Source organism: Budorcas taxicolor, chromosome 15 (assembly GCF_023091745.1).
Source record: "Budorcas taxicolor isolate Tak-1 chromosome 15, Takin1.1, whole genome shotgun sequence".
NCBI classification, from domain to species: domain Eukaryota; kingdom Metazoa; phylum Chordata; class Mammalia; order Artiodactyla; family Bovidae; genus Budorcas; species Budorcas taxicolor.
The window spans coordinates 23,667,603-23,786,768 of NC_068924.1; the positions used below are offsets into that span (position 1 = coordinate 23,667,603).

Sequence of the window (119,166 nt, forward strand, 5' to 3'; positions counted from 1 at the left end):
GCAGACCATTCATACAATAAATATCATGGGTTTTAGAGGCAGGCCACCTGATTGGAGCCCCTATGCTGTCATTACTGGTTATATGACTTTGACTAGTTACTTGAAGTCTCTGGGCCTCAGTTTCCACATCCCTAGAATGGGACTGTTGTAAAGATTACATGGGAAAATAACTACATAGTGCTTAGCATGGCGGCTAGCGAATATTTCTGCATTAACTAAAAAAAAGTTAGTCACTGCTGTTATTACGAGATCAGCATGCTGAGACCTTAAGATGTTCAAAACGTACAATTATTCTCTTAGATAATCAATGAAAAGCATATACTACATGTTCCCCCAAAAGAGACTGTTCTGTCCTTTTCGTTGCCTATAGCATCCATGATTTTGCACATGATAGGAGGTCAGCAGCTTTTTGAAAAATTGAGGTAAGTTCCTTAATGACCAAGGATAAACTATTTCAGCAATAACTGATATTGGAGACTATTACCTTATACTGGGGTTTGGGGCTTGGAGAGGTGACAATTTAAGCTTGGAAGTGACAAAGACACAAATTTAGACTAGTCACAAAATTTACAATCAGTCTCCAGAGCTCACCTCTATGGTGTTCCCTTTTCATTCTCTTTAAGGGAGGACATACCACATTACATGCGGGCTGCTGGGTAGGATATTCATATTGCAACACTCATCCCTGATCTGTGTAATACTGAGTCCCTTCTGGTGGGATGCTGATGTGCACAGAAATACCAGCTTGTGAGGCGGAGAAAGGTACTACGGAGAGGCAGACAGAAGTTATAAAATCAGAGGGCATGAAACAAGCTTGGAGGCTCCTCCTACAATCCCAGACTATGAAAGTTGCAAGGGCCTTTAGGGGTCACCCTCATCCTTCCCACCCAGCCGACAGAAGAGAACTCAGGTACAAGGAGGCTCTGTGACTGGACCAAGGCCACCAGCTAGTTAGTGACAGGGCTGGGACTAAGAGCATTCTCCTGACTCCACTTTAATGATCTTCCCACTACACCTGGCTGTCATCTTCTCTGAACATGAATTCATCAGAGGCAAGCAGATGACTGCCTTCCATCCCAAGCAGGCCAGAGGGGCCCCAAGAGCATCACGCTAGTGAGAGAGGCCCAAACATGGCTCCTTATTAGAAGCCAACCACGGGGGCACGTTTTTTATCCCACACCCACCCCTGCGGTGAGAGTAAGCATGTTTATGTCTGCAATTGAGTCGGTTGTACAGAGGAATCAGTCCTCAAGGCAATTAGAACTGACACCTGCTTTTGATATTGAAAACAATCTGAGAAATAATTACATGAGTAACAGTTCAGCTGTTATAGTTTTTAAAAGGTAGGGGCCTGATGGATAGTCCTGAGGGAGGGATCATGGCCTAGTGGGCAAGGCTCTCCAAAGGGGCCTCTTGCAGATGAAGCCCAGCTCAGAGGAATCCACAGAGACCCACCTCCTCTCTGCTCCTTGGCCCAGCCCACTGGGAAGACACAGGCAGCCACGTCCTATAGCAAAACTGAGGACTGCACTGGGGCATTGGGGGCAGGAAGAAAGGAAGGTGAAGGTCTTAGGGAGCTGCCTGTGAACTGGTACCATTTCAACTGGTCTCTGCCAGCCTGTCAGGGTCCTAGTCCTCCTATTCCTCCCTCCTGCCCGCACACACAGTGTTTGCCCACTTGTTCGAAGTGCTAGCCTGCAATCCCACTCCTGGACGTGTATCAGGAGAAAATGGTAATTCAAAAAGATACATGCACCCCAGTGTTCACCGCAGCACTATTTACAATAGCCAAGACATGGAAGCGGCCTAAGTGTTCACTTCAGATGAGTGGGCAAAGAAGATGCGGTATATACACACAGAGGAGTATTGCTCAGCCGTAAAACAGAATGGAATAATGCCATCTGCAGCAACAGGGATGAACCGAGAGACCACCACGCAAAGTGAAGTAAGGCAGGGGCTTCCCCAGCGGCTCAGCGGTAAAGAATCTGCCTGCAGTACAGCAGAAGCAGGAGACGCAGGTTTGATCCCTGGGTCGGGAGGATCCCCTGGAGGAGGGCATGGCAACCCACTCCAGTATCCTCACCTGGCGAATCCCATGGACACAGGGGCCTGGCGGTCACAGTCCGTAATAGCTGGACTACTGGTTGGGTTGCAGAGTCAAACACGACTGACGTACTTGAGCACACATGCACACGTGCACGAAGTACAGACAGAGAAAGGAAAGTATCATATGCTATCACTTACACGTGGAATTTAAAAAAGAAGATACAAATGAATTTATTTACAAAACAGAAACAGACCTACAGACCTAGAAAACAAACTTCTGGTTACCAAAGGGGAAGAGGGGGCAGACAGGGAAGAATAAATTAGAAGATTGAGATTAACATATACACACTACTATATATAAAATAGATAAACAGCAAGGATCTTCTGTATAGCACAGGGAACTATACTCAATATTTTGTAATAGCTATAAAGGAAAAAACTCAGAAAAATATGTATTTTATATAAATATATGTAGGTATCTGAATCACTGTGCTGTACACCTGAAATAAATACAATATTGTAGGTCAAATGAAAGAGAAAGTCGCTCAGTCATGTCCGACTCTTTGCAACCCCGTGGATTATACAGTCCATGGGATTCTCCAGGCCAGAATGTAGGAGTGGGTAGCCTTTTTCTTCTCCAGGGGATCTTCCCAACCCAGGGATCAAACCCAGGTCTCCTGCATTGCAGGGGTTTCTTTACCAGCTGAGCCACCAGGGAAGGCTATAAGTCAACTATACTTCAGTTTTTAAAATAGCTAAATTCTAATTACACCACAAATAATTAATTTATAAGAGCTATCTAGCTCTGCCTTGTTCTCCCTGATAATTGTTCCAAAGTCTCAAGTGATAATTAAGGGAGATCTTTCACCATGCTACATCCAGGACCTGACACAGGTCCTAACGTGTAGTAAACATTGTATATGTAGGTAATAAACAACTGATAACTCTTTTCAGTATTAACACTCATTTCTTTGGTAGTTTTATAGTTTCATTCTTCTATATCCATTCTTTCCTTAGGTATTTATGAGCCTTTGGATGTGGGTGGCTGTGGGCATCGTGTCAAAGATGAGAAAACTGAAGTCAGAATGAATGAGGAGGGCTTGCCCAGGATTATGCAGCGGAAGAGCCAGGAATCCGCAGGCATTTTGCCCTGGGCTCTTTCAGCCACGGGAGGTGTCTGCCTCGGGATACGAATGCGCCACAGTCACATGAAATGTGAAAGTGAAAGTCGCTCAGTCGTTTCTGACTCTTTGCCACCCCATGGACTATACAATCCATGGAATTCTCCAGGCTACAATACCAGAATAGGTAGCCATTCCCTTCTCCAGGGGATCTTCCCAACCCAGGGATTGAACCCAGGTCTCCCACAATGCAGGCGGATTCTTTACCAGCTGAGCCACCAGGGAAGTTCAAGAAATACTGGAGTGGGTAGCCTATCCTTTCTCCAGTGGGTCTTTGGGACCCAGGAATCAAGCTGGGGTCTCCTGCATTGCAGGCAGATTCTTTACCAGCCTAGCTATGAGGGAACTCTCTCCAATATAGTCCAGGTTCTACCTTGGGGCCTTGCCTGTAGTAGGAGCACATTAACAAAGACAAACCAATCTAGAGGTATTTGACCTTGGAGGCTCTTCTCTCCCAGGGACCCTGGGTGGGAGGGGCAGTGATTTAAGCCTATTGGTGGAGGCAAGGGCTGAGGCCTAGGTGGTGATGATAGGAAACAGCAAGAAAGCAGAACAATAAAGCCATTTCAAACAGTGATCAGGGCTGCAAAGATGGTCACAAATGGAGAATTTGTGAGAAAGAAAAATACTGGACAAAATGCATCAGTGGAATCAAGGTTTAGACTGTATGAGTCAGACTCTAAGTGCTCAGAGATTCAGGGAAGGGAGAAACTAGAGATGTCTGAAATGCTTCGTGAAAATGGAACCCAGCATCAGGCTTTGAAAAAAAAGGTTAGAATTTGATTGGGTGGAAGGCACAGGATACGGATCCTCCAAATGTGTGACAAGTGAAAAGGGTGTACAACAAGAGAGCTGCGAGTAAAGTTTTATTTGGGGCAAAATGAGGACTGCAGCCCAGGAGACAGCACCTAGGATAGCTCTGAGACTGCTCCAAAGAGGCAGTGGGGGCAGGCCAGTACATAAGATTCTGGTGAAGGGGAGTTGAGTGCAATCAAGCACTGGTTTTACAAAAGTCTCGTGCTAATCACAAGGAGGTGACGTCACTATGAAGGAAGTTAGTGCTTTCCTAGAAGGAATTTAGAGCTTTTCTAGATATGAGGAGATGCAAGGATTGGAATCATGAAATCAGTTCCTGAAAATATCTCATTGTCTAAAGACTGGTTCCACCAGTTTCCCTGGAACACAGAGTGCCTCACTCTCCACGCTGAATCCCCCTCAGTGGGTATTGAAGGTCAGGAGCTATAGTAGCACAGGGTTCAGTCTCTAGAGGCAGATGGCAAAAGCCCTTGGCAAGTGCCAGTTTTAGCTGACATGTGAAGTCCAGAACAAAGGAATGGAAGCAAGGTCACATTTATAAAACGACTACTATGTGTCAGACACCATGCCAGAGGCCGTCACACCCATGAGGAAGAGGGACTAAGCACCATGTCGGGGCCCGGGAACAAGAAAGAGGGCCGATGACAGTGAAGAGGAAAAGTTAAAATTTTACATAACCTCCTCCTTCTGCCTCTGTAACTCAGCTAGCCCCTTGCAAAGTCTAGATCACATAGCCACATAGTCTCAGAAAGTGGGGACTTGCAATACTAGGAACTGGAGTTTATCTCACGCGCCCTTGTCCTGCTCTTTGCAGTCACCCAGCCCCTGCAAACCTGCTTAATCATGCCTGTCCAGGCTAGGCATCCCCCTCCCCATCTTGACTGCAGCTCCTGCAAGCATGAAACGCCTTAGTTTAAACCAGCCTATTAACAGCTAGTGTTGCCCACTACAGTCTGTCTATAAAAACTCTGCAATCCCTTTGTTCAGGGCTCAGAGCTTGGAGTGTTAACTCCTCTGAGCCCACCAGTGTAATAAACCTGGTTCTCCAACTCTCTGAGTGTGGTGCTTGATTTCTTGAGTATTGGTTTCTGCAACAACAGCAGAGGGCCCAAGTAGGAAGGAAAAGATAAGGAGCAAGAGGGAGGGTCAGAGGAGCTCAGACCTTAAATGCAGGGCCAGGAAACGTCCCCAGACCTCTCTCTGCGCTTGCTATGGGACTGTTTCATGATTACTTAATAATTTAAGCTGGGCGATGAGCAACTCAAAAACGGAGACTGTTTCATCCACCATCGCAGTGTTTCCTGGATTTTACTGTGCTTTAGAATCATTGGGAGTGCTTATTAAAACACCATTTGAGGACTTCTCTGGTGATCCAGTGGAGAAGGCAATGGCAACCCACTCCAGTGCTCTTGCCTGGAGAATCCCAGGGACAGCGGAGCCTGGTGGGCTGTCGTCTATGGGGTCACACAGAGTTGGACACGACTGAAGCGACTTAGCAGCAGCAGCAGCAGCTGCTGATCCAGTGGCTAAGATTTCACTTTCCAGTGCAGGGGAAGGTTCAGTCTCTAGTCCGGGAGCTAGGATCCCACATGCCTCAGGGCAAAAACTAAACAAAACATAAAAACAGAAGCAATGTTGTAACAAATTCGATAAAGACTTTAAAGAAAATAGTCCTCATCAAAAAAAATCTTAAAAAAAAAAAAACAACCAACAGTTATAGGTCCCTCTTCCAGGAGTGTCTGATTCCATAGGTCTTAGGTTAGGCCTGAGAATTTGCATTCTTTTTTATTTAATATTTATTTCTTATTTATTTGGCTACACTGGGTCTTAGCTGCACCATCCAAACTATTACGGCGTGTGGGATCTAGTTCCCCAATCAAGGATCGAACTCGGGCCCACTGCATTGGGACCTTCAGAGGCTTAGCCACTGGACCACAGGGAAGCCCTGAGAATTTGCACTTCTAACAAGTTTCCAGTCTCACAAATGACCCTTGAGATTCTTGCTTCCTGGGAAACCTGCATAGGGTTTCCTCCCACGTTGAATAGAGCTGACTTGTGTGACGCAAGAGCGTCTTGTGGAAGAAATGGTGTGTGACTTCTAAGATGAGGTTACAATCATCCCACCCTCTCTTCCTGTCTGCGTCTCCTTTGCTGCCCTGCACAAAGGATCACGGGTACTATCTTTCCAGATTCTGTACATATGCATTAATATACAATATTTGCTTTTCTAACTTACTTTACTTTGTATAATACACTCTAGGTTCATCCACCTCATTAGAACTGACTCAAATGTGTTCCTTTTTATAGCTGAGTAGTATTCCATTGTGCATATGTACCACAACTTTCTTAGCCAAAGATATACATTACTATATGTAATATAGATATCCAGTGGGAGTTTGATGTATGATGCAGGGAACCCAAAGCCAGTGCTCTATGATAACCAGGAAGGATGGGGTGGGGAGGGTGGTGGGAGGGGTGTTCAGGAAGGGGGGACACATGTATGCCTATGGCCAATTCATGTTGATGTACGGCAGAGGCCATCACAGGATTGTAAAGTAATTATCCTCCAATTAAAATAAATTCAGTTCAGTTCAGTCTCTCAGTCGTGTCCGACTTTTGTGACCCCATGGACTACAGCATGCCAGGCTTCGCTGTCCATCACCAACTCCCAGAGCTTGCTCAAACTCATGTCCTTTGAGTTGGTGATGCCATCCAACCATCTCATCAAATGAACTAACTTAAAAAATAAAAATAAAAAGATGAGGTTATAGAAAACATTGCAGCTTGCCGCTCACTGTCTTGGATTGCCCAGGGGACGCCAGCCACCATGTTCTGAGGACACTCAGGTAGCCTTGTGGAGAGGATCACAGGGTTTAGAACTGAAGCCTCCAAGGAAAAATCAACACCAACTTACCAGCCATGCGAATGAGTCACTGTGGGAGCTAATCCTCCGGTTCTGGTCAAACCTTCAGATGACTGCAGCCTCAGCCAATATTTTGACTGCTACTTCACAATAAACCCTAAGTCAGAACCTACGGAAGCTATGAGGGACAGCAAATTGCTATTGTTGTTTTAGGCCACGAAGTCTTGAGTGACTTGTTAGGCAGCCACACATAACTAATACACCAGATGATGCTGATGAGGCTGGTCCAAGAACTACACTTCGAGAATGATTGCACTATTTTAACCCTTGTGCCCGGTGTGTACCCGGCATAAAGGAGGCACTCAATAAATATTTTTGAATTAATTAATGAGTAAATGGATAGGAGACGAGGAATAAAGGTGAGACTTAGAGCTGCAAGCACTGGGGAGCCACTGAGTTGATAAATGACATGACAATGATATTTGGGGATATTTTCTGAGAAAGGGCATTAGAACCATGGTTTGCTCAGTGGTCTTGCTGGCAAAGTTGCCCACTTAGCATGCAGTCTCTGCTCCAGTTTCCGAGGCCTCCATCCAAGGACTTGGATGGAGCCTAGGCAAAGGGGCTCCTAGGCCTGGGAACTGCTATGTCTCCTTCCTCTGGCCTGCAGAAGTCCTGCCAGGACCTCCATCTGTCCCTGCATTTTGATCTCCATCAGCTATCTTTCATCTCTTCCTTTGCTCTCCTTTGTCAGCCCTTATCCCTTCATTCTGTCTGTCCTCCTCTCTCCCTTTAATCCCTCTAATAGCCTCACCTTCCACATCAAGCCTCACCTTCCACAATCTCCCTCTGGGGAGATTCTGGCCTCCTCCGCTGCCGGCTCCGCGGAGACTCTTTCTCCTCCCAGGCTGGAGTGTTTCACCGCCTCCACTTTACTCCCATAAAGCAGTTCACAGTATAATGCCTCAAATATTTGCCAAGTACTAGCTGCCTGCATCAGCCAGCATTAGGCTGAGTATATGGAGATAAAGAAGACCCATTTGCACACCAAAGATTTCCATTAAGGACATCTAAGTGCGCATAGACAAGCGTATCTGCTTCAGCTAAGATCCCTCCACTGTTGCCTAGCCACTAACTCGTGACTAATTCTTTGAGACCCCATTGACTGTAGCCCACCAGGCTCCTCTGTCCATGGGAATTTCCAGGCAAGAATACGGGCAGGGATTGCCATTTCCTTTTCCAGGGAATCTTCCCAACCCAGGGATCAAGCCCACATCCCCTGAGTTTCCTGCATTAGCAGGCAGAGTCTTTACCGCTGAGCCGCCTCGGAAGCCACACTCCAAACTCACCCCATCCCCCACTCCACCGCTACATCACCGCCCTCTCTTTGGGGCTGGTTTGGGCTTGGGGGTTTTGACCACTAGCCTAAGCTAGACACCACCTCACCCAGTGTCAGAAACATTGGAAAAGGGTTAAACAAGAGCACATGTATCAGCAGGAACCTCTCATCACAACCCCAGCCCAGGACAAATTCTCTGCTTCTCCAGATACTTGATTACTGCCTTTGGAACAATCCTCGAGTTGCAGAAGAAAACTGGCTTTGCTTTGATGTTTTGCCAGCTCTCTCTCTCCTGCTCTAATGGTCTCAGCTGTTCTGCCAAAGCTTTAGACTTATTTGTGTTTCCTTGCATTTTGGCTCGGGGTGTTTGAGCAGTAATACCCAGGCTTTGGTTGGGATTTCTGAAAAACACTGTATCTGATATGAAAAACAGGAGATTTGGGGGGTGGAGTGGGATCTATCTCACTTCTAAGCAGAGTCTAGGATGCTGAGTCATTTGATTTTAGCATTGTTATGGTTAGATGAAATGGGTCTATCTAAGCTTCCTTCTCCCCTCTGAGTCCTTCCAGGATGCCCAGAACCTCCGAAGGGGTATAGTCAGCCTCGGGGGAAGGAGTTGAGCCCACTCCCTACTGCCAAGCCCTCCACAGCCTTCCCCATAGAATCTCTGGAGTCGCTGGATGATACAAAAAAACTTTTGGAGAAACTCTTAATGCACGCAAGGAAGCAGCCCCATAGTCCCGCAAAGAGTACACACCACTAAGATCTACTCAGGGAGTGCCAACCCCACACCAGAAACATTTCAGCCTTACCTACATGGGCTCCCAGAGTCTGATTTCCAGCTGCTCCACCAAGGCTGTTTCCTATAATGAAAACACCTCACCCCTCGGAAGTCCAAATCAGAATGTGTCAATTTCCCTTCCAATCTCCTCTTCCTGTGGTCTGCCCAACTTAAGAATGATGTTCCCATTCTCCAGTTGCTCAAGTTAGAAACCCAGCATATCTCAGGGTTTGTATACATTGCCACCCATTCTTCTACATCCTTCCCCCTCATCAATTATTTCACCAAGCCTAGAATATTCTATCTTCAAAATATATCTCTCTGAAAAAAAACAAAAACAATTTGAAAAGATTACTTCAAAAATAATTTGAAAAGATACATGCACCCTAATGTTCATAGCATCATTATTATTTACAACTGCCAATACATAGAAGCAATTTAAGTGTCCTTCAACAGATGAACGGATAAAGAAGATGTGGTGTGCATGTCTGTGCTGTCACTTCCGTCGTGTCCAACTCTCTGTAACCCTATGGACTATAGCCTGCCAGCCTCCTCTGTCCATGGGATTGTCCAGGCAAGAACACTGAAGTGTGTTGCCTTATCCTCCTCCCAGGGATCTTCCCTACTCAGGGGTCAAACCTGAGTCTCTTACATCTCCTGCATTGGAAGGTGAGTTCCTTACCTTCAGTGCCACCTGGGAAGGCCAAAGAAGACGTGGTACATATATACAATGGAATACTCTTCAGCCATAAAAAGAATGAAATTTTTCCCATTTGCACCAACCTGGACTTGGAAGGCATCATGCTAGTTGAAGTCAGACAGAGAAAGACAAACACTATACGATATCACTTGTATGTGGAATCTAAAAAATACAACAAACTAGTGTATATAACCAAAAAGCAGCACACACACAGAGAACAAACTAGTAGTTACCAATGGGGAAAGCGAAGTAGGAGGGGCAATATAGGGATAGTGGAGTCAGAGGCACAAACTATAGGTCTAAGGTATAACTCTAAAGTTATAAACTAAGGTGTAATGATAAGATACAACTATAAGCTCCAAGGACATATTGTACGGAATGAGTAATATACTTTACGTGTGCTCAGCTGCTTCAGTCATTTCCAACTGTTTGAGACTACACGGACTGTAGCCTGCCACGTTCCTCTGTTGATGGGACTCTCCAGGCAAGAATATTGCAGTGAGCTGCCATGCTCTTCTCCAGGGGATCTTCCTGCCCAGGGATCAAACCCAAGTCTCCTGCGTCTCCTGCGTCTCCTGCATTGCAGGCAGATTCGTTACTTCTGAGCCACTGCTGCTGCTGCTGCTTCTAAGTTGCTTCAGTCGTGTCCGACTCTGTGCAACCCCATAGACAGCAGCCCACCAGGCTCCCCCATCCCTGGGGTTCTCCAGGCAAGAACACTGGAGTGGGTTTCCATTTCCTTCTCCAATGCGTGAAAGTGAAAAGTGAAAGCGAAGTCGCTCAGTCCTGTCAGACTCTTCGCAACCCCATGGACCACAGCCTACCAGGCTCCTCCATCCATGGGATTCTCCAGGCAATCTGAGCCACTGGGGAAGCCCAATATATTTTATTGAGCTTTCTATTTAACTCTAAATATATTATAGCCTTTTAAAAATGTGAATCACTATATTATGCACCTGTAACTTATATTCTACAGCAACTGTACTTATATATGTGTGTGCGTATATATATATATGCTGCTGCTGCTGCTGCTAAGTCACTTCAGTCGTGTCCGACTCTGTGCAACCCCATAGACAGCAGCCCACCAGGCTCCCCCATCCCTGGGATTCTCCAGGCAAGAACACTGGAGTGGATTGCCATTTCCTTCTCCTATATATATATATATATATCTCATCTATAGTGTCCCAAGTGACCCCCTCCAGAGTCAGCGAGGCCCAGAGGTTAAAACACCAGAAAATGAAAAGGCATGATTAATACAAGTGCCAATGTATTTATCCGCATCCTGGGTGCCTGGCACAGAGCAGTAGTTCAGTGGCTGCTCATAGAAAATAAAGAAGAACAGCACAATAAAAGCCTTTATGTCTCTGAAGGATCAAAACTGGGAGTGGGAGGTGTTGATCAGATTGTGTCTGTTCTGGACAGTCTGCAAAGAATAAGCTGAGGGACAGGTGGCAAGAAAGGAAGTGGTCTGGGAAGGGAGGAAGTCTCTTTAGAGACAGTGTTTTAAGAGAGGGGCAATTTCAGTGGACAATTTCCATTTCAGGTGGTTAAGACTGTGCAGGAGACACGGGAGAAGCAGGTTCAATCCCTGGGTCAGGAAGATCCCCTGGAGAAGGAATGGCAACCCACTCCAGTAAACTTGTCTGGGAAATTCCATGGACACAGGAGCCTGGCAGACAGCAGTCCATGGGGTCACAAAGAGGCAGACACAACAGGGCACACATGCTCACAACTCAGGGACCTTAAGTTCCTCAGGGACCTTAAGTTCCTCAGGGACCTCACCACTAGGAAATAAATGGGACAGCAAGGGACCTGGGAGGGCTCCTTCACAACAACAGGGAGCCAAGCCCGCTGAGCAGAGCCCACAGGGCCTCCCAAGGTCCACATGGACCCTTCATCTCCTCCTGCATTTACCAACACCACCTCCCTCCTCCATCCAATGCCTGAGATTCTGGCTGGAGCTTCTGCAGAGAACTGACCCACGGCCTGCCCTCCTCTTGAGCCAGAGCGCCTTCCATTGTTCCCTGGAGCTTGGCGGGCTGAAGCCCAGGCCTTCAGTCGAAAAATTATTTCTTTTCTTGTGCTGGCACAAAAGTTTTGCCTCTTAGATGGATTTTTCCCCACTCTTTCCCACAACGATCAGAGCAGACTCTGAAAGAAACTGTCAATGACTTTCTCCTTGGTTGAATAGTGAGATCTTCATTGTTCAAGACCAGAATGTCTGTCTACGCATCACCAACATTCTCCCCAAGATCCCCAGGGGTGCAAGTTCCAGAAGAGAGGAGGGACCGCACTGGGCAGTTTAACGCTGATAGAATTGTCATCCTAAAGATCCATGTGCAAACCTGTCCCTGACAGTGACAAAGGGCTTCTGTACATCTGTTCTCATCTTATGCACATGGTCCCACAAGGGAACAGGGAGTGCCATGCGGGAAACTGAGGCCCAGAACAGTCAAAAGACTTGTCCAAGGTCAGAGCAAGGACTGAGAGCATCTGAGTCCTGAGGGGACCATTCTGGCCCAGGCCCTGCTGGGAGGTACCATGCCACCTGCTCCCAGGCTTCAGGAAAGAGGTGAGCTTCTGGCCTTCTGCTCAGGAGGCAGGGGTAATGCAAAGAACACATTGCATTTGGGGGTTTGGGACCCCCCCCACACACACACAAAATGTGTACTTGAACCCTGTCCCTACACCTCACCAGCTGTGTGATCTTGGATGTGTCGCTTGGCCTCTCTGGGCCTATTTCCCCATTTAGACAGAAAAGAACAGACGGTCCCCTGGCAGGGTTTTTGTAAGGATTCAGTGAACCAATGTAGTTAACATGCATGGTTCAAGTGCTTGTTACAAAGGAGGTGTTCCCAAAGCTCTGGTTCCCTCCTTGCTCTTCTGGGCCAAGGGCGATGGTCTGGCCACTGGGAAAGAGGGCCACACATTCAATTCACAGAGCTGTGGTTAGGTTGGAACCAGTTCCTTGCTTGTAGAGAAGCCTGCGCTCAGTGTGACTTAGGGAACCACCCCCTTGAGTTTTCTGGGCTCTGAATCAGGGGTGCTCAACCTCTGCATACAATGCTCAGACTAAGCCCGGGAGTGGGTACCGCACACGGGAAATTGCAGAAGCCCTCAAGGGTCACTGGGCATCGTGACTTGCATCCACTTGGGTGCGCAGGGGCACCAGGGGGCGGAGGGGCTGCTGACCTTCACAGCGACAAACCCAGGAGCTTAGTCAGCTTCCCCGCACCTTCCTGACCCCCCTTAACAGCCCTTTCCCCCTCCACTCCCCAAGAACTCATTAAGCCCTTCCTTGATGCTACTCTCCTCCTCTGGCATGAACACCAGAGATAACAAGCTTCATAAAATTGCTCCCAGCAGGAGATTCCTTTCGTTAACCCTGAAGTAAACTCTTTCCAACTTCAAGGTGTGGTGGCCATTCTGAGACCTTGGCAAACAGGTCAGCTGCCACCTGGACTGTGACCTGATTCCAGAAGGCGCTGGTCCTGCTGATTCGTGCAGCTCTGTGTTTACTTGGTGTCTTCATTTATTCAGTCTGTTCAGCTTATCTTTCATTCTTGAGAAAATCCAGCCTGGCCTTGTGGGATCTTCCCATAATAGACTGAGCTTGCAATGGCTGCCCCCACCCCGCAACACACACACACACATTCTGCCGTTTCCTATCAATTTAGTTGCTTTGTCGATTCGCTTTCATTCCAGGCTCCTCTAGAGCATTTCAACCCCCTATCTTTGGTGGAACCTTAATGGGCTGTTTCTCATTACTTGGAAGGACCAAGACCAGAAGAAAAAAAGAGCAGTGCAGAGGATCCAGGAGCCAGGACCACATTGTACCCACAGCCTCAGGATCCCACCAGTTCTCTGCACCGAGTCTGTCCCATCCTTTTGTATCTTGGATTATGCAATTAAAAGTTAAACGGAGACTTCCTGGCTCACAGACCCACTAGGACAGTTTACTGACTTCATGATCCATAATACTTTCTGATAGCTTCGTGAATCCAGACCAGGGAGGGCTCAAGCCCAGTTCCAAAAAAGCACACTGCGAAAAAGTTCAGGGCTTCCCCGGTGGCTCAGTGATAGAGAAAATGCCTGCCAATGCAGGAGACACAGGTTCGATCCCTGATCTCGGAAGATCCCACATGCTGGGGAGCAACTAAGCCTGTGTGCCACAACTATTGAGCCTGTGCTCTAGAGCCGGGGAACCACAGCTCCTGAGCCTGAGTGCCTACAGCCTGCACTCCACAACAAAAGAAGCCTCTGCAATGAGAAGCCTGCGCCCTGCCACAACTAAAGAAAAGCCTGCACAGCGAGGAAGGCTCAGCACAGCCCCCCAAAAAATCTTATTCCATAATAAAAAATAATATCTATACCTTTAAAAAAAGTTCACATATATGTTGAATCCTCCTCTCCAGTTGTACTACGTGTTGCAAATCATCAGAGGAACACACTTTCTATGACTAACGCTGAGGGTATTAGTAGGGAAAATTAAGAAATGCTATATTGATTCCCAATGATAAGATAGTTGACCTCAGAGGTCTCATGTGAATTCTTATCTTCAAGAGACATCAAGGGGCATGGTGATTCAAATCCCAGCCCCATCACTTACTAGCTGTGTGATTTTGGGCAAGGAGATGCTTAACCTCCTACTGCCTCAATATTCTCATCTATAAAATGGTGATAATAATAGCAGTTGTCTCACAGGGTTGTTGCAAAGATTTAAAATGTCAGTGCATACAAAGTGCATCAACCTGTGCCCAGCACACAGTAGGTACTCAGTAACTGGAGTTGCTGCCAGTCACCTGTTGGTGGGCTTTTTGTAGTCCAAGGAATCTCCAGGAGTGTACACGGGATGGATACAAGGTCTCTCAATAGCCTGACAGTTTGCTGGGCTCTCCCAAAGCCCCAGATCAGAGACCAAAGTTACACAAATGCTACGTGCTGTCCATGGGAAAGAGAGACCCCGTGTAGCTACCCCTGCACACGTGTGCACACACACACACACACACACACACACACACACACACACATACTCCTGCCAGTTTTGAGAGAAGTCTGTCTATGCCCACACTGAAGAACTGGGTGTTAGTGCAACCCTAAGTGTTCAACTTTGGCTACGGTGAGGGTCACTTTGTGTCCCCCAGGGAATGACCAACACACACAAGTCAAGCAACACCCTTCACTCTCAAGGGAGGAATGATCTCATGTCTCTTCAGTTTCCATATGTGACTCAAGATTTCTTAAATAACCAATTTAAATTTCATTTGCATGCATGCCTGCTCAGTCACTTCAGTCATATCTGACTCTTTTCGACCCCATGGACCATAGCCCACCAGGCTCCTCTGTCCATGAGATTCTCCAGGCAAGAATACTGGAGTGGGTTGCCATGCCCTCCTCAAGGAAATGTCCTCAACCAGGGATCAAACCTGCATCTCCTGCACTGCAGGCGGATTCTTTACCCACTGAGCCATCTGGGAAGCCCTAAATTTCATTTAAAATATATTAAAACCATATAAAGCAAAGTGAGAATGTGATATGCCCATCACATTGAGGTACATGGAGAACACCAGCCCATTTACTTAGGATGCCAAAATTTCTCCTTGCTACACAGGGCTTTGAGTTAAGTTTTCCCTTCTTAATTAGAGACTGTCCTGAGACTAAAAGTCAAGCTGTGGAAAACCTATTTCTACTCACAACTACTTAACTGTGAAAATCAAGATTTCTTGGTGCTATAAGACTGTTATGGACTAAATGTTTGTGTTCCCTCAAAACTTACATGTTGAAGGCCTTAATCCCCAATGTGATGTTCTTTGGAAGGTACTTAGGTTTAGACAAGGTGACAAGGATAGGGCCTCTTGATGGAATTGGTGTCCTTGCTGTTAAGTGGCTAAGTCTTATATGACTCTTTGCGACCCCATGGACTGCAGCACACCAGGCTCCTTTGTCCTCCATTGTCTCCTGGAGTTTTTTCAAATTCATGTCCATTGAGTCAGTGATGCTATCTCATCATCTCATCCTCTGGTGCCACCTTCTCCTTTTGCCTTCAGCAAGAGGCATGCAAACTCTTAGTTGCAGCCTATGGGATCTAGTTCCTTGACCAGGGATCAAACCCAGGCCCCCTGCATTGGAATCATGGAGCCTTAGCCTTCTTACTACCAGGGAAGTCCCTTGGTGTCCTCAGAAGAAGAGAAACTAGAGCTTTCTCTCTCTCTCCATCATGTGAGGACACAGTGAGAAGATGGCCATTTGCAAGCCAGGATGAGAGGTCTCACTGGAAACCAAACCCTTTTAGGCCTCAATCTTGGGGCTTTCCATCCAGAAGTGTGAGAAAATTAATTTATGTCATTTAAGCCACCTAGTCTATAGTATTTTGTTATGGTAGCCTAAGTGAAGATATTTTAACTAATTAAATTGTAATTAAAGTATGTTTAATACCATTTTAGGCACATGGAGACCATCAGCCTATTAACTTAGAATACAAAATTAACACATTTTTATGCAAGCCTCTGAGCGAAGTTTTCCCCTTTTAATTAAAGAGTCTACTGAGACTAAAAGTCAAGTTGTGAAAAACCCATTGCTATTATCCACTACTTAAATGTGTAAGTCTGGAGAAGGAAATGGCAAACCACTCCAGTATTCTTGCCTGAAGAATCCCATGGACAGGGGAGCCTGGTGGGCTATAGTCCAAAAGGTTGCAAAGAGTCATACACGACTGAACAGCTAAGCAGGCACCCAAATGTGTAGGTCAGGACTTCCTGGTGTTTTGCAACCGAACCAAACCCTGGGAGCAAAATGAGTCTGGAAACTGATATTACTCTGCACTCTGATGCCATGGTCCCTGACTAAAAATTCCTATGCTCATCAAAATGGTGTTATCAGTCACACTGATTTTATACTAAGTAGGTAACACCGATTTGGGATATAAACGCATACTAACAAAACACTGCTTTTGCCTCATATATTTAAGGGTCCCAAATAAAGATTTTATCTTTAGAAGAAGTTTGGAGTCCAACTCAGTTGGTTACAATGGGGTGCCAGTGCACCCTCAGAGCCCCCTGCATGCCTCTTCCAGAGCAACCTCTCCATTACACATTCACAGGTTCTCACGAGATTTGACTACAAGTCACCCCAGCTTTAACACTTTCAGGCTCCTCCCCATCTCCCACAGAACAAAGTGAGGACTCCTTGGCTCTTCCCCACGTAGTGTTCACTGACATCAGACCTGCTTCCGCTCCACCACCGTAGGACCACTTGCACAGAACCACTTGGCGTTGCCCAGAAATATCAGGTATTTCACGCACTTCCCTTGTCCCAAGATGCCCCCATTCTCTCTTCCCTTCCCAGTCACATCCCCTCAGTCCTGCCCCAGTTCGGCTAACATCTCTTCAGTCCAGGTCCAACTCAAGCGGAATCCCCTACCCAACGCCATGCCCAATCCAGGCTCCTTATTCCTGACCCTGTCCTGAAAGGACTGGTGCACAACTCCAAGTGCCCACATGACCTCAAGCTTCTATTGGAATCAGTTCAGTTCAGTTCAGCCGCTCAGTCGTGTCCGACTCTTTGCGACCCCATGAATCGCAGCACGCCAGGCCTCCCTGTCCATCACCATCTCCCGGAGTTCACTCAGACTCACGTCCATAGAGTCAGTGATGCCATCCAGCCATCTCATCCTCTGTCGTCCCCTTCTCCTCCTGCCCCCAATCCTTCCCAGCATCAGAGTCTTTTCCAATGAGTCAACTCTTCGCATGAGGTGGCCAAAGTACTACAGTTTCAGCTTTAGCATCATTCCTTCCAAAGAAATCCCAGGGTTGATCTCCTTCAGAATGGACTGGTTGGATCTCTTGCAGTCCAAGGGACTCTCAAGAGTCTTCTCCAACACCACAGTTCAAATGCATCAATTCTTCGGTGCCAGCTTTCTGCACAGTCCAACTCTCACATCCATACAAGACCACTGGAAAAACCATAGCCTTGACTAGATGGACCTTTGTTGGCAAAGTAATACCTCTGCTTTTGAATATGCTATCTAGGTTGGTCATAACTTGCCTTCGAAGGAGTAAGCGTCTTTTAATTTCATGGCTGCAATCACCATCTGCAGTGATTCTGGAGCCCAAACAAATAAAGTGTGACACTGTTTCCCCTTCCATTTCCCATATAGTGATGGGACCAGATGCCATGATCTTCGTTTTCTGAATGCTGAGCTTTAAGCCAACTTTTTTACTCTCCTCTTTCACTTTCATCAAGAGGCTTTTTAGTTCCTCTTCACTTTCTGCCATAAGGGTGGTGTCATCTGCATATCTGAGGTTATTGATATTTCTCCCGGCAATCTTGATTCCAGCTTGTGTTTCTTCCAGTCCAGCATTTCTCATGATGTCCTCTGCATAGAAGTTAAATAAGCAGGGTGACACTATACAGCCTTGATGTACTCCTTTTCCTATTTGGAACCAGTCTGTTGTTCCATGTCCAGTCCTAACCGTTGCTTCCTGACCTGCATATAGGTTTCTCAAGAGGCAGGTCAGGTGCTCTGGTATTCCCATTTCTTTCAGAATTTTCCACAGTTTATTGTGATCCACACAGTCAAAGGCTCTATTGGAATAGTGAGATATTTATCTTTATTACATCCAGCACACAACAGGCATTCAATAACAGTGAAGGAAAGGAAGACAGGGAGGGAAGAGGAAAGGGAAGAGGAGAGAAGAGAGAGAGGAAGGCATGGTCAGAAGCCAGCAGGGGAGATGCTGAGACAAGCCAGGCACAGAACTAAAGGCAGGCGTCAAACTGCAGGCAGCCTCCAGAGCCCGGCTGGCCTGGCTCCTACAGGCATGGGAAAGCCCTTCCATGATGAGCTGTGTTCTGGACTGCTACTTGTGTGACTACAATGCTACTCACTCTTTCAAGATAATAATACCTTTGATATCATTTCAGGTATAAGACAATAAATCTTTTAAGGCAGTATTACTCCTATCATACAGACAAGGAAACTGAGACTCAGGGACATAAAGTGATGGGCCAGGGTTAGCATTCAGGATTCCAAGAAGAGCCTGATCTGACCCCCCCCCCCCCCACCCAGACACCCCCCCCCCCCTTTACCCACCATTGTGTTCATGTGTACATTGGGAGCACACACACTACGGCCAGGCACGGGCATTGGGGGTGAGGGGGACAGGGAGAGAGCTCACCTTTTCTATTGAGAATATGACTCAACCAAGGCGAGCTAGCCACACTGTGATTTCTGAGGCAGTATTTCGTCTTGAGCTTTTCATTCTCACAAATACGTTGGCATGGAAACCACACGTCTGTGGTTACAATCAAAACACTATTAGCCTCCACTGGTTTTCTTGAAAGCTTACATGCTAAGATAGTAGGAAAATTTCTACATTTACCATATCATTTCTTTCTTGGCAATAAGCATCTATCTATAAAGGTTGTAAGGTAGTTATAGCAAATTCTTTCCAAATATTCCATATTTGTGTTGTTTAGCAGATCATAATTATGACCTGTTTTTAGTGAGTGTCTCCAACTAGATCACAAACCCCTTGAAGGTAGTGCTTCTTTATTCAGTTCTGGATACTCTAGGCTTAGAGGGGACATAGTACCAAGATGACCTTCAATAAATGGGGTTTGACTGAATGTGACTTCTGGCAGGTTTGTCACTACAGGTTGGGAACGGTAACCTTTCACATTTGCCTAGCTCTTCACAATCTCCAGAGTGTTCTCATTATTTTACTGGTATTTCCATTTGCCCTGTGAGTTTCACAGGACATATATTATTAGTCCCGTTACTTAGAGGAGAAAATAGAAACTCAGCAAGGACCAGTGACAGCTGGGCTTGGTTAACAAGCCACAGATTAGGACCCAGACTTCAGGGCTCCGGGGCCAGCACGCTTCTCCCCTCCCGCCCAGCCTCCTCTAAATGCTTCCCACACACGGTAAGAGGAATGCCAGGGCCACAGGCTGCACGGCAGGCTGGAGCGCCCCGGGCTGCTCTGGTGTTGATTATACTGGTCTGTGAGTGTGTCCCGTGGTGATTTGGTTTTCTACTAGTCTGCCTGTGCTCCTGCTCAGTCATGTCCAACTCTTTGCAACACCATGGACCACAGCCCATCAGGCTCCTCCATCCCCAGGAGTTTCCAGGCAAGAATACTGGAGTGGGTTGCCATCCCCTTCTCCAGGGGATCTTCCTGACCCAGAGATCAAACTCACGTCTCCTGCATTGGCAGACAGATTCTTTACCGCTGAGCCACCCAGGCTCCCCATGAGTCTGCTGGGGTGCCATAACAGAAAACCAAGACTGGGTGGCTCAAAGAACAAATCTATTTCTCACAGTCCTGGAGCCTGGAAGTCCAAGATCAAGATGCCATCATCTGGGTGGGTTTCTGGTGGGAACTCCCCTCCTGGAGGGCGGACGGCCACCTCCTCGCTGCATCCTCACATGGCCTCTTCTCCATGTGGATAAGAAAAGCAGAGAGAGCTCCAGTGTCTCTTTCTCTTCTTCTAAGGACACCAATCCTATGGGATCAGGGCCCCACCCTTCAGTTCAGTTCAGTTCAGTCGCGTCCGACTCTTTGCGACCCCATGAATCGCAGCACGCCAGGCCTCCCTGTCCATCACCAACTCCCGGAGTTCACTCAAACTCACGTCCATCAAGTCAGTGATGCCATCCAGCCATCTCATCCTCTGTCGTCCCCTTCTCCTCCTGCCCCCAATCCCTCCCAGCATCAGAGTCTTTTCCAATGAGTCAACTCCTCACATGAGGTGGCCAAAGTACTGGAGTTTCAGCTTTAGCATCATTCCTTCCAAAGAAATCCCAGGGCTGATCTCCTTGCAGTCCAAGGGACTCTCAAGAGTCTTCTCCAACACCACAGTTCAAAAGCATCAATTCTTCAGCGCTCAGCCTTCATCACAATCCAACTCTCACATCCATACATGACTACTGGAAAAACCATAGCCTTGACTAGATGGACCTTAGTTGGCAAAGTAATCTCTCTGCTTTTGAATATGCTATCTAGGTTGGTCATAACTTCCCCCTAAAGGCCCTTCTCCAAATACAGTCACACAGAGGCTTAGGGCTTCAACACACTGGGAACAGGGAAATGACACAATTCAGTCCAGGGCTGGTTTAATTCAGATCTCTCCAACGCACATGCAGATCCATACCCCCGTTCCTCTCCCACTGCCTTTCCTTGACCCTATACATCTATTTTTCCTAATTAGCTTTGACTCTCCTCAGTTTTTATTGAATTCTGTAAGAGAGTTCTGGAGCAGAAGCTGTTTGTACACTAGTCTTTTTCTCCACATTTATCTCAATTAATTTCTGAGAGACCTCATGAATGGGAATCCTGAAGAATCACCCTGGGTATTTTTCCACCAGGTAGGAGGAGCCCAGGGACCACCGTGGGGGCCGGGCTGATGAAAGTGGGGTTCCCTGAAATGTGGCCGGGGTGCCCTGCTTCAGTACTTCTGAGGAGTGGGGGTGCACAGGGAGGCCATCCCCTTCTGGTATCTTTTTTCTGCCTCGATTAACGGACAGGCATGAATTTCAACTCCCATGGAGACTGGACCAGAGAAGTCCTCTCTGACACTGACCATGGAGGGGGCAATAAAAGAGGTGGGGGCCCTTCATCAGGAAACTGCCCAGAATCAGATCTTCCTCTTCAGGGTTAGGGGGTTTATCCAGCCGAGGCTTCCCCAGGCTCCTCACATTTCTCCCCTTCCCGCTTCTCCTCTCAAGTCCCCCCAGGTTTCCCACAGAACACACATACACATAGAGACACAAATACACAGACACCCAGACAAAAATACACCCAGACACACCCAGATGCACACAGACACATTCATAGATGCACACGTGCACACACTCAGAGAAAGAAACAGAGGCACACAGACCTCCAGACATACCGCCTCCCAGGGGCCACCCCCAGTCACTCAGACTCTCCTCTCTCTGCTCCCTCCCAATGCCAGAGTGGCCCATTAAAAGCGACTTGCTTCAAAAAGTGACCCATCTTTTGATGGCCCCAGGAAAGGACAGTGTCATCAAGACACTCTTGTATAGCCATGGACATGCATGCAAAGGCCTTCCCTGGTGGCTGAGACGGTAAAGAATCCGCTTGCCAGGCAGGAGACCCAGGTTCACTCCCTGGATTGGGAAGATCCCTGGGGAAGGGGATGGCTACCCTCTCCAGTATTCTTGCCCAGAGAATATATATCGCATGGACAGAGGAGCCTGGTGGGCTACAGTCCATGGGGTCACAAAGAGTCAGACACGACTCACACACACACACACACACACACACTCACACACACACACACAGGTGAGAGTGGACCCTGTCCACAGCCACTTTCAGCTGAATGTTCTGGATCCCAGGGCCAGGCCAGGCGAGGCCGTGAGGAAAGTCCATTCCCAGACACAAGGTGTGACAGACGAGCCCAGCCCTCTCTTTCAGGGTCCCCACTTGCAGAGGCCCGTCAGGTCCAGCACATGCACCCGGACTGAGAGACTCAAGGATGCAAGCTGTCTGCCCTGGGTTCCTGCAGGGGGAAGGCTGCAGAGTAGGCGGAGGGGACTCTCTGGCTCCTGCTGGTTGGAGAGTTGGTCCAAGGAGGCCCCTCCCCGCCTCACCTTCATCTTCACCCCAGGGTGCTGGCAGAAAGCCTGACAAGGCTCTGGCTGTCTCTGAGTGCCAGCCTAACCCCCACCCGCTCCCGCCTCGGATCCCCTGTACAAATAGAGGGCTACTGCCAAGCGGTGGGAACAGTAAATCTTCCGCATTCTTTTATTCATGCCCTCACCTCTGCAGACAGCGTGGAGGAAAAACAAACCCCGCCAAATCCCCGCAGGCTCCCGCAGTCTGGCAGTCTCTTCTCTGCTCCTCCCCAGGCCCCTCTGGGAGCCACAGGCCAGGAGCAGAGAGCCACCATCTCGGATGGGGGTGTCAGCCCCCTCTCTTGACAGCCAGCTCCTGTCACAGGCAGAGCTCTGGCCCAAGCTCTGAGGACCAGACATCAGGGAGACCAAGGGAAACCCAGCCATCAGCATCCCTGGCTTCTGGGAGTGGTCCTGCTTCTGCCTCACCTTTCCCTCCACCCCCAGATTGCAGGGCTTCTTGGCCTGGAGGGGCCAGGCTATTTATTCCAAACACTAAGCCGGATGAGGTGTGGCTGCCCTGGGTGCCAGCTGAGAGACCACTGAGAGAAAGGAGGGGCAGTCAATTGAGCTATAGACCCCACAGAAGGAGGGACTCTCTGGCCGATAGCCTCTGGGCCAGCGCAGCATCGGCTGATGTGACCATCTTTGTAAAAGAGTCCAGATCTCAAGAATTCCAAGGAGCCTTCTCCTCCCGGGCTTCTTTTAAGCTCAAACAGACCAAAGAGGGATGGGAGGAGGCTGAAGGCCACTAGATCTTGCCATTTATACAGAGAAGAGGTGATGGACTTGGCGTGACTGTCCTGCTTTGCCCAGAAACTGCAGATTTCTGGAGACACAGAGTGTTACAACTGGGACAGTCCTGGGCAATCTGGGAAGATGGGGTCCCCTAACTGAGGGGCCGTGGAAAAGACTCTGCCCTCGGTGTGCCTGGCACACGGCACTGGAGAGAGGATCGCTCGGACCCAGGCTTCCTGGTCATAGTTCTGCAAGCCGAGAACTTTCTTCACTACTGAGCCACATGGAGGAGGAAAGGCTGGAGAGCAGGTCATCCTGTGGGCAGCTCAGGAGATGCCAAGGAAAAGCAGGCAGAAGGAAAGTGTCCACAGTCTTCAGGGCAGGGAGGAAATTCCCTCACTGTCTCTAGGGAGCTGGCACCATGGAACCCCACCCAGAGCCTGGCGTGTCGGGGAGTAAGCTGGGGAGCCCCTGAGAAAACACGCCCTTGAGCCCTTCACCAGGGCACATGGGACAAGGGGAAAGATGGCTTTAAAATCTTCCGCCTGGGGCCTCAGCCTCCCAGGGACCCAGGGGGCAGTCGGAGCACAGCCCTGGCATGAGCCTAAGAAGCCAGAGCAAGCTTGTTCCTTTAGATCTGTCCCAGGCAGAGGGCCCTTCTCCATGGGGGTCCCAAGTGGACGCTGTGGACAGATAGATGTCTCCAGAGGACGCTGTGGACAGATAGATGTCTCCAGAGGCAACAGAGGTTTGTGTTATAGCCAGCCTGACAAGGCAGATCCCACGGAGACCCCCTTGCCCAGACCCCTTATTTGACAGATGGGAGACCAAACCCTAGGGAGGCTGAGTCATGAGCTCAGGACAGCACATTCTCAAGGGGTTAGAGATGAAGACAGGACTGTCTGCCATCAGATGCCAGAGCTTCCTCAGAAGAGAAGGTGCTCAGAAGATAAGCCTAGTCCTGTGGAAGCCCTGGCCTTCCAAGCACATTAGTGGGAGATGGCCCCTTCTGGAGTCACAACTCCTCTCTCCATTCTGTTCAAGTCCCCAGCGTGGTCCATCCCAGTACCAACCCCAGGAGAAGACCCTCAGCAGATTTCCCTACACTGCTCAGCCCTGGGGCTTCCAGGGCACTGGAAACCTACCATGGTTCCACGTCTCCGTTTCCTGGCCTTGGAAGGTGTAAGAAACGCCAGCCTCACCTCTCAGTAGGAAGCGGCTCCCCACCTACTATAAGGAGCCTTCCTAGGGGTGGAGGTATTTAAGACACAGCTTAAAGGGCCATCAACCACACTGGGCTCCAGTGAGTTTAGCAGGAAGCAGGGCCCTGGGGGGACGCAAACCCAAAGACACATTCTGGTGTGTCTAAGGAGGGAGGTGGAGAGGGATCCAGACCCAGGATGCCGAGGGAGGTGAAAGAGTGGGAGCAGGTGTGGGTGGGTTCTCTTTTGAGCAGCCAGGAGGGGCCTAAGTGTATGGTCAGGAGAAGGCAGAGGAGGGAGACAAGAGGAAACAAGGAAGAGACTCGGGAAAAGCATCTCCTGACAGCCGATACACCAGCTTTTAGCATTTATAACACTTCCAGTTTCCTCCTATTGTGGGTGAACCCAACAAGTCCAACTGTAAAATGCAGGAGACAGCCTGAGAAATGTTCCCAAGGAATGACAGGGCTGCCCCCTTGTTCACGGCAAGTCTTCCTAGGAGAAGCAGGACTCTACAGAAAGTCTAACAAGAAGAGAGCCTGCACCCTGCAGTACCCTCCAGACCCCCAAAGCACAGAGAAGGAGTAGACAAGAGCAGAGCTCTGCCCTGGCAGCTAGGAGCCCCCCTTCCTGGGAAGCCTCAGGAAGCTGCAAGCTCTCCCCAGGCAGTTGGAAAGCTGAATCCCTGGGGAGAGAGACAGGTTTCCTGCACACAGAACTGCCCTGACTTAGTCAACAACAGGCTTTTGGAGCTCCCTTAGCAATTACTGCCACTCAGCTTCATGGCTGGCCACTAATAATTTATTGCAAATGTCTCATTGCTCCAATAAGGCAGCCACTTCTCTACCTCTGAATTCCCTGCAGAGCGTAACACAGCTGGGCACCCCAGCTGGTCCTCATTAAAACCCTTCCAGTCCTGAATCTTCCCACCCTCCCTCACTCCCATCTCCAGCCCTGCTCTCTAGCAGCCGGCCCAGGACATTCACTTCTCATTTTTAAGGGCTGGACTGCCAGGTGCCAGTGCTGGAAGGACAGATGAGAGCCTCTGAGTCCATAGATCTGACTGGTAGCCTGGTGAAATCTGACTGGTAGCCTGGTGAAATCTACCAGGGCCATCTATAGGCAAAGAGGGAATTGCTATTAGCAAATTTTCTAACCAGCATTCTCTTTATTGTCCTCCTGTGGAAGATACTCATTTGTAACATTTTGAATCAGATCATGCAGAACTGACTGTAAGAACATTGCTCAGGAAGGGACTCTAGCAGGAGCCACTCAGCTTCCCTGGTTTTGATTTCCTCGCGTATAAAACGTAGAGATAGCTATGCATTACTATGGACAGGTGACTAAACCAGCCCTCTTTTCTACACTTCTGTGCAATATTGGACCATCTCGTTCATCTGTGTGCAAAACAGTGAAATGGATTTGGCATAAAAGGACTCAAGGTTCCCATCCTGGCTTTGGCCCTTATTAGCTGGTTGGTACTGGGAAGTCACTTAAATCTTTCTGAACTAATATTCTCACCTGTGAAACGGGCAAAATAATATCTTCACCACATAGATGGTATGAGATTTAAATGAGATACCACATGAGCAGGATTGCTAAACTGTAAAGTAGTATTCAAATGTTACTGATTATTAACAGATCATAATGATTATGGTAAATAAAAACCTTCTAAATAAGCAAATATAGGGGACGACAGAAACACAAAAAAGACCGTTGCTGATGGATTTGCTGGTAACTCTTGCCTGCCCAGGGAGATAAGCTGCCCTGGAATTGCCTCTTGAAGTGGCCACTTAGAGCAGAGGAGTAAATGCTGATCTCAGGATGGGGGCTGGAGGTTCGGGCTCTCAGAACACAGGGTGAGGCTACCTTCCACCTGCTGGGGCCCCTCCCACGTTGCTTCTGCAATTTGGCAACAGACTCCCAGCAACCACCTCCCCAGGTGATAATACCACAGTAAATTGTGGCCCTTACTTTCTAAGCACTTCCTGCAAAGGAAGCAGACCCTCCAGAAATGAATCTTCATTTGTACTACCCCTCAAAAAATGCTAACAAACTCATGAAAAAAAGCTGTGTTATTGCTAAATGCTAATTGCATTTCCTTGGGTAAGCGCCATAAAAAATTCATTGCAGTTTTTAGAAACAAGATGCCAACTGCATTTTAATTGCTAGAGGAGAGAGTCAGGCAGAAGCTTAACCAGGAAAATGTTAACTGGGCAGAAACTCAGAAAGACATCCCCCTAAGCCAGAAAACCCAGTCCTGAAACAAGAGCTAAAGAGAGATAGGTCTTGTGGGCCACCAGACCCTCCCTGAGGGAGCCACTGACTCAGTGGCGCTCAGACATGCAGGATCAGAGCACTTGGATATCTGTAACATTGTTTGTTGCCAATCATGACATGTAGATTGAACAAATATAGTCGCTCAGTCATGTCCAACTCTTTGTGACCCCATGGACTGTAGCCCTCCAGGCTCCTCTGTTCATGGAATTTTCCAGGCAAGAATACTGGAGTGGATTGCCATTCTCTTCTCCAGGGGATCTTCCCAACCCAAGGACCGAACCTGGGTCTCCTGCATTGGAGCCAGATTCTTTACCTTCGAAGCTACTAGGGAAGTCCTACCAAATGTAAAGAAGTACATAAATAAGCACTAGAGAGATGAGCTCCAGAGCTTTAAGAAACATGCATGGGAGGAAATTATTCTACTACCACCTTCCCGTGGGCGTGTGAGAGAGAGAAGGGGGAATGGGAGGAGGAGACGGAGACCGTACTTCGCTTTAATACGAAGTATTAAACTGGTCCTGGACCAGTTTACAGAACTGTCATTTTAAAACCTCCCCACTCTTCCAATGCCGAGCGGAGTATTCTGACAGTGGTCTCCTGCTTAGCGCAGCAGAGCCAGCCAGAGCCAAGTGAGAGCAGGAAGCAGGTGAGATCTACAGGGAGTTGGGAGGATCCTGGCTCCGTGGGCTGAACCTGGGCTGACCCAGTCTTGACCCCATTTGCCCAGGAGCTTCCCAGTCTGGGTCTCTGGGGAGGCATTTCCCCAGCCTGAGAGCGTGAAGAAGGCAGGCCCAGGGCAGGCTTGGGCGTCCTCCCAAAGATGCGCACAGGACCGCAGAGGGGATGGTGTAGACGGGCAGGCTCCTCGCTGCCACTGACAGCCTCTTCCTCTCCAGCTGCTCCCCCTGCCCCAGCCCTCTGCTACCCCATCTTCCCAGCCCAGTCCCAGCTTCTCTCCCATCCTTGAGGCGCTCCACTGAGATAGAGAGACTGGAAATCAGGGCCCACGGAGACAGGCACAGTGGCCTGGAGGCTGGCCGGTGGGTGGTGACTGTCTCCTGTGCACAGAAAAGAGATCCATCCATGCCTTCTGCATCTGGGGCTGCTTCTCCTCCATCTAGTGGACCTGCCAGAGAGCCCAGGAAACATGCTGGTGTGTAGTGAGAGGGAAAAAACTAATCAATAGGAGTGGGGAAGGGAGTCCTGGGCTGAAAGAGAAAGGAGCTGATCCACAGCGTGGCTCCTCCCTCCATGAGCCAAGCAACTAGCATTTTAACAGACCACTTATTTTATATATATAGCTGTGTGTATATGTCCAAAAGAATCTTAAAAAGAGTGAATATATATGTCTGTATAACAGATTCACTTTGTTGGACACTGAAAACCAACACACTTCTGTAAATAACTATATTCCAAGAACAATTTTTTTAAACATCACTTAACCACTCAGCCCCTTCATTTCCACTTCTATCAAACAGGACTAGCATATCCATTTCTCTAGGGTTTTTGTAAGGTTTGAATGAGAAGATGGATACATAGGCGTCCTATAAACTCTACAAAGTGTATTATCCACCACCTGCCCTGAGCCCAACTTTGCAGAAAGATGCACGCCCTGCATTTGTAAAGGACTTTATGCAAATCACATGCTCTTGTTCTCTCACTTGCCTCTCCCACTGTAAGGATGAAGTGGAGAGGCTGGCTCAGGACCACACAGAATGAATTAGTTGCTGAAACCAGACTGCTAGATGCTGAGCTCTCTCCCTAGTACAGGGAGGGCAGGCGGGACCAGGGAAGAGTGATGGTCATAAATAAATGCATCGTAACACTTGGGTCACACACTCCAAGCCTGGAGCTGGGCAGGCCTTACTTCATGTAATCTTCACATATCACAGCATATAAGATAGACTGGATGGTTATAACCAGGACACTGAATTTTACCAAGCTTAGGAACCTGGGCTACAAACTCGGGTCGATTCTTCCCGAGTGAATGCTTAAACCGATAGAATGGATTCAGCTGTCATAAGCATCACTTCCTCCTTGCAGTCTGAAACCTTCCCCCGCCCCCAGCAGAGGGTCACGGTTTTGAGGGTTGGGTCTTTCACAAACCAGTCTTCTCCACTTGTCCCCACTCACCTGCGCCGCCGCGTCCTGAATCCAGTCCAGGAACTTGGGAACCTTGGCGTAGACTCCGGGGTGGCTGGGTTCTGCGCAGCCATGTCCCCAGCTGACCACCCCCACCAGGCGCCACATGCCCTCATCCAGGCACACCAGGGGACCCCCACTGTCCCCCTGAGGGATCCAGCCACCAGACACAGAGAAGCGGGCAGTTAAGTCCCTCCTGGTGGAGGGGCACCAGCATGCTCCCCGCCCCCACCCCAGGCTGGGTGCTCACCTTGCACTCCAAGCCATCCTGCTTCCAGGATGAATCCGGTCTCGCCTCACCCCTCCTTGATCCTCACTGCGCTGCCCACTTGCCTGGGCTCCTCCTCTGCTACCAGAGAAGACATCGGCCAGGCACCCAGCCCGAAGCCCCCGCCCCGCACCAGGCCCTCGGCCACACCTAGCAGGCATCCGCCCTCCCATCGAGGTAGCCAGCACACAGCATGCGGGGCGTCAGGGCCCCACTGTACACAAGAGCTGTTGCAGAGCTGGGTGCTGAGAAGAGGGACCAGAGTCCTGGAGCAGATCGGAGCTGCGGGCTGCAGGGAGGGAGATGGGAGATGGGAGGGTCACAGATGGAGGCGGGGGAGGCGGAGGCGCTAGAGGGCGTTAGGGACCCCAGGGACATGGAAGCCCAGGACTCTGGCCAGGAGGGTCCATCAGACTTGGAGGGAGGGGTATGCATCACACATACACCCTGATGCTGAGGCCCTGGAGAAGAAAGGGCCTGGTTTCGGAGGAAATACCAGTTTGTTCTCCCGGAAGGACCCTGGGGCCCCCCGTCTGACCGAGGGTGATGCCAGAGGAGAAGGGGACTCGTGGTGCCCTGTGGCCAGGGAGGAGGAGGCCGCGGTGCCTCACTTCTGGGGACAGATGCCTCGCCTCCCAACCCCCACCCCCCATCCTGTGCACCCAGGGCCCTGGGAGCTGACTCACTGTGGCTGGGGTCAGTGTGGCCCCAGCCAGACACCCAGCACTCCGAGCCCCTCGGAAAATCCCGCTCTTTGGCCGGCAGGCACACGGCGCCCACGGTGTGTGCGGAGAGGCAGTGGTCCTGGGCCCCACTCAGGCTCCGCCCCTCTGCCCCCGAGCCTGGGCGCAAGGACCAAGGCCGGCCAGTCCTCCTCGCCCCTTTCTTCAAACAGTCCTAGTTCCAGCTTCCTGCGTGGCTGTGCGGGCCAGGCTCTGTACTACCTGAGGGTCACCATTCACGCAGAGGACAGTGTGGAAACTGCTGTGTACCTGGCGTCCTAGGCTGGGCGGGGTACACGTGATACCGCCCACCTGGGACCAATGAGAGATGGAAACTCATGCTGGGCTCTTGTACCTAACCTCTCCTAATGAGGACCCTGTTTGGATTTTCCCCAGGGTGTCTAGAGCCTCTTGGGATATGGTTCCAAACCTATGGGACCCGTTCTATGGGTGAGCCCGAACCTGATTTGACAGAGCGTATAGACCTGCCATTAGATAAACACCACTTCACTGGGAGAAAGTATTTCCTCTTCGTTTCTCTTTCAGCCCCTCTGCAATGAGGAGAGAGAGACTGTCTGGGCCGCTCTGTGCCTCTCTGGACTTCCATCCTCCCCTTCTAAGCACAGAGAGAGCAGCCTGAGTCAGTAGTTCTGCAGAGCACAGTGCCAAGCTGGGACTTGAGCACCGTTTTGCTTCCAGTCTATACATTTTTGTGGTTGTTATATTCACTCTAAGTCATAAGGTCTCCAGTCTGGTGGAAACCTCAAATTTCCCTTTAAGTATATTTAAGTCAATTTAGAAGCATTAGCTGTTGAACAACAGTGCAGAGAGCACTCGCGTATGGTAGACTCTAAACAGTATAGAGCAACATGTGTTGCTGGGGATTCCCCAACAGGAACCAATGGAAGGGAGGAGTGCTGAGTGTGTATGAGTGTGTGTGTGTGTGTGTGTGTGTGTGTGTGTGCGTGTGGTGTGAGAGTAAGCATGCACAGGAGTAGGTGTACCTGTGTACCTATGTGAGCCTTGCATGAGTGTGTGAGGGCATGCACAGGTGTGCGTGCGTGCCTGGTGCATGCATGCAGAAGAGAGAGCTGGCCTTCGAGGGCAGACACTGTGGAGGAGGCGCCCTGCCCGGGACCTGTTTGCCTCCTGAACTGGGAGAGAGTCACTTCCCTCATCTGGACACACCTGCCTCAGCTCCCCGTCAGGCTTGTCATGAGGATGGGGAGGTGAAAGGGTTGTTACAAGGATGGGGGGTTGGGAGAAAGGATATTTGGTAAAGTAAGTCTTATTAACCATAACATAGTGCTACTTATTAACTGTTATCCTATTAAAGTGCTGTGTGCTAAGTCGCTTCAGTCGTGTCTGACTCTGCAACCCTACGGACTGTAGCCTGCCAGGCTCCTCTGTCCATGGGATTCTCCAGGCAGGAATACTGGAGTGGGTAGCCATTCCCTCCTCCCACGGATCTTCCTGACCCAGGGATCAAACCTGTGTCTCTCACATCTCCTGCACTGGCAGGCGGGTTCTTTACTACTAGGGCCACGTAAGAAGCCCAGTAACTATATAGTTAACTGTCATCCATCCTAACCCAGCTGGAACCTGGCACCAGCCTGGGAACTGGGTGGAGCAGCCTGCTGGAGATGGAGTCACTGGGAAGCTCTTCTGGGGACCTCGAGGCAAATTCCACCTGCCACCCAGCTATGATAAGGGCCAGATCCTTTGTCCCCAAAAGAGCACGTGGAAGAGTTGGTGTAACCCAAGGTCCCTGTGATGCCAGAGTCCATGACAGTCCCCAAATGAAGTGACCATTGTGAGGTTCACAGCACAGGGGGTCTTAGGAACCCTCGTGGCTCCCACCCTCCACCCTCACCGCAGCCTCACCTGAGAAGTGTAGTAGGGTGTGGAGCTGCAGGAGGGCCATGTCATAGTCGTGGTTCTGGGTGCTGTACAGAGGTTGGGTGATGATCTGCTCCACCACAGCCCCCTGGTGTGGCCTGACCGTTCTGTGGCTGACCAGCCCTGCATGGACCCGCCAGCTGGACAGGCAGGACAGCCTGAAACTGCACATGGAGGCCGTGCTGAGCCCGGGGGAAGGAGAGGCAAAGATGCTGACATGGGTGAGGTGGCAGGTGGAAGAAGCCACCAGAGAGGCTGTTAGTGGGGCCCCATCACCGGGCTGCAAGTTCCCAAGACCCAAGCCTTTTCAAATCTGCCCCAGCATTTGGTAAGACACTGGGCATGCAGTAGGTGCTTAATAAATGCTCAGGCCCTGATGGATTGAGAAGTGAGACGCCATGGTCATCGGCCACTACTGCCTCCCTCCAGCATAACGCCCTCCAGGTTTTGCAACAAATAAGGAAGTGATCACTAATCTAGAGCCAGACATCCTGGAATGTGAAGTCAAGTGAGCCTTAGAAAGCATCACTATGAACAAAGCTAGTGGAGGTGATGGAATTCCAGTTGAGCTGTTTCAAATCCTGAAAGATGATGCTGTGAAAGTGCTGCACTCAATATGCCAGCAAGTTTGGAAAACTCAGCAGTGGCCACAGGACTGGAAAAGGTCAGTTTTCATTCGAATTCCAAAGAAAGGCAATGCCAAAGAATGCTCAAACTACCGCACAATTGCACTCATCTCACAGGCTAGTAAAGTAATGCTCAAAATTCTCCAAGCCAGGCTTCAGCAATACGTGAACCACGAACTTCCTGATGTTCCAGCTGGTTTTAGAAAAGGCACAGGAACCAGAGATCAAATTGCCAACATCTGCTGGATCATGGAAAAAGCAAGAGAGTTCCAGAAAAACATCTATTTCTGCTTTATTGACTATGCCAAAGCCTTTGACTGTGTGGATCACAATAAACTGTGGAAAATTCTGAAAGAAATGGGAATACCAGACCACCTAACCTGCCTCTTGAGAAATCTGTATGCAGGTCAGGAAGCAACAGTTAGAACTGGACATGGAACAACAGACTGGTTCCAAATAGGAAAAGGAGTACGTCGAGGCTGTATATTGTCACCCTGCTTATTTAACTTCTATGCAGAGTACATCATGAGAAATGCGGGGCTGGAAGAAACACAAGCTGGAATCAAGATTGCTGGGAGAAATATCAATAACCTCAGATATGCAGATGACACCACCCTTATGGCAGAAAGTGAAGAGGAGCTAAAAAGCCTCTTGATGAACGTGAAAGAGGAGAGTGAAAAAGTTGGCTTAAAGCTCAACATTCAGAAAACTAAGATCATGGCATCCGGTTCCATCACTTCATGGGAAATAGATGGGGAAACAGTGGAAACAGTGTCAGACTTTATTTTGGGGGGCTCCAAAATCACTGCAGATGGTGACTGCAGCCATGAAATTAAAAGACGCTTACTCCTTGGAAGAAAAGTTATAACCAACCTAGATAGTATATTCAAAAGCAGAGACATTACTATGCCGACTAAGGTCCATCTAGTCAAGGCTATGGTTTTTCCAGTAGTCATGTATGGATGTGAGAATTGGACTGTGAAGAAGGCTGAGCACCGAAGAATTTATGATTTTGAACTGTGGTGTTGGAGTCCCTTGGACTGCAAGGAGATCCAACCAGTCCATTCTGAAGGAGATCAACCCTGGGATTTCTTTGGAAGGAATGATGCTAAAGCTGAAACTGTAGTACTTTGGCCACCTGATGCGAAGAGTTGACTCATTGGAAAAGACTCTGATGCTGGGAGGGATTGGGGGCAGGAGGAGAAGGGGACGACAGAGGATGAGATGGCTGGATGGCATCATTGACTCGATGGAAGTGAGTCTGAGTGAACTCCGGGAGATGGTGATGGACAGGGAGGCCTGGCGTGCTGCGATTCATGGGGTCGCAAAGAGTCGGACACGACTGAGCGACTGAACTGAACTGAAGATGACACGTGAAGATGGCTAGATGACTGGGAAGATGGGAGAAAGGAACTCCACACACTGTCTCCTACTTGGCCCCTAGTTCCTTGCCCTCCTTAGATTCTGGAAGCTGCTGCTTCCCCTTTGGTATGCTCTGTAAGAAGGGAGGGTGTGTCAGAGGCTAGGGCGGGGAGTAAGGCAAGGAGTTCACCTGCCCAGATCAGCAGCTGGTGGGGGACAGAACAGAGGCATCCATGGGGCGACGCTCTGTTTCAGCAAAGCTGTGTCTGCAGGAAGGGCCCAGTGGGTGGGTGGGCAAGACATCCCCCCAGAACCAGGCGAGCCTCCCACCGGGGCTCTTCCACCCCAGGGCCATGAGGGAGACCTCCTTCTCCCACCGCCTCCTTCCCAGACCCTGGAGGGGACTCACCAGAGCACTTGAGAGAGACGATCTGACCAGAAGTACAGCGGTCCCTGCAAACCAGAGGCAGCACCAGCAAGGAGCTGGACAGGGACCCAGCCCAGCCCAACGCCCCTTGGGGCCTGGAGGAGGGGGCATTGTTGGGGGACAGCAGACAGGGCCGCTCCGTGGCCACAGCTGTCTGCTTCCTGCACCCCTGCAAGCCTTCAGACCCCTCCTCATAGCAGGTCTCCCAGGAAGTAAGCATGCTCTGCCTGACCATTCAGGGGGTCATTGTGGGCAGAGCCCAGAATTACAAATGGAGCATTGATGGATGTAAAAATTCAGTTGTTCCCACTGAAGCCCCAGGTATGCTCAACGCAGATAGGTGAATGAGTGAATGGACATGGTCCTTCACCTCCTGTTCCAGCCCAAGCTGACTCCACTTAGTCCAAGCCCTCTGCCCAGCACTGTGTACTCACAGCCCACCCTCCTCTCCTCTCCTCTTTCTTAGCATAAACCTCCACTCCTTTTGGACCAAAGCTCTCTTCTCTTTGCTCATCTCTTGCCCCCAGCATCCAACACCTGGATCCTCAGTTGCTACTGGTTTCCCAAACCCACAGCCCTCCGGCTCTCCTGGCCGAGTCTGTCCACGGCTGTTTCCCTTTGCCTGTTCAGATTACCTAAGGCAGGAGCGCTGCGTTCCCCTGACGGAGCATCAGGGGGCAGGAGCTGGGTCAGAGGGGCTAAGGTTAGACGGGAACAGTGGCTGCAGAGGTGAGAAGGCTTCAGAGCAGGGTTGAGAGGACTGCTGGAAAGCTTGAGGACGCCCACCCCCAGGATTGGGGGAAGGTCCGTTCCAGAACCCTCTCTTCTCTGCAGAGTCTCTGGGTTCCAAGCAGTCCACTATCTCTCTCCTGAGATACCAGAATCATCCAAATAAAGTGTGGCAAGGGTAAGGGGAACTAGTTTGGAGGCAAGAGCCTGATTTCAAGACATGGTTTGGCCGATTATCAGTTCTGTGACCTTACTCAAGGCCTTTTACCTCACTGAGTCTCAGTTTCCCCATCTGTGAAATGGGAATAAGAGTACCATTTCAAATCCTCTGACAATAACACCCAATCCTGCCATTTTTGTGAGGGGCAAATAAATTATGTATATGGGCAGAACTTGTATGAAATGAAATATTCCTCTCTGTCGTCCTATCTTACGCCTCTGGTGTCCTTACCACCAGGCTCCCAAGATAGGAAGATTTTTGTTGGGTTGTTCATGGAAGTGAGGAGCACCACTCAGTCCCACCCCCAAGCCCACCCCTTCCGGAGAAGCCCTACCTAGGCTGCCACACCTCCTCCAGGAAGCCTTCCAGTCTAGGAGAGAGCTACGCAAACTCCTTGGAACTGTTGAGCCTGATGTCAGACAGGTTCACTGCCTTGTGGTGAGTGAGTCTTGATAGGAAAGGGGAATAAAATGGGTGGAAATTGGCTTTAAATGGCAATACAAGAGACGGGGGGTTAGCATAACAGAATGTACAGGAGATACTGCACCAGGCTAGTGACTGAGCAAGACTGACAATGAATGACTTCTGCTGGGATTTATATTTTGTTGAAAAGCAAGGATGCCCAAAGGAGAGAAACAGGCTTGGGCACCATCATGCCCAGAGACCAGGAGACAACCAAAATGACCTCTTGTCATTTCCTGAGTACTCTGATGGTAGCAGGCAGGGTCTTCAAAGCCTCTCCCCGACCCACCCACCCTCCACCTTCCCCAGGCCCCAGGCCCGGCCCCAGTTACCTAAGATATCCGAGGCTCCTGCAGACCCGCGCCCCCAGGGCAGAGCTCCAGCTTTCGTAGCAGACCAGCAGCCAGTCTGGCCAGGCCCTCAGCTGTACGTCCAGCAAGAAGTCCTCAGAAGTGTTTATTCTGAAAGATACTGAGACCCCGGCATGAAAGCCACTTCCCATCTGCAGCGGGATGGAGGAGCTGGACCCCTCACCATGGGCCCTGAAGAGACCTTCATGATCGCCTGGGTCACCCAAATGTCGGGCTCCCTGTCCCCCGGGAGCCAGCCAATGCTGAGAACAAAAGAACCCCTCTCTGTGCTGCCCTTCAGGTTTGTGTTTAACCAAACACTTTCACACGTGCTCCATCACCAAGGGTCACAGCCGCCCAATGGCGTGAGAATGCCCATCCTCCCCATTCTGCAGCAGGTAGTAAGGCACGAAGGTCAAGCAACCTGCCCTAGGTCACAGGATCTGCAAGTGATGGAGCCAGGTCATCCGATTTCTGGAGAAGGCAATGGCAACCCACTCCACTATCCTTGCCTGGGAAATCCCATGGACGGAGGAGCCTGATAGGCTACAGTCCATGGGGTCACTAAGAGTCAGACACGACTGAGCGACTTCACTTTCACTTTTCACTTTCATGCATTGGAGAAGGAAATGGCAACCCACTCCAGTGTTCTTGCCTGGAGAATCCCAGGGACGGGGGAGCCTGGTGGGCTGCCGTCTACGGGGTCACACAGAGTCGGACACGACTGAAGCGACTTAGCAGCAGCAGCAGCATCCAATTTCAAATCTTGTGACAGTACTGGTGATGGTGCCCACTTATTGAGCATCTGCTTTTTCCGGGCTCTGAGGTAAGCTCCTGTACTTCATGCTCTTATTATGCTTACAGCTTCGTGCAGTAAATATTTTTATCTCCACTTCATGGAGAAGGACATGGAACCTCAAAGAAGTAATGTATCCAGAGGCACACACAGCTAGCAAAGGCAGGCAAGCCTATCCTAAATAATTTCTGTAACTGTTTCTAACCCCAGCTTTGGCAGCACATATCTTCTGACCCTCCACCCTTACCTGGAGGGGAGGGGAGAAAATGGGGGGTTGCGGATGGGGAGATAGTATGGTATGAAGTTTCCAGCCCTCTACACCTTCTTTGCCACTGGGTCAAGACCCGAGTCCACCACGCACTGGCCTCCAGCACACACCTGGCTCCTCTTGCCCTGCATGGCAGGCTCCCTCTGTCCAGATGGCAAGTTGCCACCTCTCCTGGCAGCCTGGGTTTTTAGCCGTGCCCCCACTAGGGATCGAAACAGTCCCCAGGAAGTGCTGAAAGCCCTGAATCAGAGATCAGCTTCTGGAGGCTGGACCAGGGCCTCACCCTCACAGCACAGGAGATGCAGGTGGATGACAGCAAACTGGAAGGATCCCAGTGCTGTGCAGGGGCCCTGGGCCTGGGGGGTGGGGAGGGCAGTCTCCCCACCTTGGGGGTGTGGCTCACCTGTTCTGGGAATCGAGGGGAGTAAGGCTTCCTCACTGCTGGCCTCAGAGCAGTTCAAAGTCATCTCATCCTGCAGGGCTTCAGGAGTGGGCTGAGAGGCAGCTGGCCACAGATACAGCACTTCAGAAGACAAAGACAAGGAGAGGGTCACAGAAAAGAGGCTGGGAAAGGAAGGGATTCCCCCAGGAGGGGGCCCAGGCACAGAACAAGACACCTGCTGCAGAGGGAGGGAAGGCAGCCTCTGGGGACTTCTCACTACCACCCTGCTTTAGGCAGGTCCCTCCCAACACGCAGAGAGGCATCACACCCTCTGTCTCGTCTCTGTCTGTTTGTCTCTCTCTCACAATAGGAAAGATTTCCAGGTGAAGCTTGACCAGGGCCTCCCTGGATCACCTGCTCAAGCACATTTCTCACTATAGGATGAAAACATTCCTCTGCATAGAGCCCGAGGCCCTCTGGCTGGACCTGCATCCCGTCTCCACTTGCTGTCAGAGTAGATGGGAAAGGCAGTCATCCCACCTGCCCTAGACACCCACTCACTTTCTGTTCCTCTCTCCCAGCACCCCCAGAATCCGTTCTTGTCCCTCCCCTAGCCACTGAAGGTCCCAGTACTGACCTAGAAGCCAGGAGCCAAAGCCTGCACCAGCCAGCAGCAGCCCCAGGGCTCCCAGTACTGCCCAGCAGCGCTGCCCAACACACCAGCGCCTGCCCCAGAGACTGTGGGGAGGGCAGAGGAGTGTCTGAGGGTCCTGCCCCTGACCACCAGCCCACTGCACCCCAGACAGCCAGACAGCCACCAAGTGGTGGCAAGAGTTTGCCCCACTGCACCTTCCCACCTCCCCCTGACCCATTATCATGGGATGGGTCGGGGGGGTCAGAGCTCTGATCACAGGAGCCTCAGAGCCCACTCAAGCCCCCAAATGGGAAACAGAGAGAAAGCAGGTCTAGGACGGATAGTGAGAAAGCCTCTGGCCATCAGTCATTTAAGGCTGACCTAGGACGATCTGGGGAGAAGGAAGCTGGGGGATGTGGGAAGATCGTCCCTTCACTGCCCCACCCTGTCATTCCCTGGTGGCCCAGTCTGGCCTATTGGGTTGCTGCTGGGTCTCAGGCTCCCGTAGCGAGTCTCCTGGCTCTGCAGATTCTGGCCTCTCCTCTGCATCCTGAGCGTCTCTGGGGGCTTGGCCATCCAGCGTCGGGCTCTGCAGAAACAGCTCACCAAGAAGAAAATCTCCACCCAGCACAAGTCCTCACTCTGTAACTCCAGCCACACCCTCGCTGCCACTTGCAAGTCTTTTTCCACCCTGGGGACTCGGTGTGTGTCCCCATAGAGGCCCCCCGAGCCTCCCAGCTCTCCTGGAACCCCTTGCCATACTCACCTTACTCTCACCCACCCAGTAAGTGTCCCAGCAGACACCCGAGCCTTGACTGGGCTGACTCCGAAGCCTACACTTCTCACCGCCCCCTCACCAGCATGGAGGGCATCCACTGAGTCCCTCAACATCCCTCATCAGATCCTAAGATCCCACCTTCATCATTCCCTCCCATCTCAGAGGAAGAAGAGCCCCTCCCCAGTGAACAGTGCAGTCACTCACCCAGTAAATAGCATTTAGCCCAAGTGGACAGGCCACGACGGGGGTGCTGTAAGGAGTTCAAGATAAATGAATGTGGACCTCCACCACCACCAACCCAGAGAATCTGCGTGTGAGTCCTTGAAAGTAAGCTGTGTTCAGCGACAAAAGGGAAGTTCCATTCAGCTACCACTGGGAATCAAAAGGACAGCTTTCTTCTTATTGGGAACATCAAGAAAGGCTCCCTGGAAGAGGCAGCCTTTGAGACAGGCCCTCATAGATGAATAGGGTTTGAAATGACATATATGGGCATTGGGTGTTTCAGAAAAAGGGTACTGAGGAGGCAAAGAAATGGGAGTAAGAAAGCTTAGAGGAGGGTAGGTCAGACATTTGTCTGAAGTTCATGACCCATGAAGAAGAGTAATAGAGAGTAAGATCTTGGCAAAAACGTGATAACTTATCACCCCTCCAAATTTTAATTTTCTCATTTATGAAATAAGAGTGATAAATCCAGCTTCCTGCTGAGTAGCCTCCCCTCTCTAGCCTTGTCTCCATTCCTTCTCCAAGCCGGAGTGATCTTTCTAAAATGCAAACATGAGCAAGCTAACCTCATTGTCATAGCACCCAGTAGGTCTCTGTAGCCTTCAGGAGCACCCTGGCATGACTCGTAGCATCTTCTGTGATCTCACCCTCCTCAGCTCTCCATCCTCACCTGCCAGCACTAACTCCTCCACAGCAGGACTCGGGGTCATGTTAACACACATGCCCATCCTCACATCTTCACACACTCTCACTCCATGAAGGCACAGCGACTGCTCTCCCTTTCCACACACTGACCCCTAGGACCCTTCAAGCACCATCTTTTCAGGAAGCTTTCTTCAGCCCACAGAGCACCTATTGTGACCCTATATTATGCTCCTTTACTTGTCTTTCTTGCTCCCCTTTCTCTCTGGTCTAGGATCCCAGGGTCTGGCTCAAGTCCTAGCACAAAGTGGAAATTCGGTTAATGCACATTGACTAGAAGGAAGGAAAGAAAGAAGAAAGGAAGGCAGAGAAGAAAGAGGAAGGGAAGGAGGAAGGAAGAAACTAAACAGATTATGTGGCTGAAAGGGTTTTATAAAGTAAACCACAAATATTAAGTACAATAATATATTAATAGTGTGTTAGTTGCTCAGTGATGTCTGACTCTTGTGACACCGTGGACTGCAGCCCGTCAGGCTCCTCTGTCCATGGAATTCTCCAGAATACTGGAGTGGGTTGCCATTTCCTTCTCCAGGGGATCTTCCCGACCCAGGGATCGAACCCAGGTCTCCTGCATTGCAGGCAGATTCTTTACCGTCAGAGCCACCAGGGAAGCCCAGTGTATTAATTAGAAATATGTAAACGCTATGGGTCCTTTCTTCAATGAAATTATACTCCAGTCAAGTTGAAAGAGTCCCTAAAGTTGAAGATGCCCATCTCCCCTGCAGACCACCTTCCCATGTCAACAGACTTGGTCTGGAGAGAATTTCAGGGCATGCTCAGCCTTTGTTCCTGTCTCAGATCAAGGGAGCCTGGCTTGACATTCAGACTCTGAACAAACTGGCCTCACCGGAGACGCTACCCCAACTCAATACTCACCTGTCCAGGCTCCTGGGGTAGCCTGCAAAAATGGTCTTTAATGACACAGGTCCTCCTTTTGAGTTATAATGATTTACTAAGAGTCCCCTCTTCCCCCTGCCTCTAGCCTCTGAGTGGCGCGCTAGGCGGCGAGGCGAGGGCAGTCCTCCTCAGAGCCGCCGTTAGACTCGAGGCGACTTGCGGTTGAGCCCTGGGAAGAGGGAGCGGCTTCTGCGAAACCAGGCCGTCTGAGGCAACTTAGAGGCGGCTTCCAGTTCGGCTCCAAAGGCGCCCAGAGACCCCTGCCGCTGCTGGGCAGCCGGAGGCGTTTGCTAGGCCCGCCGTCAGGCTCCTGAGGCTGCTTTCTGCGCTCTTCGCGCGGGTGGCGCCCCGTGCCGCGCAGCTGGAGGCCTCTTGGGTACTGCCCATAGGCCCAGTGCTGGCGGGCGCACCCCGCGTCCTGTCCACTTTGCTGCCTCTACAGGTGTTTCCTTTACTGGCTGATGTGACTTGCATGCATTGGAGAAGGAAATGGCAACCCACTCCAGTGTTCTTGCCTGGAGGATCCCAGGGAAGGAGGAGCCTGGTGGGCCGCCGTCTATGGGGTTGCACAGAGTCGGACATTCATGCACTGGAGCAGGAAATGGCAACCCACTCCAGTGTTCCTGCCTAGAGAATCCCAGGGATGGGGGAAGCCTGATGGGCTGCCGTCTATGGGGTCGCACAGAGTCGGACACGACTGAAGCGACTTAGCAGCAGCAGCAGCAAGAGTCACCTATGGGCAAAGCACCTGGCTTCGCCATGTGGGGGATGAGAGAGGGAAATCGATGTCAGCCCCCAGAGAAAATGAAACCAGAAGGCTGGCCACACGGACCCCCCTCTAGGATCCAGCCTGTGCACCAGAGGCAAAAGGAAAAGAGGGTGGCAGAGGATGAGATGGTCGGATGGCATCACTGATTCAACAGACATGAAATTGGGCAAACTCTGGGAGATGGTGAGGGACAGGGAGGCCTGGCATGCTGCAGTCCATGGGGTTGCAAGAAATCAGACTCGACTTAGGCACTGAACAACAACAAAGAAGCCCAAGGGTGGAGTCAAGGGTGGGGTTGAAAGAGAGAGAGGCCAGAACAGGGTGTAGCCTTACCATGTGGGTCAGTGGCATTGATGAAAGCCTGGGGGTCTGCTAGGCAATGTCCTGGCTCTGTTCTTGGATCAGCATTGATTAAATAGCCTGACTAGCTTGGCTGGGGCTGAGGTCTCCCTACTTCACACATGGCTCCTCCCTTCATCACCCTACACACACACACACACACACACACACACACACTCATACACACACAAGAGAGACAATGAACTCTGCTCAGAAACCATGAATAGACCCCTTGTTGCAGGAAAGGGGGCCAAGGGCTAGGCTGGGCTGGGCAGCCCCGGCCCCTCCCATCTGCTAACTGGAAGCTTAGAAACAGAGAAAAAGGTTACAAGGAGGAGGGGAAGCCAGCTCCTGTTGCTTAGCAACCAGGTCTCTTGTGCCAAAAAGTGTGCCCCATGCATGCTGGCATAATACCCTCCCCCTTCCTGCTGACAGGGCTGTATTCAAGAGACTGACATCAGCATTTGTTGAAATGTTTCTGAGCCCTGCAGATGAGATCTTACCTCTGTGTGGGTTGGCTTTCCCAGCAGTCTGGGGCTGTCTCCGTGCTTCAGTTGGGATGATGACAAGGAACCTGTCACCTCTCTTCTCTGGGCTGCGCTTGTCACCCCAATGCCAGGGAAATGGGCCCTCTCTGCCTCACTGCCCTGGGAACCAGCTGCTAAAGGAGACTTCAGTGCCATGTTGCTTCAAAGCACGAGGATGGGCTAAACACACCTGGGAGCCACATCTGTTTAGCCAAGGAGGCAGAAGAGGTCCCAGGGAAGGGAAAGGCTAGTGTGGCTCCTCCTCCTCCTCCAGTGCCTCTCAAAGATTCCTCAGATGGGACAGTTAAGAAGATGGGTTTTACAGTCAGCCTTCATCCAACCCCACTTCTGCTCCTTCCCTTATCCAGCCTCGCCTGTAAAGTTATGATCATAGTACCTGCCTCATAGAGCTGATGCTGGAATTAAATGAGTTACTGGGTATCAAACTCTTAGCTATTGAAGATAAAACTTTTAACAGACTTCCTTGGTGGTACAGTGGATAAGAATCTGGTCTGCCAATGCAGGGGACATGGGTTCAGTCCCTGGACAGGGAAGATCCCACGTGCCACGGAATAACCAAGCCCACGCGCTGCAACTACTGAAGCCCTTGCAGCTAGAGCCCATGCTCCACAACCTGAGAAGCCTCCCCAAAACGGGAAGCCTGTGCACCACAGTCACTGCAACTAGAGAAAGCCCAGGAGCAGCAAGGGAGACCCAGCACAACCAAAATACATCAATACTGGATCTTTTAAATATATTTTTAAAATTCTTGTAACTTTATATCTCCTGTCTAACATAGACTCTGTGTAAATATTAGCTGCTATTACGGTATCATCATTCTCATCATCACACAGAAATCTCCACACACAATACAGTGAAGAGACAGAGGTCAGCTATGAGCCAGTCACAGAATCAGGAGGAGAACATGACCCTCCTGAGACGGCTCCTCCTGACGGCTGGAGCTGAGAAGCCTTTGGCCAGGCACTGAGGTCTCCGGACGATACTCTTCAGCCTACATACGTGAATACTTCCTGTGTGTCAGGAACTAACCTGGGCCTGGGGAATGATAAGTCACAGTTAGGAGCTTGCAGTCTGGGAGGAGAGATGGGAACAGATATAAAGAACTGTTTTTGTGAGAAGTGAAATAACGGAGGCATGAACACAGAGGTACAGGAGAATGACGGGATAGCTTACTCTTTACCCAGAGGACCCAGAGATAGGTACACAATGGAGGAGATATTTGAGCTGAATTTCTGAGAAATGAGAAGGCAATCACATAGAAAAGCATTTCAAGTATAGTCCAAGGGATACCAGTGAAATGGCAGAGTAAAGGCTCTCAAAAATTGTCTCCTCCATAACAATGAGAAAACTGGCCAAAAATTTGTCAGAATCAACTTTTTTAGAACTCTGGAAAATAATCAAAGGCAAAAGCTATGATCAACTTAAACAGCATATTAGAAAGCAGAGACATTACTTTGCCAACGAAGGTCCGTCTAGTCAAAGCTTTGATTTTTCCAGTAGTCACATATGGATGTGACTACATAAGGAAGGATGAGCACCAAGGAATTGATGCATTTAAACTGTAGTGTTGGAGAAGACTCTTGAGAGTCCCTTGGACTGCAAGGAGATCAAACCAGTCAATCCTAAAGGAAATCAGTCCTGAATACTCATTGGAAGGACTGATGCTGAAGCTGAAGCTCCAATACTTTGGCCACCTGATGCGAAGAACTGATTCATTTGAAAAGACCCTGATGCTGGGAAAGATTGAAGACAGGAGGAGAAGGGGAGGACAGCAGACGAGATGGTTGGATGGCATCACTGACTCAATGGACATGAGTTTGAGCAAGCTCGGGGAGATGGTGATGGACAGGGAAGCCAGGCGTGCTGCAGTCCGTGGGGTTGCAGAGAGTCCGACATGACTCAGCGACTGAACTGAACTATATCAACATGGGAAGAGATTATTAGAGAAAAATGAGAGACCACAGCTAACAGCATACTCAGTGGTGCAAAGCTAAAAACTTTCTTCCAAGATCAGAAACAACACAAGGATGCCCACTATTGCCACTTTTATTCAACATAATATTGGATGTCAAATCATATTAGGCAAGAAAAAAATAATAAAAGGCATCCAGATTGAAAAGGAAGAAGCAAAACTCTCCTTATTTGCAGATAACATGATATTATATCTAGAAAATCTTGAAGACTATTAGAGCAAAAAATAATGGCATGGGTGTGCAGTTAGGGAAAATTCTAGACAAAAAATACAAAGAAACCAAAAACCCAACTGCCACTTCTGAAGAGCTGCCCCCTACACACACCACAGCCCTAAAGGGTAAGCAAAACACCTAAACCACCCCTCCAACTTGACCCCTGGACACACCCCTACCCTCACCCCATATAAGAAACACTGCCCCTCAGGGAGCAAGCAAGTTTGGGAAACTGTTATTTGTTCCTGCTCCCCTCTGCTGCAGAAAGAGCCCCAATAAAGACTTACCTGGAAACAAATGAATTTAGTAAAGTTTGAGTATACAAAATCATTAAACAAATATCTATTGTGTTTCCATGTACTAATAATTAACTATCAGAAAGGTAAGTTAGAAAAATTATCACATTTATAGTTGCATCAAAAAGAATAAAATGCCTAGGAATAAATTTAACCAAGGAGGTGAAATATTTGTACACAGGAAAGCCATAAGACATTGATTAAAAAAATTGTAAAAGACACAAAATTTGTGCTCATGGATTGGAAGAATTAATATTGTTAAAATCTTCATACTACCCAAATCAATCCAGAGTCAATGAAATCCCTATCAAATTTTCAATGGCATTTTTCACAGAAATAGAACAAACAATCCTAAAAGTTGTATGGAACCACAATGACTCTCAAATAGTCAAAACAACCTTCAGAAAGAGGAATAAAGATGGAAGCATCACACAACCTGATTTCAAACTATTTTACAAAGTTATAGTAATCAAAACAGTATAGCATTGGCATAAAAACAGACACACAGATCACTGGAACAGAATAGACAGCCCAGAAGTAAACCCATTGTCAATTCATTTGTGACAAAGGAGGCAAGAATATACAATGGGGAAGGTTTGGGCTTTCCTGGTGGCTCAGTGGGCAAAGAGTCTGCCTGCAATACAGGAGACCCAGGTTTCACCTCTGGGTCAGGAAGATCCCCTGGAAAAGGAAATGGCAACCCACTCCAGTATTCTTGCCCATGAAATCCCATGGACAGAGGAGTCTGGCGAGCTACAGTCCAAGGGGTTGCAAAAATTCAGACATGACTTAGCAACTAAACAACAGCACAACATAGTCTTTTCAATAAATAGAGTTGGGAAAACTGAATAGCCATGTGTAAAAAATGAAACCAGATGCCTATGTTACACCATACATGAAAATCAACTCTAAATTGAATATAGATTTATATTTAAGATCTGTTCCAAGAAGAAACAGGGGATGAGCTCCTTGACATTGGTCTTGGCAATGATTTCTTGTATTTGACACCAAAACTAAAGGCCACAAAAGCAAAAATGAAAAACTGGGACTACATAAAAGACTGCATGACAAAATAAAACTGTCAGTAAAGTAAAAAGGCAACATGGAGAATGGGAGAAAATTTTGCAAATCATATATTTGATATATGATAAAATATACAAAAAACTCATACAACTCAATGGCAAAAAAAAACAGCTTAAAAATGGGCAGAGGATATGGCCTCTTCCTGGCCATTCTCTCAGCCTGGCTGTCCAAGAAGTCTCTCGTCTCTATCTCTCTGAAACTCCCTCCATCCAAGATGAGCCATTCTGGGTCGCTCTGGCCATTCCGCTGGTTTGGACAGGATACCTGCCTCTAGAGTGAGGTAGTGGGAGTGTAGGGTTCAGAATTTAAGAAGGTACTCACTAGCAAATCGAGTGTCAGCACCTGAATAACCTGAATGATGCCATCTTAAATCAGGTGCCCTAGTGTGCTTTATCCAAAACCCACTGAAGCATAACCCCACTGTAATTTCACCCTGAAGATTCAGATGTAGTCTCACCCTAGTCCTGGCCCTGCTCCCTGGCCTCCCCGCACTGATATTCCCTGACTCCGCTGGACCACCTCTCCAGATTAGCCTCCTCTTGAGCCTTGCTTTCTTGCTTTCTCTCCTCCATCAGTTTCTACTCTCAAAAAAAAGAAAAAAAGGAACAAGGGCCTTTTGCAACCGCCCTTCAGCTGGGACCTGGTACCTCCAGAGAGAAAACACTGTGATCTTTCTCCCCTACCCAAATGGAAATATCCAAGTTCAAGTTATACGGAATTCTCATATGTATAAAATTTTTTAAAAGAGACCACTGTATCTACCATCTCTCTTATCAAGGGAGAAAGCTGATGCTCTGAAAAGCGAGTAAGTCATAGCACATTGGAGGCCATCCAAGCCCAGGTCTCCTGACATCTGGCCCAGGGTCTTCCCCGCTCCCAAACATGCCCCACAAGCCACATATTCACTGCATGGGCAGGCTCCAAGAAAAGAAATCCCACCTGTGACTGCCACTCCAGCCAGTGCCTATGTAGTTCCAGCTTGATCATTATCTCCCCTTCGCGTCTGCCAGTGAATGACAGCTTCAGCCTTTGTGGATTTAAGCCTGCCCATGATCTTCTCTGACTGCCTCCCCTGTGGATTTCCAACTTGCTTAGACAGCCTCCATAATTGCTCTCATTTTATCCTCTGGAGGGGGAAAGGTTGGTGCTCCAGGAGGAAAACATGTCTGGTGTCATGCCGGCTTGAGATTCTGGAACACTCTGTATATCCCCCTTAGTCCCATCTATCCCCCCTCTTTAGCTTCATCTATCAGCAATGAGTCCATCAACTTCACGGAGTCTCCATCTGTGGCATGGTCCACCTACACCCACAGTATCCCCGCATCCCCTCAAATAGCCCCACCTCCTTCAAGTTCTGTTTGGATCATCCCACCGAGGTTAGTTCAAGCCACCAGACCCTCTACTGCCATCCCACAGTCTAATGAGCCCCAAGCCCATCCCCTTCCATCCAACCCTCTGGAGAGTGTTTATCTCAATGAAGAAGTTAAATGAATGACTCCTAAGTCTAATAAGAAGGACGCTTTAATGAGTGAAAATTGGGAAAATGCTAGATCCAGCTAACTTATTCCAGACCATTATTGCATATCAACAAATAGTGAAGAAACCCCAAGTGTCTGTTGCCATATTGCTTGCTTTGAACACAAAGAAATAGATGAACGTGTTTTAGAAGGAAAAGAAATCTATGTGGTCTCATATGGTAATGAGCTACTTACTTTCATCAGCATGCTGTCTCAGAGCACTCCCTTCTGTCTTGTTATTTTGCCTGAAGTCTAGAATAAGGGGTGCCCAAGCATTTCCAAGAGGGGAGGGCAGCCCCTCAGAAGGGTCCTGCAGGGCCTGGCATGCGTGTGTGCTAAGTCTCTTCAGTCGTGTCCAACTCTGTGCGACCCTATGGACTGCAGCCCGCCAGGCTCCTCTGTCCTTGCGATTCTCCAGGCAAGAATACTGGAGAGGGAGGTGACTCCTACTCACTAGCCCCCTCACTAGTCTTCTCCCCTCACTAGCCCCTTTTCTCTGCAGCGAGAAATTTGACTTTTCTTTGGCAAATGGAAATCGTGAATATCTTGGGATCATCTTTGCCTGCTCCCACCTCCTTACCTTCCAGCAGTCATGCAAATAGGTCATCTCTCAAGTTTATCCCTTCTTCCAACTACCCCCAGCTAACCCCCGACCATCCACCAGCATCTTCCCCAGAGTGACTCTAACACCCACCCAGTTTGTCTCCTGCTTCTCATCTATCCCATTCTAATCAGTCTGTACCTTTACTCCTTCCTTTTCAGGAAATCTAGATGCTCAAGTGTCAACATGAAAGGATAAAATAAATGAAAATGCACCCTTCTATTTTCTACCATGCTGCCAAAGCAGCATTTCCCAGAGCAAATCTAAACAGATTAAAAACCTACCATGGCTCTCAAGCTCCCATGATAAAAAGCATTCATTCATTTCCTCACTCATTCACTCAGCAAGTTTTTGTTGCTTCCTACCAAGTACCAGATATACCATTCTAGATTCTGGAGTTACATTAACGAACGAGTCAGGCATAGCCCCTGCCCTCAAGGGGTTTACAGTCTAGTTGGGTCAAGCCAACAATTAGAGTGCCGTCTCTGACAGGGAGGAACAGGATGTGATGGGAGCACCTAATGGGAATCCAGGGTGTTCTTAGCAGGGCACAGACGGTTTATTCCAAGTATATCCAACATACTTTTCTAGCCTAATTTTTTCTTTGCTTAACCCCTTTCGCATAAGCCAGTCTCCAGTCCTTCCTACACTAAATCACAGCACCTGTGTTCCTGCTGGCCTCTATTCCTGAAAGACCATCCCCCCTTTTACTAATTATTTTAGTCCACCAGTCAGGCAATATATATTTGCTGAGAACGTACTATGTGCCAAGCACTGTGCAAGCACCAAAGATACCATGCTGAGCAAAAATCACACTCAATCCCTGCTCCAAAGATAATGGGAAGAAACACACACGAACCAAAGGACCGCAGAAGGTGCTCAGTTACATCTGTGAGGAAGTGCTCTGAGAAGTACCAAGTGCAAAAGAGAGCTTGTAACAGACATAAGACGGAGTCTGAACCCGTGTCCTCTGCATTGGCAATTGGATTCCCATTAGACCACCAGTGAAGTCCTAGGCAGAGCCTTTAGAGTCAAGGTAAAGACTGGGCCTTTTCCCTAGAGCCACGGCAATCATTTTTTAAATGCAGCCCAGGAAGACTCGTCGTTTGGCTTGTACACAGAGACGGAGCTATCGATATCCAACGGTGGGGCGGAAGGCGTTTGTGAGGGGCCTGGCCAAGAAAGAGGCCCTCTGGATTCCCAGTGGTGTCCGTGACTTTGGAGCAGAGCCTCAGTGACCAGTCCTGTAGCACCTGGTGCTGCGACTATTGTGATGTCCGCACCTGGCGATCATCCTGGGGACAGGACACATGGTGCTCAGCCTTTGACAGCAATGCTGCTGACCGCGGAGGTAACACGCCCAAACTCAATGCCAGCTGTCAACACTCAGTGTGAAGTCACTGGCAATTACTGTTCATCCCAGAGAATGGCTGATAATGCCGGTGTTCTTTTTTGCTGTCTCTGTTCTTATGTTTACAATCAGGTTAATGCTGGTATGCGGAGGAATTTCTTAGCAATTGGGTTGGTTGATTCCGCTTTTCTGCTGCTGGCTTTTTTACTTTTTTCTCAGCTGCCTGGTTCCCATCAGTTCTCTCACTTATTTGCCAAGAATCAAAGACTATCTGGATCAATTACCTGATTTTCCTATAAAGATAACCTGCTGGCATTGGACTCCAGCTGCCTCCTGTTCATTGTTCTTCTGTTCTTTGCCTTGTTCATCACTTTAAAGCTTATCTGATCAACTGTGTTAGGGACTGTTATGAATACATCAACAGCAACATGCCATAGATTACTGTGTATCCAGCCTTTGAAGCACCTCCCCAGTGTGTTTTGCCAACCTATGAAATGGCAGTGAAGATGCCTGGGAAAGAACCAAGCCTCCTTATATACCTGCCTGAAGAAATTCTGCCTTTGTCAATAAACCCTGTACCAGCTTTTTGTCCTGTTTATTTTACAGAATGCTACAAAACAGGGCTCTTCATACATGTTTGATACAAAGTACATTTTCCTTTGTTCAAGTATTCATTTTCAAACACTGATAAGCTATTTGAATACGTATTAAATATCAGATTTTGTTGTTGCTGTTGTTAAGAATATTACATTTTAGTCATTTTTGAAGATTATCTAGGTTAAGCAAGAGCAAAATGCCATTGTTTGCCTTTGATGGGGGTTGGTAGAAAGGGGGTATTCTTTATACCTATTCTTTTTTAACTTTGCACTTTTTTTAATAATAGTTTGCTTTTTGGTTATTTGCTGTCCTGGATACTTTCAGGAAGAATGAATTAAATATTCAGGGTGAATGAGTTCAGTGTAAGATCTGAAGTTTTCAGCTATGAAAACAGGAAAAATATATCACATTTTAATTTGACTGTGGAAGATGATGGTTACATGTTTCTAATGTGTATGTGCTTCCATCTTTGAGAGAAGATGCTTTAATAAATCTCTTAAATATATATGTATTTTTTTTAACTTGAAAAAATTGCCTTTATTCAGAATCATACTTTTTTTTTCACTCTTACCATAATGAAAGTTTAAAAAAATATATCGCTTGGTGCAATGAAATACTACATTTAATTATTCAAACACTTAATGCAAGGTTGCTCACAGTTTACATGTGAGAATTTAGCATGATCCAAACTCAAATATCCATTTCTCATATCTTTCAATGTCTGCAGCAGATACTGACTTTGAAACCTTTTTTAAAGCCATTTCAAAATCCTCCATAGTTGTAGGCATATGCATTTCTTCTCTTGAAAGATTTCTGATTTCTTCTGGGGTCAAACCTTCAATACGCCTTCTCATCGCCATCAAGGATGCATCCCTGCACACGCTGGTAATGTCCGCACCTGAATAGCCCTCCATGTTTTCTGCTATACTCGCAAGGTCAACATCATCAGCCAATTCCAGCTCACGGAGACTTATTCGTAATAGCTCCTCCCTGCCTTTTGCTGATGGTAATGGAATATAGATTCTTTTCTCAAGACGTCGTCTTAAAGCCTCATCAATATCCCAGGGAAAATTAGTAGCTGCCAGAACCATAACCATTTTGGAAGGGTCATCATTTTCAGAAGCACCTCCAACACCATCCATCTGAACCAGCAGCTCAGCCTTCACCCTTCTGCTTGCCTCATGCTCTTCAGAAGTCCCTCTGCAGCTGAAAATGGAGTCTATCTCATCAATAAATATAGTAGCTGGAGAGTAAAATTGAGCCATTTCGAACAGAAGATGAACAAGCTTCTCAGACTCTCCCCTGTATTTGGAAGTCAGAGTTGATGAAGAGACATTGAAGAATGTTGTCTTACATTCCGTTGCTATTGCCTTAGCAAGGAGGGTCTTTCCTGTGCCAGGTGGGCCCACCATTAACATTCCTTTCCATGGTCTCCTAATGCCTTTAAAGAATTCTGGCATCCACATTGGTAACACCACAGCTTCCTTAAGCAACTTTTTAGCTTCTACTAAATCAGCAATATCATCCCATCGAACATTGGGATTCTGAGAAATTATATCCCTTTCCAAAGCTTCTACTAAGTCCTTATCATACCCAGTACTATCAAATTTATTTGTCTCTGGTTCTGTAGCTGCAGCAGGTGATTTGTTCTTTTCTTCTCTTCCTTTATTCTGTTCTTTCTTTTCCCGACTACGAACAGCTTTCCCTCTGTCACTGTGAAGACTGTGTGTGGATGGATGGTGAACTCTGACAGCTGTACTTGGACAGTTACCCTGTGGTTTAGGGTCGCTGTACTGAGAAGACTGGCGTTTTCTAGGTCCTGGTGATGGTCTTCGTTCAGCAGGTACGGGCAAGGACCAGACTTCTCCCTCAGACGCTGGAAGCTCATGTTGTGCGGCTTTTAATGGAGTGCTCTCTAGTTTAAAGCTCTCTAGTGTTTTCATGATATCCTTAACATGTTTTGCTTCCACATTTATTTCCTGCCAAACCTGTTGCCATTTCTGCTGGAGGTATGTATCTTTGACTGAGTACAGATACTTGTTCATTTGGTCAGGAACTCCCTGATAATAGACCATTGCAGAGTCGTAATTTCCCAGCAATGCATATTCACGGGCCAACTTTACATTCTCACTAATCATAAGAAGACTCATGCTCAATTACAAGCTTCCAAATTTGTCAGTTCAGAATAAGCCCTCCCTCTTCTAAAGTCTCCCGGTACTTGACTGGGGGCCTTCATCTCAAGGCACTTGTCCACCTTGAATCTCTGAGAGCAGGAAAAGATCAAAGTTGGTAACTTCTGTGCATGAAATGCAAGTCTTACGGAATATCTGCGGCGCAGAGGCTCTCGGGAAACCGCCCACTGCCGGGCGTAGGGGGAGAGCCGAGCGGGGTTCCGGGCAGCGAGGAAGGAGGGCCCTGCCCTGTTCTGCCCCAGCCACCCTGCTGTCTGCTCACGGACCTAGCACTGTCTGGTCCAACCGTCACGAGCCCCAGATGCTGCTTCAAGTAGCCCAGACTTTGAAGGCAGACCCGCCAGGGTCACTTCCGGTGCCAAGGCTGGCCTCGGTGACTCCAGCCCACGCGGGGCAACGCCCCGGGCAATATATATGTATTTTAAAACAGCCCAGGGATGTGATCAACTTGCCACCATCCTTTAAGACCCAAGTCAAATGTCCCTCTGTCTTCCCAATACCCCAGAGAGTCCCGTCCTGGAGAGCTCCCTCCAGCAGCCCAGGTACCCTGTACAGGGGTGACAAGCGAGGTGATAGGTAGATCCTCAACAGCAGAGACTCTGTCCTCTCAGTGGCACACAGTGTGGCACATGCTAAGTGCCCAGTAAAGAGTTTTCCAGCCGCCAGTCACTCAATCAGCACCTGCAGCTGTCAGTCTTACTTCCTCCCCACCATGCCGCCCGGTCAGGAAACATCCACCCTCCTTGTAGACTCCTATCACCCCTTGGCTTCTAAGCAATCCCTCTGCCTCCCTTCCTTTTTTTCTAAATTTAGTTTTAATTGGAAGATAATTGCTTTACAATGTTGTGTTGGTTTCTGCCATATATCAACATGAATCATCCACAGGTATACACATGTCCCCTCCCTCTTGAACCTCCCACCCATCCCACCCTATCCCACCCCTCTAGGGTGTCTCAGAGCACCAGCTTTGAGTTCCCTGCATCATACAGCAAATTTCCACTGGCCATCTAATTTTACATATGGTAGTGTGTGTGTGTTTCGGTGCGACTCTCTCAGTACGTCCCACGCTCTCCTTCCCCTACTGAGTCCACAGACTCTGTCTTCCCTGTGTCTGCATCTCCATTGCTGCCCTGCAAATAGGCTCATCAGTACCATCTTTCTAGATCCCGTATTGTGCCTCCCTTCTTTCCCCTCATAACCCACGCTCCACATGCCTGCCAGGGTTCCATCTTCAACAAAGGTCCGACCAGGCCCCTCTGTTACTTACAGAAGCTTGCACCTACTCCCCAAAGTCTGCAGGGTCAAACGCACGTTCTTCAAGCTAATTATTCAATGCCCCTCACAATCCAATCTCAAACTAATTTTTCTAGCCTCGGATTTCACTGGATCCTTCCTTCCTTGGACACTTTATTCCATTTACAGTCAACGCCCTAGAATATTCCTCAAGCAGACCCCCACTCCCATCCCCATGCCTCTACTGAGGCTGCACTTCCCTCATGTTTTCACAATTGGAAAAGTTTTCTGGTGCTTCAAGCTATATAGCTCGACTGCTAACCCATCACGAAACATCTCCTCTCAGCCCCCAAATCCAAAATTAGTAATGTCTTTTCTTTGTATTAATACATAGTCATTCCTAGCACCTTGCCCAGTAGCCAGCACGTCCTAGTCCCAATCCTGTCCCTGCCCTGCGCTGTCCCTCATCAGCCACTGAGGCAGCCATGAAAAGTAGAACATATGACAGAAACCAGCACAACATTGTAAGGCAATTACCCTCCAATTAAAAATAAATTAATAAATTTAAAAAATAGAGTGGTGGGAGGGACGGGAAAGCAGCTCCCTCTTCCCACGTGGGAGCCTGCCTTCCCAGGAGGAAAGGGAAACCAAGCCACACTTATTCAAATCTTCAAAGAAATGACCTGACCCGTATTCTAGGAAACGGTTTCTAAGCGTGCAAAGAAGCAGCCATTGTTTCTGGAAGATTTCTTAAGCTCAAATATAAACTATCAAGTCTGTGATTTACATACTATAAATAAAAGTGACCTCCCCAGATTGCTCATTTTGTTAATCAAAGACCTCTTTTTCACTGTGCTTAAAAGCCATTTGCTTTGGGAGCCGTTCAGATTTATATCTAAAGACGTAACCGTAGGGAATGCTCGGTGCAATATGAATTGTAGGAATTCTCCACATGGGAGTCAGCGGTGTCACTATTGGACACAAAGGGCATTTCGCAGCTGCCTTAATCAAGACACAATGGAGTAGCAAAATACATCAATCATGTGTTTGATTAGAAGTATCTTCCTAAACATCTGCTCCAGGTCAGCAATAGCAAACACCTTAAATCAATGTTAAACGACTGATGTGACTGTAAAAGCTTTGTCACTCAGAGAAAGTCAGTCAGTCTCTCCATGTACAAATTGTTTTGATATCCATTTTGGCATTCACTGGGCTTCCCTCGTAGCGCAAACAGTAAAGAATCTGTCTGCAATGCTGGAGACCTGGGTTCAATCTCTGGGTCGGGAGGATCCCCTGGAGAAGGAAATGGCAACCCACTCCAGTATTCTTGCCTAGAAAATTCCATGGATAAAGAAGCCTGGCAGGCTACAGTCCATGGGGTCGCAAACAGCCAGATACGACTGAGCAACTAAATTTCACTTTTTTTTGTCACTCACTGGTCTCTTCTTTCTTCTCCAAGACTGGCTTTCATCAGTTATCCAAAGCACATCAGTGGCTGATTGCAGATGGTGAGGTTGGGCCACTGCACAAAGTCCTCTGCTGTCTTGGAATTCATGGTCCAACGCAGACACACACAAAACAGAGGCAACAAAATGGCCCCAGTAATATGTTGCATGCTACATACAACATAAGCAAAATCCAATTTCTCTTCATGTTCACATCATCCTGTGTGGGGACAGCTCCTTTGAAGTTTACTGTTTTCATGACCACCCTGGGAGGGACACGAGGCAGGAGACTTCTATCTCCATTTGATTAATGATCACACTGAGCACAGAGGGGCGAAACGCTATGCCCAGGTTCATGCTGGTGAGTCCAGTGACAAGGCCAAAACACGAATCCGAATCTTCTGACTTTAAATCCAGAGCTCTCTCCCCTTCTCCAGGGCTGCCTCCCAACAGACCTGAGAAGATCAGAGAAAGATGGACAACGTTGGTGCCCTTGGAGGAAGAGAGGGATATAGAGCTAGTGTTTAGGTGGGGGAGACAGGAAAGGGCTTGAGGAACTAAGCCAGCTTGGACCGGTGGGACGCAAGAAGCTGACAAGTCCAGCGGAGGGAGATGTTTGGAAACCTTTTTTCTTTTTTAATGGCTGTGCCAGGTCTTCGTCACTGCGCGGGCCTTTTCTTGAGTTGCCGCCAGTGGGGGCTACTCTGCAGCTGCAGTGTGCGGACTTCTCATTGCAGGGGCTTCTCTTGCGGCGCAGCACAGGCTCTAGAGAGTGCTGACTTCACTAGCTGCGGCACGTGGGCTCAGCAGTTGCAGATCCCAGGCTCTAGAGCACAGGCTAGTAGTTGGCACACGCGTTTAGATGCTCCGCAGCGTGTGGGATCTCCCCAGACCAGGAATCAAACCTGGGTCTCCTGCATTGGCAGGCAGACTCTCTACCACTGAGCCACCAGGGAATCTTTTAAAATTATGGGAGAGAACTGACTTGATTTGTGGCAAGATGAAAAAAGAGGTAGATGAAAATGCAGGGCGTTGACTTTTAAGGTGGTTCCCATATACTTCTTTTTTTTTGCCTATGGAATTTTTTAAATTAATTAATTTATTTATTATTGAAGGATAATTTCTTTACAGAATTTTCCTGTTTTCTGTCAAACCTCAACATGAATCAGCCATAGGTATATATATATCCCCTCTTGAAGCTCCCTCCCATATTCCTCTCCATTGCACCCCTCTAGGTTGATACAGAGCCCCTGTTTGAGTTTCCTGAGCCATACAACAAATTCTCGTTGGCTATCTATTTTACATATGGTAATGTAAGTTTCCATGTTACTCTCTCTATACATCTCACCCTCTTCTCCCTCCCATATACTTTTGAAAGACACATTGAGGGTAGGAAATTCTAGATGGCAGTTCAGCTTCCCTCTCTTTTTCTGCCAAAACTGGAGCAAAGTTCCCCAGGGCCTGAGGCTGCATCAGGAATGCCTGGGATCAGCAGTGAGCTCTGGTAGTCCGTAAACCAGAGTTATGCAGCAGCTGTCCCAGTAACTTGGTTAATTAAATTAGAGCCCACTGAATGCTTTATTGACCTAAAGCTCACTCCAGTGAGCAGGCCCACTTAGAAGGTGACTATGTTCACTGGTTAACAGATTAAATAGAATGGTCACGGAAAATCAGGAGTGATGGGAAAAGTCCCCTCACTGCAAACAAATCATCTGAAGGGCAGCTGCTAGAGAATGACCTGTAGGTGATTTATCTGATGTTACGGGTTGAATTAGGACTTCCCTGTAGCTCACGTGGTAAAGAATCTGCCTGCGATACAGGAGACCAGGGTTCAATCCCTGGGTCAGGAAGACCCTTTGGAGAAGGGAATGGCAATCCACTCCAGTATTCTTGCCTGGAGAATTCCATGGACAGGAAGGCTGGTGGGCTACAGTTCATGGGGTCACAGAGTCGGACACGACCTAGTGACTCACACACACACGGGTTGAATTGCCCTCCCTCCACGAAATTCACGTGTTGAGATCCTAACTCTAGAGACTCAGACAGTGACCTTATTTGGAGATAGTGTCTTTATAGAGGTTACTAAGTTAAAATGAGGTCATTAGGATGGGCCCTGATCCAATATGACTGACCGGTGTCCTTAAAAGAGGGGGCATTTGAACAGAGGGAAGATGATATGAAGAGACACAGAGAGAAGACGGACAGGAGAGAGACCTGTAACAGATCCTTCAGAAGGTACCAATTCTGCCAACACCTTAATTTTAGATTTCTAGCCTTCAGAACTGTGAGATGATACATTTCTGTTACTTTAGTCACCCAACTTCTGGTGCTTTGTTACAGCAGACCTCACCAATTAACACATCTGGGGACACACCAGAGCCAGAAAGACCCCTGGGTGAGAAGGAATTTTCATGAGCACAGTGAAAAGAGCCCCAGCTCTGGAGTCAAACCAACCTGGGATGGAACCCTGACTTTGTATTATCCACTGTGTGACCTTGGGCAAGACACTTCATCTCTCTGTGCCTTGATTCCTCATCTGTAAAAGTGGGATAGTAATATCCTTCTTTCTCAAAAGAGTGTTCTTAGGATTAAACGTGAAAACATACAGTCTTTGGCTTCTGTTGATCCACGTCACACATGACCCCTCAGCAACTAGGCACAGTCATCAATGTAAATTTTGACCATTTAACAACACCAATGTAATGGACATGACTCATTTTCCTAAAATAACTATAAAATGCAAGAGAGTCTGAGGTTACCACACCTTCCATGGGGTTCTGTGAACATTATGACGATTGTATCCCTTCTCCATTCTTTTGGCCCCACTGAATTTATCACGCATTTGCTCTTTCTCCCTCTGTCAGACTGGAGACTTCAGCTTTTCTTTTTTTTTTTCCCCTCAGCTGCGTTGGGTCTTTGCTGTGGTACATAGGGCTCCAGAACATGGAGGCTCAGTAGTTGCAGCAAATGAGTTTATTTACCCCATAGCATATGGGATCTTAGTTCCCCAACCAGGGATCAAACCCACAGACTCTTAACCATGAGGTCACCAGGCAAGTCCTGAGATTACAGCTTAATGCTCAGAAGTTCTCCTCCTTCATTTGTCTTGCCAGACTTGGGCCAGAGGGGAGAGTTCATTTAGCAGTCTCTAGGACCTGCCTCTCACCGTGTCACTCTGGAGCTCACTCCTGAAGATAGCCAAATAGACTTCGAGAAAACAAAATGCACTTTGATTCGTCTTTTTTGTTGCCTGCTTGAAAAAAAAAAATCGTGTCACTTAAACCCTTCAACCTCCACCCCAAAATAATTATTATCATAACAAAACCAAATGGAAAACCACTTCCTGTAACAATAAGGTCATATACTAAAGCTCTATTCATCCAGGTTTGTTGGGAGATTGACTATTTTGGTTAACTTTCCATTCTACTTAAAAGTTATCTTATTAGGATTTCCCTGGTGGCACAGTGGATTCGAATCTTCCTGCCAATACAGGGGACACAGATTCAATCCTTGGTCCACAAAGATTCCACCTGCCTCAGAGCAACTAAGCCTGTGTGCCACAACTGCTGAGCCCATGCTCTAGAGCTGGAGAGCCCCAACTGCTGAGCCCACGAGCTACAGCTACTGAAGCCTGTACGCCTCGAGTCTGTGCTCCAAAACAAGAAAACCCACTGAGGTGAGAAGCTCTAGGACTGCAAGGAAGAGTAGCCCCTGCTCCTTGAAGCTAGAGAAAGCCCTTGCACAGCAACGAAGACCCAGTGCAACCAAAAATAAAATAATAACAACAAAACAATAAAGATTAAAAGTTAGCCTATCAAAGCTAGAGAACAACTTCCAAAGAATTAGAATATAAGCCAAATATGCTAAATTCCAAGTGCACTGGGATGGTTTGCTCTTCCCTGTTTCAGTAGCCTTATAGAATTTGTCAGTGTTTCAGGGACAATGTCAGGCCTTCAGTTAGTGCTGAAGAGTCCTGATAACAAGAGCTGAAGTTATCAATAACTTGCACCTCCAGGTGGCATGAATTCTAAACAAATAGGTTTGTATGCATCTGCATAAACATATACATATGTACCTATAACTTATATATACACACACACACAAGTACAAATATCTGCACACAGTCAAGGAAAACAATGTCAAACCCTTCCCACATGAGAGGTCACAAGGACTACATACAAGGACACTCCAGGTCATGCCACAAATGTGCCCTGCATTTTACTTGAGCCGACCTGTCACACATTGTGTGGGACTGACCTCAAATCAATCCATGATTATCTATTAAGTATACTTTGTCCAAGAAGAGCATTAGACACCATTCTCGACCACAAAGACTTCCAGTTTAGTTGGAGAAACCCCTACATAACTATACTCTAAAGTTGAGTTCATTGAGGTTGAAGTGCTAAAGCTAACGTCTGTGTGGTCGTCACTCTGTGGCAGGCCCTGTGCCGTGCATTTTACATAAATCTTCTCATTGAGTCTTCTCAGCAAACCCATGACCTCAGTCGTTAACTTCATTTTACAAATGAAGATTCTGAGACTTAGAATAAAAAACGTGTCCAAGGTCACAGAACTAAGTAAATGTAGACGCAGATATGAAACCCAGGTCAGTGTGACTCCACAGCCCAGGCTGGCACTTTACCCACCCACCCCCAACCCTGCCTCTTCTACCCTTCCTCCCACCCGAGTCTGGGTAGACCAGCTGGCCGCTGCAATGATCCTCCAAAAGGTCAAAGCTCTTTCTTCTTGTTCTTCCTTTTTCATTCCCACCTACTCATCCAAAGCTTCTACTACTCCTCCCCAGAAAACAAAACAAAGAAACAAACAAAAAACAGAGAACTAGGATTCAGGCTTTTCAGGAGTTTTTTCTTCTACTCTGAAGCAAACTCCAAGGGGAAATATAATTCAGTGCAAAGCAAAAAACATTTTTACTGTCTTTGCTTCATGGAAAAATAATATTACTTTCTTAATGAGACCATGACTTTGTAAAAAAAAAAATTAGTTGTCATATAGGTCTGCCTCTCCTCTGACTGAACTACTCTTTGTTCCTTACTGATTTGTTGGCAGAAATTAGCCAAAAACAAACACCAGAGAGTTAAGATTGTACTTTCCCAAGAACCCCAAGTTAAGTTCTCATAGGTTGAAAAAGTGAATGATTAACAACTAGATACTTGGGGCAAAGAGAAACAGAAAATTAGAAATAATACTCCACAAGCATCTACTGCAGTACCACCCAGCCAGATGGAAAAAGTGGCTGATTTTTTTTTTTTAATAAACAAGAAGTTGACACAGAGACATAGGGAATTTCTGCTTTCCATAAGTCTGCTAGAGGTTCCATTCTACTAAAAACCAGGATGTCTAATGTGTTTTTTAAATTGCTTTGCTAATGATTGCTTTTCAGAAAGCCAAAGAAGCAAAGAGGGGAACTTTTTATTCAAAATATCAGTTAGAGAACAATTGCAAATTTCACAATAGGCAAGGAAGAAATGATTTGGTCAAGGCACAGTTCCTGGTTTTAGGAAAGCATATTTCAAAGAGCACAGAAAAGGAATTCCCTGACAGTCCAGTGTTTAGGACTATGAACTTCCACTGCAAAGCACAGGTTCAGTCCTTCATCAGGGAACTAAGATCTCACAAACCACATGGTGAAGCCAAAAAAAGAAAAAAAAGAGCTCAGAAAGGTGCCAGAAATAATCTCAAGGCTATAGACTTTTTAAAAAAGACATAATATTTATATGTAGAATTTTTTTAATGCAACTTATAAAAAAGTTAACTTACTTGCAAAACAGAAACAAACTCACAGGCATAGAAAACAAATTTACTATTACCAAAGAAGAAAAGGGAAGGGGAGGGATTAAATTAGTAGTATGGGATTAGTAGACACACACCACTGTATATAAAATAGATAAATAACAGGGATTTACTTTATAGCACAGGGAACTATATTCAATATCTTATAATATATCATAATGGAAAAGAATCTGAAGCTGTACACTTGAAATTAATACATTATAGATCAATTATAGCTTAATAAGTAAAATTAAAAATACTTCATACTCTGAGTGAAAGAGGAGGGGAAGGACTTCCCTGGTGGTCCAGGGGTTAAGACTTCATGCTTCCACCATAGGGCATGGGTTCTGTTCCTGGTTGAGGAACTAAGATCCCTCATGCCTTGAGGTGTGGCCAAAATTTTTTTAAAAAAGAAAGAGGAGAAAGTATTTCAAAACCAAAAATCTGACTGTATAATAAATATGACAATACAATAAAAAAAACAAGAGTCTACAAATGAAAACCCAGTGATGAGTTAAATAAAACAGCAACAAAAGCAGGCCCTTTATAAGCAAAAATAGAAGAATGGCCTGGACATGAAAAGATAGTGTCAGTAAGATCAAAACCAAGAATATGCTTAAGTTTACGAAAAACATTATTTCAATGAATTTGACAGTGGATAGGGAGCAGCAAAAGAGGATGGTCACTGAAAGAAAAGGAAAAAAGGGTTCTGCTATACTTGATAATGGGGCTTCCCCCACGGCTCACCAGTAAAGACTCCCCCTGCAATGCAGGAGATGCTGGGGACTAGGGTTTGATTCCTGAGTCGGGAAGATCCCCTGGAGGACGGCATGGCAACTGGATACAGTAGTCTTGCCTGGGAAATTCCATGCACAGTGGAGCCTGGAAATGTACAGTCCCTGGGATCGCAAAGAGTCAGACACGACTGAAAGGACTGAGCGTGCAGGCACGCACACGTGATCATGTGATGTTAAAAAAGTGACACAGAGAGAATTGAACAACGCAAACACCATTTTGCTGCCCAGTTCCTATCAAGGAGAACTATCTTCAACCTGGGAAGGCTAGAACAAATGCACTTGGGAGGAAATGGAGCCTAAGTTAGGTGAAAAGACAGAAAAAGAAAACCTGGGTTTTTCACAGTTGCAGACACAGGTGAATTATGGGACTTAAAAGAAACTTCAGATGTAATCCCAAATCCAGGTTACATCGTCCTTGATTTGAGAAAGTGCCCCAATTTTCAAAAAGGGGGCAAAAGACCTACTGCGATTAAAGTCAATTTTACAAAAGAAAAGATGACTAAAGAGAAGGTGAGCAAGAAGCCCTAATTTTTTAATTTTAAGTAACAATAAGGTAGATACAGATATGGCAAACTATTTAGACTATGCTTTTAGGAACAGAGCTTAGCATGGAAATTAAATGAAATGTATAACAAGGTTAATCTGAGATATTTAAAGCTGTGCATAATTTTTATCATGCTGCATCAGGCATAAATGGAGCCCTTCATGCACATGAAAACAATTAATACTCTTTCAGGCAGCATTTCTGAAGTCAGAGAATGGGAATGGGAGACAGAAGCCAGCCAGCAGCTGCTCCACTCCTGACGCCACTCCACCCAGACAGGCCGGAGGGAAGGGAGCCACTCTGCCTGAAACCAAGCCAGTCCCAGAGTCCAGCCAACACCCGAGAGCTGGGACACCGAGTCTACTGGGATTGTCTGTGAGAGGAAGCCAGCAGACCCTGGTTCTAAGGGATCGCTCTCATCAGGAGATATCCTCTCTGATGAGATGATCAGCAAGACTCTTTTCTGGGCAACCTTGGAACACGCAGAAACCATGGAACTGGGTTAACTGGAGCAAGTGGCAAGGCAGAGAGGAGGAGGACACAAGGGGCAAGTGGTGGCGAGTCAGCCGTCAGCGGCATTTGAGGCGTTTGTTATTTAATAGCCAGTGCTCAGGGAAAGGGAGCGGGGTGGACACAGGCTCAACGTGAACGAGGAACTGAAGCTGGGATAAAAAGGGAGAGGCTGCCAGCTAGAAGACACTTCCTGTGGGCAGAGCAGAGAAACGACAGGGGCGGAGAGACGGAAAAAGAGAAAGCTTCACAAGAAACAGCATTCAGACTTCTCACAAGAATGAGCCCTGGGTTTAAAATGACAGTGCTGTCTGGCATTTGCTTCAGCAATTCAGTGTGTGTTTTCAAGAGCAATGGGGTGGCAGTCGGGCGGGGGTGGGGGGGGAGGGGGGCGAGGCACGGGGACACAGATGAGACAAGATTGACTGCATGATCACAATTGCCAAAGATGGATGGTAGCTACCTAGGGGTTCACCACACTATTTTCTCTACATTTATACATGTTTTCTCTCTTTTGGAAGCTACTAAAAGTTTCTGATTTGACTCTGTTTTTTTAAAAAAAAACAAACCTAAATCCTTTTCATGCACAATCTTCCCCCCCCGACACACACCCTCATTACTTCTCTAAGCACCTTTTCTTCCCCTCTTTCCCTCACTCTCCGCTGTTTCTTCACCAGACACACTCCTCACACCTTAGGACTTTGCAAGGGCTGGTCTCTCTGCTCAGAGTTGTCCGCACTCAGACATCCACATAGCTTGCCCACCTCCCCTAACCATCCTATTCAGAATGTCAGCTCTCTCCCCTTTCCTCCAGCCCTGGAAGGACAAAGGAATTTGGATTTATCACCCCATGTTTATTTTTTCCACACATTTAAAATCTTCAAACATATTACTTTACTTATTTCATGTGTTTATTTTCTCTCCCAGTTCCGTTCAGTCGCTCAGTCGTGTCCAACTCCTTGGGACCCTATGGACTGCAGCACACCAGGGGACCCTATGGACTGCAGCACGCCAGGCTTCCCTATCCATCACCGACTCCCAGAGCTTACTCAAACTCATGTCCATTAAGTTGGTGATGCCATCCAACCATCTCGTCCTCTGTCATCCCTTCTCATTCCTCCAATCCTCCCCCTCGTCAGGGTCTTTTCTAAGGAGTCAGTTCTTCCCATCAGGTAGCCAAAAGTATTGGAGCTTCAGCTTCAGCATCAGTCCTTCCAATGAATATTCAGGACTGATTTCCTTTAGGACGGACTGGTTTGATCTTGCAGGCCAAGGGACTCTCAACAGTCTTCTCCAACACCACAGTTCAAAAGCATCAATTTTCCAGCACTCAGCTTTCTTTATGGTCCAACTCTCAATCCATACGAGACTACTGGAAAAACAATATCTTTGACTAGATGAATCTTTGTTGGCAAAGTAATGTCTCTGCTTTTTAATATGCTGTCTAAGTTGGTTACAGCTTTTCTTCCAAGGAGCAAGCATCTTTTAATTTCATGGTTGCAGTCCCCATCTGCAGTGATTTTGGAGCCCAAGAAAATAAAGTTTGTCACTGTTTCCATTGTTTCCCCATCTATTTTCCATGAAGTGATGGGACCAGATGCCATGATCTTAGTTTTTTTAATGTTGAGTTTTAAGCCAACTTTTTCACTTTCATCTATCTCTTAAATCTCTTTAGCACCAGAATTTGAACCACCAGAGAAACAGGGAGTTTTTGTGGGGTTTTTCTGAGGAGGGCATTGTTCAGTGACTTGAATAATGCCTGCACCCAGTAAATGTAAGTAGAATCAATGTAGGGAGTTTTAGGACCACTTGTAAAGCTGAGGCAAGGGAGGGAGTAGGTGTCTTCAGCCCTGGTACTAGTGTCTTCTTCAATAGCAGGTGTAGCTAAGACCTATCCACTCCCACCGTGCTCTCTCACACTACACAAGAAATCTGGGGCATTCTGATTCCTGAGGAGGAGTGCAGAACTTATACATAGCTCATCAGCATCATTGCCCTCCTCCCCAAACTCAAGGCAGAGATTTCATAACATGGTTTCGAGACATCTAAGGCTAGCTCCAGTTACATTATGTGACATCACAAACTTCTCAACCAAACTCCTCATGACAAGGAGAGGAATGTCTGTCTAAACCATATAATTGAAAAACTTCTCAAAATTGGGGCTTTGTAACTTTCAGGAAATTTTAGGCTTTAGCAAAATGTCTATTTTTAGGAGGAAGTTATAGCAAAACCAAAACCCAATTTAAAAAGACTGCTTTGTGCCATGACATTTTATGTGTGAAGCAATTTTCAATAACCTTATTCCTTCCCGAATTTAGAGCTACCTTCCTTTGCTAAGAAGTCACTCCTGTACATGCCTTCATTTTTATATGGCACAAGCTAGCTGTGCCATATAAAACTTGGGCAAATTACTCCTTTGGGCCAGTTTTCTTATAAGAAAAACATCCCCAGAGGATGTATGTGTACCTCTCAGAACTTTCAGAAGATAGACTTAATCATAGGAAATCAAATAAACAATAGAATGCTCCCTCAGTCGTGTCTGACTCTTTGCAATCCCCTGGACTGCAGCCCACCAGGCTCCTCTGTCCATGGGATTTTTCTAGGCAAGAATACTAGAGTGGGTTGCCATTTCCTCCTCCAGGGGATCTTCCAGACCCACAGATCAAACCTGCGTCTCCTGCATTACAGGCAGATTCTTTACCACTGAGCCACTAGGGAAGCCCACGTCTTTTTTTTAACAATGTTATTAATCAAAGAAAATACTGTCTGATCTATTCACAAGTGATTGTTCAGTGGTGTGTCGCCATTCATAATACAGATGCATACAGAGTCTGGGCCACCCTGCTGCACTGACCAAGGTCAGAAAGTAAGCCCAGGGTGGAATGGACAAGCTCCTCGGCCTCGGTTCCCATGGACCAGGCCTACCTGCCTTGTGCTGCTCCTAGGCCTGAGCAGAGAGTGCCATCTGGAGGATCCCCATTTCAGAGCGAATCCAGTGCGAGTGACCATGCATGGGTCACCAACGATTCAGAATCCACACTGCAACAGAACCACTATCGAGATACCTCGGGGGGTGGCCTTTTTAACAAAAGCTTTCCGTTTTACTAAAACGTTGGAGACCCTTTCTGGAATTTCATTTCCCTGTCATTGGTATAGTTCTGGGTGTAATCTGGGAAGAAGCTTCTCGTTGACCTACAGACACAAGAGTCAAGCCTCTTAAAGTTCCTTTACCCTCGGGACTTCCCTGGCAGTCCAGTGGTTAAGACTTTTCCTTTCAATGCGGGGGGGTTGCTGGTTTGATTCCTGGTAGGGGAAGTAAGATCCCACATGCCTCCTGGCCAAAAAAAAAAAACCCAAAACATAAAAACATAAAAAACTCCAAAATCAATTAGGGTTAGGGATAGGGTTAGTTCAACACTGTAACAAATTCAAGACAGACTTTGAAAGTGGTCCACATCAAAAAAAAAAAAAAATCTTAAAAAAAAATCCCCTTACTCCCATAATCCACACTCTTTCAAGAGGAAGATGGTTCCCCTCCCAGTTCATCCTAGGTCCCCGATCAGAATACTTACCTCAAGGTCTCAGTGAGAGCTGCAAGACCCTACTCCCATGGTGCTCAGTCAGATGGCTCATCTCTGACCAGAACAAATATTCACTTAAACACCAGTTGTTCATTGCCTTGGCAATTGGAGTCTGCCCGCTCTGTGTGCTATAATATACAGAGTATTCATCAGAGGAACAAATGCTGAGGGATGGAGTCTAGCCAGCCTCAGAAGAATTGTGATGCAGTTTTTTGTGCTAATGGTGGAGAGAGAAGGGATGAGGAGCACGCTATTGAGTTATGAGAGATCCCACCCCTCAATTGCTACACCTGTCAAGCAATAGGAATAGCTTCTATGAACAAAAGAAATCTGCTATTGTGTGTTAACAGTCCTGTAATTCATGTATTTCAGTTCTGTCCTTAGTTCCCCATTCTCTCCATCGCTGAAAAAAATAAGAATGCTACCTCAAATTGTGTGGATTTTCAAAAACAGATATTTTCTTCATCTGTGAAAACGGTCCCCTCCCCTTCTCTCAAGGGACAATTTCTTTGTTCTCAAAAAAACTAAAGTTGGTTCAGGCATCTTTTTTCTGTGCGTTGTCATAATAGGGTATGCTGAGTATAAATAAATAGGTTGTCATTAACCGCAGCTAAGTTCTCTGATGAAAAAACACCAGCCTTCTTTCTAATTCTTTCTTCTATGACCTCTAAATAGGTAAAAGGAAAACTCAGCAACCAGAATGTCTAGTGGCTGAGCCCGAACTAAGAACAAGGGGAAGCGGGAATAATTGAAGGCAGTTTATTCTATGCATGCGGGGACTGAGGGGCTGAAGCCTGAGGAAGCAGGCCACTGCATTGAAATCTTCCTCCAGACAAAACTTTCTCCAAGGCGCACACACGTGACACTCTTCTTCTTTTCACAAGAGGAAATCATAGCTCTGCATGAAGAGATACAATCCAGAGTTCTACAGAGAATAACTTCAATCTAATATAAACCTCCAATGGCTGGAGAGTTACAAACACAGAAATTTGAGCTGTAGGATTAACCACGTTCACCAAACAAAGGATTAGGCTGTAGAACCCAGAGTTCGCGCCTCACAGCACGTACATACCGAAGGCACACTGGCAATTTAAAACCTTTGCCATTGATAGGTACAGAAACAGTGGAATTTGAGAAGACAAAAAAAAAAAAGAAGAAGAAAAGAAAATCCAATTAAAAAAAAAATAGAATTTAGTCTGGGAATTCCCTGGCAGTCCACAGGTTAGGACTCTGCACTTTCAGTGCCTACAGCCTGGGTTCAATCCATGGTCAGGGAACTAAGATCCTACGAGCCGTGTGCAAGGTCAGAAAAAAAAAAAAAAGCATTTAGTTGAAACAGCAAAAAGTGCCCAAAATTTATACTAAAAGAAAGTCTTAGGGGTCCTAAGAATGTTGAGAAATTATCAGAGAGTATCCTGAAGAAGGAAGATAAGTCAGTGAGTCCTCTGTGAGGATCATAAATGTCAATAAAAAGAATGGCACAAAAGACAGGAAAACTTGATGGCCTCCTTTGTTAAGCTCCCATATTATTAAAGACACTCACCCATAACTCTGAAAATCATTATTTATTGGAAAGAAAAATTAAAAGCAGTCTCTTTAATTCCCACGAGACCAAATATAGTTCCCTTGCCCTCCAAAATAAATCTCCCATCCCTCACATATTCATTATCCTGACTCTTGGAATCTCCTGGATTCCTTGATCCAAGGCCAGGGCTTATATTTTCAATAGATACAGTCCCCAGACCCTGGGAGCAACATGAAATAACGTCACCCTAGAGTTTCTTATCATGAGAGGGTGGCTGAAAAGTCAACAACTTGGGGTACTTCATTTGATATCTGAACATACAGGCCAGGAGGTAAGGCGTTCTTGGGTGAAATCAAACTTCCACAATAGATCAGTGATTCCAAGAAGTCTTTAAAGGAGTGATTACGCCAAGAGGAATCCACCGGGTCAAGACATGGCCTTCTCAGGAAGATGGAGCTATTTAATCTTAGCAAGGGTGGCTGCTCTTCTTTCTGTGTTCTGGAATAAGGCACGAATTAAAGCTTTTACTTCACTGGAAGAGAATGCAGTTGCCAAGGGCCCTTTTCCATCTGCCCACCTACAAAATAAAAAAATACAATTTCTATTTCCTACTAAGTATAAGCAAAGTTTTTAAATTGCTTACTTGATTCCAAACATGTATTTGTTTAACTCATTATTGACCAGGGGATTTTTGCAGAAACTACTGCCTGTGCCCAGTGATTTGTTATATAAATAACACTGATTTAATAATGTGTTAAAATGGAAATAAAACAAATTCTGGCATTTTCCCCCTTCTTGATGAGCCTGCCACTCAGTATCTTTAACATCTGCTTCTTGGCTGCATTTTGGTATCAGCATAGACAGATGAAGAGACCAAGTTAGAAAGATAAAAACTCTTCTCCTTTATTCTACACTCGCTAAGCCCGTTTAAACTTGACAATTATGACCACATGCTCACAGGGTTATATAGAGAAATGGGATTTGTAACTACTTTAAAAAGTGAACCACAGGCAGCACATTTTAACTGACAAAGAATAGGCACAAAATAATATGTATAAAATCACAAAAAAATCAGTAGAAAAAAGGGTAAAAAACATGAACAGCTCACAGACAGAAAGAACAAAAACTAACTGTTACCAGTGGGGAGAGGGAATTTAGAGGTAGGGGACTAAGAGGTACAAACTAATAAAATAAATTACAAGGATATATTGTACAACACAGTGAATACAGCCAATAATAACTATAAAGGGAGTATAACCTTTAAAAACAGAATCACCATATTGTAGACCTGTAACTTAATAATATTATGCATTAAAATGCTTTTTTTCCACAAAAAGGCACAGATTTTTCAATATTAAAAAAATGAATAGGCATTTTACAATAGAAAAAAAAAGATCACTAAAAAGATGCTCAATGTCATTAGAATTTAGGGAAATACAAATTGAAAGGACAGTGAGCTACCGTTTCATAGCAACTAGCCTAGGAAAAAATTTCAAGTCTGATAATACCAAATACTGGTGAAAATGTGAAACAACAGAAGAAATAAACTATGAAATATGCAACTATAAGATAAATAAGTCACAGGGATATAACATACCCATAAGGAAAACAGTCAATATTGTAACAACTTTGGTGATGGATGGTAACTGCTATTACTGTGGTGATCACTTCATAATGCATAGAAATATCAAATCACTATGTTTTAAACAGGAAAGCAATATAATATGTTAATTATAATTTCTTAAAAGAACCATGACTATTCTCAGAATATGACAGCAGGGCATATGAACTGTAGCTACACACACTTTCATGAATGAATTTTCTAATCAAAAGAAGCAAGTTATAGAAGATTCCATTAACAGGAAGTTCAAAAACAGGCAAGTCTAAAATTTATATTTAGGGATATGTACGAATGTGGTAAAACTATGAAGAAAAGCAAGGAGATAACACAAAATTCAAGACAGTTACCTCTGGGGGTGGGGGAACCATTTGGGGAATAGCACATAAGGGTCTTCAAAGGTAATGATAATATTTTTCTTAAGTTGGGTAATAGGTATGCAAACATTTATTTTACTCTTTTTTTCTTTAGACCTGTGAATATGTTATATATACTGTACTCCTTCATAGGTATTTTTTTTTATTTTTAAATGTTAAAACTACACAACTAGAGATAGTTACTTTGGTAAAAAAAAAAATTTCTCAATTAGTTTTTATCCTTATATCTACTGAAATAGATATAGAGGGGAGGAGAAACATCTTCCTAGGCAGAAGAAAAGAAGCTGAGATATATCAGTATTATAACTGTTCTTAGAACAGTATTATAACTATTCTTATAACAAAGAATTAATGATCATTCTTGGGCTGCAAGAGGGCCCTTTTAACAGCAGAAACAAAATTTCTCATCTGCTGCCCTCTGGAGTCTTATCTGAAGACATAACCCACCAAGGACTTGTAAACAACAGATGAATCAATTGAAGTTTGTACTAAGTGCAGTTAGAGGTCTTCTGAGGTGATTTTGTTTTTTTCAAGCAAAAATTGCATTTACCTTGTTTAAGAATGAATAGTATTTGCTGGGAACAACTCAGACACATCGAGGATAGCTAGTCTAATATACTTGGGCATCTGTAATAAACCAACCTGAATCAGCTAGACAAGTAGCTATAGAGATGGATACGGACCTTAACGCCTATTCAGTGCGTTCTCTATGCAAGGTTATGCGTGCTTGTTAATCATATACCAAGACAATAATTAAAGCATCCATGGATATGCAACTAGCCAATATCGATCCTGTTTTGCACAGTATCAATGACCTTCACACACTCAACAGGATACAACAAAGAACAAAATTACAGAGCATAGCAATGTCAACTGATGGTGCTGAGAGAAAACAACATCCATTGTATTTAAGAAAAGATGAATCCTTTCTATGTGTGTGGTACTGAATCCCTGTAGAACAACTCCTGCTCAATCAAACAATGGTTTAATGCTGAATATTCTTACAGGTAAAAGTCACTTCTCTATTAACATGTCAAAATCGATCTTAAAATGCATCCACTGTTGGTTAAAATGGGCAAGAATTTCCATCTAGGTGTCCGAAGATTGCACTTCTTGTAAGTGCAAGATCACTATCCGTAGAGCATGACAAAACAACATGCTCAAGACAAAAAATAACAGAAGCAAGAAGTCCTTATATTATCAAATATGAACAGTGGTCATGAGATCCACACTACAACAGGCCATGCAAAGGCCCCAGTTACTGCTACTCGATATGAAACTTTCCTGAGAAACATTAAGAAACAGAGAAAAGCACTGCCTTTGATGGCACTAATATTCTCTTACAGTTGTGAAGACATAAATAAATCCTACAGAAGGGTTTTACCCACCGATCCCCAATTTCTTGCAAACTGGCTTGTAGCATCATCATCAGTTCTTTGAAAGGCATCCATTTTGACACGTAGACTGGAACCTCTTCTTGGTATTTCTTATTCTTGTTTTCTTCAGACAGAGGTGCAAATACTTGAGGTCCTTCATCCACCACTGTTTTGCACAAGGAATACAATCTGTCACCGTCTTCGGTAGAGATGTCCTGATTTTGCACAAAGGGAACACGACAAAACAGAATTGGACCAGTTTAGTGGTAAGAAAAAAGCAGATCTTTGGTGCAAGCTATTCAGGGGGTCAGTGGCAGTAAGATGTTTTCCAACCAATTTAGCAGATCTTACTGATCTCATCAGTTCTGACAATACTCCCCAAACTAGAATGACACGCAATAGGTTTCAACAGATTGTTGGTAATTTCATTTGCCTGCATGAAAGAATCCGTTTCTCCAGTAGAAAGTGGTGCAGCGTGCTGCAAAGCAGGGAATCTTATTACAGGGGTTTAGCCAATCTCTACTTTAGAGGAATCAGCTCGCAGAGTCCAGGCAACTCTCCTGCAGGATCACACATATAGTCCCAAGGTCAACAGAGTGCTGGTAAAGTGGTGCCTGCACAAGGCTGCATTCTATCTTACTAAATTAGAGTATTTGATCCACTCACTTATTAAGTATACAACTTCACACTCTGTATTTTGGGAGCACTGCCCTATTTCCAGGCTCCTCACTCATAATTTACACAGATGCCAGGTGGTATCAGCCGTATAATCCTACTTTCTTAGATAGGAAGGACAGAGATTAGCAAGACTCCAGCAAAACAGAATTAAGACAAAAGTAAGAAAATAACAGTATAATGATTTAGACATGAAACATGAACAATTTCTTCTACCATCTGTGTTGACTAAAAATGAGGCATCAACATCATTTGGAAGAACAACTGCAGCTCAAGTCTGGAGAGGCGTCTAGTGGCCCTTACCTCCAGGGCAGTGATCCTGCCAATGATCTCGGAGACCGCTGTGTTGAGTAAAGTCCCCATAGCCTTGCAATATATGTTCACCGGCAGGACATCCTGCCACACAACTCCCAGTCTCTTTAGCTGGTGCAGTACCTGTCAGAAAAACACAGATCTTTACATGGAACAGAGGTTGTTACAACTCACATTTTCCTAGATTTACATTTACCATTTCTGTGTGTGTGGAAGAAGAGGTGTTATATAAGTGAGGTAAGGCCATTCAGAACACATGTTTCTCGAATATTTCACCCTAGTGATATCCTTGCTTGATGAAAAATACTTACCCTGTGGACAGGAAAACTGGAGTAAAAACGTTAGTCACTTAAGAGAGAGAAGCATTTTTTATTAAGATGAAAGCTAGTATTTCAAACTTCTCAAAGTTTATGGGTTAAAACACTGGGTTGGTCAAAAAGCTCATTTGGGTTTTTTGCAACATCTTATGGGAAAACCCAAACGAACTTTTTGGCCAGCCCAATACTTGCAATGGCAGACTTATTAGATAACTAGGAGCACCACTGGCCTGATGGGAAGACAGCTTCCTATTGACTTGGTGGGGCAGGGGAAAGGCCACCAACGTGACTAGAAAAGGTGGCCACATTTCCACAGGGAGTTGTGGGGAATCAACTGAGCTACTTTCCATGTACACTTTGCTGCTTGAAAACAAGTAGGAAGCATCTAAAGAAAGAACATGAACTGCAGAGGTAACAACAGCTCCCCACCTGCCGCACCGCTTTACTTGCTGCAGAATAACTGTCCTCATCGTCCATGTTTGAAAAGTTTCTAGCACTTGACAATCTTTCCAGGAGTTCTACTTTCTGTGCCCGCATCTGGGCCAGAAAACACTCTGTCCCTGCGACAAGAAAAGAGAATAAAGAATTCTGAGCATTGTTCAATTACACACAGGGTGGAAGAGGAGAAACAAGATGGAACCTGGTATCTGTTTTTGCCTATTTGAAAACAACTGCTTGTTAGTTAACATAAGGTAGCCCTAAGGTTATGATTAATAAAAATACCACTTCTAATACATCAGCCAGTCCCTCTAGGCCCATCCTCAGAACAGTCAGCTTTTTTCAACAGTCTATCCAGAGTCAGATAAGAAAGACTACCTCTACAGTAGAAGCCACTGCTTATTTTTCTGATGTATCTACACTACCTCAGGGGGAAGTCAGGAACTGAAAAGCTAAGTAAATGATACAGATTCTCTGCTTTTCCTAGGCTATCATTACAGTAAACATACTGATATCCCATATTTCTTTTGATTTTTAATAATCAGGAGTAAAGCTAAGGGAGGTAGAATAGAAGGGAGCTGGTGTGAGGTTTTGCAAACAAATAAGCACTGACATCAGTGACTCTTACGAACAATGCTAACAGGACTGTCACGCTACACCTCTTAGGACATGTCACTCTACTGACATAACTCTAATTTGGTGAATTCACCACACACCAGCAATGCAGTTTGGAACTCTAAAGTACCACAGAATCATGTCATGAAAAAGTAATGCTTTCAGAAGATTTCATTCACTTCATAAAGCTAAACAACTGGGAACACCTGCAAATTAAATGCCCCTTCTCTTCCAATATAGCTCAGGGACCACCATCTAATTTCAAACAGGTCTCATTTGTAAATTACAAAGATACCAGTCTGATAAGCTGCATTATCAAAATGCTTTCCTACATTTAAGGCATCATTACCAAGTCTCCGGAAGCCAGGTACAAGGTCCACAAAAGTAGTAGTGCCGTCGCACAGAATGGGGGCAAGACGCAATCTGAACTGATGCCCAAGGGTTAGCAAGTGGTGAGCAATATACATACAGTTGTTGTGGTGAATGGCAGCCAACTGTGGCAGTTTTTGAAGGTTCTCCCTAGGTCAGGAGGAAGCGAAGGAAAAAAAGAAATCACCTGTTATTGAAGTTGACTCTTCTAAGTATTAATCATTGTCTACTGTATAAATGTTATACGTAACACGTAAACTCATCACTCCCACTCCCACGCAGTGAGTTTGTTCTGCTTGCATGAGACCTTCTTCAATAAAACTAGCCCAGTGATTAACAAGAAAGAAAGAGCAAGGGAATGGATGTTTACCTGTGTCACCTCTTTGTACAAGAAGCCTAGAATAGCTATACATAATTCCCTTAAAATTGAACACTGCAAAGTCTTTTGAAATATAGATTTGCTTCCTCTTTCTCCAAACTCCTGTTTCATTTATACAATGAAGCACTTAATTATTTTCCAATTCACTAGTTTTCAAAGATGGCTGCAGATTAGAGACATCTGAGAAAGTTTAAAAATATAGATGCTTAGACTTCACTCTCCAAACAGAACACAATCTGAGTGAAATCAGGGCATGTATATATTTTAAAATCCCCCAGGTGATTTTAAATTTTCATAAAAGATTAAAAATCAGTTTTCATTCGTCTGCACATATTAGTCTATCTGCCTAGCTTGGGAAGACAGCTTGTCTTAAACCTCTGCTACATATCCACTTGCAGTCATTCAATTAAAACTTCCTGGTTTTCAATTAAAACTTCCATTCCATGTCAGGCTAGAATATACAAAGTTGGAAACTAACAACCTAAGACAGTTGTCCCCACTTTGGGCTACACGTCAGAATCATCACAGGGCTTTAGAAAACAGAGATATCTGAGTCTTAAATCACACCTATACATCAAAATCTCTACAATTAGGGCCTAAGCAAATATATATATTCTCAAAGGTCCATGAAAGAGTCTAAAACATTGCCAAAGCTGAGAACGCTAATCTAGAACAGTGGTTCTCAAAGTGTGGTTCCCTGGCAAGAAAATAGCAGCATCACCTGGAAATCTGCTAAAAAGTCTAGGCTTTATCCCAACCCTGCTGCTGAAGCTGAGTTCCAATACTTTGGCCACCTGATGTGCAGAGCCAATTCACTGGAAAAGACCCTGATGCTAGGAAAGACTGAGGGCAGGAGGAGAAGGCTGTGGCAGAGGATGAGATGGTTGGACAGCACCACTGACTTGATGGACATGAATTTGAACAAACTCTCGGAGACAGTGAAGGACCAGGAAGCCTGGCGTGCTGCAGCCCTCGGGGTCTCAAAGAGTTGGACATAACGACCAAACAACGTTACTGCAGCCCTACTGAGTCAGATATCTGGGGCATGAAATCTGGTAATCTGTATTTTACCAAAGTTTCCTGGTGATTCTGAAACACACTAAAGTTTGTAAACCACTGGTCTAGCAGAAAGTTCTCAGATCATACAAACGGGGAAAACAACAAACCTAACTCCACCCCAGTGTGAAAAATGTTTCTAAGCACAAAAAGCTCTAAGCCAACTGTCTTTGAATCCCCAAGGACATGGCTATCAACTGACCTGAAGGTGTTTTCTCTTTTCCTTTACCTAACTAAGTAGAAAGTGAACTAAAAGTTTTAAGCCACAGCAAAGAGAATACAAATAAAAATAGTAAGTTTACAATAAATAAGTGGTCTTTTAGAACAAAATAATTGGGCCTACTTAAAAACATCTCAATTGTTCAAAAATCTATAAACATTAAACTAACCTTTTCTTTGAAACCAGAGTTCCTGACTTGAGGAATAGCTTTGCTGACATATTACTTAAAATATTTATAAAGCCATTCAAAACACTTTATTTGGATGATAGAGAGAACTCCTGGAGGCTTAAATATTAACTTATCAGCTTAATATGAAAAGAAACTTTAAAAACCCAAGATGTGAGGTAAATACAGCCTAATATCACTAAGAAGAGCAGCTGTGTGTGTGTGCTAAGTCACATGCAGTCTCTCTTAGAAATGTTGATCCATGTCCTTGCGGTGGGGTGAGAAGGAGAAAAGGCGGAGGAAGATGGAGCAACTTCAATTATGTCCAACTCTCTGCAACCCTATGGACCATAGCCCACCAGGCTCCTCTGTCCATGGGATTCTCCAGGCAAGAATACTGGAGTGAGTTGCCATGCCCTCCTCCAGGGGATCTTCCCGACCCAGGGATCAAACCAGCATCTCTTAAGTATCCTGAATTGGCAGGCAGGTTCTTTACCACTAATGCCACCAGTTATTAAGTCTGCAAAGCTATGAATGCCAAGGAAAAAATGTGGGATGTTTACTATATAGCAATATGGAGCGATAGATGACCTTTTTGTTTTGCAACCAAGTAAAGTGAGACAGTTTTGAAAATACCTACCATCACTAATAGGGTAAAAGTTCTCTTGAGTTTTCAAATCTGTCTCACCTACTATACTACAGATGAAATGACAACCCACTCCAGTGTTCTTGCCTGGAGAATCCCAGGGACAGGGGAGCCTGGTGGGCTGCTGTCTATGGGGTTGCGCAGAGTTGGACACAACTGGAGTGACTTAGCAGCAGCAGCAGCAGCATAGTACCCTTATTAATTTATTAGTAAATGACTGATGTTCTTTAAACATGTATTCTAAATGGTTTATTGCACTGTATTGTGAATTTTAGCAGCCAATTATCTTAGGTGGGAATATGAAGTTACTGTTTTAACCTGACTCAAAACATTTTAAGCCCGCAGTATTATACAGAAGTCAGACACAGTGGCACTTACTTGTGATATGTTGGTACAACATCATGGAACAAATGGAAGATATTCCTCACTGAGTAGAAAAGTTGAACAGCACTAAAAAGAAAACACAGTTTCAAGAGAAATGCATAAGGATATAAAGGCAGTGAGAAAAAAAATTCAAAGTCAGTGCACCTTAAATGAGAGTCCCCCACTAAGACTACAGCTGGAGAGACAAAGCTAAGTCTACAGCTAAGACTACAGCTGCCTTGGTCACTGCTGAGAACACCATTCCTCTGGATGGAATGAATTCTCAGCTAGGAGTTACCAACTGAACTGCAGGTCTGAAAACCTGGGCCCATTCACAGCGTTAAGAGCAGTGACGTTCAACCCAAAGCCTCTTTTCCATTTATCAATTTGTGTTCTGCCAGGACTCCGAGTATCCCTTCAGTAACGAATGGAGCTAAGCCTCAGCAAATGTCACCTGCTCACTGGCTCACTCTGCAAAGGGCAAGGCATCAATAAAGGCACTCACTGGTGCTGTCAGGGCCAGTCTGCCTTCAGCCTCCACCTTTTCTCCTTCTCACCCCAACGCAAGGACATGAATCAACATTTCTAGGAGAGAATCCAACCTCAAGATCTCTTGCCCTTTAAGTCTGGTCTTAGAACATCTGAAAATTATTATTAAAAAGCTCTCAGAGCAAATAAAAGGCTCATGGAGCTTACTTCTACATAAGACTAACTAAAACTATGTACCCTGAGTAAGTCACAGGAATTCCACCAATGATTATTAAAAATTAGTCATGGTTCACTATACACCAAAACACTGTTAAAACTTGATGACTATGATACCTGACTAAATTATTTCATTTTATTTTCATTGCACTGTTGCTGTTTGAAGTTTGATAGGAAAGTGGGTTGTTGTAGTTGTGTTTTTGTTTGTCCTATTAAAACTAATTTTTTGGTGAGAAGGATGTCCATAGACATTCAGTATACAAAACTGTTGTTTGGTGGGACTTCCCTGGTGGTTCAGTGGCTAAGTCTCTGCACTCCCAATGCAGGGGACGTGGGTAAGATCCCTGGTTAGAGAACCAGATCCCACAGTCCAAAACTAAGTTCGCATGCTGCAATGAAAGACCCAACAACTAAGACCTGGTGCAGCCCTTAAGTAAATTTAAAAATACACACACATACACACACAGATATCTATAGTTTGGTATTACCTTATGAAAAATTGCCTTGGATCCCTAACTTCTACTTGGGTATATTTCAGGTGAATGCCATGTAAAAATGCCTGCATACATACTCAGTCACTCAGTCATGTCCAACTCTTTGTGACACCATGGACTGTAGTCTGCCAGACTCCTCTGTCCACCGAATTTTCCAGGCAAAAATACTGGAGTGGGTTGCTATTTCCTACTCCAGGGGATCTTCTAGACCCAGGGATTAAACCTGCATCTCCTGTGTCTTATGCATTGGTAAGTGGATTCTTTACCACTGGGCCACCTAGGAAGCCCCATTCACTCCTATATTTATTCTGCCAAGTGAAAGGGAAAGTCACTCAGTGCCCAACTCTTGTGACCCCATGGACCATACAGTTCATGGAATTCTCCAGGCCAGAATACTGGAGTGGGTAGCCTTTCCCTTCTCCAGGGGATCTTCCCAACCAGGGATGAAACCCAGGTCTCCTGCATTGCAGGTGGATTCTTTACCAGCTGAGTCAAAGAGAAGCTCTTATTATGCCAAAAGAGTATATATATAATTCCCTTCACATGTATTACATTTTTCTCCCTCCTTATATTTAAAACCAGACAGACTTGTGAATATAATGATTCATTGAAGTCACAGAAGTCTTTTAGTATGCATGTTCTTTCTGGAACAGAATAAAGGGGTTTGTTTATACATGGGGATTAAAACTTCAGAAGTCCCTTGGAAGATGCAATTTGATTAAGTCAAGCCCTAACTGAAACTGCTTTCCTATGAGAATGTAAAATAAAAAACTATGATATACAGATTCAAACTAAAGAGGCTGTGGAAAACCCACTCTATGATCAACTTGGGCTATAGCCTACCGTCGTCTCCTCAGTCTGGTTCAGGAGTAGGGGAAGAAGCCTACTAAACAAAAAGAGATTCAAATATGGAAGTATGTGGGATTGAGTTTAGGTATCTTGAATATAATGTTGATTAGAAGAAATCTTCTGGAAAGGGAGAAGTCAGAACTTTGGTGCATTTCATTCTTTTCCTTCTACCTTTGGCTGCCCAACAAACTATTACTGCTTAAAATTAGTATTTAAAATATAAATTAATTAGGAACTAGATTTCAAAAGGTAAAATGAATGTTAGGCTAAAGAGCCAGAGCACGCTGAAGCAGACGGTACAACTATCACTATGGCCACCACCACCAATGCTAATTAACACTTGAGTATTAATTATTTCCCAGGGAGCACTCCATGCTCTTCACAAGAGCTTTCTCATGTAATACCACTCAAGTCAAATAAAAAGTTGAAAGTAAAAAGTTAAAGAGCTTTTTGTTAAAAAGGCATTAACAATTTTTAATGTCAAATCCATTTGGCCATCCACATATATGATTTTATTTCTCATACTTTGCTGTAAGACTATATGTTGTTATAAGTAAAAGTTAATTACCAATACATATCTGTGTGCTATACTGATTCTTTAGGGAAAAAATATTAACTAATAGGATAAGAAAACCCAAGAATTCCAGTTAATTTTCTTAATAACTGTCTAGTTTAGATACACATTTAACCAAGTCATTGCCATTTTCAGATAACTCAGAACTCATACCATTGATCACTGCTGGTTGTTGCCTCCAGTAAAGTCTGATAGGCAAGTTCCATTAATTTCTTCACAGATTCACTGATGCGACATGTGGGCAAAGAAAAGGAATGTTGGTCCAACGTATTCTCAGGCTCTAAATTCGCCGCTTCATTGTACTGAGCTGTGGACACTTTCTGTACTTGTAGCTTGTCGTCCTCATTAGGACGAAGTAAGTCTGGTACACTTATCTTAGAAGCAGGAGTAATCTAAGAGTCAAACACAGAAAATGCATTGTCCTCAGAATAATCCAGATGCATGCAGATGGTGAGGAGTAAGATACTGACCGCTTCCATCACAATTAAGCTGTGGATCTAGAGAATAATTTCAAGATATGCGTGAATTTGGCAGTACTTTAATGACTGCTCAATCTTGGGTGAAAGGATGTCATAAGGAATAAGCAAGGCCCTTTACTGGGCCATTCTTTTCATTCTGTGCATTCTTACTCTTGGTGGAAACAACAAAGCTGTGAAACTGACCCAGGATTTTACGTAAATGAAAGGACCTTCAAAAAATCCTCTTTCTCAGATTAGACTATTGGATTAATGCACACCAGTATGACTTTGTGTTCCACTGTCATTAAATTATTTCCCATTAGAAACATGTCTCAGCTTAGCCAAAGAAACAACACATTCAAGCTAGCTTATGTTGCTCTTAAAAACAAAATTCCAAACAAAATCCAAAAACGTTCCCTCCATTTACACTGAATGAGAATTCCCAGATTTGGTGAAAACTAAAGAGAAGAACGGGGCTTCCCTGGTGGCTCAGCAGTAAAGAATATGGCCTGCAATGCAGGAGACACTGGTTTGATTCCTAGGCTGCGAAGACCCCTGGAGGAGGGCATGGGAACCCATTCCAGTATTCTTGCCTGGAGAATCCCACGGACAAAGAAGGCTCCACAGGGTCGCAAAGAGTTGGACACTAAAGCGAGTGAGCACACACACACAAAGGGAAGAATACTAGGCCTCTAGTCTGGAAACATCAGTGATATTTTCTACCCTAACTTTAAACAAAGTCATTTAACCTCTCTTGACCTCAATTTTTTCATTGCAATATGAAGAAATTGCACTAAAATAATGGGTTTCAAATCTTGCTTCTCAAAGATGCTTCAGGAGCCAAAAAAAAGTGGGGTGGGGGGGGGGCGGGGATTAAGCAGGTGGAAGAAGCAGCAGATTCCTACCTCAAGAAGAGCTGCTCTGCTCAGCACATACTGGACCTCTATGGAAAATTTCTGAAAAAGTTTAAGTGTTTTTCAAGTCTTAAAAAAACATAAAGTCATCAGACTTGCCATCTATATATAAAATTTGTATAACATCTATTTTATAGGGCTGTTATAATGTTTCAATGAGAATACAAATATCACAACCAGGGAAGGTGCCACTGGCATTGAGTGGGTAGAGGCTAGAGATGCTATTGAACATCCTTCAGGACAGGCCCCAGAGCAAAGAATTATCTGGTCCCAAATGTCAACAGTGGCATTGCTGAGAAACTCTGATCTAGAGGAAGTGCCATCATTAGGATTTGGATATTTTGGAGGAAAACACAGTCTTACAGAATGTCAGAACTAGTTGAATAGGGAGTACAGAGATTATCTAGTTCAATTCTGTCACGTTACATAAAAGGAAACTGAGGTCCAACAAGGCTAAAAGATTTAGCCCAGAGTCACAAAGCAATCTAGTAACAATCTTATTTATAACAAGGAGTTATGACAGAGCTATTGGGATATATATTAATTCATTCACTAAATATTTACTGAGCACTAAGTACACAGTAGTAGGCACCAGGTATATTCTTGATGCTAGAGGTACAACAAAGATAAACAAATGCTAATGGTAAGCAAAACAGTAAAGAACAAAACAAACTGGAAAAAAGAAACCAACCCTCCCCACATAGAGCGTATTTTCTAGCAGGGAAAAACAATAATTCAAACAAAATATTTATTGACAATAACATGAAATGAAAGTCACTCAATCGTGTCCGACCAACTCTTTGGGACCCCTCAGACTATATAGTTCATGGAATTCTCCAGGCCAGAATACTAGAGTGGGTAGCCTTTCCCTTCTCCAGGGGATCTTCCCCACTTAGGGATTGAACCCAGGTCTCCCGCATTACAGATGGATTCGTTACCAGCTATGCCACAGGAGAAGCCCAAGAATACTGGAGTGGGTAGCCTATCCCTTCTCTAGAGAATCTTCCCAATCCAAGAATCAAACCTGAGTCTCCTGCACTGCAGGCAGATTCTTTACCAACTGAGCTACCAGGGAAGAAAGTCAAAGCAAGAAAAGAGTTTAAGAAATAGGGGAAGGCTTCCCTGATCGCTCAGATGGTAAAGAATCTGCCCACAACGCAGGAGACCCTGGTTCAATCCCTCGGTCAGGAAGATCACTTGGAGAAGGGAATGGCTACCCAATCCAATATGCTTGTCTGAAGAATTCCATGGACAGAGGAGCCCAGGAGCTATAGTTTATGGGGTCACAAAGAGTCAGATACAACTGAGTGACTCTCAGTGGTAAAGAATCCGCCTGCCAACGCAGGAGACACGGGTTCGATCCCTGATCCACAAAGATCCCCTTAGTTGCAGAGCAACTAAGACTATGCACCGCAAGTATTGAGTCTGGACTCCAGAGCCTGGGAGCCACAACTGCTGAAGCCTGCAGGCCTAGAGCCTGAGTTCTGAAACAACAGAAGCCGCTGCAATGAGAAGCCCGCACACTCTAACGAGAGAGCAGCCCCCACTCACTGCAACCAGAGAAGAGCCCACACAGCAAAGAAGACCGAGCACAGCCAAAAATAAAAACAAGTACATACATAACTTTTTTAAAAAAGAAATAGGGGGAGGTTACAGTTTTAACAGTGGTCAGGTAACCTCCCTGGTGGTCCAGTGGTTAAGACTCTGTGCTTCCAATGCAAGGGTGGGGCGTGTGTTTGCTCCCTGGCTGGGGAACTAAGATCCCACATGCTGAGCAGTGCAGCTAAGGAAATATTTTTTAAAATAATGAATTTTTTAAAAAAAGTAAAATAGTGATAAGGAAAGGGAGAAAGTCTATAGCAATATTCCAAGCAGAGGGGGAAAGAGGTTTCAGTTCTGCAGCCAAGCTGTCCTGGCAAATGAAGAGAGTGACTGAAGAGGAACGCTGTAGGAGATGCAGTCAGAGCGGCAACAGGGGACACATCACCCAGGGCCTTGCAGGCCACTGTAAGCCGACTGGGTCTTTCTCTGAATGAGATAGGAAGCCACCGGGCTTTGTGCATGAGAGTGACATAACTGACTTTCATGTAGAAACCCTGCAGCCCAGTTCCCAGTAGTGAGTGCTTTCCAGTTCCCCTCACATCCCCAGATTACACCAAAATGTGTTAATATCTGTGGGGCTCAAATGGCTAATTAAATATTTTACTGAAGCGGGCACTACAACAGGGTAACCCCAGGAGAAAGGGGCGTGCAGACAGCACAGAGGGGAGAAGAGCATGGTCCTCTCAGTGGTCACAGAAAAGCGGCTGAGGAATTTTCTAAGTGATTAGTTTAGTCTATGTCTTCTTTTAATCTAAATAACACTTATATTTGCTAAATATTATTTTATATATGCAAGATATTTTAAAAAAACAGAAAAACATACAGAATTATCTAAGGTCAAAGGAGTAAATTACTCTCAATGCAAATTATAATTTGTCCATGGATTTTACAGATAATTGTTTATACCATACAAAGATCGTATCTTTTGGTTTCCTTTTATTAACTTCACCTCTATTAGCCTAAGCAATGAAGTCAACATTTTCACAACAGGATATAATCTCTGGATTTAACAGTACCTGTCACAAAATTGCATATTAAAAATTCAAGTGATATGGGGAGGGAGGTGGGAGGGGGGTTCATGTTTGGGAACGCATATACACCCGTGCTGGATTCATGTCAATGTATGGCAAAACCTATACAGTATTGTAAAGTAAAATAAAGTAAAAATTAAAAAAAATAATAATAATAAAAATAAATAAAATAAAATAAAATGATTAAAAAAAAATAAAAAATAAAAAAATGAAAAATAAAACCCAAATCTACTGACTCCAAAAAAAAAAAAAAAAAATTCAAGTGATAAAGTCAAGAAAACTATAGGTTGATATACTCTATGATTTCAACAATAGTAATCCATTAAATTCATGTACACTTTTTCAATTTATACAACGCTTTTATGTGTGTTATCTTGCCTGGATCCCACAATACTCTATGAAAGAGGCAGATCTTAGGACCCCTTTCAAAATGAGAAAGCTAATGTTTAAGAAAATTAATAACTCACCTCAATAAACTCAGCAAATGTCATGTGCTCTTCCATTCTACCACAATCATCTCAAAAATAAGCTGCTTCCTAACTCAGTGTAATAAACTATAACCATCCCCCCCATACCTTCACAGTGTTGTGAATTTCAGAGGTCATTAGGTTTCTAGCCGCCACAATCACATCCTGACACTTCTTGTTAGCAAAATGAGAATTGATATTACGGGCATATTTCAGCAAATCAGTAGTATCTCCTTTTAAAAACCTCATCTCCTTTAAGGCATTTTCAAATTCTTCAGTGGATTGTATGATCTAAGAAAGAAATGCAAGAAAAAGAAAGAAAGTAAAGAATTATATACATATATTCCTTTTCAACATTAAAATTTCAAATCCAATGTACAGAAAAGAATAATGAGCAGATGGTTAAGTTTTAGAACAGACTATCCATTACTAGGTAGAAAATATTATACATTTTAACTCACCAGGAAGAGCATCTTCATTAGGAGTTTCTGACTCTGCTTAGTCGAAGTGCAACAAATTTTTTAGTAAATATACAGTCATCCCCCTCCCTTATCCTCAGTTTCAGTTACCCACAGTCAGCTATGGTCTGAAAATACTAAATGAAAAATTCCAGAAACAAACAATTCCTAAGTTTTAAATTGTGCGCTGTTCTGAGTAGCGTGATGAAACATCGCCCTATCCTGCTGTGTTTTACCTACAGGATATGAATCATCCTTTTGTACACAGCATATCCGTGTTATATACACTACCTGCCCATTAGTATAGAAAAAACACTGCACATACATCTACAGCTCAATACTAACCACAGGTTCACGTCTTCACTGAGGGTTTTAGAACATATCCCAAACATAAGGGGGGACTTCTGTACTTATTTTAGTGTTTGAGGAAACACTAGAAAGAAGCCAAAAAGTAAAGTATTGCCTAGTACCTACTAGAGCTGATACAAATATAAAAACAATTGTTTTTCAAAAGTACCTAATGAAAACATATTAACACTGAATAAGAAAGCATACTTCCCAATCAAAAGGCAGCAAGCCAGAAGAGAAATGAAGTTATAGGGAATTTGCATCCACACCTTATGAATAATTTTCTTAAAGAACAAATGATCTCTAAGATAAACAAAGGGCACTGACAAGACCCTGTAGTCTCCCCAAACCTTCAGTGACACCTCTGCTCTTACCTCTTCATACTGCTCTAACTTGCTGCTATTTGTCGGGATAGAATAAACCAAACAATCTTTAATAAGGCACTCAGATAGGTCCTCCCAGATTATGTCACCGAGCATCTCAGCCAGTGTGATCTTAGATGTCTTTAAATTTTCTAGGTCAGCATCAAGAGGTAAATCTGAAATCAAAAGAAAAAGTTTTAAACAAGAAGCTATTCACACACCAGATATATTCTCAAAGAAAACAGCAGAAGTAATTCTACCTTACTTCAACTAACTATGTGGGAAAATCATGACCCACAATTATTATTGTATTTTCACTGCTCAGATGAGTCATCTGCAGTATAAGACTGCCTGCCTGCTCTCTGTAACAATGAGGTAGTAAGCTATCTACATTATAATCATCCACTGCTAACCCACCGATCTGATTATATGACAAGCACTCAGAAGTTCTGCACACCAAGTTGAAACTAGTTTAGAATAAAATCCCATTTCTCCAATAATAAATAAACATAGTTTTTCATCTCTGCAAAGGATCAGAGTGTTTATTCTAAGCAAAATATCAATAAATACCTTACATTATCATGTAATATCTAGTCTGTCAAACAGAATACTTCAATCTATCTTCCACGGTATATTTTATGGTGGCTTTTTCTAACACATTTTGAGGAAGTTAATTAATTAACTGCTTCCCCTGTGGCTCAGATGGTAAAGAATTCACCTGCAATGAGGAAGACCTGGGTTGGGAAGACCCCCTGGAGAAGGGAAAGGCTACCCACTCCAGTATTCTGGCCTGGAGAATTCCAGGGACCGTATAGGCCACGGGGTCGCAAAGAACTGGACATGACTGTGCAACTTTCATTATTAACTAACTAAACAGTATAAGAGAACCTTAAAAAAAAAGTGACCATACTACCTCAAACCCTTGAGCTATCTTATAATATCAGAAGTCTAGGCTTGCACTGTTTGATATGATGGCAATCAGCCACATTTTGCTACTGAGCACGACATGGGGCTAGTGTGACTGATGAACTCAATTTTTTTTAATTTTAGGTAATTTCAAAAACTGGAAGCAAAGGTGTGTGGTTATAATGGGTAGCATAAGGGAGAAGGCAATGGCACCCCACTCCAGTACTCTTGCCGGAAAATCCCATGGATGGAGGAGCCTGGTAGGCTGCAGTCCATGGGGTCGCAAAGAGTCGGAGATGACTGAGCGACTTCACTTTCACTTTTCACTTTCATGCATTGGAGAAGGAAATGGCAACCCACTCCAGTGTACTTCACTTTCACTTTTCACTTTCATGCATTGGAGAAGGAAATGGCAACCCACTCCAGTGTTCTTGCCTGAAGAATCCCAGAGACGGGGGAGCCTGGTGGGCTGCAGTCTATGGGGTTGCACAGAGTCGGACACGAATGAAGCGACTTAGCAGCAGCAGCAGCAAGGGAGCCTTGTGGTAATAGGCTAGTTTTGTATCTTGATTGTAGTGGTAGGTACATGAATCTACACAGATCATAAAATTGCATAGAACTATTCACACACACAAATGAGTGCAAGGAAAACTGGAGAAATCTGAATAAGCTCTGTGAATCGTACCACAGTCCATTTCCTGGTTTTGATCCCATACTATGGTTACACAAGATGCTAACATTGGGGAAAACTGGGTGAAGGGTATATGGGATCTCAATACATTTTTTGAATAAAAATTTTAAACTAAAAAAAAACAACAAAGGAAGTAAAGTAAAATACTTTTCTGTTAAACACAATTTTATTGCTTTGATAAGACCACATCTCACTTTAACCATAGCATCACGTATGTGTACTGTAGTGCTCATTTCAGGCACGTATATTACTTCTGCTATTTCATATAAACACATTTTCGATGTAGTCAGAGTAAACAGATTTATTCCATTCCAATGACTTTGTTTTCCTATGCATCAATGTAACACTATAATGTGTGTACTTGAATATTCTGTGCATACAGCACAGGTCACAGTAATAACTATATAAACTGAAAAAAGGAGTTAAATTGAAGTGCTTATTATTTTCATCATGATATATTTTTCTTGTTTAAGAAAATAACTGTAAACAAACCTTCAAATTTAAAACTAAAATATACTATTGATGCAGAATCAAGTGAAGATGTAAAAGTTGGAGGAACTGGTAGAAACAGTAAAGGAAAAAAGAGACTGGAAGAAAATATACCATGAATTCTACAACAAACGGCAGTGCAACTTGCTAAAACGGAGCAAGGCAAAATTTTGCTATGCAAAAAATTTTAAGATGATAAAGCAGACAATATTAGGAGACATTTTCAGCAAATATATTAGGAATTTGTCAAGCTTCCTCTCAAAAAAGAATTGACAAAATTAGTCACCTGAAATCACAATTAAATGTCCAACCAAAAATGCGATTTTAATGGGATCTGAGCTCATGGAAAAGACCCTGATGCCGGGAAAGACTGAAGGCAGGAGAAGGGGATGACAGAGGATGAGATGGTTGGATGGCATCACTGACGCGATGGACATGAGTTTGACTATGCTCCGTGAGTTAGTGATGGACAGGGGAGCCTGGCATGCTGCAGTCCATGGGGTCGCAGAGTCAGACACAACTGAGCAACTCAGCTGAACTGAACTGAGCTTGTAAATTTAGCTAGTGATAAAATGACTTGATAAAATCATTCTATGTTTTCTCTGCATGTACATTTTGATATCAAATTTATGCTTGTTTTTAAAAAATTAATCAGGATACTTATCTATCCTTTTCTATTAACCAATAGAGCTTGATTATCAAAAAGGATTATGTGTAATCTGAAGGGTACCTAGAATTTAGCCATAAAGTTTATGTGCCTAATGGTGACCTTTTAAATAGGAAATCTTTAACAATCTTTCAAATTTCTTCTACAACTATTTGTATGTTCAGAGTCTCTACTTGGTAAATTTTAGTAACTTACACTTTCTAGAAAATCAACACCACTAACGTTTCTAAAGAAAAAGGGTAATTTTCCGTCTCCATATCCACACGTTTCTCTGTCTCTCTGTGCCCAAGAAACCAATGTTAAGAGTCTGGTTTGTATTCTTCCTCCCTTACATTTATAACACACACTTGACAGAGATCAAACTGTGTCCCCCACAATTCATATGTTGAAGCCCTAATGTAACTGCATCTGGAGACAGGACTCACCTTTAAATAGGTCATAAGGGTGGAGCCCTACCCTTAATCCACTATGGCTAGTGTCCTCTAAGAAAAGGAAAGACATCAGGGATGAGCATACAGAGAGGAAAGGCCATGTGAGGACAGTGAAAAGACTGTCTGCTAAGCAAGAAGAGAGGGCTCAGGAGAAACCAAATCTACTAACACTTTGATCTTGGACTTCCGGCCTCCTAAACTGTGAAAAAATAAATTTCTGCTTTTTAAGTCACACAGCCTGTGGTATTTTGTTATGGAAGCCCTAGTAAACTAATATAATACTCAAATAAGGGGCCACACTTCCATTTTTATTAAATGGGTTCATGCCATAGATTTTACACTTAACTTTTTATCCCTTAAAAATAGATCGTGGCCATCTCTGAGATATCTAGCTCTACTTCACTTCTTTTTAATAGCTGCATAGTACTGCAGCCATGAAATTAAAAGATGCTTACTCCTTGGAAGAAAAGTTATGACCAACCTAGATAGCATATTCAAAAGCAGAGACATTACTTTGCTGACTAAGGTCCGTCTAGTCAAGGCTATGGTTTTTCCTGTGGTCATGTATGGATGTGAGAGTTGGACTGTGAAGAAGGCTGAGCGCCAAAGAATCGATGCTTTTGAACTGTGGTGTTGGAGAAGACTCTTGAGAGTCCCTTGGACTGCAAGGAGATCCAACCAATCCATGCTAAAGGAGATAAGCCCTGGGATTTCTTTGGAAGGAATGATGCTAAAGCTGAAACTCCAGTACTTTGGCCACCTGATGCGAAGAGTTGACTCATTGGAAGACTCTGATGCTGGGAGGGATTGGGGGCAGGAGGAGAAGGGGATGGCAGAGGATGAGATGGCTGGATGGCATCACTGACTCGATGGATGTGAGTCTGAGTGAACTCTGGGAGTTGGTGATGGACAGGGAGGCCTGGCGTGCTGCAATTCATGGGGTTGCAAAGAGTTGGACACGACTGAGTGACTGAACTGAACTGAACTGAACTCCATACTATGGCTCAACTGTAAGTTATACAACCATTCTTCAGATGATACCCATTCCAGTATGCAAGTATATGCAGTACTTATACGTGCAAACATATATACTGTTGATATGACATCTGTAAGGAATTAAAAAGTGGGCTACCTGGGTCAAAGGGATGAATTCTTAGCATAACTATAGTGCTTCAGATTACTCACTAAAAAACACTCACAAAAGCAATGAAGGAGCCTACCTTTCCATTTTCTTACCAAAAGTGTCTTACACAGATCTCTGAATTTTGTCAACCTTAAGGGTGGAAATTTCTACTCTGATGGTGTGATTTCCATTCCACTATTAGGGAGATTGAGCCACACATATTTTTATGTTTATTAATAATTTGAACCTTTTCTTCCATAAATTGCCTATTCATATTTGTTACCCTTTTTCTGTTACTATGTTCTCTCTTTCTTTGGAAAAAATCTAAAAATCAACTCCTTGTCTGTCAAACGCACTGCAGATATTTTCTCCCAATATAATATAATCTTTGTTTATGGTACTGTTTACCATACAGAATTTGACATTTATACGTAGTCAAATTTGTCAATCATTTCCTTTATGTATTTGGAGTTTCCTGATAATATTTAAGTATTCTTGTGAATTTTCTTCCAACACTTTTATTGTTCTACTTTTTGCATATAAAGCTTTAATCCATCTGGAATGTATCTCTGAAGCACGAAGCAGGAATCTAACTTTGTCTCATTCCACATAGCCAGTTTTGCTAGCACTATTATTTAATAAACTGTCTGTCCCACTAAACTAAAATGTGACTGACCAAATGGTAAATTCCCTTTTATTCCTGGGTCTACTTCTGGACTCTTTTTCATTCCACTGAGCTTATGTCAAAAACATAGTTTTAATTATAAAATTCTCCAACTCCTGTTTTTCAAATCTTTACTGGCAAGTCTCATATTTTTTGATGTAAGCTCTAGAGTAATTCATTTGCCCAATTCAAAAAATATATAACAAGCAACTGATTGGAAATGTATTAAGTTTATATGTTATTTTGGAATGAGTTGATAATTTTTCGAGATTGCCTTCTAATCCATGATAGCCTCCCTTCCCTTTATGTCCTCAGTAAGTTTTATGCTTTCCTTTACATATATTCTTCCTATTAAATTTATGTTTAAGAGTTTAATAGATTATGTTGCCACTGTAAATAAGATATCTTTATATTTTATAACTGATTGTTGCTAGAGAGAAGAAATCTGATTTTTATAGATTTATACTGTACCTAGACAACTTTGTAAATTTCTTACTAATTATAAAAGTTTTAGTAGTCTTTTGGTTTTTTAGGTATACAATCACATTATTTACAAGTAAATTCTTCTCTTTAATATTCATACTCATTTTCTCTTCTTTGCATCAGCCATAACACCTAAAACAATGTTAACAAATATTAATGCCAGTGTGCATTCCTGACTTAAAACTGATTTTAATGGAAATAAATGGGGCTTTTTAAAAATGGTCTCATATATTTAAGATTATTTCTTCTGGGCAGATTCCTAGAAGTTGACATCTTGGTTTAAAGATACAAATATTTTAAGACTTTTTATATATTTTGCCAAATTATTTCCAAAAGAATTTTTTATCCTCTTTTTAAAAATTTTTTTGCTGTTGGTACAATGATGCTTAGTAATAAAAAAAACTTGGAAGTAAAAAACACATATTTAAAAGACGAAAGGAGCATATAACCAAAGACAAACAGAAAAGAGAAGGTAAAAACCTTTATGAAGTTTCAGAATAACTAAGATGCAAAGAAAGTGGAAGGACTCCAAAAAGAACTAAGGCTACAAAGTATGATCCTTAGGTTATATTTAGGGGAAGAAGAAACCATTAAAAAAAAAAGCCCCATTTATTTCCATTAAAATCAGTTTTAAGTCAGGAATGCACACTGGCATTAATATTTGTTAACATTGTTTTAGGTGTTATGGCTGATGCAAAGAAGAGAAAATAAGTATGAAGGAAGGGAATATTAACTGAAAGATATTAGAGATGAGAAGAGAACCTAGCAACAGGGAGTTAGTTATCTTCTGCTCTGAATATCCTAGGTACAAAGAAAACTTCAAACACAGTGGATTGAGCACTTAAAGGACCAATGTCAACCTGAAAAGACATCCCAGTGTGCTCCTAGAGCACCCTCCAATCCAGCCCTATCATAAGTTACCAGTACCATCACTGACTTAAGCTACAGGAAAACATGATTATCAAATTGGCATTCAACATGAAGTAGAAAGGATAGTTAACTCACTGCAAACTTTTCTCAAGTAAAATCTAACAAAGATTAATGTTAACTGTAAAAAGCCAAGTGTAAGACAGGAAAGCAGCCATTGGCACTGAGTATGATGTGGGATTTCCTTTACATCAAGCTCAGTAAGTTAACTGTGTAATAACAGCCTTTGGCTATACTAACAGAAACCTGAAACTGAGACTGAAGGAGTGAATAATCCTCCCGGACGAATCTGAATTGGTTCAGACTATCCCTAGGATACTTTGTTCTGTTTTGAACACCATACTGTAATAAAAAGGACTATGGAAGAAATGGAATATATCCATAGAAGATCACTGAAGATAAGAAGATCTAACATTATTTCATTAAAAAAAAAGTAAAGATGGTGGTAAGATGTAGGGGACATAATAAGAGAGACTGGAAAGAATTTCAAAGACCAATTTCAAAGAATTAGACTTCTATACAGCTCCACATAGTAGAAACAGCATCTGTAAAGCAGATATTACAGCGCAATATATTTTGAATATATTTTTTAAACAACTACCTTAAAGATTTAATTTTCAAAAAGGGCATTTTGGCAAGAGTATTTAATACAGAAGAGACACAATTTTGAAAAAAAAACAAACAAAAACTTGACACTACTCAGAGCTGCACAGAGGTAGGATAGACTCTCAAAAGGTGTTCAGGCTTGTTGTGACCAGTTGATGGGAGTGTTAAGAGGAGAGTCAAGCATCAGAGATATCTGGATTGATTACCTTTCTAGTTCTTTCCAATCCTTGGACTCTTTGACAATCTTTTGTTATATCTAATAAAAACAAGAGTACATTATCTCCCTAAGTAAAGGAACAAGAAGAAAACTACCTTTGATTTTTGCAGTTCATGCAAGTCTTAAAATTTTTTATTCTCTGCTATCAAAACTAGAAAGAATTCCTTGCTTTACATATAAATTATTTATATATAAATAAATAATGTCTATATGTATACAACTGAGTCACTTTGCTATACAGCAGAGATTGGCACAAAACTGTAAATTAACTATACTTTGATAAAAAATAATAAAATATTTATATATAAATAAATTATGTGACTGTCAGGAAGGCTTACAAACAATAGCAGCATTTCTTTTATTTTTTCCACAGCAAGAGTGCTTAATTTGACTATTCAATACGACAACTGAGAAAAGCAAAAAGAAGGTAAGTCAATAGACTAAAATGACAGTATTATAATAAAAAAACAGAAGAAATTTTACTTTTAATAGTGTGACAGCCAAAAAATGATTCAAGCAACACAGAAACTGGTTGTTTCAAGGGTGAATATATAAAGATCTAACCAGTAGGCTGAGTTGGAATGAATTCATGTTAAACTCAGTTTGTTTATATCAACTAGGTTGATGGGGATTTTCCCACTGAAATATGTAAAACAGCACTTAGTTCATTTCTGCTTTTCCTATAACTAACCAAAAGTCCCAAAATATGATGTCCCTAGAAGTCCCATGAGAGAAATGCATCCCAAAATCCAACTATATATTACAAACAAAGAACATGGGGTACCACTGATGACCTTACCTGTCAACACTAGGCAGAGAAGGAAAGCAAAATAGAGCAAGAAATAGAAAGGTAACTACTTTTTTCCCAAGACATAATTTACTCACCTCTATCCTCCATTCACTCAGAATGGTGGCATTTTTATCCACTTGTTAAAATAATATTTACTTTCAAATACCACATCAACTTTTCCAAAATATGAAAGCATGGCCTTGGGAATACACACCTAGAAGTTGTTTCTGGACCACTTCCAGTACCAGTCTGATCTTGGCAAAAACTTCAGATGGTGATGGATGTTCCAAGTCAGTCATCACAGATTCAAAACGAATGATGGTGATGTTAGGTTGGCTTTCTATCACAGCAAGAAGCGATGGGCAAGATGCCAGAGGCTTAAGGATATACTTCAGCAGCATCTGACCTGAAAGTTATATGAACACTCATAAAAAAAAAAATCACTGAAGACACTTGAGAAAAGAAAAAGATCTTCGAGCCTAACAACAAAAAAACATATACCAGGACATTCCACAACAGCCATATGCACTGCAAGGTTTTCCACTGAAGGTTCCCAGATTGTTTACAGATTTTTATTTAAATTATTAAAAAATAAAAAACACCAGCAGCTAGTTTGAGAAAAAAAGAGAGAGAAAAGAAAAAAAGAAAGCAGCTAAGCCATTAATGAAAAGGGTAATATTTATAACAATTCTACTTAATGAATCATAAAGCCAAACCTTATAATCCATCATCAATATCATTCAGAGAATATTTGTTAATTTTTCCTGTCATTCCTTTAACATTGGACTTTCTGAAAATGTCATGTAAATAAAACAAAGTAGGATGTCTTACCAAATGACTTAAGCTTGGTATGTAGCTCTCCAAGAAGAGAAAATGCCAAGAGGACAGAACTGATTGGTGGCACGGGGTTCTTCTCTTCTTTCTGAGATTGTTCAGTGCATAAATGAAGCTCTGTTTGCAGGCAAGATTCCAAGTTGCTGATATCTATGGAGAAGGGAAAAAATATCAGCTGTCTCAGCAATACAAGATGTTCCCATTTCTATTCCTGAGAGCCCACTGTCTACCAAGAGTCCTAAAAACGTGGTTTTAGTACAAAACACTTCTAACGCAAGCAAATACGAATTACTGCATACAAATCCTTGGCATCACTTTAAAACAAGAAATTACTTCTTTTGGTATGCTCAAAGAATCACACTGAGTGCAAAAGATGATCTACCTACAATAACTGCATATTAAATATGTGTTGAGAACAGATAAACAACACGGTCCTACTGTACAGCACAGGGAACTATATGTAATATCCTATGATAAATCATAACAGAAAAGAAAATTTTAAAATGTGTGTGTGTGTGTGTGTGTATAACTGCATCACTTTGCTGTCCAGAGGAAATTAACATACCACTGTAAATCAATATACCTCAACAACAAGAAATATATTGAATGACTGAATGAAGGCAAAGAATAAAAAGTGAGATCCTAGTTTCAGTTAAGGCCTCCTCTTCTATGTTCCCTCTTATGAAAGAAAGAGAACAGCCTGCCAAACAAGTTTAACAAGAAGGGTGTGTTACAACAAAGAACTGCCATCTTCTCTTAATTTTATAGTCTGCTTGGAAATAGAATCTAAAACTTCTGGATGACTTCCTTGAAGATACACATGGGGTGTGTGTGAGGGGGCGGAGTGTCTATGTACATACATACATATACACTGTATGTGAAGGCCAAAGTGGATGAGGGGAAGGAAGAAAGGGAAGACTCTGAGGTTTCCTCTGAAACAGACTGAATTTCAAGATTAAGTGTTGGAAAATATACTGGATTTAATGGCATGTCTTTCAATATACCCTCAAGATTTTACTTTGTATAAACAAGATATAAAAAAGGGTTCACACCCAGAGGTGGGCAGAGGGGCTGAGAGCCAAGTAGTATAAATAAAAGCGAGGGCTAGCGTTATCCCATTTCTCATGATTCTGTCACCGATTTTCCCCAAGGACTGAAAAAATAGGGTCAAACTCCTATGCCATTGATCCCGTTTTCCTTAGCAAGAGAGAGAAAGTTCGAACAGCTTCTTTAAGCTTTTTAGAAAAGATAAACTATTGGGATGAGGGCTCTGGGAATGACACACTCTACAGTGGGGTGGAACTGTGGGCTTAAAGTGCTTCCACCTCCTCTAGCACACCCTCACCTCACGGACCCCTCCCAACCATCTCCCCCCTTCTCTGCTCCTTCCTAGCGAGAAGTATGAAGGAAGTAACAAGCATTTTGGTCCTAACAGCATTCTGCTTAAATGAGAACTCAATATAGAACTGGGAGATTAATAAATGAAGCCGTCTTCTCTCCCAATATAAAATATTTGGAATACACTCCGAAGCCAAACTGGTTCAGGCAGATCAAGCAAAGCAGTTCACTGAGGTCAGCATCACCTTTCGATGGTGGGAACTTCCATACAATTAGCCTCTGCCACTCTTCTCCAAGGTGATAAAGTATGTTCTGTTTCTGTATTGTAAGCTCCATGCTGAGAGATTTCAAGATTTTTAAGTCAAAGCATTTTCTGGATTTTAATAACTTCAAGCATTTCTGGGCCTGGCAGTGAAATGGAATCACTGTTAAACATTTCATCTGTACTCTAGGCAGTTTGAACATATTTGTATAACAATAAAGAATACATGTGACACAAAATTTTACTTAAAACAAGAGTAGCATTACTTGCTCATGCTTTAGAGAAAGTCTTTAATACCTCTTCTAGATGCTGAGCAGCAGAAATATACTTCTTTCCTGCTAATGCACAATTATATTCCTCAAGAGCAGTAGAAAACTGAAAAGATAAGTATGGTTATTAGGTATTTTATCTGATACATCTTATTGTTTCAAGTCTGTCTGCTTGTTTTTAAAATATGAAAAAAATAGCACATAGTCAAGGGATATTCATTAAACATAAGACCAATCGGAAAAAAAAAAAAAAACCACTTTCTCACCACCAAAGCACTAAAGTTTGGTTTGAATTTACTGACCTCTTGTAGCTGTCTAAGCAAACAGAGGACTACTGAGTCTCTTTCCAACTGTTGCTTTAAGTCTGTAAATTCAGCAGTTGATACATGAAGATCCCGGCGGACCTAATTCACAATATCAAAGACAAGTACTTTTTAGCTATGCTATACCTAAGAAATAAAACACTTATTATAATTAATAAGCCTTATTAGCTGAATATAACTCATGATTAAATTTAAATGCTGGTTAAGAATGGAATAAAAATCACAGAATGTAGTAGGAAGAGACCTGAAGTGGTCCAAATGGCCCAAATCCTTGTCTTATTCAGAAACACCCATTGTCATCAACATAATATACTCTTGTCAGCAACGAGTCTTAGTTTAAGCAGTTACCTCACATCAGAGAACTCACCCACCTGGATTACTAGAAGGGTATCCCCATGGCCAAGCGACAATTCACTCTAGAGTTGAATAGTTCTAACCAATAGGAAGACTTTCTTGGGTTAAGTGAGGATCCGCCTCCTATTCTGTCCCACCTTTTCAGGGACTTTGCACTATCAGTTACTTCCTCTTTTCTCTATCTTTCACCTCTTACTAATTCATTCTTCATTCATGAATTACATACTGATTCAATATCTACTAGAGGATGGCTCCTCCTGTCAGATTTAAATATGTTAAAAGTTCCCCCATCTTTAAGAAAAAAATATCAATCAAACCCTGTTGCTATGTCTAAAGCATGTATCACCAGTACTTAACCATTCATGAGTACACTGTTATTCTCCTTCCCCTAGCTCTATGACACCAATCTCTACTCATTTTTCTCCTAGTTCTTTGGCCATTTCTTTTTATTTTCTTTTAGGACCTTCATTTTCCCTCTGATCACTTCACACATACTGATATTCCTTTCTCCCTGGCCCTCTTATTACTCTGAACCAATGGTTCTCAAAAAATTAAACATTTTTTGCTCACCCCCATCCAGGGACATTTGGCAATGTCTAGAGACATTTTGGCTTGTCACAAGTGAGCAAGCTCTACTTAGTGAGTAGAGGCCAGGGATACTCAACATCTAAACATCTTACAATGTACAGGATCGCCCCCCACAACAAAGAATAATATCCAGCCCCAATCTAGGCATTCAACAGTGCCTAGATTGAAAAACCCTGCTCTATATACTCTCTCCATTCTCACAGTTTCAATTTCTAAGTGCGGCTCTCTCAAGTCCACACCATTTCCCTAAAATCCAAGTATGTATATGGAGGGGGTGATGTGCAAACTATCCTCTGAAATCCACTCGCTCATAGGAACAGCATGTGGCTATCCAACTATACTATCTGTTTTCACTGTCCCTCTAAGTCAGGTGTGACCATGTGACTAAGATCCCACCAGTGGAATATAAGCTGAAGTGATGTCTACCATTTCCAAATCTGGGTCTTAAGAAAACAGATGCGTCTTCTCTATGCCCTCTATTTTCTCTGAACCTCCAGATTCATTGGACATGGGGAGAGACCAACTGCAACCACATAAACAACCACATGATTCTAACGCAGTGCTTCTTAAACTATAACATGCATATATACATGTTGCTTGGTGAATCTTATTAAAATGCAGCTTCAAATTCAGTAGGCCTGAGATGGGGTCTGAGATCCTCCGTGCCCACCAAACCACCAAAAGCTGCCAGTTCCACTGCTCTACAGACTGTTGGAAGACAATTTTTTTAGGATTTTCTCACACTTCAGCACCATCTTCTGCAAGCAAAGCAATGCACTGTCTTTTGTTCTGAACTATCTTTTCAAAAATGTTTGTGTAGTAAACAAACACTTGAAAAACAGAAATAGTATTTCCCTTCATGACAAAAGTCCAGCATGCTTACTACCCATTAGAAGACGTTTACGCTCTCTAAGCTCAGGAGTTTTCTTCTATCATGCAGCCCACTGCACACTGCCCTGTAGAAACTGGGGCTCTGGGTGCTGTGCAAAAACGTTCATCCACTGGCTACTACTGTAGGGAACAGACTATCCATCACAGTTCTTGACTCTGAATGCACTAGGACAGCCAGGCCCTGGGTTGTAGAATCAGCCTGCTAGCCTGGAGACCATGATTTAAAAATATGTATCTTGTTTGAGCCTTTGCATTTCAAGTTTCTGGCCCTGCCCCATCTTTCTTCACAATAGTCTAGCCTCCATCTTCATACAAGCCAACTGTGCAGCTCCATTTGGATCTTATCTAGGCAGCCCATATTCAAAACCAATACAGTATTGTAAAGTAAAATAAAGTAAAAATAAAAAAAAATTTAAAAATTAAATCAGATGAAGATAAATAAATAAATAAATAAACTGAACCAAAACCTACTCCTCCTCAAGATTCTCTATTTCAATGGATGGCACATCAATAACCTAGTTCCACAGTTACCGGTGACTCCTCCATCTTTAATTCGTCACATCAGCAACTCCCAAAGAGCCTATATCTTTTGAAAGTCCCCAGGATTCATCCACTTTTCTCTATCCCCATTGCCACTGACTGTGGTGAAGGTTGTAGCCTGTCATGCCTGATTACTTTAACTGCCTCCTGATGCTTCAACTGCCTTCTCATTTCCCAGTCTCTTTTCCCTCAAGTCTTTTCTTCAAACTGCAAGCAGAATGGGATTCCTAAAAATCAAATCTGACATCACTCCCCTACTTAAACTCCTCTATGGCTTCTACAGGGCAATCAAGAAAATCCTTACTGCTTAAACTGATACACATGGTTCTGGCTTACCTTTTTAATCTCATCTCCTGGCCCCTCCCACCACACTCTATAAACATCTGTCATATGGAATACATGCAGCTTTCCAACAGTGGTATCTCTCCACTACCTCCATGTTTGCACCATGCTGTCCCCTGTGCCTGCCTAAACATTTCTCCTTCTTCTTTTGCTTAATTACCTATCACCTCTGACTTTGGTTTGGACCCCAATTTGTACAGGAAGACACCTTTAGCAACATCTCCTCTCTTTAACTGAATTATTCCTATTTAGTGTGTATCACATTATTTTATTCCTCTATAGCACACATGAGATTCACATTTTGAAATAAAAAACTATCTAGTTCACCAACTACCATAGTATCTGGCACGTTACAGATGCTCAGTAAATATACCAAATGACTGAATAAACCCTTTAGTCCACCTATTGAATCGAATTCCCCCTCTCTAGTCATAAATTTGAATCTTTTTCTCAAATGATAAGACTCCAAATATTGAAAGTGTTTCTCACAGCTAAATACCCTCAGTTTCTTCACTGTTCCTCAGATGGTATGGTGGTCAGGTCTGGACCCTCTCGTCAAGACCAGTCATCTTTAAAAATACAACAATCAGAACTGACTAAATCTTAGCCAGTCATAATTGGCCAGGAAAACGTACATAGTCCATTACTCTCTTGTTCCAGATACTTCATTTCTAATAACACAGTCTATGATTGCACTACTGACTTATTTGTCTGACAATACCCTTTGAATATATTATTTGAATGGTGCCAGAGTTGCAGAGTAATGGATTTATTTCTATTAAAACCTCTAACCAGAATGACAGGTAAACTCACTGTTAAATAGATTTTCCAAATAGCTAGTGGTTTCCCCACTTGCGATTCAAGTTTTATACAGAACTTTTAAAAACACATCTGTTCCCTTTCCTTCTTTAGGAACTGTCACACAGAGAAGAGACTTGATGTCTTTCCTTTAGGACCTTGAGAATATCTCAATATCTTAATTTTGGATATCAATGAACCCTGAGTGAAAATTTAGAAATAGATGGACAAGACACCTACTCAATTTAAACCTCTAATATCACCTTGATTTTTTTCAACTGCTTATTTTTCCTAAAAGAAAACTGTAAGGGAAAAATCCTGGGGAGAGAATGTATATGAAAAGTGTAATTTTTAAATTATGAAGTAATATTCCTGTTTCAACACTGGCTTACTCCTTTGTGATGAAAGTACTCTGGCAAACATGGTGAACATTCTTAAAAACTGCCAGACTTTCCATAAGAAGTACAGTAACCACTAGCCCCATAATGTGTAAAGTGACACAGTACAAGATGGGCAGAGATTCCCTGCATGTCCAAGCAAAGTAGCCTTATGACAGGAAGTAGAGTGGTTGTGACTGGCAATCCAAGTCAATTTTCCACAAGAAAGCCAAAAGACAAAGATTGTGCTGAAGCTTTAATATGCTGAGGCCAGCTGCAGATATAAGAGAATGCGTGCCGTTAAGAGATAAAAGCATTTTAAAGTAGGAGATGATAAGAGACAAGGCCAAATGATTCACATATATGCTTTACCTGTTTTTATTATGAAGACATTGAAATCTTGAGACTATTTTTTTTTTAATTTATAAAGTGAACTAAAATGCAAGACATTATTAGTATAGCTTAAAATTTTTTGCCATAAAAAAGAAACTGTATATAGTTTTGGAAAACATTTGTATTTTAAAACTGGAAGTTACCTTAAGGTCATCTAATTCAACTTCGATTCACCAATAAGGAAAGTGAGGTCTTTAAAAGTTGTATTAAGGCCTTTCTGGTGGTGGCTTCCCTGGTGGACTTCCCTGCAGTGGCTAAGAGGGCCAAAGCAGGGGGCCAGGGTTCAATCCTTGGTCAGGGAACTAGATCCCACATGCCATAATTAAGACCTGGTGCAGACAAATAAACAAATAACTTTTCTTTTTTTTGAAAAATGAAGATTTTAAAAAAAATTGTAAACTGAGTTGTCTTTGGAATCAGGAAGCTGAACTTTCTCCCTACAAACCTATCCCACATAACAAACTGTTCTTACCTCACTCTCTATCCTAGATTTCAGCAAGCCAATGTCATCAGATAGCTTATCCACTTGGGTAACCAGGTCCTGTGCGCTCTGCATGCTAGGCAGGAATTCACTGTACTTCTTGCTGATCATACTGCATACCTCGCCCTATTATACAAGAAAAAAGTTACAATGAGATGAGTAGGGAACTCTTAAAATATATAGCTCGTCTTCTGTTAGGTATCTTCCAAGTCAGGGCCTTTTTGCCAGTTACTCATACCCATTCACTTTCCCTCCAAGCCAATGGGTTTCTCTGAAAAAAACATTTCTCCTACCGTTAAGAGTCCCATAACACAAGGGTACAAGAAGACAATGATCAACAAATCCCAACAGTGCCCAAGATTTGTACAAACACTGAAAAAGAGAAAGGCAGAGTCAGAAATTCTCATTTTGAATCAAATCAGTTCAGACTACAGTCACTAATTTTAATCATATATCTAATAGGAAAAAAAGTAAATGAATAAATTAAGACCATAATCTGTATACCTCAATTGATTTATGAATGTCTATTTTCTTGCTTATAAAATTACAAGACCTAATCTTAAATAATTCAGGCTTCCCAGGTGGCACTAGTGGTAAAGGATCCTCCTGCCAATGACGCAGGAGACACAAGAGACGCAGGTTTGATCCCTGGGTTGGGAAGATCCCCTAGAGTAGGAAATGGCAGCCTGCTCTAGTATTCTCACCTGGAGAATTCCCCAGACAAAGGAGCCTAGCAGGCTATAGTCCATGGGGCTATGGAGTTGGACACAACAGAGTGACTGAGCACACACAATCTTAAAACCCTAAGTTGATCTGACTTCCATTATTTCCTTTCATGCAAAATAATTTAATAAATTATTGAATTTTTTTCACTGAATTAGTCAATGTTTGGGAGACAAGAATAAACGATGCTTATGTGCATGCTCAGTTGCTCAGTCATGTCTGACTCTTTTGAACCCCACAGAGCGTAAACCACCAGGCTCTTCTATCCATGGGATTTTTCTGGCAAGAATACTGGAGTGAGTTGCCATTTCATCCTCCAGGGGAGCTTCACAATCCTGGCATCAAACCCACGTTTCCTGTGTCTCCTGCACTGCAGGCAGATTCTTTACCACTGAACCAAGGAAATCATGCTTGTCCCAAATAAATTCCTTTTAGGTAGGAAAGATAGTATACACCTAAGTAATCAGAATACAGAAATACAATATAACAAGAGTTCAGGTACTCCAGAAGCACAACTGAGAAACAGAGCACCTCTGCCTGAGGGTAAATGGGGATATTTTTCATACACGAAACTACATTTGAGATGGAACTTGAAGAATGAGTAGAAATACTAACAGGTAAAATATGGAGATGTGGCAACATAAATAAAATCTGGGAACTAGGGGAAAAGTGGGTCTGCTTGGAGAATAGAAAGTAATTCTCATCTGTCTGGATGGGAAAATAAACTGGAGAAAGGCAAGTTAGTTCCAGAACAGGGAGGCGCCTGTAGCTTAACAGTCGGTCCTCCTTCCATCATATAAAAAAGCAATGAAAAATCCTAAAGCCATATTCCAGGAGATGCCAGTGACATGAATACTTAACACTTAGGAAATCATTTTAGTAAAATAAAACCATTTTTGTGCCTTTATGGTTCAGTGCCAAACCTGCTCTCTTAAATCCACAGGGTACACATCTTTTTAAGGTGTTTAAAAAGTTGGCTTAAAGCTCAACATTCAGAAAACGAAGATCATGGCATCCGGTCCCATCACTTCATGGGAAATAGATGGGGAAACAGTAGAGACACTGTCAGACTTTATTTTTTTGGGCTCCAAAATCACTGCAGATGGTGACTGCAGCCATGAAATTAAAAGATGCTTACTCTTTGGAAGAAAAGTTATGACCAACCTAGACAGCATATTCAAAAGCAGAGACGTTACTTTGCCAACTAAGGTCCGTCTAGTCAAGGCTATGGTTTTTCCAGTGGTCATGTATGGATGTGAGAGTTGGACTGTGAAGAAGGCTGAGCGCCAAAGAATTGACGCTTTTAACTGTGGTGTTGGAGAAGACTCTTGAGGGTCCCTTGGACTGCAAGGAGATCCAACCAGTCCATTCTGAAGGAGATCAACCTTGGGATTTCTTTGGAAGGAATGATGCTAAAGCTGAAATTCCAGTACTTTGGCCACCTCATGCAAAGAGTTGACTCATTGGAAAAGACTCTGATGCTAGGAGAGATTGGGGGCAGGAGGAGAAGGGGACGACTCAGGATGAGATGGCTGGATGGCATCACAGACTCGATGGATGTGAGTCTGAGTGAACTCCGGGAGATGGTGATGGACAAGGAGGCCTGGCGTGCTGGGATTCATGGGGTCGCAAAGAGTTGGACACAACTGAGCGACTGAACTGAACTGAACTGAACTGAAGAAAGCAACAAGGATGTGGCAAGTAACAAACGTAAGGTAATGACAGTAGTACAAAGTGAAACTGCGTGTGGTTAGGTGCCTTTTGTTTTTGTATCAATTGCAAGACAGCAAGATCCAAAGAAGTGCTATTCACGTGTTTTATAACACTCGGCATAGTCTCAAAGGCCTGGGGGTGAAGAGAGTTGAGTTTAATGAAGTCCTGATACGTTTTTAATGACAAAAATTCAGGGAGGAGAACGGTACAACCCTCCCAAAGCTATCACATTCATCCACGAATCATACAGAGGAGGAAACTACACACCGAAGAGGGGTGGGGTGACGCTGCCCTCGTTTCTATCCAGCTGCTATCCCCCGCGCCCTAGACGCCTCGGGCTTCCAGTCCCAGATTCCCTGCTCTGCTGGTCTCCCACCGCCTTCCCCTCGTCCCCCTATCCCATACCTCCCCAGCCTAACCCCACACCCAATACTGCCCCAGCCACCGCCTCTTCCCACCGTCCCAGCCTCCTCGGCTCCGCAGTCCCAGTCCCAGGCTGGGCTCCCCTCTAAGCCCGTTTCTCACCCCACATACTTGCACCCACTCTGGCTCCTCCCTCCGTCCCTTTACAGTCAGCCGCCCGCTGCTCCGGCTTCACCTTGATTTCTTCCACCCGCTGGGTCAGGCGACTGATCCGAGTGCCCAAATCCTCCTTCTCCAGCCTCCCGGAGTGTGCCAGGACTTCCGTCACGAACGAAGCCATCGCCACCACAAGAACCAAAACTGACAGGGTCACTCGCAGCCAGCGCGGCAGCTCCCGTCCCGCCGGCTGCCTTGGCGCGCGGCCTGCCGGGAAACGGAGTCTCGCGGGGCCCAGATCCCCTCACGAAAAGCGATGGCTGCACTACAGGTCCCAGCAGGCACCGCGGCTATCCTGACGGGGACTTTCCACGGTGTCCCGTAGTTGGCAAACTGTACGTAGACGCGTTTACTAGCTCCTTTTGAAATAGTTGGTCTTTTCCCGCCGGTTTTTCACTAGAAGTGAAATGGTTTTATTTAATAACCAGTCCCAAGTGAACCTTTCTCAATTGCAAAACGCTTTCCTGTGAAATATATGTAGCCTGAAGACCCAAGGAGCCCATCTTGATCTTTTTTCGTTAAGTATTCTCATAGACTGCAGTGACCATCAGAATTTATGTGAATGGTACTCTCTGCAGTTGTGCAAGGACGTGGCATCACCTCATAAATAAAAGTATGCCCATAATCGCACTCCTTTCATATTGCATAGTTTATATGTATGTATGTTTATTTATTTATTTATGAGTGTGTGGGTGTGTGCGTGCTAAATCGCTTCAGCCCTGTCGGACTCTTAGCGACCCTATGGGCCGTACCCCACCAGGCTCCTCTGTCCATGGAATTCTCCAGACAAGAATACCGAAGTCGGTTGCCATGCCCTCCAGGGGCTCTTCCTGACCCAGGAATGGAACCTGAATCTCCTGTCTCTCCTGCACTGGCAAGCGGGTTCGTCACCACTAGCGCCACCTAGGAAGCACCATACTTATGTGTAACATTTATTAAAAATATATTTATATTATTTATATTACCTAAGTAGAAAAGGCAGACGAACCAGAGCATCGAGAAAGCAAGAGAGTTCCAGAAAAACATCTATTTTTGCTTTCTTGACTATGCCAAAGCCTTTGACTGTGTGCATCACAATAAACTGTGGAATATTCTGAATGAGATGGGAATACCAGACCACCTGACCTGCCTCTTGAGAAACCTGTATGCAGGTCAGGAAGCAACAGTTAGAACTGGACATGGAACAACAGACTGGTTCCAAATAGGAAAAGGAGTACATCAAGGCTGTATATTGTCACCCTGCTTATTTAACTTATATGCAGAGTACATCATGAGAAACGCCGGGCTGGAAGAAGCACAAGCTGGAATCAAGATTGCTGGGAGAAATATCAATAACCTCAGATATGCAGATGACACCACCCTTGTGGCAGAAAGTGAAGAGGAGCTAAAAAACCTCTTGATGAAAGTGGTGAGTGAAAAAGTTAGCTTAAAACTCAACATTCAGAAAACGAAGATCATGGCATCTCGTCCCATCACTTCATGGCAAATAGATGGGGACACAGTGGAAACAGTGGCTGACTTTATTTTTCTGGGTTCCAAAATCACTGCAGATGGTGATTGCAGCCATGAAATTAAAAGATGCTTACTCCTTGGAAGGGAAGTTATGACCAACCTAGACAGCATAGAGACATTACTTTGTCAACAAAGGTCTGTCTCGTCAAGGCTATGGTTTTTCCATTAGTCATGTATGGATGTGAGAGTTGGACTATAAAGAAAGCTGAGGGCAGAAGAATTGATGCTTTTGAACTGTGGTGTTGGAGAAGACTCTTGAGAGTGTCAAGGAGACTGCAAGGAGATCCAACCAGTCCATCCTAAAGGAGATTGGTCCTGGGTGTTCATTGGAAAGACTGATGCTGAAGCTGAAACTCCAGTACTTTGGCCACCTGATGTGAAGAGCTGACTCATTTGAAAAGACCCTGATGCTGGGAAAGATTGAGGGCAGCAGGAGAAGGGGATGACAGAGGATGAGATGGTTGGATGGCATCACTGACTCAGTGGACATGAGTTTGGGTATACTCCGGGAATTGGTGATGGACAGGGAGGCCTGGTGTGCTGCAGTTCATGGGGTTGCAAAGAGTCGAACATGACTGAGCGACTGAACTGAACTGAAGTATAAATAACATTAGTACTGAATGGAGTGGAACATGATACTTAGTACTGTCTGTCAGACAAATCAATTTTATCAAAACTTTAAAAAATTTGTTTCACTTTTCAAGTGTGTTACATACTAAAAGATGTTCGCAGTATACTATGTGCGTACATGCCTGCATGCTGTCACTTCAGTCATATCCAACTCTTTGCCACCCTGTGGACTGTAATCCGCCTGGCTCCTCTGTCTATGGGGATTCTCCAGGTAAGAATGCTGGAGTGGGTTGCCATTTCTTTCTCCAGGGAATCTTTCGACCCACGGATCTGGACACAGGGTTAATTATAAAGCTTTATAAGCTATAAAGCTCTAAAGAAAAAATGAACATACATGTAAACTTGGTTCAGACAAAAATAAGGTCCTTATTGGGAAAGGTGTAGAAGAGTAATTAATTTGCGAGGTGTTCTCAGAAGAAGTATGAGCATCAAGTATGAAATGACCTAATTAAAATTGCCAGCACTTGGCTGCCACATACAAAGCTGATGAGAGCAGCGTTTCCCACTTGTAACTGCAAAGTGCTACCGTGTGAATATGTGACACGCCTACTCCAGTTTGTGACCAACTGCAAGGATTCCTGATATTCTCATTTCTGCTCACGCTTATAAACTTACAGTATGAAAAATAATAAAGATACAAATACATATATAAAGTATGTATACCAAATTAACTTTTAGTGATGAATTGATGGTGTTTATTCTCTTCTTTCCCCTGATTTTTATATTTTCTACAATAAACATATTGCATTGATTAAAATGCTTTCAAAAAAAATTTTAAAGGTACATTGAGAGGATAGACCCCAAGTGGATGCTGACCTGAAGGTCCTTGTCATTTTTAAGTGTCCATGGGACAATCTGCTTATACTAGTGAGGCAGGACAATCTTCCTGTGACATAAGAAAGGAAATGAATTTGGGGTTGAGACAGGAAGCCATAATATCTTGAGAAGTGCCTCTCTCTAGAAAATTAACCAACTTTTGTTTGGTGGACCTGTCAGCCTCTCCTTGAAATCTAAATATTTATACTAACAAATGCCCAGTGAGGAAACAAGGACCTGCAGGTGAAATTCCTGAAAACTTGTAACAATATTTATTGAGCAACTACTATATGACAGACACTGCTAGCCTGGGAATCCTAAATATGTGAATAAATAATCTCAGGAAAATATGGTCATTACTATCTTGGAGGTAGTTAAGAGATTGATCCAGATGTTGTTGGACCTAACTCTTACACAATTGTCAGGAAGGGGGAGGAGTCTTTAAGAAAAAGAACGTAAAATAAAAAATACAAAACCAAGTGCAGCCCTTGGAAGGGATCTGTACAAGTAACAGCCCTGGAAGCTTAATCTACCTCTAAGGAAGATACAAAGGGCAGAAGAAATATTGGAGGAGTACCCAGTCTCAGATTGAATCAGGGAGGTTTCACAGTAAGAAGGAATCTGAACTAAGAATGGAAAGAGTTATTAGGTTGAAGTTCTGGAATCTTCTTCTAAGAAACTAAACTCTAGAAGTTCCACCTCTCCCTGAGCACTGGATAAGCTAAAGACTGTCCTTCAAATTTCCAACAAAGGACAAGGTAGAGTCAGACAGGAAGAACAGGAAAGACCATAGGGAATGGAATGGGATTGCTACACACAATGTACCCAGGTACAAATGAACACTTGAGTTAAGAAAAAGAAATTAACAGCTCTCAGATTAGAAGAATTAATATTGTTAAAATGGCCATACTACCCAAAGCAATCTACAGACTTAATGAGATTTCTTTCCAATTACCCATGAAATTTTTTCACAGAACTAGAACAAATAATGCTCAAGTTTATATGAAACAATGAAAGACCCAGAATTTCCAAAGCGATACTGATGAAAAAGAGAAAAACTGGAGGCATAACCCTCCCAGACCTCAGACAGTACTACAGAGCTACAGTAATCAAACAGCATGGTACTGGCACAAAAACAGACATATGGATTAGTGGAACAAAATAGAGAGCCCATAAATATACCCACACACCTACCATCAATAAATCTTCGACAAAGAAGGCAAAAATATACAATGTGGCAGGGGGCAGGGGGGTGGTGTATCTCTTCAGTAAGTAATGTTGTGAAAGCTGGACTGCCATGTAAATCAATGCAGTTCGAACACTCTGTCATACCATACACAAAAATAAACTCATAATAGCTTAAAGACTAAAGTGTAGAACGTGATGCCATAAAATTTCTAGATGAAACATAGGCAAAACATTCTCTGACATAAATCATAACAATGTCTTTTTAGGTCAGTCTCCCAAAGCAATAGAAACAAAAGCAAAAATATGCAAATGGGACCTAATCAAACTTATAAGTTTTTGCACAGCAAAGTAAACCATAAACAAAACGAAAAGACAACCTACAAACTGAGAGAAAATATTTGCAAATGATGTAACCAACAGGGGCTAATTTAAAAAATACACAGACAACTCATACAACTCAATGACCAAAAAATCACACAACCCTATCAAAAAAATTGGCAGAAGACATAGACATTTCTCCAAAAAAGGCATACAGATGGCCAAAAAGTAGGTCAAAAGATGCTCAAAATTACTAATTATTAGAGAAATGCAAATCAAAAGTAGTGCAGTGAGGTTTGACCTCATACCACTTAAAATGGCCATCATCAAAAAGGCTACAAATAAGAAATCCTGGAGAGGGTGTGGAGAAAAGGGAACCCTTCTGTCCTCTTGATGGAAATGTAAATTGATGCAGCCACTATGGAAAACAGTATGGAAATTTCTTAAAAAACTAAAAATAGAGTTACCATATGATCTACCAATCCCTCTCCTAGGCATGAGTGAGTGAGTGAGTGAAGTTGCTCAGTCAATATCCGACTCTTTGCAACCCCATGGACTGTAGCCTACCAGGCTCCTCCATCCATGGGATTCTTCAGGCAAGAGTACTGGAGTGGGTTGCCATTTCCTTCTCCAGGGGATCTTCCTGACCCAGGGATTGAACCTGGGTCTTGGATTGAACCTGGGTCTCCCAAGTTGCAGGCAAATGCTTTACCCTCTAAGCCACCAGGGAAGCCCAAGGCATATATCTGGAGAAAACTAATTTGAAAATATACATGCACCTCAGTGTTGACAGCAGCACTATTTACAATAAGCAAGACATGGAAGCAACCTAAATGTCTATTGACAGATGAATGGATTAAAAAAGATGTGCTATATATACAATGGGATATTACTCAGCCATAAAAAGGAATGAAATAATGACATTTGCAGCAATACGAATGGACCTAGAGATTATCATACTAAGTGAAATAAATCAGAGAAAGACAAATATATAATATCACTTATATGTGAAATCTAAAAAAAAATGGTATGAATGAATTAATTGACAAAATAGAAATAGACTCACAGACAGAAAACAAACCTAGGTTACCAAAGGGGAAAGGGGGAGAGGGATAAATTAGAAGTTTGGGTTTAGCAGATACACATTACTACATACAAAACAGATAAATAACAAGGTCCTACTGTATAGTACAGAGAACTATATTTACTATCTTACAATAAACAAGAATCTGAAAAAGAATTTATATGTGTGTGTATATATATATATGTATTTGTATAACTGAATCACTTTGCTGTGTACCAGAAACTAACACAACATTGTAAATCAACTATACTTCAATAAAAAATACATTTTAAAAAAATTTTAAAGAAATCAGGGGGCTTCCCTGGTGGTCCAGTGGCTAAGACTCCATGCCCCCAATGCAGGGGCCAGAGTTTGATCCCTGGTCAGGGAACTAGATCACACATCCCACAGGTAAGACCTGGGGCAGCCAAATATTTATTTTAAATTTTTTTTAAAGAAATTAACAAATGAATGGGTTCTGTTTTCCCTTACCTGACCTCTTTTATAATTCATACTTATCCTGGTTTGTATATCTCCTAACTCACAGATTTACACAAGAAAGGGCTCTGAAGAAAAGCCAAAGAAGTAAGGAACAGTGTCTGAAAGAATTCCTCCTGACCTAACATGTCTCAGGATTCAGCAAACAAAGTATCAAACACAAATCTGGATGGATATAGAACAAGCAGACAGTGTTTCCAGGGAAGCATAATATTTTGCCATCGCTTTGATTAGAACATGTGGTTGCTAGAAAAGCAGCAGAAGGAGACTACAATTTAAAAGAGCATCCCATTTATTTCAAGGCAGGATTAAAGGAGGGACGGGGAGCGGTGGCTGCAGGTATGGATGAAACAAGATTGCTATCAGTGAATAATTTCTGAAGTTGAGTGAGAGTACACGAGATTTCTTTACGCCATCTGCTCCATTTTTATGTATGTTTGAAATTTGCCATAATAAAACATGAAAGAAAAGGAGACATTCCAGAAGATTCTGCTCACCTCTGTCCACCCCTACAAGACTGATAAGTTAATCAGGCTGCTTAAGCACTGAGGTGTCATTGAGGTTAAGTCAAGGTACTGTTTTTTCAGATGCTTTCTCCTTACTTCCTAGTGTCCTACAGGGCACTCAGATTAAAATGTAAATAGGGGAATACTTTGGTCAACATTTATGTCTTCAATATAATAAATCCCAGTTTTCTTTCATATTTTGCCGTAAAAATGAGCCCACAGCGGCATGCTGTGTCACCTGTGCGCAGGCTCAGGGCCGGAAGCATCTCTGCGCTGGCGGGAGAGAAACCGGAAACATCAGAGCTCCAGCCGCGGGCTCGGGACTTGGATCTCGTGCTTACCAGCTGGGGGACCTTGGCAAGCTACCTAACGTGTATCTCACAGCGCGGGTGTGAACATTAAATAAGGATAAAGAATCTGGCCAAAAGTCTGGTTTTCAGCCACACTCAGTAAATGTGAATTATTTCCTTTCCTGTCGGAACCTGCCTCTTGTCAGCAGCAACAAATAGGAATGAAAGCTGGTGTGACTACCATCTATTTATAGCAGCTGTCAGCCAGAGTCGGAGGTGGAAGCACTTACCTCCTGCTATATTCTGGGTCTGAATAAATTCCTTGGATAGATTTTTTTTTTTCTTTCTGCCTACGAAATCACTAAATGATTAAATCTGTAAAATGTATAAAATGTTGGGCTGGCCAAAAAGTTCATTTGGGCTTTTCCATTATACGTTATGGAAAGCCCCGAACGAGTTTTTTGGCCAACTCAATACATCAGTTCAGTTCAGTCGCTCAGTCGTGTCCGACCCTGCGACCCCATGAATCACAGCACGCCAGGCCTCCCTGTCCATCACCAACTCCCGGAGTTCACTCAGACTCACATCCATCGAGTCAGTGATGCCATCCAGCCATCTCATCCTCTGTCGTCCCCTTCTCCTCCTGCCCCCAATCCCTCCCAGGCACAAATAAAAAGCTATCCATGCTCTTTCCACTAAAAATAACCATGGTTAACACGTTGTGGTATATTATATATATATATATACACACACACACACATATATATGTATATATAAATACACACACATACATATATATGTACAAACACACATACATATTAATACATATAGATACAGATGTATGCACTTTTTTGTGAAAGTGAACCTGAAAGTGAACTTATATATTGTTTGATCAGTGTTTTTGTCACTTAACATATCAAAAACATTTTTCACGTCATTAAAATTTCTTCTACATCAATTTAAAACAGCTGCCTGAACTGTATATAATAATACACAATGATCAACACTAGTTCAAAGGGTATTTTCATACATCTTTGTATATATTCACAATAAATTAAGGTAAATTCTTGGAGGTAGGGTGTTGGGACAAAGTATGCATATATTTCCTGGAGAAGGGCATGGCAACCCACTCCAGTATTCTTTCCTGGAGAATCTCATGGACAGAGGAGCCTGACAGGTGACAGTCCATAACATCCCACAGAGTTAGACATGGTTGACGTGACTGAGCACGCATGCACCTGTGTATATATTTTAAAGTGTAAAAGGCTTCCCTGGTGACTCAGAGGTAAAGAATCTGCCTGCCAGTCCAGGAGATGCAGGAGACATGGGTTCCATCCCAGGGTCAGGAAGATCCCCTGGAGAAGGAAATGACAACTCACTCCAGTATACATGCCTGGAAAATCCCATGGATAGAGGAGCCTGATGGGCTGCAATCCATGGGGTCACAAAGAGTTGGGCACAACTTAGCAACTAACCGAAAACAACAACAAAAAGTGTAAAACATGACGTCATGTTACCCTCCAGAAAGATTACATAAGTGTGTATTCCCAGAACATCATTCTTGTCTTCTTGGACCTGAGGAGTAATTTTTTGAATGTACTCATCAAATATGTATTGATGGTTTACTATCTGACTATTTTGCCTCTCATGGGCCCCTCCCCCAGGGTCCACCCCCACATCCAATCTTGGGCACACCCCCTAAACCCAAACATTGCCAAGTTCCTGGCACCAGCTGCCTAGAAAACTGAAACAGGAACCCTCTCCAAACGTGAAAGACCTTCCGCTCAATTTCCCAAAAGTCCTGCCTGACGCAGTCACTGAGCCGCCTCTCCTTTGCTTTCTGCCTTTATTCTCTGGTGGGAGCAACCATGTCCTGGAGTTTCCAGGGGAAAATCCAGCTAGGGGGACTGCTCCTTTCTCTCCTTGGCTGCATCTGCTTATGCGTCACCACTGTCCTTCCCCAGTGGAAGACTCTCAGTCTGGAGCTGAATGAAATGGAGACCTGGACCATGGGGCTTTGGGAGGTCTGCGTGGATCAGGAGGAAGTCGCCACAGTGTGCAAGGCCTTTGAGTCCTTCCTGTCTCTGCCCCGGGAGCTCCAGGCATCCCGCATCCTCATGGTGGCCTCCCATGGGCTCGGACTCGTGGGGCTTCTGCTCTCTGGCTTTGGGGCTGAATGCTTCCAGTTTCATAGGATCAGACGGGTGCTTAAAAGGAGGCTTTGCCTCCTGGGAGGGACTTTGGAGGCATCAGCTGCGGCCACTACCCTCCTTCCCGTCTCCTGGGTGGCCTACGCCACAATCCAAGACTTCTGGGATGACAGCATCCCTGAGATTGTGCCTCGGTGGGAGTTCGGAGATGCCCTCTACCTGGGTTGGGCTGCTGGTGTTTTCCTAGCCCTTGGTGGGTTACTCCTCGTCTTCTCAGCCTGCCTGGGAAAAGAAGATGTGACTTCTCCCCACACGGCTATTCCTACAACAGCCCCACCATCCTGTGCTCCAGCAGAGGTATCTGACGGCTTGTTCTACCTAATGCCAAGATCTAGGACCCTGCTCATCTAGGACAAGCTTCTGCCAAGGAATCTCTGGGACAGAGGAATGTCAGTAGAATCCTTTTTCTTCCTTACCCTCTTCACTCTATATTTGTTTGCCTCATTTTAGGGGTGGTGGTCACTGTCCTGTTTGTTCAGGAATTTGACTGTCTTAGAGATATGATGATCCTAATTTCAGAATGAAAAATCAAAGCACAGCTTCTAAAAGCATATTTATCTGATTTAGATTTTATTTACATAAAATGCTTTTAAACTTATGAATTATATACTTGATTCTTCTATTACCAAGGAAAACATTACAAAATTGCATCCATCCTAGAAAAACTAGTCTACTCTACTTGTAGATAGAAAAGTTTAAGAATATACCTTGACAATTGAAAATGAAATATTGGCCTAGAATAACATCTCAGGATAGGAACCCTCCTTGCTTTCATTTTCAGCTTCAGGTGCATGATTTGAAAGGGAGCGTCACAATATATCTGTAGATTCTTAATATTCCAAAGGGAAGACGTATTCTTATTTCTGCTCTGTTAGGAGGCTGTATGTGGTCTGCTCTGTCTCCCCAACATGAAGGTAAGAAATGGTGTGAGTGATAGGGTGACCAACAATCCTGGTTTGCCCAGAACAGGGCACTTTCAACACTGACACTAGGAAGATCCCTGGCGTGGCTGTGCCCAAGGACTGCCCAACATGGGCATATACCTGGAAAGAATTGTCAGCTTCCTGGAAATACCTTTTACCATATGCAGACTCACATCATAAATCCCTTACATTTTCATCCAAATGTCAGATGACCTACCTAGGCTGTAGCTGCCAATAAAGTCCCTTTCAAAACAATGACCCCAGTTCCTTTGCTTGGCCCCCTTTGCTGACCATCCACCCCAAATCTTCCCTAGGAATTTCTGCAGGTCCTCAAGAGGATGCCTCCTGCTTGCTCGTAAACCCACTCATCAGCTGAAATTACCCTGCAAACCCGCCCTCTTCCTTTCACTACCATCTGCCTCCCACTCCCCTAATTGGCTGAGAGTCACCACTGACCCCCATTGACAATTCCCGCAGGAGTACAACTAAGGGTGATGGTTCCAATGTCCTCAGATAGATTGCTTCTCCAAGTTCAAAGGCACCTTTGCTCGCAGGACGGAGGGAGGAGACCCTCCCTCCACACGCTGGTGGTGCACTTTGCCCTGAGGCTGTACTGCTTGTGTTCAGATGCTTCTCCTTCTTGATTGAAGAGCCCTGGCATCTTGAGGTAGCCATTGCTCAAGCAAGAATATGCACATACCAACACAAGAATAAACCATTTGCCAGCGTAGCCCATAGCAGTTCCCTTTATTTTTTCTGAGGAAATGAGCTGCCCCGGTGCAACTTTGTCTGCAGTACCTGACTCACTTACTTTCTCACCCAGAATAGCATCCTGTAGGGATCGGTTTCTCCAGAAAGTTCTTCTCCCTTTTACATATATCCTTTTGTATATGTTCACTTCACATACACAGATCCGAAAGCCTTAGGTAAATGAATTTTTGAGTATGAAAGGGGATTGCATCAACTTTGTATTCTGGCCTTCTCTGGTTTTGATGTTCATTTTATCAACTACCCTTTCTCGATTACATTTCAAAGATCTCGAGGCCAAGTTTCAATCAGGAGTGAAGCTCAAATATCCAAGAGTTCTCCTTGGATCCCATAGGATCTACAAGGAGGACCCATGTCATCATTTATCCATCTCTTTGAACAAATATTGTTGTCCACCTACCACATGCCAGGCATTGTGCTAGCAACCAGGAGTAAGACAAAACTTGTCCCTGCCCCTCCTCTAGGCAATTAGGGGAGACAAATGACAGGGAGTCACATCAGTGCAAATTGTTAATTGTGACAGACTTTACAAACTTGGGAAGGTGCATGGTTTCATGGGCTTCCCTGGTAGCTTGGTGATAAAGAATCCACCTGCCAATGCAAGAGACATGGGTTTGATCCCTGGGTGGGGAAGATCCCCTAGAGAAGGAAATGGCAACCCACTCCAGTATTCTTGCCTGGGAAATCCCATGGACAGAGGAGCCCGGCAGGCCACAGTCTGTGGTGTTGCGAGAGAGTCGGACACGACCGAGTGATTAAATACCACCACCACATAGTTCTATAAGATCATGCAATAGGAGGAATTTAACCTAGTCAGGTTCGATGAGTGGGTACTCTAAGGAAATGGTAACTGGCTAAAAGCTAAAGGGTGGACAGCAGTTCTAGATGGAGAGAGAAGAAAGTTTAAGGGAAGGCTGGCGAAGTAGGAAGGAACCAGACCTTGCCTTACACTTTCTTCTCTCTCCATCTCTCTCCTGAAGAACGTTATCTGTGTTTTCAGAACCACAGGAAGCCAAGCATGGGGCCAGGAATAGGAGCCCAGCTGACCTGCAGCAGGAGTACACCCCTTTCCTAACACCTTGTCCCTGTGCCATATCCCTGCCACACGGCTGGGTGGGGTTTAAGAATGACAATGCACTTTCACACATCTTGTGCTTTATTTACTGGTATTTTGACGGTTTTTCATTTTTTTGAGCTGGGGAGAACAGATATTATTTGTTTTCCTAATGAGGAAATGAAGAATTTAGGCAACATGCCCACAGTGAGTAATTAGCTGGCAGAGACTTGAATCCAAGGTTTGGATGCTGTGGCATTCTTTCATCACGCCAAGTGGCTGCTTCACGGGGGTGGGCTGCCGACAATCCACCAGAACAAAGGAGAAACTAGCACCCCAGCAGCAGAAGGAAAAAAGACCTATAAGAAAAATCTCGTTCTCCGTGCATTTGTTGGGGTCTAAACAGGGTCTTTGTTGTCAGATAGCTCACCTGCTCCTGCTGGTGGCTTGCAGCCCTCACCCTAATCCCCAGGGTGCAGGTGCTGACGATGTTTTCCATCAGCATGTGATTATGACTTCCTCTGCAAAGAAAGGGCACAAACTAAACATCTGTTAAGGAAAAAAAAGTCTGTTTTTCTAACTCTCCTTTAAAAAGGACACAAAGGCATTAAAAAAACATTCGGGAGTGGAGCAGGCCCTGTTGATTGATTCCCAGTCAATAGCATGTCATCCCCTGAAGGAAGTGATCTGCATTCTGGACAGAATCTACTTTTCGAGAAAGAATCTGAGGAAGAAGATGCTTTTCACCTAAAACTGCCACCGTGCTTATCTACCTACTTTGTAGGGAAAATAATGAGAAATAAAAATAGAACTCATTAAATCTTAGCTTCAGCTCAGTCTTTTCTCATACATTTGTGGCAAATTAGCATTAAAAACATTTCTTTGTTGTGGTTACACATGGAGAAGTGTGTTGTCATATGTATGAGAAACAAAAAGGGACATCAATCAATTAAGGTTTCAAGCCAAAAGCTTTTATTATGAGCAAGGCATTGTAAGAAAATAACTCAGGGACTTGCCAAACCTGATGCCATTAGAATTTGATGAGTTCCGTGCTATCTTCTCCACTGGCCTTCCTTTGAATCTGAACATTTCACCACTTGCAAAGAAGGCATTCCAGGAAGTTCCTGTTAAAATATTCATCTGTTACCCTTCTGAGCCTCTGGGACTAACTCTAAGGGGAAAGTCACAAGGGTGAGACATTTTGGAATGGGAGGAAAATCAGAAATAGTTTCATGGTCTTCTGGACTGGAGGTGTGTCTTAGCAGCCAGGGTTAGGGTAATACAAAACTCAGAGGTCGGAAAATGTTTGCAGTCACTGGCCTCTGATACAGAACTGAAAGAAACTGGAAACACATCCCACTTAACTAATTGATGGATTTATTTTTAAAGCCAGGTGTTCTTGCTACCTCGTCCATGTTTATAGTTGCCCAGAATTTTGAATAGTACCTCAAAGCTAAATCCAATGGGTGACATATGCCTTGGGTTCTTCAGGAAGCCCTGTATTCTGGACAGAGGAGCCGGGTGGGCTACAGTCCTTAAGGCCTGCAAAGAGCTGGATACGAGTGAATTGACTTAGAACTAGTACTCACTCTAAAGGTAGGGGCTCAGCACTCTACTGCTAGGAAGTAAACTGGTGGTCAGCCTTCACACAGTCTGCCTAAAAGAAGTACCCAGACTTTTCAGGGAGGATTCCTGGAAGGGAATTCGCAACAGTCAGGAGCACTGTGATGTCTCCACCCTTCCTTGTGAGGGGGGCGGCAGGGAGATGGACCACAGGAGAACCATTCACAGATGCAGCTGCTCCCAGCAGGAACGAGGGTATCTGAAACGCACCCATCCCACCCTGCTGAGCGGGAGAAGCTCCTGGTGACAGAGGCACAGAGGAGGGTGCCTGACCTCCACTGGAGCAGCCCGCGGCCGGGGGCTGGCTTGCGTGGGACAAGGCAGCAGCACCAGTGCCCCTGCCTTTTCTGGCGTGTGGATGGCTACGTTTTCTGTAACCTGAATGGGTGCAGGGGCAGGCAGTCTGGGTGGCACTGTCCGGAGCACTGCTGGAAGGTGGGGCTGGCGAGAGCAGGAGCTGAGATTGGGAGGGGTGAGTCAGAAAGTCCCAGAGCTGCACCAGGGAATGATGCAGAGGTTTTGCACAGGGCTCTCTGAAGAACCGTAAAACACCGTACACAAGAGCTAGTAATTGGACTCCTGCCATAAAAAAGAACCAAGAGATTATTTTTTTAAATATTATTTGCTGTAGTGGGTCTTGGTTGTGGCATATGGGCTCTAATTGTCCAACCCAATCAGGGAATTGGTGTTTTCAAACTGTGGCACTGGAGAAGACTCTACAGAGTCCCTTGGACTGCAGGGAGATCAAACCAGTCCATCCTAAAGGAAATCAACCCTGAATATTCATTGGAAGGGCTGATGCTGAAGCTCCAATACTTTGGCCACCTGATGCGAAGAGCAGACTCATTGGAAAAGACCCTGATGCGGGGAAAGATTGAAGGCAGGCGAAGGAGATGACAGAGGATGAGATGGTTGGATGGCATCCCCAACTCAATGGACATGAGTTTGAGCAAACTCTGGGAAATCGTGAAGGACAGGGAAGCCTGATGTGCTGTAGCCCATGGGGTCGCAGAGTCGGACACGACTGAGTGACTGAACAATAGTTCTTAAAAGAGCTAACAAACCCCAACAGAAAAGGATTGTAATGCCTGTTAATCAGGGAGAGGCGAATCCCAGTCTCCAGGGAAGTCATGGAGAAGTCATGTAACCTGCCCAAACTCTTGAATCATTCCAGGTCAAGAGTCAGGTTGGTTCTTTTCCCACCTTGTCCCCAACATCCCTTCCGCTCATCCTTCTTTTTCACAACCCTTGAAATAAGTAAAACCATTCCTAGCCTGAGGCACTTTCCTGATCCTAAAAGAAATCAAGCAGTACCTAAAGCAGCCCCAGCACCACGCTGGGTGGTCTGAGCAGATCCACCACTACAGACGTCCAGCTGTTCCTCTCTTCACCAACTGTAGATTTTCAAAAGCTGATCAGGAAATAACTAATGTGAAAAGGCACAACACAAAATGTCTTACAAGACTTCCAAGGGCAGTCGACTAGTTGTTAATAGCACAGGTTATGAAGTGAGATGCACCAAGGACAAGCGTCCTGGCTCCACTACCTAGCACACCTGTGACCTTGGGCAAGCCAACAGTCCTCATCATCCCAGGGTTGTTACATAACTATGCACAGCACTCAAGAATGACAGGGATTTAAAAGCAAAAGGCAAATGGTAAATAGTAAAAGGCTTCCCAGGTGCCACTAATGGTAAAGGACCCACCTGCCAATGCCAAGAGACGTGGGTTTGTTTGCTCCCTGTATCAGGAAGAGCCCCTGGAGGAGGAAATGGCAACCCACTCCAGTATTCTTGCCTGGAGAATCCCATGGACAGAGGAGCCTGGTGGGCTACAGTCCATGGGGTCGCAGAGTCAGACATGACTGAAGCGACTTAGCACACACACAATCAATGAGTAAGAAAATTAATCATTTCGCCATGAAAAAAATCTTTGTGGTGAGCTTTAAAACACAAAAGCACCTCTGAATATCCGTAAAAGATGGCTTAACCGTTCATTTGACCAAAATATAAAATAGTTTCAAGAAAATAACTTTTTTGCCTTCTAAATCAAATTATGATGTGAATACACGTACATGCAATGCAACCAGCAAATAAGATGAAATCAGACACCACTAGGTGTTGCTCAAGAAGTGACCTGCCTTTGTGAAATGGGAGTATCTCCTGCCGTGTCTAGAAAGGAGGTCACAGCCATCTGTGATTCAGGCCCTCCAAATGTTCATCTCTGAACCCAGAGAGCCTGAAAAGGGAGAACGATCCCCCCAGATAGCTGAGATGCATATGAAAGGAGTGAGTTCAGTGAGCCCAGATGCTTGCATCTTCCCACAGAGAAGAGCCTAAACTCCTTCTGACAGCTGGTTTTCCTTAATTAACAGTAATCTTTCATGTTCAGACTATCTACCTCT

General features: G+C 44.4%; 4 protein-coding genes and 1 pseudogene across 4 annotated transcripts; 2 read left to right on the forward strand and 3 right to left on the reverse strand.

Annotated features, from left to right (window-relative positions):
- Positions 1 to 28,596: 28,596 nt before the first annotated feature.
- On the reverse strand, positions 28,597 to 38,764 carry TMPRSS5 (transmembrane serine protease 5). Its single transcript, XM_052653025.1, is given in 11 exon segments — positions 28,597 to 28,875; positions 29,147 to 29,216; positions 29,218 to 29,259; positions 29,261 to 29,285; positions 29,683 to 29,781; positions 31,603 to 31,781; positions 35,316 to 35,429; positions 35,776 to 35,914; positions 37,261 to 37,380; positions 37,877 to 37,977; positions 38,640 to 38,764. Coding segments are annotated over 11 exon segments (1,293 nt in total).
- Positions 38,765 to 43,262: 4,498 nt separating this feature from the next.
- Positions 43,263 to 49,709, forward strand: LOC128060645 (lysosomal-associated transmembrane protein 4A-like; annotated as a pseudogene).
- A 724-nt stretch (positions 49,710 to 50,433) lies between these two features.
- Positions 50,434 to 51,909, reverse strand: LOC128060765 (katanin p60 ATPase-containing subunit A1-like). Its single transcript, XM_052653146.1, has one exon. It carries the CDS (start codon positions 51,907 to 51,909, stop codon positions 50,434 to 50,436), a length of 1,476 nt encoding a protein of 491 aa, XP_052509106.1.
- A 15,488-nt stretch (positions 51,910 to 67,397) lies between these two features.
- Positions 67,398 to 103,497, reverse strand: ZW10 (zw10 kinetochore protein). The gene is made up of 16 exons (XM_052652775.1): positions 103,384 to 103,497; positions 100,341 to 100,475; positions 95,565 to 95,666; positions 95,291 to 95,368; positions 94,977 to 95,136; positions 93,391 to 93,543; positions 92,774 to 92,965; positions 84,578 to 84,741; positions 83,506 to 83,688; positions 79,079 to 79,317; positions 76,319 to 76,390; positions 73,454 to 73,623; positions 72,481 to 72,611; positions 71,726 to 71,857; positions 70,760 to 70,962; positions 67,398 to 67,953 (listed from the first exon to the last, which is right to left on the reverse strand). Exons 1-16 carry the CDS (start codon positions 103,486 to 103,488, stop codon positions 67,833 to 67,835), a joined length of 2,340 nt encoding a protein of 779 aa, XP_052508735.1. The 5' UTR covers positions 103,489 to 103,497; the 3' UTR covers positions 67,398 to 67,832.
- Positions 103,498 to 112,053: 8,556 nt separating this feature from the next.
- On the forward strand, positions 112,054 to 112,746 carry CLDN25 (claudin 25). Its single transcript, XM_052653318.1, has one exon. It carries the CDS (start codon positions 112,054 to 112,056, stop codon positions 112,744 to 112,746), a length of 693 nt encoding a protein of 230 aa, XP_052509278.1.
- Positions 112,747 to 119,166: the final 6,420 nt, after the last annotated feature.

Excerpts from the sequence above, each read along its gene's own strand:
- LOC128060765 (XM_052653146.1), bottom strand. The coding sequence starts at position 51,909 with ATGAGTCTTCTTATGATTAGTGAGAATGTAAAGTTGGCCCGTGAATAT.
- ZW10 (XM_052652775.1), bottom strand. The coding sequence starts at position 103,488 with ATGGCTTCGTTCGTGACGGAAGTCCTGGCACACTCCGGGAGGCTGGAG. Across the intron at positions 100,476-103,383 it reads AGCGGGTGGAAGAAATCAAG|GGCGAGGTATGCAGTATGAT; the intron begins GTGAAGCCGGAG and ends CTTGTATAATAG. Across the intron at positions 73,624-76,318 it reads GTTGTACCAACATATCACAA|GGAGAACCTTCAAAAACTGC; the intron begins GTAAGTGCCACT and ends CTCCTGACCTAG.
- CLDN25 (XM_052653318.1), top strand. The coding sequence starts at position 112,054 with ATGTCCTGGAGTTTCCAGGGGAAAATCCAGCTAGGGGGACTGCTCCTT.